This window comes from Corvus moneduloides, chromosome 8 (genome assembly GCF_009650955.1).
Source record: "Corvus moneduloides isolate bCorMon1 chromosome 8, bCorMon1.pri, whole genome shotgun sequence".
Taxonomy (NCBI): domain Eukaryota; kingdom Metazoa; phylum Chordata; class Aves; order Passeriformes; family Corvidae; genus Corvus; species Corvus moneduloides.
Window position 1 is genome coordinate 19,473,477 of NC_045483.1, and position 144,179 is coordinate 19,617,655.

At 44.7% G+C, this 144,179-nt stretch overlaps 1 protein-coding gene and 1 long non-coding RNA gene across 11 annotated transcripts; one reads left to right on the forward strand and one right to left on the reverse strand.

The window, feature by feature from the left end:
- Window positions 1-5,079: 5,079 nt before the first annotated feature.
- On the forward strand, window positions 5,080-108,718 carry PAX2 (paired box 2). 10 transcript variants are annotated; one of them, XM_032115529.1, is made up of 11 exons: window positions 5,080-5,255; window positions 21,276-21,444; window positions 22,741-22,938; window positions 51,351-51,436; window positions 53,488-53,607; window positions 75,267-75,442; window positions 77,282-77,408; window positions 89,794-90,003; window positions 93,705-93,806; window positions 99,644-99,730; window positions 101,653-108,718. In XM_032115529.1, exons 1-11 carry the CDS (start codon window positions 5,231-5,233, stop codon window positions 101,772-101,774), a joined length of 1,422 nt encoding a protein of 473 aa, XP_031971420.1. In that variant the 5' UTR covers window positions 5,080-5,230; the 3' UTR covers window positions 101,775-108,718. The 10 variants fall into 10 exon arrangements, with proteins under 10 accessions (XP_031971420.1, XP_031971418.1, XP_031971419.1 ...); XM_032115527.1 differs by lacking the exon at window positions 5,080-5,255 and adding an exon at window positions 16,756-17,450; XM_032115528.1 differs by lacking the exon at window positions 5,080-5,255 and adding an exon at window positions 16,757-17,450 and having other exon boundaries at window positions 21,279-21,444.
- On the reverse strand, window positions 23,863-118,079 carry LOC116447011. Its single transcript, XR_004241468.1, has 2 exons — window positions 117,890-118,079; window positions 23,863-27,748 (listed from the first exon to the last, which is right to left on the reverse strand). It is a non-coding gene; the product is annotated as an uncharacterized LOC116447011 (long non-coding RNA).
- Between the last annotated feature and the right edge of the window lie 26,100 nt (window positions 118,080-144,179).

Sequence of the window (144,179 nt, forward strand, 5' to 3'; positions counted from 1 at the left end):
GGTTTTTACATGATCTTCCATTTTTCCTTTCCTTCTCTCCAGTTCTGGCAACAGCGAGCGGAAGCCCCCCGCCTACGTGTCCACCTCCTTCATTCCTATCCTAATCCACGCTGGGACTCTTCAGATTCCCCAAGCCCCGAGGCACCTCCCGGCCCCTGCGGACCCAGGCTGTCACTAAGCACAAGGGCGCCCGCAGGCCGTCTGGCTGTCGGGTCCCCTTCCTTGAGATAGAAACTTGTGTCGAACTACCTGGAGAAGGAATAAGCAATCACACCGACTCTTCCCAACTCCCGGGAGAGCACTGCCGCCCGCCCGCCTCCAGCCCAGCGCAGGGTGTGCGGTAGCCCCGACCGCGGGCGACTTCACCTGGTTTTGCCAGCCACCGTCTCCAGCCGGGACCACCAGCCGGGGCCGTGGAAACATCCTGGGAAGCGCTTTTGAATCTAAACGTCATCACAGGGCAGCGAGGGATTAACACTCCCCGGCTCCAGGGCTGGGCAGCAGCCCCCTGGCCGGGCCGAGGCCGGAGCCCCGTGCGCGGCACCGCCGATCTGCACTGCCCCCTCTGGCGGGACGCGCGGCCCGGCCGCCCCGCCGGCAACGGGGCCGGGGCCGCCCTGCTGCTGGGGCGCCGGGAGCCCCGACCCGACAGAGCTGCGCCCCCCTCCCGGCTGCCCCCGAGCCGGTGCAGGAGCTCCCGGCCTGATCCTGGCGGGGGACCCGGCTTCCCGCAGCCGGCCGGGTTTCGTGCGCCGGGGCGCCACCGGGACGCCCGCCCAGCCCACTCCTCCCTGTGCCACGTCCCGGTCGGCAACTTCACGCCAAGAGCCCTGCACCGACGTCGTCTGGCGCAGCTACCCTGGCTCCATCCCGCCCGCTCACCTCCCACCCCCGCCAGCACCCCGACACCCCGCCGGAGAAACTCGAAGGCAGCGATAGTCCCTGCAGCCCGCGGGCGGCCGGGCGGGTTCCATCCCACGGCAACCCTAACCCACCTCCTCCCAGGCACTCACCCCACCCACCCCAAACTTCTCGCAAACCCCTTCCCACTCCGCTGCTCTGACGCCAGCTCAGCCATGGGAAAAGCAGCCTTTCCCCGTGCCAGCAGCATCCCTGCAACTTTGGTAGCTCGAAGTACTCCTGCTCATCTCACAGCCTCTACGGACGGCCCCGGACCAGGGGAGAGGCCCATTCCTTGCTCTGCTCCTCTCACCTCTCCCTTTGTCCTCCCCCGTTCCGCCATCACCACGAAAAAGCACCAGGTGGCCAGCCCAACACTAAGGCAACAGTGCGGGACAGAGCGGCAGCAACACGGGCATCCCGCACCTCTGAAGTCACCCCGAAACTCTCGGGAAAGGGCTGGGTCTGCCCGTGCACGGCTGCCGACCGGACGAACCGCAGGGAGCGGCCTCCGAGTGCCGAAGCCCCCGGCCGGGGTCCAGCCTCGCCTCTGTCCTTGCGTGTCCCTTGCCGGTTCCTCCGCAGGTCCTCTTTTTAATATCCTCTCCACCCTTCAAAGCACACCCTGCCTCACAGAAAGGGAGAGGAGACCTTGGACAAAGGACAAGGCACTCGTTTCCTTACGATGCTCTCAAGCCAAACAGCCAAGCGATGTGCATTTCCCCTCGCCATTGGAAAGCGTCCCTGCTCCCCGTGTCGCTAGTGTCTGCCCTATTACCTGTTGCACCACTTTCTGTCTCGGACTATGGGGAAAGAGCCTGCCTGCCTGCTTTTGCACACCACAGCCCCATCAGGAGTTTATTCCTTAAAACACTCCGTCCTGGTTTCTTTCCTAAAAGGTGCAGGCAGCCAGAGCCCGAGCCCGCAGCGGAGGAGCGAGGAGATTTTCCCTAGTGGTACGAGCGGCCGCGGCCAGAGGGAAGCGGCGGCCGGTGCTGGCTGGGAGCAGGGAGAGCCGCGCTCGCTCTGCCTCCGCATTTCCCTGGGAACTTTCTATTCCGGAGTTAACTATTAACTGCAGGAAAGCAGGCAATTTTCTTCGGAATGCGAACTATTTCCTTTATCCAGCAGATAGATGTTTGGGGTGATTGATTAAAACAGAAATTGATATTAAAATATGTGTCGTAGAACACTTTCCCTGTAGTCACAGTCGCACGGCTACTGCCGCATGCAGGAACAGGCGTCCTGGGCAAGCAACGCACCGCGCTGCTGCCGAGGGTTTTCCTGGCTCGCCAAGAAATGTTTTAATTGTGAAATACATGCAGATATAGTTATAATAGCTCGCATTCGTACATTCTGAACAGTGCTGAGCGAAAGGGCACACGGAGGGCGCACAGCAGCACTCACGCGGGGGAAGAAACGCCGGGGGTCCCACCACAGAAGGGGGAGGTGTTGGGATAATGCTTGGTGCTCCCCTCGGGAGCAAAGGCGGGGGCGGGCGTCCAACGTGTCGGCAGGGTCGGTGGGTAAAGAGCAGAGATTCACGTATATAGAGACGGTGTAGAGCCAAACAAGTACTCTAGAACCATTTGTGGGGCACCAATTTGCTGCAAAGAGAGAAACAAGAAATTTTAAGAGGGAAGCCTGTAATTCTAGACTCGAGTTAGATAATACTTCAACACAGATTTAAGGTTGGAAGGGATGTGCGTCCGTTAAGGTACCCATAATCGTTCACTCCTTTTATGTGTAGCAGCACCTGCGCTCCTTGCTTAAGGGTCGCAGTCTGACACTGACGACGACTGTTACACCCCGGGAAACCGGGAAAAGTCCCGTTCCCGTTTATCCCGGCCCCACCATGTGTTGCTGCTCTCCCTCGGCCAGCCTCGTGCTAATTAACCTGTGCCCCTTTTAATTAAGAGAGGACTCTCTTGGCGGCGCCCCCTGCTCTGCCCGACGGCGCGCAGCCGCACCTCGCCCCTGCTGCCCCCCGAGGGGCTGGACCCCCAGGCAGCCCCGGCCCGGTCGCCAAGCCCGCCCCAAGCCCCTGGGCCGCCCGCCGACCCGCCCCATCGCCCGCAGGGGTGGCTGGCATGGGCACCTGCCCTTCTCGGCCCACTCGGCTCAGCCTCCTGACGATATTTTTCATGCTTCGGCCCCCTCCTTCCTCTCTCTGCCTATTCACACAAACACTTTTATCCAGAGAAAGGGAAATTTTCCGTTCTCTTTTGCTGCTTTTCCCCCTCTTTCCCGGGTTTGCCCCTCTCCCCCTTGCTCCCTTCCCTTCTGTTTCCTTGCTCCTCGCCCCCCCGCCGCAGTTTTGTTTGTCCCAAAGCCCGGCCGATCATCGCGGTGTATGAAGTTCTAACTGGTTTGTGTCAGGCAGCTCTCTCTAAGCAGTCTGGCGTGACGGATTAAACATCAACTAGTTAAATAAAAATTAATATCAACTGCCTCCTAACTTCTAATGTCATGTTGTTTATAACTAATGAACTGATTAGGGGATAAACACATCAGGAAGACATTTCTGCTTCCCTGCTCTTTCGAGAGAGATTTGCAGAATTCAAAGTAAATCTCCCAGAGTCCCTTCTGGGTTTCTCCCATACCAGTCTGGAGAGGGAGGACGGGGATTCCGTGGGGTTTGTTGGGGTAAGCTCGGAGGAATCTGATGCATGTGTCAGGGTTAGCTGGACTTATTTACACATCTCACCCAGGAAGCGTTTCAGCGCGGCTGCGAGCAGGGCTCGGGCTGCAGGGAGGTGAGGAACCGCTCCAGACAGATCTGGCGGCTGCTGCAGACCGGGCTGGAGACGTCGTCTGAGGCAAATACTCGTTGCTGCAATTATTGACTTTTAGTGTCTCTTTTTAATACTTAAAATGAAACTTATTTTTTCTTTGCTTGAAGAGGCAATCGATGATTTTTAAGTGATATGAAGGAAAGCGTTCCCTCCACCTTCCTTATTTTCAAAATTCTCCACTTTTCTGGGGCGTGCTTTTTGCCAGTCCGCGTTGTTAACATTTTCCTAAACACTTTAGAAAAAGAAACACATGCACACACATAACCCCCAACAGCCTCATCTTGGAGAGGTCCCAAGCTTTTAAATACTGTTTGCCCAGCACCGCCGGCTCTGACAAGACAATAATAACAGGGGAAGCTTTTTAAAACCAATTTAGCAAATGCAGAAATGTAATTTTAATGAAGAATCGATAGCAGAATGGTTCATTTTTCCTGGGACTCCTTGTTGGAGCTGAGACAGACTTTCAATCAATGGGGAGATAGAAAGGGGGGGTAGAAAGAGAGAAAGAAAAATATTCGTTCATTGATGTCTTTAGCACTGGGAATTTTTCTTCTTTTCTTCGCAGCTTTGTTCTATTTATTATTTTTTTATTTTCAGTCGCCAAGCCTTTACCAAAACGCGGTGGTAAGAGAAAGAAAAGAGACTAGTGGACAGATAAATGGAGGGATGGATGGATGGATGGATGGATGGATGGATGGACAATCTCTCAGAGGCAAAAAGCTAGGCGCTCACAGAGGCAGACTTCACAGGATTGCCTTCCGTCGCCTCCAAACTAAACAGTGGAATCCCCGTCCCCCGCCACCCCACCTAGAGTCTGCCCGGACCCCCGAGCTGAGAGCTGCCAGCTCCCGGGTGGGCTGCACCACCATCTAGACCAATCTCCCGCCCCGTCCCCGACGCGCTCCCCCCTCAGCCTGAGCCCACCGCCTCCCTTTTCAACTTGGAGGAAGTTCCTCCTCTGTCCCGCGTCCCTCTCTCCTTTGCCAGCCCCTCTCCGAGCGCATTTTTATGGTAATAAGACAACAAATTAATCTGCTGTTGCAACAAGACTTCCCTACAGGTAGCCAGCTTGAGGGAGGGGGGCAAGGGGAAGCAGATTCAAAGTCCAGGCATTGTCCCCCCTCCCGCAGGATCCCCGCGGGACCCCCCCAGCCCCTTTCCTCCCTGGCTGCACAGCCCTGGTAGACTGGAGCAGGTGAGTCCCTCTCCACTTTTATAAGCAGCAGCGCTGCATTTGCTTTGATTGTTATTTATTTTCCCCTCCTTTTAGCCTGTCCCGGCTCAGTAGAGCGGCATTTCTTTCTCTGTGGCTGGCTATTTTTTTATTTTTTTTTTTTTTGGTGGTGGTGGTGGTGCTCTGGTGTGTGTGTGTTGTTATCTAAACCGTTTAGTTTTGGGTGGTTGCGCCTAGATCTCGAAAGTCAGCGGGGGAAAGCAAGACACCCAAGCGGGGAGGAGGAAAGCGAAGAAAAGGCCGCGGCGGATCTACTGGCTTGCAGCCGTCCCGGGGAGACGGGCCATTAGGCAGAGGAGCCATGGCTCAGAGCTCAGGGAGAGCAGGTAAGGCGGGGGGGCGCTGAATATTCAGCAGGGAGGGATGAGACCGTCACCCCCAACTCCCTCCTTTGGCAGGAGGCAGCCTGCCTCTGCTCTCCTCCACACACACCCTCCTCGCCTCGCCAGATCTCCCTCTAACACTTGCTATCTCACCTGATAAATACCCTTTTCCTTACGGGTGCCCGCTCCAGTACCCCTCGAAAGGCCGAGTTCCCACCGTGTTTACCGTGGGAGCTTCGCAAGGACCCGCAGCGGAGCCCCCAGACGCGAGCGAGAGCCGGTCCGAGCCCCGGCCCCTTCCCTCCCGGCCCGGTCCTGCCGCCAGCGGCCCCGGGCGCTCCGCCTCGCCTCCCCCAGGCGCCCCGGGCGGCCGAGCCAGCCCCAGCCACCGGCCTTTGTCGATTTGCCCCAAACGCGGAGGTCCCTCCCGTCTGCAGAAAGTTCAGGGCATTGCTTAAACTCTTCCGCCAACGATTCCCTCCCCACCTCGGGAAACTTTGCTCGCTGTGCTGGCTCTGGATCTGCGTTGTGCCCGCCTCGGGCTCCTCGGGCAGCCCAGCGCCTTGCCCGGGCTCCGCGGGGCCGAAGCGCGGGGCTGCGGCGGGAGGGGGCCGGGACTGCGCCGCCCCCGAGCGGGGGCTGCCTCTGGGACCCCAAACCTGCCCCGCCGACGGACGCGTCTCCGGATCGCCCCCGTCTCCCAGTCAGCAATTTTATGATTTGCAAACAAAGCTTCAAACAAACCCCGCCGGAGAGGTTTTCCTCGGCGCTGCCGCTCGCGGTAAAAGCACAATTACGCGGTTTGGTTCCCTCAAATTAAGTATATAAGCAGAGCTTTTAATTTAGGGATTTTTGGAGGTAAAAGGACATAGAGGTTTAAAATGCAAACCTCACCGGCTGCCAGCACAGAGCCGTGCTGTTGCCCCGGCTGCCAGTCGTTTGCTGCAGGGGAGGGTTGGAAAAGAAAGGCTGCGGCGGGTGCCGGCAACCGAGGCTAGGAACCGGAGCTAGCAGCGCCGGTTTTCCTTTGTCATTTTTGATGGAGTCGCAGGGTGAAATATCCCCCACCTAGAGAGGGATTCAAGTGCACAAACAGAGAGACACGTATGGGAGACAAATAAAAATATTCGCCATTCAGAAAACAATATCTCTTCTGTCGATAGTTTTCCCGATATAAATGTATGTGCACCACCTCTGTAAATCTCAATATTAAACACGTTGTGTGTGAATATATATATATGCATATACACGTACAAGCTTATGTTTTCATAATCGAACCAATTAAATCTATTATATATGCTGTATACTATATATAAATATGACAAAGATTCACCAAAACGTAAAGGAAAATTACGAAGGCAACGAAAAAGGCCTCCTAAAAGAAAAGGCTACAGAGGCGCTTTTTTTGCTATTCTGCACCAAAAATCTTCTAAGCCAAAACTGAAAAAAAACCTTCAGAAAGTTTGCAAACCACTCTGTTCCTTTTCCCTTCTGTGTTTTTAAAGGATCTGCCGAAGTCCCTTTGCATCTGAGGTTTAAATAGGGAGATCAATAGAAAACAGTTGTAATGATCTAATTAATTATGGCAAAATTAAAAGCGAGTAGAAAATCAATCTCTGATGGTGTTGAAGATGGAATTAAATTGATAGTCCATCTGTTCACCTCCTAGACCGTATAAATATGCAACCCAAGGACGGAGCTAATGGGATCGAGCTGCCTGGGAGACTCTCTCATTCTCTCTCTCTTCTTTTTACTTCATTCCTTCCCGAAGTTCAGCCCCGCAGCCCCCGTGTTCCCGCTCGCAGCCCTCTGTTCACCCAGCATTTCCCCTCTCGCTGGAGACACGCAAAACGCTGCTTGTGTCGAGCAACTCAAACCGGCAGCAGCAGCCCGCAAATCTGAGGGTACAAAGCCGTGTGGTTGGGGGGGGGGGGGAGGAAAGAAAGCTGAGGAGACAGCGTTCAGTAAAAGCGTGCTCCCTATCGTGCTGTTTTTAAATCAAACGGACATGATGATGATGACGATGGCAACGGAGTAGTTTGAGGATGTTCTCCCTCCTTCTGAGCGTCTTTTTTACATTGGTCGTGGGTTCAGGAAAGTCAGCCGGATTTCTATAAAATACATGTGTGTTCTGTCAGGGAGAGGCGACACATTGAATTAGTTTTGTTTGTCCGGTTTTCCTGACTGTGAAGCTCTAAGAGCAGAGACACAACGGGAGGCCCTCAGTGCCGCCCTGTCCCAGCGCTGTCCCCCTTCCCCACACACGCCCTGTCCCCGCCGGGCCAGCTTTCCTCAAGTGGGCACTGGGCACTCCTGCGCCGGGCTGTCCTCGGGCTTCCACCCGCCTGCCCACCACGGTGACATTCTGCTGAACGACCAGCGCCACTTGAAAATAAAGGAGAATCGGTGTAATTGCTAAATTAGAGGCATAACTGTATCTGCCCGTTTAAAAAAAATAGTAATAAAGAAATACCCTCTTTCCCCATTTCCCCGGTAATTTGTAGGTGCTGAGCATACGCTAACATCAGGGAGAGCTAGGGCGAGCTGTCAGACTGGAGGAGTTTCCCTCCATCCCGGCTGCTTTTTAATTGTGAAAAATTAAAGCTAGGGGCTGCGGTTCCGTTGGAAAATAACCAATCAAACCGATGATATTATTGCCCGGGTTAGAGCTGCGTGGGGTGGGACGGTGGGGGAGGGTCGTTTAAATAAGTGAAGCCTAAATATAAATCAACTAAGACGGGGGGTCCCGGGCCCGGATCTAACCGCGTGTGCACACCCCCACTATGGGGGCGAAAAAAAATTGACCGTATCTCACCAAGTTGTGTCAATTTAGTTCTGCCAAACCCCGAGAGCCGACGGAGGGAGTCCCGCCGGCTTCGCCTGCCGCCCCCAGCGCCGCGCCGAGGCTGGAGCCGGTCCCGGAGCCCCGCGCAGGGCCGGAGCGGGGGAGAAGGGGAGGGGGGGAGGGCGGGTCGGGTCGGGCTCTGCCTGCGGGGACTTCCCTGACAAAGTTTGCCTTCCCCTCACACTTCCCCATCCGGCCAAAAAGAGTGCCCCGGGGGGCGAGGGGGGAGGGGGAGCAGCCCGCAGCACCAATCGGATTTATTAATTGATGTATTGAAAAGAGAGATTGATTGACATCTCCTAATGGAAATTACAGCCTCACTTTCCTGCTGCACGCTGCCCTCCCGGCTATCCCTTCATAAAGAAAGCCTTGACGCAAAAGGTAGATTTTCATTTAAAGTGCCCCGGTCCTCAATTTCACAGATTAGATACATTTTAAACACAGACACACATATTGCAAATTAGAAGCTAATTTAATTATAAATCAAAACTGGGCATAAATCTGCACTCACCACAAAGGATCCATTTAGCAGAATGCAACCACCTCCTCTAACCCTGGAAAACTGCCTTGCAGAAATAACACTACATATACATTGCCGAAGTTATGGATTGTGCACAGTTTAAAGACATCCACGGGAGATATTTTTCCCCACGCTGGGGGAGGGTAAAGCCCCGTGTGTCAGAAATCAGCCGTTCACATGGTGACAATTTCTCTTTCTCCTAGAGCAAGGAATTCTCCGACAAATAAAAGTTTGCATAGATGTAGAAGGTTGTAATTCTGAACTTACAGGCTGGGAGGGAGTCAGAAGAGGCAGATTTTTGAAGTCCAGCAGGTCAGGATCAACAACCATGCTCACACACGCACTCACGCACACACACACCCACAGAGCCGGGGCTCGTATTGATTGGTGACGTTTGGTTTGCAAACCTCAGAGAGGAGAGAAAGGAGGAAAGTACCAGGGTCCGAGTGAGGAGAAGGAAAGGCAAGCACTCGGGAACAACGCTTCACGCTCGGAAAACCCCTCTCCCTCTGTCCGTCCTCCATCCCGGATCCGCTCGTCCTCTCTCCTCACTGCGTGCCACTCTCCCGCGCCCGCACAGTTGCTCCCTGACTCCGCATCACTCCCGAGCTGCCCAGATGAGGCAGCCAGGGAAACTGGAAGGATTTGGTGTCGGCTCACAGTTCAGTCCTTCCCCGCCCCCTTCACCTTCCAGCTCCTCTCTATAAGTTAGAATTCTCCATTTCCCCCACCTTTCCTTTAATCTCTCTTTCTCTTCCTCCACTACGCTGAGAGACACCCCCCCCGCCCCCCCACTTCTTTCAGCACCTCCGTTTCCCCGCACACTTCATTCCTCTGCCTCTCCCTCTGTGTCTTCCTCCTCAGAGGCAGTAAACTCCGAGGCCATTAACAGCTGATGTTAAAGAGGCATGAGTCTTCCTGCCACTTTTTTTAATTAGGCGCCTAACTTGAGCTTTGGCGGCTCTCAGCCAGGGGAAGGGAAGGAGCGAGCCCCTCTTTGCGAATGGCACAGGAGGAGAGAGAGCTAAATTCGCCCGTTTTCCCGGCTTTCCCACAAAGAGGGGAAGGGGGAAGAAAGTTTCCCCACCAACTTACGACCACTTTCTCCTGAAGCCCTGCAGACTCGCGTCTTCCCCCCCGCCGCCGATTCAAGCACTGCTCCGCAAGCAGGACCCCCCGCGCCCGGCCGGGCAAGCCCCAGCCCTCACCTGCGGCTCTCGCACGGGGCGGAGGGGCCGCGCCAGGTCCTTTGTTGGTGCGTTTCCAGCCTTTGTTTAGCGGTGGAAACGAGCCTGCCTTCCCCGACCCAGCTCCCGGCGCATCCCATCGGACCGGAGAGCCGTCCGTGGCGGAGGGAAGCGGGGGGCAGAGGCAGGGCTCACAACAGGGCTTGGGAAGTGCTGCCAGAAACGCAGCAACTTTCTCCGGGGAGGTGGATTCTTGTGTGTATAGAAATTGTTCGGGCTCAGCTTGGCTGGGAAGGAAAAGAATATGGGAAGGAAGGCAGGAAGGAAGGCAGGAAGGAAGGCAGGAAGGAAGGAAGGAAGGAAGGCAGGCAGGAAGGAAGGAAGGAAGGAAGGCAGGAAGGCAGGCAGGAAGGAAGGAATTAGGAAGGAATTCGGAAGGAAGGAAGGAATCCGGAAGGAAGGAATCCGGAAGGAAGGAATTCGGAAGGAAGGAATTCGGAAGGAAGGAAGGAAGGAAGGAAGGAATTCGGAAGGAAGGAATTCGGAAGGAATTCGGAAGGAATTCGGAAGGAATTCGGAAGGAAGGAAGGAATTCGGAAGGAAGGAATTCGGAAGGAAGGAAGGAATTCGGAAGGAATTCGGAAGGAATTCGGAAGGAAGGAAGGAAGGAAGGAAGGAAGGAAGGAAGGAAGGAAGGAAGGAAGGAAGGAAGGAAGGAAGGAAGTCAGTCTCGAGGCATATCTATGGCTTTCTAAGGCATGTGTGAAGAAGTCTGCTTCCAACTTCCCCCGCCAGCCCTGCGGAGGGAGTGGAGCGAAGGGGTCGCCCCTCTCCCCGGCGGGTCTCTTTGTGCGATCATTTTTGGAGATGTGAATCCCAGGCAGTCATTACCACACTTTGGCCCCTCTGACTGCTGGAATTACCCTTTCTGGGGACTTTAATGGGCAAGCCATAGGGTTTTTCGCTGATCCGCAGCAGTTTTCGCTGCCTCCCCGTTTTTATGGGTGTATTATAGTTAGGGGTTATATAAATGTTTTTGCGTGTGATAACTGTAAATCCTAACATTTGCAAATCGCCCTGAGGCAAACTAACCTTGGACGGGCAGATAGAGGGAGGGAGGATCTCCCACTACTGCTGATTAAAAGGAGACTTTAATAAGCGTCTAATTCACTCATCGGGAGTTTTATGGAGAAATTAGAGGACAAAAAAAAAGACATCTCCAGCGTGGGGGGGAGGAGGCAATAGAGGGGGGCTCCCACCCCTCTACCCCAGCGGCAGCCCAGGGCAAAGGCAAGAGACAGCAGGGCCTTGCCAGTGGCACAGTCTCCTATCACGAAAGAGGCAGGGTTCACATCTGGGCCAGTTCGTTTTTGGGTCAGAGGAGCAGCACGAAACCCCCCTGCCCTCAGCCCGCTCCTCCGCTCCGGGGCAAAGAAATGAGCAGGCAGACAGACCACCGGAGGGGCTCTGAGACTGTGAGACAGACAAAAGGAGAGATCGGTGGCAGGAATTTTGTGGCGAGTGGGCGAAGCCGGCCCGCGGAGGCCGCCTCGACGGGAGACAGGTCTGGGGACCCCGCTTGCAGCGGGGGCTCCTCCAGTCCGCACTGGGTGCGAGGTTCGGGGGCAGGGATGGACCGAGACCCCAGCTCGGTGCTGGGAGCCGTGTGCCCCCTCCCTGCCTTCTTGCTTAGGGTGAGAGGGGGCAGGCTGGGGCGGCCTGTGCTGAGGCCGCCCCTGTTCCCATATGTCTGTGGCCCGGGAGGCTTGGAGACTCGCCCCAGCTCCGGCCGCCCCGGTGCGCTAAGAGGCGGCTTTGTTGCAGAAGTGTCTCTTCACATTGTTGGCTCTCCCCCCCCTTCACTCTTTCTTTCTTTCTTTTTTTTTTTTTCTCCTTTCCTTTTTATTCCTTTTTTTTTTTTTTCCTCAATGAGGCTGCAAAAGGTCTTCGGCTTGTCTCGTTTTTGTGGCAAACGCTCTCTTGTAAAGAGGAGAGGTTAAAGTGTCGGTGACTGAATAAAGAGCAGCACACGTGGGCTATTACCATTCAGGGCAAACAAATGCAGAGAAGGGAAAAGCCAGCAGCAGGCAGAGAGAGGGGGGAGCGCAGCCCCCCCGGTGCACACACGCACCCGCCCCGCTGGCAGGGCCCGGCCGCCGGCCTCCTCGCGGCCCCGGCATCCCCCAGACATGCAACCCACCCATGGCTCACAAAAGAGCTAGAGAAAGAGAGAGGGGGAGACATGAGGGGGTCTTAGATGGGAAAAAAAGAAAGTAGCTTTAGGGGGAATGTGCTGTGGAGTGTGAAATTGCAGCCCGTGGTGCTCCATATTGTACCAGAAGCTCTCCAAAAACTCATCCTCCAACGTGACCAGAGGTGCTTAGAGGGGGAGAGAGAGGGAGAGGGGAAGAGGGGCTCGGAGACACAGGGGGAGGGGAAGGATGGGGGTCTTTTATTCTTTTCGCGCCCTCTTTCTTATTAACTGTTCGTTTAAAACCTAACTTTATGTTTATTTGTTGAACTCGGCCACCAAGAGCAATCTCGGGTGTCCTGGGCAGAGCGGCTGGGGGAACGGGGAGGAGCAGATGGACGCTGGCTGCCTCCCTTAGCCCTGCTGGGCCCTACCCGGCCCTACGCGGCCCTCGGGAATCCTCTCACACAGCTTCGATCCTGTTTCCATATCCCCATGCTACTGCTCGGCACCTCCGCCCTGCCCCATCGCCCGCTCCCCTCCGGGATGATCAGACCACAGCACCGCTACAGAGAAAGTGTGGATACCCCTTTCATCTGGGCGCTTGTTGGCGAGAGGCGGGGAGAAATCTCAGGCCAGAAATCATCCTGTCCTCAGACAAAGCACCCCAAAAGTCGTCCGGGAATGTTTTATCAAAGCGTCCCCTTCCTTGAAGATCCCTCTGATGCTCACACACATGCCGACTCCTTCTGTTAAATGCTCGCATCTTTGTGGGGCCTTTTTATAATTTTTTCCCTCTTCATCTTTTCACAGACAGGGATTTTGCCACTGACTTTCTCACGAGAGGTTAAATTAGTTGACACAGAAACTATGTATCAGAAAAATACACATAGAAGGTCAGCATAGATTTATTCTGTGAATTCATAAATATGGTGCTGAGAACATTAAGGGTTGAGCTAAACCATCTCCAAACTACCAACATTTAGGCTGTAAGTGTTTGCACACTTGACAAGGGGAAGAAGACAGGCAGGGTGTGGAGCCGAGAACTTAGCAGCATCTCCATGTCGTACAGATATCGTACCTCCGCAGCATGCCCTCCTGCATCCTATGGCCATAGGTCGCGTTTAGCTGTTTTCCAGCGTAACTGGCTACAGACAACCCACAGAAAACAGGGAACCAACGTGGGTGCAAGTGCTGGCTCTGGAGCCGACTGCGATCACAGGCACAACCTTTTACTCCAGGCCTGAGCTCTCCGAGGGGCTCCCCTCGCTGCCCGACCCCTATTGTTCCTGAGCATAGCGCCCTTCCCAAGTGGGCAGCGGAGCAGGGGGAGCAGCTTCCAAGAGCAGTGTCTGTAGAGCCTGGCTGCCAGGGACAAGGCGAGGCGGCAAGTTAGCGAAGCCAAGGCAGCACGGCAGAACTCAAAGGACTTCGGAGGGAACCTGACAGGGCCCTCGAGGTTATGTGTATTGGAACCAAGGGTGGGAAACAGGATCAATGCAGAAGATTTCGACTTGATCAGCTGGACAAAGCCGGCTAATGAAGCAGATCGAAAGATGGCTATCACTACTATCAACTCACCCCAAAAGTTTATTTTTCTTAAAATTTCCGCAGGGAGGCGGCCGCCTCTTCTGAAGTGTAAATGTTTCTAGCTTGAGGGGGGGGGGGGGGGGGGAAGGCTGGGTTAAAGAAGAAGGGGGAGATCCTCAGATCCTCTTTGAGAAAAAGAAATAAAAGCAGGAGAGAAAAAAGGAAAAGGAAAGCAAAGAAATGAAAAAGAAAAGAAAACAAAAGAAAAGAAAAGAAAAGAAAAGAAAAGAAAAGAAAAGATTAATCTAAAGTGGGGCAGGGGAATAAGTACCCAGGGCTCGTGAAGTGGAATAGGTGTGAAACTATGGGAGCAGAAAGAGGACCGTGGTCTTGGCCTTGCCCGGTTCCTCGGGACACACGGCAGTGCCCGGGGCCGTGCGGGCAGGCCGGTATTTTTAATTTGGGTAGGCAGAAACTGTTCAGTGGATTTAAACGTTGACAAAGCAATACTTCCAGGAAGTCTGGTGTGGGAAGGGGCACCAGGTGATATTGTGGTATGTGTGGTGGAGGGAAGGGGACAGCTAGCGGACAGTCTTCCCTTCCCTTCCCTTCCCTTCCCTTCCCTTCCCTTCCCTTCCCTTCCCTTCCCTTCCCTTCCCTTCCCTTCCCTTCCCTTCGGAAGCTGTCTTGTTCTACCAGGCTCAGGGTTCCCCGGTTTTCTCGGGTTACCTCCGTGCCGTGGGATTCAGGCTTCGTGTCGCAGAGTGCTCATTTTGTGTATTTCTCGAGTCTGTTATTCCTGTCTTTCTTCTCAGTGATATGGGAAAACAGTCAGGAAACTAAGGCAAAAGACATTATCGGGAGATTTGGGATTCGCCGGCTGCCCCAGCCCACCACCAAGCTGTTATCTCCTCACCGTACAATCGGCAGCTACAAAGGCTCAGAGCATCTCTGAGAGAGGGTCCATGAACTCACCAAGTGTTAGTGCAGGCGCAGGGAGTTCCCTTCCACCGGGCATTGCCGGGGGCTCCCGCCCGCATCTCCCGCTCTGCCTTCGGGCTCGGCTGTGTGCCTAAGCGCGCCCCCAAGGGCGCGGGGCAATGGGGGCTGCCTGGGGCGGAAGGGAGGAAGAGCAGGGGTGGCTGCTGGAAGACGAGAAGTGACCTAGACCGGTCGGTGAGGGAGAGTTGTAACAGGGCCATTTCCAGCCACGGGCAACGCGGGAGGCGCCGAGTGGCGGGAAGGGCTCCCGGCAGCGGCGATAAGCAGGCTCCCGGCCCCGCCGCGAACAGGAGACTCTGCTGCCGGGGGGCTCGACAGCCACCGTTGTCCCACCAACAGATACACGCGGGCCGTGCCGGGCCGTGCCGGGCCGTGCCGGGGATCCCGGCGGGATCGCGGCGGCCCGGGCCCGCCGCCGGCCCTTCCCCGCTCTGCCAAGCGACCGGAGGGCTCCATCTAGAGGCCGCGGTGGGGAGCGCCGCCGCCCGCACCTGAGCCCCGGCCGCCCCCTCCGCCCCTGCGCGGGGCGGCCCCGCCGCGGCCGTGCCCGGAGCCCGAGGCGGGAACGCTGATAAGGGACCCGGCGGGTGGGCGGGAGGCGCTGCGGGCCCCGCGCGGGAGGGCGAGCTGCGGCCGGCGGGTCAGAGCCACGGCGCGTCCACGGTGAGCCGGGCACCCTGGTCCGGCAGCGGGGCAGCCCGCGGAAAGCAGTGGCCGCCCTCAGCCTGGCGTGAGGCGGCAGTCCCCCGGGAGGGACGGAGCAGCGCCTTTGCCTTCGCCAGGCGGGCGGCAGCGATCACCGGTCCTGAGCGGGCAGCGCAGAGCCCCCACTCCCGCGGAAAATTCGCCCTGTGCAGGAGTTGCTGCCAGGAACGGGCAGGGCCGCCTCAGCCGTGCCCTCCGCGCCTGTCCTCAGCGCAGCCCCGCAGTCACCGAGGACTCACTTCTATGTAACCCCGGTGGTGTAACAAAAAAATTTTATTTTCCAAATCATCCTTTTTTTTGCACACAAGGGAAAGACAGAGGGGAGAGAGAAAGATAAAACATCAGCTGAAGTGCCAAAATGATTTATGAGACAGTGGAAAATATTTCATAAAGATCTCTCAGACATTCTTTACTTAAAGCGGTTAGAAAAAAAAGGGGAGGGGGGGCTGTTTTGTGACAGATAAGCAGAGGGATGGGGAAGGATGAAGGAGGAAAAGAGAAGGAAGTACATTTCAGTTGATGGTAAACTCTCAAGTCTGAAAGTCAAAATTGAGCTCATAGAAATTTCTGTCTTCCCTTTTTGCCCCTGGTTATTACGCTAAGAAGGTGTTTCTTACTTGCTCTATATTGCTCTGCTAGGTCAAAGCCATGTCTTTTGGCAGTAGACTTATTAGTGAAATAATTTTAAAATCCCACGCTAGCATAAAAAAAAAAAAAAAAGAAAAAGAAAAAGAAAAAAAAAAGACGCAGCAGAGATGGGGAAAGTGTGAGATTGGATTTGTTGTTATATTCCCCAAATGCGTGTGAGGGAAAACTTTGCAATGACTGAAACGGGCCCTATCTCTCAGTTTAAAGAGGTGCAAGAAGCTCGCTTGCTCCTTCGTTCTCTCTCTGTCTCGTTCTTTCTTTCTTTCTCTCGGTCTGTCTGGCTTCTATTTATTTTTCTTTTTTTTTTTCCTTCGTTATACATTCCCCTCTTGATCTCTCTCTCCTCTGGCTGTCTCTCTCCTTTTTCTTTTCCTTCTTCTCTCTCCCTCACCTCCTTTCTTTCTTTCTCCCACACTAAGCCGCACACCACGGGAGCCTTGATGTGTATCGAATCCCCCTCCTGTGCCGCTTTACCCCGAGTAAAGTCTCCGGCACAAAAAAGCGGAGCGTGAGAAGGGAGATGAAACTAGCAAGGCGTGTGTGCTTGTGTTAAATAAGGGAGTTAAGGATCCTGAGCCGCAAGTGACAACAAAGCGGGGCTCACGTCCGTTCCCGCGGGCCGGGCAGGGGCGCCGCCGCCCCGCACACGCAGGGCCCGGGGCGCTCCGGAGCGCGCGGCCGGGGCTCCCCCGCCGCCGGGTCCCGCAGGCAACGGCCCCCCCCCGCGCCGAGCGCCGCCGGCCCGGCCCTCCTCTCTCTCCTCTCCTCTTCTCTCCTCTCCCCTCTCCTCTCCTCTCCTGGCCGCGCTCGGCTCGGCGCGCTGGCGAATCAGAGAGTGTCGGAATCTATTGCCTTTGTCTGACAAGTCATCCATCTCCGGGGAGGCGGGCGGGGGGCTGAGGGCGCTGCGGCTTTTAGAGAGACACACACCGGGAGCGGAGGCTCCAGTCTCCGGCCCCGGCTTCTCGCAAGCACTTCCCACCTCGGGCGAAAGTCCGCCGGGCGCCGGATCCGCCGCCCGGCCGAGAGGAGGGGTCGCGCCCGCCCGCCGCTCGCCGCTTTCCCGGGGATTGCTACTCTGCTTTGAACTTAAATGAACTAGCCCCGGACCGCGGGAGGAGGAGGAGGGAGAGCCGCGTCCTCCTGCGCCTTCTGCCGCCTGGCCGCCGGCCGCACCTTGCTCCGGCACCCCCTCCCCGCCGCCGGGGATGCTCTGAGCCCTCCCAGCCATGACACCCACCTGCCCCCCGGCGCCGCCAGTCCCTCGCTCCCACGGACTCTGCTGACTCCCCCAAGGCCGGCGCAACCCTCCCGCCCCCCGGAAAGTACTTCGCTGCCCGCTCTGCCGGGCAGGGGGCCCAGCGCATCCTGCCGCTCCCCTCCTCTCCTCTCCTCGTGTGCTTTTTTGTTTTGTTTTGTTTTCCTTTTTTTTTTTTTTTAAATTTTTTTCTCCCCTAAGTCTTGAAGTTGAGTTTTAGAGGCGACACGGCGGCTTCAGCCGATTTCTTCCCATTCCTTTGCCTCCCCATGGATATGCACTGCAAAGCAGACCCCTTCTCAGCAATGCACCGTGAGTACTGGAGCCCGGCTCCTTCCGCTGCTGTCCCTTTCTCATCCCTTCATTCTTCCTTCCCCAACCATCCTTCCTCACCTGATCCTCCTTCAGGTCCACCTTTCCACCCTGGCCGATAAACGGCTTAGAGAGGCGTTCAGAAGGCAGGACGGATACTGCCGGCCAGACCAGCAGAGCGAGGATGCCGGGCAGCCCTGGAGCCGAGGGGAGCAGAGCTCCGTGCCGGCACTGGGGCGGGGGCCAGGACCCCCAGTCCGAGGGCAGGGGACTGTGTGCGGCTGTGCCTGTGCTGCGTGCCCTGTGTGTGCCAAAGAAAGGCCCCTCTGAACCAGCTCTATCCTCCGCAAAAACACTTTCCCCATCGTCCCTCAGACAACAGGAGTTTATTCGGACTCGTGTCAGTCCCCGGGACGGGCCCTTTCTCTGCCCGTGCCCAGCCGGGCCGGGACTCCCCGCAACCCTCCGCGGCTTTAACCCCCCAGATTTCCCCGCGGTCCGATGCTGTTTGCTTTGACTTTGGATTTCAGTGGCAGGAGGGAAGACGCCAGTTTCAAATTAATGGCGGGTTAGTCGGTGGCTGTTCCGTGAGTCGTTTTGGTTTGGCGAAAGGTTGGACTGCGGGAAAAATAGGACAATTGTATGGTTGGGAGACGAAGTGGCTTTGGAGACTCCCAAGAAGCCACGATCCCTCCTGGTTTATTTACCAGATACCCGGTGTGAATTTTAAGTACATTCCTGGCACAGAGGAAAGGGCATTCGTGCTTTATTTTCAATTTTAAAAGGCTTTCTTAAGAGGGGGACGAAGGAAAGCGAAAAGCCCCCTTTACCAGGGACTGTAACCAGGAATTTCCAGTGATTTTAATTTAACCACAGGAGAGAAAATAATTCCGATATTTAAACTGAAGAAGAAAAAATACAAATAGAAAGCCGAGATTGAGAGTATGTTGCGTCAGGAAATGAATAATTAAGAGCAATTTGTAACTTTTGACACCGAAACTTTTGAGGACACGCCCTGCCCGCTGCATAAAACACACATCGAAAAGATAGAAAATGTAAATGCTTGAAGTTTAAAAAATCCCGATTTTGCCTTGAGAAGGAAGGGGCAGAAATATAAACCCATCACTAAATCCCCAAACGCAGATGTAGGTAACTGCCTTTTTGTTTCCTAATAATTGATTTCCAGAATACATTGCTTAAAATGTGAGGTTTAATTTCCGAAGAGCTTTAACAGCAAACAGTCCGTGCATTAGACATTATTTTTAGTTTTCAGCGGTGCGACCTGTTTTCAGATGCGATGTCAGTAATTCTGGCTCCAGTATGATCCAAAATGCCTCGAAAGAGGCATTTCACTGTCGCTGATTTTTTAAAAACCCCAGAGAGATTCCTGACCAATTTTTGGCTTCCGATTAGGGGAAAGAAAAAAAAAAAAACAAAAAAACCAAACCCAGAACAAAACAAAAAAACCCCACCAACATTTGATTCGTTGGCTAAAATGTATTTCTGGAGCTACAGACCTGGATATTATTAAGCAATTAAAACAGATGCGGGCGCAGGCTCCTGACACACAGACAGACAGACAGCAACACACGATTGGTACGACAGCGGCACGACTGGGTCTGTGCGGATACAGATGCCGGCACTTACAAGCAGAAAAATACACGTAAATATCTGACTGCTCCGATAGAAAGAATCTTAGAAAACCATGGGGCAGAGCAAAACAAACTCGTGTGAAAAATACCCGGACTGCAATAATTTGAATTATTAATTTTTAATCTTTTTGCATCTGCTGCCTTTTAATACTTTGTAATGCGAGTTATAATAGGTGCTTTGAATTATTTATCATGGAGTTGCCGAAGAAATTGCTATCCTGTAACTTTAGAGGCAACATGTGCAGAAGGGGTTCTGAACAAATGAAGGAAGAACACAACAATATATACCCGCGGGTTTTAGTAGAGGAAGATAAATATCCCCCGTCCCCTCTGAAACCCTAAATATGTTTTTAAAAATACTAACCAAAGAATGCAAAAAATAACCCCGGTTCACCGGGGAACGACGAGAAAGCCAGCCGGCGCCCCGGCCGATGGGGCTGGGAGGGGATGTGTGAAGGTGTTACTGAAGGGGTGGGGGAGATGGGAAAAACTCTATTTGTGCGAAAGGACTCGGATCGATCGCAGGGCAATGAGAGTTTCCACTAAGTTCAGAGCCAATAAGTCAGTGTCAGAAGCAGGAGAGAAAAAAACCCTCAACGAAAATACAAACAGATCATTTTTCAGCAAACTGCAAAACGAACTAAGATCTCTTGGCGAGGAAAATACAGAGGGTTAGGGTTGTATGAAAAGAAAGCTTTAATACAGAGTGCACTCCACAGCTATATCAGCTGGATATTCCGGAGACAGAGACGCTCAGGTAGCAGCGCCAGCGAAGCTGTACCGCCTGCGAGTGGGCATCTCCCCATGCCCGGGCAAAGGCGAGCTGCTCTCGGCTCTAACGTAGACGTTGGATTCACGACCAACTGTCTAGTCGCGTCCCAAAAGGAGACATTTCCCTTTATCCCTGTCACTCCGTTTCTCGTGCCCACGCTTAGCAGGTGCATAGTTATTTTTTTTTTTCCCCCCAAGTTATTTCTAGAAATGGAGAAAGACAGATCGGGGGGGGGAAAAGAGATCCTAGCAGTCCTATCTGAGAGAGAGCGGGCTTTTGCCTGGAAAGGGGGGAACAGATGAAAACAGATAATTTAAAGTCTCCCTGAATTAGGTTTTTGTGGTGGAACAAAAACCCGGAACCGTACGAGTCTGTTAATTTTTTTTTTCCTGGAAAATTTTTCCTGTAAAGATCGAAAGCTAATGAGAGAGAGGGTCCGCCTGTAAAGGAGCACCAGCCGCGGGTCTCAAAATATTTTCTTTCTCTCTCTCTCACTCCATTTCTTTCCCTTTTTCTCTGTGAGTCTTTTCAACTCGCATCCCAAAATAACGGTATAGGACTGCTTGCATGGGGGACATGCCGCGGGGTGAGGGAGGGCGGAGTTCGAGAGGAACTGTAATTGACAACGTGATAGAAAATCCTGGAAAGAAAATGAGAGAAAAAGCCCAGGAGTAAAGAGAAGGGGGTCTGCGGCAGAGTCTGCCCGGAGCCTCTACGAGGTCGAGCTCTGGAGTTTGGGAGTGCATTGCTACCCTGCTCTGGGGAGAGGAGCGGGCGCGGGCGCTGTTTCCATCTTCGGCCCATCACAATGGCCCTGAGAATCCACCGCTCCGTCATCCCGGTCGGGACCGCAGGAGGAGAGCGGCTCGGGGAGGGAAAGTGGCGTACGGGAAGGTGGAGGACAGTCTTCCCCCGGTTCGGGAAAATTCACTCTGCCTTCTCTTTCCATCTTTCCATCTTTCATCTTTTTTCTTTTTCTCTTCCATCTATCTTTCTTTCTTTCTTTCTTTCTTTCTTTCTTTCTTTCTTTCTTTCTTTCTTTCTTTCTTTCTTTCTTTCTTTCTTTCTTTCTTTCTTTTTCTTTTTCTTTTTCTTTTTCTTTTTCTTTCTGCTTCCATTTTTTCTTTTCTTTCTCTCTTTATGTTTCCTCATCCTTTTCTTTCTTGTTATCTCTCTCATTTTCTTATTCTCCCTCTTTTTTCCTTCTTCTTTCTCTCCTTCCCCCTTTTTATCTTCTCTCGCTTCCCCACGTCCTGTCCCCCACTCTCGACCCCCCGCCATCACCTCCATCCATCTGTAATGACCGGAGATTTTGCAGTACGAGTGGTAAAGAATCCACGACTAACGGTGTGTTTCTGGTGTGCGTGGGTTGTTGTGTGTTTTTTATTTCTCTTTCCCCAGCAGGGCACGGGGGTGTGAACCAGCTCGGGGGGGTGTTTGTGAACGGCAGGCCCCTACCTGACGTGGTGAGACAAAGGATAGTGGAGCTGGCTCACCAGGGGGTGCGACCCTGTGACATTTCCAGGCAGCTGCGGGTCAGCCACGGTTGTGTCAGCAAGATCCTGGGCAGGTAAGGAAAGAGGCAGCTCCTTCCCCTCCCCTGAGACTGCAACGCTGCATCCCTTCCCCGCTCCAGTATGACCTTCCGCCCTTCCCGCGGCACCGGGCTCTCCCCGCCACGACCCCGAGCGGCCCCAGCACCTTCGCACAGTGGGGACCCGCGGCTGAGCAGGGCCCCCTCCTCCAGCTGGCAAGGACGTGTTTCTCCCCCGCCTCCCCCCTTCTCTCACCGGCGGTGTTTGAAAACTCCTGGGAAGACAAAATAATTTGAGAAGGGTGGGCGGGAGGGCGGGAAAGAGAAGGGACGGGAGAAAGAAAACGAAAGAATGACCAAAAAACCCCAATCCAGCAACAACAAAAAAAACCCTAACTCACAACAATCCGTAAGCAGCCTCACCAAATACATGGGTAAATAAACAAACAACGGGGAAAATAAATAAATAAATAAATGCCCGCGGTAACCGGTCATCGCCAAATGCGGTGTGCAATATCCCTAGGGGTTACTCGGGGAGACCCGGAGCCCTGGCCCTGCCGTTTGAATGCGGAGCGGTGTGAGCGGGCGGCAGAGCCCCAGCCGCCGGGTGCGTACGGTATGCGCGCTGCCGTGCCTGGCGAAGGCCAGGACAGAAACGCTGCCGGCAGCAGAGCTAATGGCCAGCGGGGAGTGGGCTGGAGGTGCCCTGTACGAGCACCCGCTTTAGAGGGACGCCAGGCCGGGATAAACCGCTCTCTTGCACCCGCAGCCCGGCCAGCGCCCCGAGTCGGGAGCGGCCGGCTGGGAGATCCCGGCGGGGGAATGCGAGCCCGCCACTGCTCGTTCCCCACGCCCCCTCCCCGGCCGCCCGGCCCGATCCCGCGTTCGGCGGGCTTCACCTCCGAACGACGGGGAAGGTTTCTGTTTTATTTCCCGACCCCATGGCCTAAAAGAAGTGTGTGCGCATAAAGCCGGGGAAGGGGGAGGTAGCGCCCCTCACTTCTAGCACACACACACGCACACACACACACCAAAAAAAAAAAAAAAAGAGGGAAAAAAAAAAGGGGGAAATAAAACCCCAAAACGGAGAGCGAGCCCTAGAGAGGCGAAGGGATTGCCTTAGCCCCAGGTCAGGCCGCCTGGTGCCTCGCGGAGCCGCGACATGCACCTCCCGAGCGGCCGCGGCCCGACGCCGCGTACCCGCGGGCCGAAGCCGAGGTGGGGCACGGGGCAGGGGGCCGCGGGGCGCTCTGGGGGGCAGTCGGGCTCTGAGTGTTCGAGGACGGCGGAGCCATTCCTGACACGGCAGGTCACTGACCGTCTTTTGTGCAGGTATTACGAGACGGGAAGCATCAAGCCCGGCGTGATCGGAGGCTCCAAACCCAAAGTGGCCACCCCCAAAGTAGTGGATAAAATCGCCGAGTACAAGAGACAAAACCCGACAATGTTCGCCTGGGAGATCCGGGACAGGCTATTGGCCGAGGGCATCTGCGACAACGACACGGTCCCCAGCGTCTCCTCCATAAACAGGTAAGAGCAACCCCGCAGCTCGCGGCCCAGTCGCATCTTTACGGCCCTATAAAACCCCTTCCAACAGCGAGGACGGCCTAATCATTCCTCGGTCAGGGTAGATCCAGCCTTCTCCAGTCCCCTGCCAGCAGCGGAATCCGTGGGCATAGCCCGCCAGTCCCCGGCCCGGTCCAGCGGGCACTCCCCGGCTCCGCCGTGACTTCCGAGCTCAGTTCTGGGCAGCGGGACCGAAAACAGCTGCCCGTTCCGCCAGCGCCCGCAGCGAGCAGCGGGTGCGCGGATCTGTGCCGGGGCTCGCTGCCGCAGGGCCGCAGCGTGTGCCCGCCGCCTGGCCCGGGGGCAGCCGGGGGTCGGGGGAGCGCTGCTGCGAGAGCACCTGAGCTCCCGCCGAGCAGCCCGGCACTGCCACAAGCTTTGGGTGCTGTTCAGGCTGGAGGGGTAATGGGCTGAGGAGCCGGGGTTTCCCGTGTCTCTCGAACACCCCTACCGGGTGTAGATGACCTCCAGCCTTGCCAGGGTATTAGAGCTCTGAGCCGAAAGGCGGCCGTCATTTTCTGCCAAGCCGAGCTCATAGCCGCGAGCCGCTGAGCGCGAGAGGAAGGATTCCCTTGCACCCACTCCCCCGGCTCCCTCCCCGTCGGTAGCCCGAGGGAGCGGCTAAATTTGCCGGGCGGTTCTTTACTCGGCTGGGCAGCGCTGCTCTCCGCGGTCCCTGTGGCCCCGACTCGGTCTGATCCCTGCGCTCGAAGAAGGCTGGGCAGCAGCAGAATCGATTTCGCACTAGCGAACCATCCCCCCCCCCGCCCTCCCCCATTTCCTCCCCCGGCTGTTAGGGTGCGAATTTTGTTGTTGGAGGGACTCAGATTTGGTCTCAGGTTTGAGGTGAGAAAAATAACTATATGACAGGCAAAAAACCAGGATCGATGCAGGAGAAAAGGGAATAGATGTAATCGAGTACTGACAGACGTCAAAGCACTCAGACTGTTCACATGTCTGCACGTTCAAACACAGCGTACATAAGACCTTCACACTTCGGCAACACAACACTCTTGTGTACACAGAAAAGTAATTACACTCTTTTAGTGTTATATATGTACAGATACCCTGACCATACCCACAGAAATACAACCTCTAGAAACAGAGTCACACAGAGATACTTGCAAAAGGTACATACATAGGCATGAAATACCTCACCAACAGAGTAAAAATATGTGAAATTTTGGATGCCATCCCAAGTGTGTGGCTCTTCCCAGTCAAATAAACATACATAGGGTATGTGTAAATAAGCATGCAGGCTTTTGTAGTGTCTACATTGACAAAATGCACAAATCGGTATATTGGCCCTTTTGATATATAACAAATTTAGCCAGATTAAAAAAAATAAAACCAAAACCTGGTGTATTTATAGCAAGGGAAGCAAAAAATAAATAGCAAGGAAAACACAGTGGTATTTTTTTGTCCTGCACTTTTCATGGCAGATTTATCAAAATATGTCTAATAACTCAGACTGTGTATTTCTAAATCTGGCATCCTATATAAATGGGTTTTAATATTTTGCAAATGATATGGAATTATCCCAAATCATCTTGAAAACAGCAGGTAGAATTAGCTAGTGGAATGTACCTTGGCTAAGAAAGATTCCCTCAGACACACTGTCTCTGTAATATACTGCTAGGCTACCCTAGGAAATTATCCCTGTGTGTGCCATCTGTATTAAAATGGTTATTAAGTTATGAACAGGGTAACATAATACTGATCGGCTAATTATACACCCTCCTAAAAAACCTCCAGGTCTCTGTTACTCTCTCAGTCAGGTATTGAAATAATAACAGTTTGACATTCAGACACCTTACAAAGGCAGCTCCGGAAGGACAGACAGCTATTCCTGTAAGGAATTGAGCTGGTGGTATGGAAGTCCAGAGAAACTGGACACAGGCTCTTTGGAGGAATAGCATGTGTGGACCCAAAATATATTTATACTTCAGCTAGCTTAAGGGATCTCAGCATCCAAAAGTCACTGAAGTCTCAGTCTTATGCTTGCTGGACTCAATGCCTCATGCCTGGGTTGTGATGTCATGGCAGAAAGCAGAGCACCAGATTTGGCTCCCACCATGCTACCAGTCTGCGGCATGACTTTGGGAGTTTTGTGCCTCAGTTTCCCTACACTGGAAATGAAAACTGATTTTTCTCAGAAGGACGTGGAAACAGATGTCAGTTAGATTGTACTTATAAAATACTTTGAGGACAAGTGTTTTGTAGCTACTAAGTATTATTATACTAAAGAGGCTCAGCTGTGACCCACCACTGCAATGGCATTTGAGTGTGTAGTCCCCAAGGCTCAAGAGCATTTTAGCTTCATAAGATTTAGTCTTTCCCCATTCCTTTATGAAATTCAGACCCAACTTCCCACTGTTCATCTTTGTATGAGGCTCCCTGAAACTTCCATCTGTGAGGAAATAAGCCCATAACACAGGTTGCAGAATTTGCAAGTCTGTCCTAGACAAGAACAGGACAGCGAACTGGGAAAAAATTGCCATGAAATAGGAAATACTGAGTATATTAGGGCCCAATCCCAGTGCTGTGGAGAGTAGCGGGAACTTCATCACTCCAGTGACTTTCATGACTCCAGCTCACAGAACTCACAAAACACAAAGAAGGGACTAAGTTCACAGTTTAAATATATATTTTCCTCTCCCTCATTGTAAAAATTCACATACAGAATTGGATCAGTTCTTTGTAACAGCAAATTCCTTACCAGGAGTACATTGTCATGTCTCTGATCACCAATCACAAATTGGAGTTAATCTAATACGCAGTCTCTGAGCAGCTTCAGAGAGATGACAGTTTTAAAACCTAGCCATCAATAAATATCTCTCTTCTTACTTCTGCAAAATGTGGAGTTTTCAAAGCAAAATCTGGTTTGGCCCAGTCTGTCTAACTGTCTAGAACAGTTAGAGTTACATCCAGGAGTATTTTAACATATTAAGGCAATTAGCAAGGCATTTACAGAAATATAAGTTAACTATATCCCTAGATAGACTATGAATACTGTGCTTCAAAATGGACATGTCCTTGTACATAGAAAAAAATTACTTTTGGTTATTATAAGATTTTCTGACAAAGTATTAATTACATTTTATTTTCTTTCTGAGAATTAGTTTAACATTAGTAAAGGCTTTTGGGTGAGAGACTACAAAACAACACAGTTTCAATTCAATTTTAAAAGTCTCCCTTAAACAATTTAATTTTTTTTTTTTTAATACATTAATTCTGTGTGCCTACATTGCACTGATCTGTCACTGTTGCACTGAGAATAGCAGGACGCATTTGGGACGACATGTTATTCAGTTCTGAGTTTTATCAGAAACTTGTTCATACCAAACTCATGCAGATAAAGGGTAGATAAAAGCTCTAGTGAAAAACATGACTTAACTACCCTGTCAAGATTCAGAAGAAAGTACTAAAGTCTTCTGCTATGCAGTAGATTTCTTTTAATTATGGGAAAAAGTCTAGAGAGTATACGAGTTAATAAGCAAAGTGCACCAGAAATGACAGGATGGAGATCAGTTATCTCTACACCAAGAGCTTTCCTGTTCCCACTTCATACATTAAGTATTCTGCAGCATAAACCAATGGTGTATGTGTAGGTATACACACGTACATATATACAAACGTGTATATATACATGCATATGTGTAAACTCACACACATATACACAGTGCACGTAATTGAGGAGCAGGCAAATGACAGAAGATCTTAATTCTTCGGTAAGCAATTAATGCTTTAAATCGCTTGAGCACCTTGCTTCTTGAGCACTCTGCCAGCCCAAACTTTTCCATCTATCTATAAACCAGTTATCTTTGGTCACTTCAGGTTAGAGTATTTCAACTGAATTTAGACACTGCTAAATTTAGATGCTCCTTGTGGCAGTCTCCTAAAAATGAACTTGGAGGCAGGTATTAGTGAGAACTTTTCCTTTGTTTAGCAGAACATATAGTTTGCCTAAGAACATAGGTTTCACGAGATGATAATCATCCCAGAAAAATCTTTTGAATTTGACAGTGTACTTTAGTAGGAACAGGATGGAGCACATCATGGACATACATTCACGGTAATGCAAGTTATGCAATGGACATTGTAATTTAAGCACTATTTCCTGCTTCTCTTAAATTAATGAATTATCTTAGATTAATGAATGAGGTCCAGAAAGGCAAAGCAAAACAACCTCCTCCTTGATTTGTCCCTCTATCCCAGTTCTTGGATGGCCAGGTTCAGTACTAGGGACTCCAGTTAGTCCTTACCCAAGGCGTGTCAAAGGTAAAGCATTTCAGAGTTCAGTCAGCTTTCTGAATACACTTTGGACCCTGAGTTCCTGAGAGCAGACCTAACTAATGCCCCATGGCAGAAAATAGAATTTAGTGGATATATTATCTCAGTCAAACTACTGGATGCTTTTTCAATCTTCTCATTAATTTCTAGTGTTAAGCACATGGTTTAGGGAGGTGTTTCCATTTTCACGATATAGCAATTCGCTAATGATGCCTAGTTGAAGTCTCCAACAATGATGTGCTTTTAAAAATACATATGGAAAGACGCATACATTGACTTGGGTTATAAAGACCAGTGAAATATACTTGTACACTGAAATATTATTGAGCATATGGCCAATTTCAGTGGCTTCAGGCTGGCCTGTAGTTTAGAGCAAAGAATGGCGTATTCGAAGATCAGACTTCTCTTACTAGTTCTGACATTAATTTTCTGATTGATCTTAGGCAGGTCACACGGACTCCTTAGGAGGCTGTTTCGCCATCTGTAAAACGAAAATAACAGCTTTTAGTTACCTTTGTAAAACTCAGTATGATCTTTCACTAAAAGTGTCTATAGAGCTCAACACATGACGAGAAAAAGTTCAAAACTGGAGCTAGGTTGTTTTACATCAGCTGAGGCTTTAGCTCATGCAGCTGAGGTATGTGCAACATTTCAAGACAAACAACTGTCTGGCAAAAACCAGGCACATTAGGGCAGGGGCTGTGTTATATGCGGAAGAAATCAGTATTACGCAAACAGGGCTTTCTGAGTCACCCTTACTAGCCGGCAGCACTTGAGAATTCCCCAAAGGACATCCCAGCCAAAGTCACTGGTGAATCGCTTCTTGTTTTTCTCCCTGAACAAATCTGAAGTTCTTGGAAGACAGGTAATGAGTCTAGGGAGAAGCTGGAAGAGTACAGAGTATCTCTAATGGCAGCTTGTTCATAGAGATCAAAAGCAGCGACAACTGCATTGTCTGCAGTGAACTCAGAGTGAATTGGCTGAGCTTCAACCCTGCAAGCATGCATGTGTGTCACACAAACCTATCACCACTGCTAGTATTTAGTAGCCACAAGTCAGTTTCCTCAACATAGAGACCAAATATTCGACTTGTCATGTAGACTGGATTTGCCTCTGTCTGACATTGTTTTGGTGCAAGGAAGCGGTGAAGAAAACTTGTCTGACAGTACTAAATGGAGATTACCAGGACTTGTAACCTGGCACTTCCTAGTACGCACAGATTCTACTCAGGATTCTAGGAGGAATCCTCTCTCCCAGCTGATGCTGAGTCTAAGGTTCCTATGCAATTTCCTGCACCAGGGCATGCTCTGAAGGTAGAAGACTTCTACTGCCAGTTGCTTTCAGCTGAGCAAAGAATCTAATCGGGTCACACAGGGCTTCATTACAGGGAATATACTCCTTTAAATTCAGACTCTTTTCCATCAGACACAAACCTGGTATTATCTTCTTTTTATCATTGCAAATAAAGGACAGGCTCATAAAGCAGAGGTTACAGACAATGTTACTACAGCTGAAAGAGTAAATGAATACTCACAGCATTTCTCTTTGTCTTATTCATCATATCTGGCCATTGGAAGGTTGTATGGGGGGAAGTACAATAAGCTAGCTGCATTTTTTCTGATTTTCATATTGCAGAGATATTAGCTCAACAGAGGCAGTCAGCAAGTAGAATTGGTTGTGCCTGGGAAGTTTTGAACTCCCTGTTCTGTGAACCTCGAAGTTCAGAACCGTATCGGCCCCTTTATCACCTAAAAATCCCAGCCCTTCCTGTTTTTACAGATGTACAAAAAGCTTGATTTTTGCTGGAAGTTGAATATTTTCAGGATTTTGCAATCACTGAATTATTGTTGCATTCTGCCATAGAGGTAGCTGCACTTCTGCGCTGGGTGAGTGAGTCTTATGAAGCTAAACCTCATTTACCAGAATCACTATTATGTGAAAAAAACTAATTTGACTTTGGGAGAAGAGAGGAGAAAATGTAAGTGGCTTGGCCAAGAAATGACGAAGGGGTGAGAACAATATAGTGATCTGAAGGGCACAGTCCTTCCAACAGGAAAGGAATTATTCACATTTAAACAAAGCACTATAGCCAGGAATGAAGGGAGGGAAATAAGAAAGGAAGCATTTAAATGGTAGCAGAAGGTATCCCCTGATAGGGAGGTCCATTAAACTGTGGGATTGCATCCCATAGGAATTCCTGATTTCTTGGAATATATATAACTAGGTGGCATTAATAACAAGCAAATATACAATAAGAAATAATCTTGTGTTGGCTAAAGAGATAGATAATGGTCTAGCAGGCCAGCTGGACCTTTTACGATATGATGACACGGTGCGTACAAAACAAAGTCGTGTTTTCAGACACATATCAAATGTCAAAAAACTCCCATGTCTAACCCTAAAGCCCAAAGATTTTCGTATTACTTGAATAACAGTATATGACTTCAAAACAGTTGAACAAGGCTGAGCTTCACTTAGATTCCAGTGTCCTTAATTAAGGCATGGTGAAATTCAAATGGAATTTAGGCTCTCCACTTAAAATCAGCAAAATATTTACAGATCCCACTTTCGGTGTTGGTCTCTATAAATGGAAAGCTAGAGACTTCTAAAAGCATTTGCCATTGGTCTGACATCCACATATCTCACTGGGGGCTTAGGAAATCCCATCTGTGTGTAGGTGACTCTAACAATGATTACTACTCATGAAAGCATCAGAAAGGTTTGAGTTCTTCTCCCAAATGATTATTTTTAAAACTGAGACTAACAGGAATGAGGATTTTTTCCACTGTAATCCAAATTAATCTGTTGGAGCCTATAGCTGCATTGCCATACTTATCAGTCCCAACTGTTTAAAAACGCCAAGGCAGAGCCTGAACTGTGTAATTGGCATAAGAATCATGACCACTTGTAATACAATGTAGGTTTGTTTTTACTTGTTTTCGCCTTTCTACTCTAAATTTTAAAGGGGATTTGGATATCTGACTCCTATTAAACAACTTTAAAAACATCTTAACAATGCAGTCCTTTGAGTCTTCTGAGAGCTGACAGATCCCTTTTCAAGCCCCCACAAGCACTGGCAACATACTTTGCTAAATTCTCATGCTACCACTTGACTAGAGGAGCTGAAAAACCCACAAAAAAATCACCATTAGGCTTGTGATGAAATACTAGACACTATGATACTCAGCACTAGCCTCCAACGTTCTCTAGTGCCAGTAACTGAGGGGTGATTTAGCAGCACTTACATGGCTATCTACCCAGCTGAAAATCACAAATCTAATCACTTGGTTTCCAAACTCCTCAGGGCTCACTTAGAAATATTCATTTCCAATCAATTTGCACCTGCTAATATTTCTCAATGCTCACATGTGATCACAGAGTCAGAAGCAATGCCAGTACTTACTATTTCTATTGCAATAGCATAAAGAGGCTCTGTGCATAGGTCGCAAACCATTGTCCAAAACAGGCACAGCATAAATAGGAATTTCTTTCAAGAGGTGCTTTTAGAAAATCAGTATATACACGTCTTGGTTTACACCAGCCCCTTAGCTTCTCCTACGCTCATAATTCAGGCAGTCCTCAAGGTTTCAGGGGTCCTGAAACAAACATCTTTGTCTGTCATAGGAAATGAGATATGTGGGAAGGGCTCACTCATCAAGTCCAAGTCTAGGTAAAAACAGAGCAAAACTGGAGAGTCCTTCTCTCTGGGCTCATATTTGACAAGACGGAGGCTGAACACCAGCTAGGCTGAAAGAGACTCCCCCCTCTTCCATGATAAGTAGGCATATAAATAAATAAATAAATGGCATCCTAACTGCACTGAGAACTCAATAAAACAATCACATCAAATATGAGGAGGTATAAATCTCATGTCTGCACAGGTAACCCACTCAATTGCTTTTATTATGGCTCAGCCTGACTCCATTTATTACCATCCGTGGCCTGGGTGAAGGATGCTTGCATGGAGGGTGGTCTCCTGGTGAAATCCTATCCCTGGAGCAGTGACAATCAGCCCATACAGAGGTGGATTTTGGTGGGGAGACCAAAGGCAGATCCATCTGTCTGCATGAAAACCAATCAATAACCCTGTAACTAGACCCCTTGTCACCAGGAAATGGACAACACAATAGTTCAATCCTGGAGCCATAGGAGAGGAATAACTGTGGTTGGGGTATGAAGAATGACAGGACGTATGCATGAAATGTTTGAGACATATGAAGAGAATATGTCTGTCCATATAGATATTGAGAAGGAGTGATGGTATAGGAGTGTAGAGGGTACATTAATATATAGTAGGCAAATTTGAAAGGTTGATGTGTTCAGAGGTGGGCATGGGGAAAAAAAAGCTGAACTATACCACATTTTTTTGTATAGGACTTTATTTATACAGGGACTTTGAGTGCAAGGCAGATAGGTACCTTTGGGGAAATGTGCCTGCTGGTTGGGTACTACATATTGGTATATAGTAGAGAACACGTGTCTCTGAGCGGGCACATAGACGATGACACAAAACGCTGCTACGCAAAAGGAAGCACATGCAGGAGTTGGATGCAGTCAGGGAAGGATATTCCTTTGTCCTTTGTCTGGCTTGGGATTTATGCGTGTACTAGTTTTGACAGAGAGGAGGAAGAGTGATGTGCCAAAAGCCTGAGCTAACAGAGTGTGAGTCCACAGATACACTTCCCAGAAAACGCTATATATGAAACATTTAACCAAACCTCACTGTTAATTCAGGAAAGGAGATTCTGGTGGCTTGTCTCTGTCTCTATGAGAAACAGAAATAGGACATTTCTTGCTTTTGTCATCCCCTAGCTCTGCAGTTCCTGTAGCATTTCTAAAACCTGCACAGCGTATTGCTCCCCAGGCTTCCAGCAACTCCCCCAACACATGCACACATGCATACATACACAGGTATGATGGAGTTTGCCTCTAATAATTGTTCTCTCCTGGGGACAAATTTACTATTCCTATGTTAAGTTCCATTTTTGACAGATTCTCCTCCTTCCAAGGTAAGAATCCTTCCCTCTTTTTATGGGTCTAAGGCATAAGGGTTGAATATCCATCTCTGCTTGGGAGACAAATTGTTTCAGGATTAGTTATCAGCTCTGCTCAAAATGCCCATCACTGTATTTCATTTGAGCAGGGTGGTAGCTGTGTTTTGCAAGGCAGACTGGGTCTGTTTGCTAATTTACACAAGGAAAAGCAGAGACTGTAACCAGACAATAAAGTCACAAAAGAAACCCTCATGTATCTGTCAGACAGGATGCCCTGTACCACCTCTAGTTCCAGGGTAGTTTGCACAGTTCTGGCAACAAAAAGAGTACTCATTTCATTGGTCAGGAAGGATTAATATCCCAGCCCTTTGATTCCCAAAACCAATCCTCATTTGTTTCAAACCAGGCCAAAATACAGCAGCAACCTCATTACCCCACTGCCCACTTTCAAGCTCTCACTTTAAAATTGCACTAGATTCTTTGAGCACTAAGATTTGGGCTCTTCTTAAAGGGATTACTGCCTTTCAATATACCCATGTTTCTCTAAAAATTCTTTTAAGAACAAGTTTTGGTCATCTGTCTCTAAAAAGAAAGTCCACAGCACGATGTAGCTAGGTAATAGTGCCTGCTGTCAATATTTGCCTAAATTTAGGCCACTTCTTTTAAATGCAGACTTTTGAACTTGAAAAATTCAACATTGTACAAAAACTACACATACACAAAAAACACATTAATAAAATCAATGTGAAGGGAGGAGATGTATAAGAGAAGAGAAAAGGAAGGAATATTATTTCTGGAGAAAAGGATATCATGTTTGCAAACCAAGTGCATAGGGGAAGTGTATTTCAGGGATACACTATGTACAAATGTGCCAAGGCAGTGCAAGCTGAGGCAGAGTGGAAAATGTGCAGTGTCACAAATTTCCTTTCCCTATGGAATAAATAGCAAATTTAGAGTTTAAAAGGGACAATGTTTGTAGTGCTGACTCTGAGAGACGAGCCACAACATGAAGTTTCCAGAATAGGAAGAGAGCACAGTTGGGTGGGGTTGGGTAAGGAAAGGGCAAGAGATAAGGATGGAGTGAAAGACTAAAGCAGATTTGCATTGTACACAGTCAAAATCAGAGCTGCTGTGGCTTTCCAGAAGGCAGTTTGGGCCACTGTGCCAAACAAGATGCCAAGTCAGTCAGTGTTAACATCCAACTCCCTTATGTGGCTTTAACAATTTCAGGCTACATGTGTGCCTGAGTTTAGGGTCTGTGAGTATGAAGGCAGCCAGGATGGGGACAGAGTAAGTGGGTCTGGCTGCGTGCAGATTCTTGTGAGGTGCGCAGGCTGGAGAACAGGGAGGAACTGCATGGGTGAGTCTGTATGCTTGCACATGAAAAAGCACAAATAAGTTTGTAGAAAGATGAGTGCCATGATTCTAAACCCCCTTTGCAGTTTACATGAGTTTTTGTGACCTGCAAATATTAAAAGAAAAACACATGCCTATGGCTCTTCATTCCCCACAGACAAAACTGGGAGAATTGGTGGCACAGGAAGGCGTGAAATGGAAGGGAGTGTGGCCCATTTCAGGTGGATGTGTATACAAGGAAATGCCCCTGGCACAGTGAAGGACAAGGGATAAAGTGATCCTGGGGAATAGAGTCTTTTGAAGCCGGCACGAGGAGAATGCCAGCCCTGTAAATGAAGCCTTAGCACTGTTCAGAGCACCACCTTTCCAAAATGAAAGCACCTTCTGCACCACTTGAATGTGCTCCAGGATCACTCTGCGCACGGTGAAGTAATCTGAGCATGGAAACCTGGGTGCATTTGTGCAGATAAACCGCTGAGTCTCTATTGTTCCATCAGACAATCTTCGCTGTAATGGATATTTGGGCGAGACATGCCCTATACCCCATGACATGTGTACAAGGAGGAGCATGGGCATATCACTAGGGCAACATGTCCAGCTGGGAGTATAGACTTAAAGAAAGTAGGTATTACTGGTCTGCGTAAGAACTAAGAATAGTCTTATCCATGGAAACAACAGCGCAACTCTGCAGTTACATGCAGGGAATCACAGTGGTGAGCAAAGGCATGGCAATATGTGGGACTCTGCACAGGATTCTGTGTGACTGCTTCCTGATGGCCAGATAGTCTTGTAAACACACTGATGAACTATGGCTATAAGCAGATGCAGGGGGGACTCCTAGCAGTGCTCATATCTTTGTCAGCAGTTCTTTTGGACGGACCTGGAGATAAGGTGCTTTGGCAGCCATACCACCAATGTGCTGATTCCTCAGCTGGTGAGATGGGCAGCATCAGTAACACAAACACGTGTGCAAGCGTGTGTGGGACAAAGGGGCATCTGCTGACATGTCTAAACACTAAAGGTGTATGGCAGGGCAAATGCATGTCATGTACAAATGTAGGGACAAGTGCCTGTTGTGCGTACCGAGTGCAGCCGGGGGAATGAGAGGTGTATATGGCATGATACATTTGTCAGGGAGTGGATGTATGGTAGTTCACCTGACATACGATGCAAGAAGAGGATAGTGGGGGCAGAAGAGATTACACTAAAGGAGATATTTCTAGTTATATCTATAGTTTAATGCACTGGACTCTGCCCTTCTCTCGTCTCCCCTCCCCTTGCACTCTTCTCCTCATTACCCAGGTTATCTTGTTTGGGTTAAGAGGCCAATTTCAACAGACTATAATTGAAGAGTGAAGCGAATCTGATAAGATAAGGAAGGGACATCATTCCTCAAGGGATCAATAGAGGTTTCATGTTCCTCCTTCCCCTGCTGTGTCCCTAACATGCTAACACTCTGTGTCCATGGGCCTGGTTTATTTACTCTGCTTGTCTGCAAGACTGGGAAGGAAGTGCAGGAGTAGATGGGGGCTGTAGCCTGTCACACAGCCAGAGCAGGGAAGGGGGCATAAGGAAGGGACCACAGTCTCCTCTGGGACTCATGAGGAGGCAGGGAGGTGACAAGTCTGATACCCTCCTGGCTCTGGCAGGGGCACATATTCACAGGGGAGATGTTCACCTTTGGCCTTTTATCTCGTCGTTGCGCTCAGCGAGGAAAGGATATTGATAATTTTTCTTTATTTAGACTTGCTTTCCCTAGCATCCATGTGCAGACAAGCTCAAGCTTTTTATAAGTACTCACAGGGCAACCTCTCAGGGCCCCGAGGATGACTGAGGCATAATTACCCCATCCACAAGGAGGGCTGGCAGTTGCTCCTGAGTAGGTTTATGTTAGTATCTGAAGTTCAGGCTTGGCAGACCCAGTTTCTCACAAGCTGTTCTTAGCGGTGTTTGGGACCAAACCAGCATGTGAGGATCCCCTTAAGAAACATGAAGCTGTCTCAGCAGTGAATACAGGTGTTCATGGCAGGTCTGCCAGGGCTCCTGCACTGCAAAGGCAGAGTTTGTTCCACTCCTGATTTGTGCTCCTTGGCAGGAAGATGCGTATCTCACAGAAGCAATGTGAGATCCATAGGAACCCATGCCCATGTGAGACACATATGAATGTGCAGGCAGCTGGGGCACTGTAAAGAAGTCCCTCCAGGAGGCCCAGACTCTCACATCAGGCAAGCTCTGTGGATGTTCCCCTGTCCCTGCAGCTGGCACAGGGAGATGAGCTGAGAGGTCAGCACAGTACAGGATCCAATCCAGATCCCATACAACAGGGCTGGGCAAGTTGCTGGAGAGACTGAGACACGGAGGGGTCTGGGGCTGAGATATCTTCTTCCAGCTGATTTCTCTTTTATTTTTAACACCCAGAGAAACAGACGCTGAGAGCAAGTCAGTCATGCAGTAAGCATGTGGCAGAGTTGGGAATACAACCCAGATCCCCTGACTCCCAACCTCAGGCTTTAACCACTAGACCATGCTTCCCTCTAAGCCACCTTGAACTTTCCTCAGTGAGGATGGGGGCTACTAAGCCTCTGTGGGCTGCAGTTTACCAAGCTGTCAGGAGTGTGCTCACTGGACCGCCTCACCAGAGACAGCCTTCCTCACGCATGCTAAAAAAGTTGAAAAGAAATTCATTTCATGGCCGATGGTTGCTTAAAAAAGGCGATTCCAGCATATGTATGTGATAAATGTTAACTGTGCATTAATCGCATTAAAGAGGACCCTATAAACTTTTCATTTCTAATTAAATTCTGGCCGGTGATTCTGGCGAAGCCAGCTCACTCCGGGCCTTTGTTTATGTGGAAAATTAAAATGCAAATACAATGGAATTTATTTCCATTACTAGAGTGATATGCTGGGCTCCTCTGTTTAACAGCCTCCAATTATTTTTCAAACAGGTCTCTCTCCCTCTTTCCCTCTCTCTCCCTTCCTCACTCCCTCATTTTTTCGCCTTCTCCCTACTACCCTGATGCTGCTACCCCAGTGTGAGGGGTGGGAGGTGGTAAAGCACTAGGTGGGCTAAAGATCATGTAATCTGTTCAAGGTCAAATTCAGGCCAGAATACAGAGGAGAAAGTGGGGAAAACAGTGTGAGAGCACAAACAAGGGAGCAAGGGAAGTAACAAGGCTTGAGCTAATGCAAGGATGAGTAAGGAGTTACCTGTTAGCAACCTCACTGAAAAATATAAACTAAATTCACTGGCCATCCATATAGATGGCCTGAGACAGGTCATAGATCTTTCCCTGATGAGATATTTTGATGAGACGGTACAACTGACAACTCTCTCTGGAAGTTTTCTGATCTTTCACAGCCTTTTTCTTAGACTTTGTCTGGATGTGATTGCTACTGGGCTAAATCCTAATAGCTGGGGAAGGACAGAACAGGCCCAGTGCCAAACACATTGCCTGCACAGAGCAAATAAATTCATGCAGCAATGACACATAGTCATCAGCTGAAAAATAACTGAACTCTCTTGTTCATTTCCAAGGGACCAAATGTGGCCACACTGTCTTAAAGCATTATTGCACAATATCCGCACAAGTCAGAAGCCATTGCACAAACCCAGAGATTCATTGTACGTTTAAAATTTAACACATATATTTACTGCTAAATGCTGCTGACACAGAATCTCATTCTTTCTTACATATTTGAGAGACCCAGGTCAGTTCAGACTTGGGAACATTGCTAGTCAGTCACACACAGATCAGAGGCATCTGTTAACTGACACAGATGCCCTTCTATGCATTAATGTAGAAAGTCATACAAGAAGACCCTTGCAAAGGCAAGCGTGTGCTTCACTGAAGACATGTAGTAATTTATAGATCCTTTCACTGACTCAGTCAAATCTATTTGAAACTGCATAGTATAGTCTTGCTCGTAATTGTGAAGAAACTTATCCAAAAACGTAACTGAAAGGTCTTAGCAAAACCCCAGAAGACACACACACCTCGAAGCATGCAGCTGAGAACCAGCCAGACATGCCACCCCATGTGTCATACGCACACATGAGAGACGTACCTTCGGCATGCCCCGCTGGCAGGGACAGCTTGGGAGCCAAAGGGATATTCTTTAACGCATGTGAGCATCTTAAGGAATCACCTAGTGTAAATGATCCTGCCCCAGCCGAGACAGGGAAACAGGAGAAGGACACATTCACTTACAACACTGAAAAGAGGCCATTACCCAGTCAAACAACCCAATCCCTGACATCATTATTCAATACACAGGAGCCCTGAAATGCACACTAACTCAATCACACGATTACAAAATAATACTGATGGAATCAATGAGACAGACATGCGGTCATACAAAGCACACCCACCCTGGTGTTAATACACAATAACAGCCGCCCAACAAGCGAATACAAAACAGCCATTCACGACCACAGGGCAAAACACCAAAACATGGGGCCACATTCTCAAAGGAGGCTTGAAAACTCTGGTAACAAAACCCACCCTTGCCAGAGGGGTCTGAGGGTATGGACAAAATCTGGCAGTTGTCAGCCTAGTGAGCAGCAAATAGTAACAGCCTTGTTGAGCAGCACAACCGAGCACATTCGTGTCCTAGTGAGGCTGGTGGACTCCCAGGGCACTCAGAACCGTTCAGGATTGCACCCACAGCCTTGAAATAGACTGATCTAGTGAAGTGACACCTGCTCAGTGGCCAAAAGTATCATGCAGGCACTCTTAACACAAGCAGGGGTGCACGACATTCAAGCCTCACCAAAACACAAGCCAATATAAGAAAGGAAATCCTACAGAAAATCACAAACAAAAGAAATTCACACCGTGGACAGTTGAAAATACTGTTCAGCACCCAAAGCCACAGAACCATCTCACAGATGTGCCTCTGCAAAACAGCCAAATCCTATTCCCAAACCACAACAGCACACCAAACCTAACACAACACTACTGTCTTTCCTCTTTAGAGAGGAAAAAAGCAAAGTGACACATAGAACATGCTCATAATGCCACAAATAATCAACCTTCCTCATGCCTTGCAGATTGTGCCAGACCATGCTAACCCAAGCGCTTAACACACAGCCCAAACAGCCAGCTTTTGCAAATCCTGCATGATCTTCTTGGGAGGGAGATGGGGGAACCAGACTGTAAGTCCTTTCCCTGGCACAGCAGGCATCAGCTCATAGCAGGTTGCGTGCACAAGAATATGCTGTTATTGAAACAGCCAGCAAGGCTGGGGGAAGGCTGCTGTTGGTTGTGTGTGCCTGCGTGCGTTATGTGTACAGGAATTCCCCTTCCTCTACCCAGTGCCGCTGCTTGTAGCCATTAAAAAGCCCAGGTCCTCATGCCGGGTGTTCAGTGAGTATTGATTCAGTCTGCAAGCAATTTTAATATTTCTTCAGGGACTTTCCAGCAACAGCACAAGTCATTAATTCACCCTCCCAAATTGCTTATTCAATAGAAGGAACATGGCTCCTGAATAAAGTCCCAGAATTTATGTGACTCACATGAGTCAGGAGGTCAAACAACTGTTATGGAGCGAAGTTAAAAATCCAAATAAAATATTGACACTTTTTTGGGAGTGAGAGGAGGGGGAAGGAGGAAGGCAAAGAAAAGGTATTTAAAACAGGGTTTTGTTGCAATGCCCCCAGGATAAAGAACGGAAAGAGACTGAAGACAAGCTGGAGTTTGTAAAATCAATGGGATTTATTGCATATCCGCTTGGCATTTAATAACTCCTTCCTTTCCATCTTTCCCTGCTCTGTTTGTACACGGGGGAGATAAAAACTACAAATAGCTAGCCACAAAGTACACAGATGGACACCCCAAACACGAACACACAAAGGCAGGTACATGCACAGATGAGTGTTACTGTGAGGCAGTGGCACAGCATCAGAAGGTCCTCTCAGGACTCAGTATCTTGGCTGAACTAGATAGAGCCATTCACATAGGGCATTGCGTTATGCCTATATAGTAGCAGGGAGTGTGTGTCCACAGTCTCGGTCAAATAAAAAGCTGGAAGGGGAAACCGAGGCACAGAGTGATTTAAAAGATTCTGCTCACTCACAGAGCCCATCAATGGGGATCCAGGTCTCTTGGTGCCCAGTTTGTGTTTTTGCCACTGAATGAGGCTGCCTTTTACAGGAACGAAAGCACTCACAGTGACCAAGATCAGGCCTCAAGAAGGCATCCATCTCACAGGAGGGACACACAAACCACACAAAGAAATGGATCTATAAACACCGTGCAAGCCCATCCATATGCAGATAGATGCATACACAGATACAAATACATACATGCTTTTACTAAGGTCATTGATATTCAGAAAGCAGCGCAGCCAGATCACACACAGAAGCAGGAGCACACCTGCAGACAGACAGACCTGCAATGGCCTGCTTGTACAAACGCACAAGCACACACACACACACACACACACAGATCCATCAGTACAGCCCCGTACAGCAGCACAGCCACACTGAAAGTCACTGCTTCTGCAAGCCTAGATTTTACTTATAGTGGTATCCTCTTAGCTAGCTGCACATAAATGGATGCCCACATACACATAAGTGCATTCTGCACAAGCATATTAATATATAGGACTGTCTCCTTATTGCCTTTTACTGTGGCTGTTTCAGTGAAACCATGCTAATTTTCTATCAGTCAAATATCTGAGACTGCTGTGGCCATCAAAAACATTATTCACAAGCAATAACTCCATAAAAACCAGCACAAAAGAGTATAGCCTAACCATCTAATCAAACAGTACTGCATGGCTTGGGACATTTAAGTGGCTTTCTCTGGTTTCTTTGGGTTTTTTGTTTGTCTGGTTGACTTTTTAGCAAAATCTTAGGGCAGCTGTTGTCTGAGATGAGATTTTCCAAAAGGCAATTTTTCAAGGGCTTTTTTGCATTGTGATAAAGATATTTGACAGCACTTCTTTTGTAAGGTATCTTTTGACCAAATACACAGTGTGTTTTAAAATTAAGGAAGGTAATGAAAAAGATGAAATTTCCATAACGATGCTTTAAAAATATTAATATTCTTGCATTAAAATATGCTTCTGTCTTACTTCTAAGATTATTTTGTTCATGATTGATTTTGCAACTGCCTTTTAAAAATGACATGATAGAACCTTTGGCTCACCTTATGCAACCTCCTGTCTTCTCAGACTACAATAAATTCTAGAAAAAATGTAAAGGGAGTATAGTTTTTTAAATACCACTGCCTATGTCCTTCTCTATTCCTCTGCCTATGAATCCTGATTGCATCTGATCTTGTTGAACTTAAGTTAGATTAAAAAAATGAAATACATGTTGATTTACAGCTGGAGGCATTCTGATTCATTAGGTGAACAAGTACTTGATTCAGATTAAGGGGACCATGTTTTGAAAAAATGGAACTGAATAAAATCACTAAAATTCTCTAGAATATCATGATTTGCAGAAATAATACACCATAATTTGCAATACAGTATTCCACTGCAAAATCCTAAACTGCAAAATTTGAATAATTTAATATTTATAACTCAGGTCTTCAGACAGTGTTAAACAATTGCTGCATCTCTTCTGTGTTTACCCCAGCTAGCGCCTGGTTCAGCAAGTCAAGCTCTAGACAAATCAGTCTTAGAGATCACTAAAGCTCACTGGGAGAAAAGTTGCCTGCATGGGGATGTAGGGATAAGGAAACACTTGTGCGTGTGGGAGGATCATTTAAACTGCTCCTCTTGGGAGGTTGGTTGTCAATTCGGAGTTATTGAAGGAGTCTCAGCTGAGATGGTTTCATGGAGAGGGAATAGGAAACAGGCTTGTTTACACAGGGGCAAACAGGAAAATTAATCTGAATTAACTTTGCAAGTACATTGGTTAAAAGCATTAAAACATTGTTCAGGTGCTCATTCAAAATTCGAGTGTCCTAAATTGAATTTAGTTCACTTCATTTCCAAAGTGAATTAAGCTAAACTAAATTAAAGCTGCCTTAATTCTAAACAAGGGAGTCAGAGGTGTAATGCAGTTTAACTAGACTACTTTAATTTCACACATTCAGTTAATTCAAATTATTTTGCAGAGCCTTATGTAGATAAACCCTTAAACTGCTAACTCCTATGGACAGAGACTGTATTTATCCAGGAGCCAGGAAAAGGGTACCCAGAGGCTAGGGTACTCTACCAGCCACTGCAACGGTAACAGAAAAGGATGGAAGGCTCACAGAAACCCACAGTTCTGCAGTTAATCTGATGGAAGCCAGATAAGTTTTTTAAAAATAGAGCAGATCTGCATTCACAAACTTACACAACTATGCAAATGTACACACTGGTATGGGCCTTATAACACAGCAAGTTTCCACATTAATTATGTATCAGTATTCAGATACGTTAGCTCTTACATCATAGATATTATAGCCTTGTTAAAGACTACTGCTAGGTGATTGTGACTTATTATTTGTACTAAGTGCTGTACAAAAACATCCATATAGATAGCTGAAGATGGTTACAAGCCACACATCTGAATATTTTCCTACAAAACTCTGTTAAAACCTGAAATAGTTGAACAAATATTTATTAATTCTTCATGTGGCCTGCATATAGAATATGTGACCCAAATGTCTAACTCCATGTAGCCACAGTCATAAACGCGGACCCACAGGCGAAGATAAAAAAGTATGCTGGCTGTGTGGTGAATTGAAACATACTAAGAAAGAAATGTTAATGCATTTGCCAACACAATATGGACACATAAACATACAGCTTGTATCTCTAAACACTAGGCCTGACAGTGACTTACACGAGCCAAACAGACTGGTTACAGAATTATCTTTTCACTATATAAAACTGGCTTTGTCCTATAAATATGAAAACTAGACAAGAGACTTCTACAGAGACAGGCACCAACTTGATGCTGGGAGCCATGTAGCACCCACACCCTGAAGTGCTCACCTGTGCTTAACTGCTTTGGGCGGCACAATAAAGCAAGGAAAAAATTATACTAAGAGCAACAAGGACTAGAACAGGAAGGGAAAGATTCAGGTTCTTGAATATTTGATTTGATTCAATTGAAAATGGAGTATTTTCAATGTGGTTTTGAATCAGAACTTTATTAAAATTCTACAGCTACATTTCAGTGCAGTTGGAACCTGCTTTTTCAATAAAATAGAAACATATTATTCTTATTTTTATTTTTTAGCATAGTCACCAATTCACCTGAAAAAGGTAATTTTAAAGGGAAAACCCACAATTTTGCCATTCTAATAAGACTTACATTCTTCTTACAACTTCATTGATTTCTTTAAAACCCAAGGTAAAAATAAAATTAGATTAAACAGACACATTCTCAGCACTGTTTGGTTTTTTTTTTTTTTAATTTTGGCAAAAATCTTGTAATGGTAAAGGGTCCACCGTGAAAATTTTCCCCAGTCCTGACAAGCATAAGGGAGGCACACAAAATGACACCCCTATAAAGGGGATCATTTACTTATCCAACACATGCAAGCACGTACTGCAGTGCAGCACTCTGAAGGATGCAGAGATAATACACAGCTAATACACAATGCTGCCAAAACCAAAAGTTAAAAAGTCTTCAGTCAATAACCTCCAAAATGAAGAGACTGGCATAAAATTCCCATTGCTGTAAATAAGAATTTTTTTTTTCCCTTGCCTCCAGTTCTGGCCCCTTGGGAGGCAGCCAGGTCCCACTTCCACCTGGTCCCTGCAGTTAAGAAGGCCAGAAATACCTTGGTATTAAATGAAAGCTGAACTAATTGTTTATCTTCAAGATCTGAGGCTTTACACAAAATACCAGGTATGGCATAACTTGGAACAGGGCTGAGAATGTTATCTACATTTATCTGATTCCTCCCAGTTCAAGACTCCCTTCCTAGTACACACATGTCTTCTGTTAATCAAAATGAATGTCCACAAGGAATTCAGCACAGACTCTTGAATTTTAATAACTGGAAATGGGCTCAAAGCAAAGCTTTCAATTAAAAGTTCCCATACTCCAGATTAAGATACTTAACCTTGGCAAGCCCATGTGTTTCTGTAGGTCTTCTTAACTCACCTGCTGGTATAGCCGCTGTTCTGGCAGCTCCAGCCCACGCTGCATGGCAGTCACTGTGTGCTGGCAGCTTGTGGGCCTGTGCCCCATGCCAGCTCCATGCTGCTGCAGCAACACTGCTGGCAGGACCCAAACCGACCAGTCTAGAGGTAACAGAAGATGACACCCTGAACTGCAGAGCTGACACTCTGAACTACACATCACTGCAGTGTAGGTGTAATCAGAAAACAGTTCATTCCTAAGAGCTCAAAAATTTCTGGGCCTTTTCATGGCAGAAATGTCTTGCTAGTGAAAGGGACTTCAGCAACTGGCAATGTTTTTCTCCTGTTCTCTTCCTGTGGCTTGTTTGTTTTGTAGCTTTTGGTCTTCTGTTGCAGAGATTATAAATTTGTTGAGGGGGAAAGGTAGATCTGTAGCTGCTTTGATGGATACTTTGATGGATGCTCTGAGCTGAACGTCTGCTCCGTGGTTGCCTATGGTATTAAAATTTGGAACTGATGACCGAGGTGGTTCCTCCCAGGCCTGTGTTTCTATGTCCAAGACCAGTAGAACTCTTTTTGTCATTTTAGATTTCCTTAATTCACCTTAAAACCAAGATGTCAAAAACCCAGGATCAAGTTTGCTTCCAATATTTTGTTAACTGTATGATATCTTCTAGATGTTTGGATTTCAATGAATTGCTGGAAGAAAGCCTTCCAGACGTGAACTGAGTGTAATAAAAGTAGAAACACCTGAGAAAAGTAGAAATGCTTGAGGACATTTCTATGCTACAGTCACTGCTTGAGAGCAGCTCATAGCTCATATTTTAGCCAGCTCTAAGCCAGCCAGCCTGGGTCCTGATGGCCCTGTAGCCACAGCTTTGCATAACACAGCAACTATTCAACTACACCTATTTCCCAGGTGGGAAAATGGTTCTTACAGCCTCATGCAGCAATTCATTCTCGGAGGTCAGGCTAGGCAATGTATACACATGGGGCTGACCACTGTCAGTCACCAGTACCAGGGGCATGAAGTTGTATGTTAGCGCTCTGCAGAATGAGGTGGCAGGCCAGCCTCCTGCCTGGCACACCTACTCTCAGAAGGCAGACGTCTTCACCTTTCTTTCTTTCTTTCCACCCCTCTTCCTTATGTCTGCACTGGTACCATATAGCACAGCAGAACTGGAATGGGTAGAGATCTGCTAGAAGCTGAACGTTAATGCTCTGCTCAAATTAAATGAAATAAAACCATATGGTGTCATCATGGGTCACTGATTTAAAACAACAAAAAAAATCCTAGCTCCTCTCTAAGCCCTTCAGATAGTAAAACTGATGCTGTGAATTGTGTGTCTTCTTAAAGTGCAGCCAAGAAATGCAGTGAGAGAAATGGGCAGGATTGGGCTTTCTCTCGTGTTTGTAGTGAGCAGGCTAACCTGGAACAAAGTGACACTTTTTTTGCCCATGTCTGCAGGGATGATGTCAGTATAGCCTCAGTGAAATTGATGGACCTACACAGATTAACAGCAGCTAGAGAGTCAATTCTTCTCAGAGAGGGCTGGGATTGTGTTTTGAGATATGTAAGGCATCTCCATTTCGACCTCTCACCTATTTGGAAGCTTTGGGGAAACAGATAATCCCTCTTCATGCACCTTCTAGGTCTATCAATCTAATCAATCTAATTTATCTGTCATACTTGTGCTTATACACTAACATAGTACATGATGACCCTTCTTCTCCCTCCTTTTCCAAAACATAGGGAGAAGAAAATGCAATTTTCACGATAGGAACAAGTTTGAATGTTGCTTGTGGCCCCTGAATATGGCAGGGTTTGAAGGCATTCTGCTGTCTTGGCAGGGAGTGCCAGAGCCCCAGGCCAGCTAGCGAGGAAGCTGAGTCTGCTGCTCCTGACAATGTCAGCTGTTGTTCTGAGGGTTTTACGTGTTGCAGGAGATTTTGAGAGCAGTAGCTTCTACTGCTCCCACCCTACTTCCTAGGAGAAATTATGCTGTGGCTTTTATGTAGCAACTGCAGCTCTGATCTTCCCAATTACATCTGCTGTCGCAAATTCAAACACGACCACCAAAGCCTGTGCAGCTGAAATAAAATTCTTGTTGCCTTTGCCTATTTCCCTTCACGTACAGCCACTGTCAGCAGGGTACATGTCACTTCTGCTTCAAGCAGGAGAATGAAGCCAATACTGTGCTACAGCTCGCTGAAGCACTTACTTGGCCCCTGTTTATTAGAGAGTCTGAGCCCTTCACTCCTCCTTCCAGCTGTCCTCACTGTGCCCCAGGTGGCACGGCAAAGCTCCTATCTTCACACTTCAGGCAGGAAACAGAGCACAGAGAGAAATGCCATTTGTCCAAACTCTTGATGAGAGGTCCATGACAGAGCAAGAACTGAAGCCCTTCCCTAAATCGGATTAGGCTCTAACTATCAGACTTTCTATTTCCCTTCCTTCTCCCCCAAATCCCTTGGCTGTTTTTCCTCACCACATTACAAAGCTTGCTTTCCATTTTGAACTTTGTGCAAACAAGTCTTTCCCTCCCCCACTTCTTTTGCTCAACTGTGAATTCAGCTGTGTTTCATCCTATGCACAGAAACATAAGACTGTCTCCTATTTGAACCGAAGCCGCATTCAGAGCTCTTTATGCCTCTGCAGCACCAATCTGCAGGTGGGATATTTTTGGTTCCATGGGGGCTTTCACCAAAGACCCCAAAGCTGCCTCTTCTCATCCCATGTTCTCCCTCTCTGCCAGCATCACTGGGATGGTCACAAGCCGTTTTGTAGGAAGCCATCGAATGCAGAGAAGGCTTCACTGTCTCACTTAGCCCTGCTCCGCGTCCCCCGCAGGCTGCCTTGCGCGCAGCGCCGGCACAGCCCGTGGCTCAGCAGTGAAGCCCGGCACTAATTAAGTAGTGCGGCACAGCAGGGTGTGTGTGCCTTGGCCATCACAGACTGCCCTGGACACACTGCAGAGAAAAGGCTGAAGCTTCACAATGTTAGCCTTCCAAGAACCGCTTTAATTGCCCAGTAATGCACACCCTGGGGTCTTGTAATGTGCCTCTAATATGGAGCATTTAAAATATGAATACTCCAGAACAATTACAAGGAGTTTGGTGCTCTTCTGAGTGTATCCTTCCACTCTCAAAAATAATCCATGACAAAGGAACATGATCAAAGTGAGGATACCAGTGCTTTCTGAAATCTGTCAGGTCTTCTTGAGGCAGCAGGACACACCAATCTTTCCTTCAGTTCAACTTCATCTTGTTCTTCCAGGATTAAAAGAATTGCTAAATTGTGACTCCAGATGATTCAATCCTACCTTATCTCCCTCTGATCGGCCCTAGTATGATTTTTTTTTTATTTGAGATGCTGTCAAAAGACTCTGCAAGCCATAGTAAGAGAAGAAACCACAGAGTATGTTAGGCTATAAGAGAGTTTGGATAGAAATGTCAGAGAAGCAAGGTGAGCTTTCTGTGATCTGTAATTCTTTCAGCAAGTAATTTCTGGACAAGTTTAGAAGTGATTTTCTACTTGCTTATTTACAAGGAATGAAAGTTCTTCTCAGAAAGCACTCTGGCTCAACTAATTTTAACTTCTAATATTTCTTGCTACCTCTCTCGATTAGAGCTTGTTGCAATCGTAATACTAGAAAAGAAGATTTTTTCTGCCCATCTGTATTCAGAATCAGCAAAAGGAATTGCATTAAAACTGACAAAAATAATGAAATAGAAATCAAACATTGGAAATTCATGATCTAATGTTGAACATTTAAGAAAGTCAAAGGCATTTGGAAATAAGCAGTTGGTTTCAGCTGGTGCTGTATGTAGTATTAACTCTAGAAGGAGTTACTACAAGCCAACTATGGCAACTCATGAATTCCAGGATGGATGTATAATTCACAGCATGATACTTTTTACTGTAATGACATTATATGCCATTACTTAAGATAATATTGCATATTAAATTCAGATTGTGAAATGAAGTTCAGTTGCTTTACTGCAATCAAAGATCTATAAATGTCCTGTTGCTGAGACTTCAGAAGGTTATGTATTAAACCTGTTTATATTATCCAAAACTCAAAGTAGTCAACTTGTGCAAAAATCTCCCACTGGAAAATGAAAAATGGGAATTTACAGTAAGTACCAGTTTATGTTCCTAATTAAATACAAATGCTGTTATTGGAGTCACTGATTGTGATGGAATTAAAGCAGGGATGAATTTAGTCCAAAGGGTCAATTTCTCTCGGAAAAAGATGCTTGAAAATATCGGCATCCATCTCAAGAAATCAGCACTGCTAACTGATGTGCCAGGACTTGTGTCCCTTCTGCTTTTGGGAAGGGATGAGGATGTAGTCTGCAAGACTTGTCTTTCTCCAGTGTCTGAAGGCAAGAACAAGCCATCAAAGACAGCAAGAAGTGATTGAGGTTTTGTGACCTCTTATACAGCAGTAATCCAGAAATCCTAGATTTGAGGCAGCAGAGCTGGCTTAGTGTGTATTTCAATCCCTGGCAAGGGCGAGAAGCTTTCAGCAACACCGAGGTTTAAAGACAGCATTATTATGCTGCATTTGTTGCTACGGGGCCAGGTCAGCTCTGTTCATCTTTCATCTGCTGTTTCATTAGGTGGTCTTGTGTAGGACAGACTCACTTGAAGCCTCTTAAAGCAGCAGCAGTGCTGCCTAGCTAGCCTGCTGTTTATCACTGTCCCTAAGCGAATCGACCCAGGGGGATGCACTGCCGTCTTCTGTACTGAGCATTAAGATCCTGAAATTTCTGCTCTTTCCTTACAACACTAGAGTTCCGTCATGACTTTAGGGCAAAGTAACACTGCTGGGGAGAGCCTTTTCAAGACCTGCCTCTTCTTTTAGCCATAGAAAATACATTCTACCAGAGACCTCATTAGGTTCACTGTGCATTTGATGCCAAAAATTATTTGACCCAAGCCACTGGAGGCTGCACAACCAGAACTGCTCCCCTCTGCTCACGGGTTCTGGACACTTCCTTTTGACATAAAACCAGTTTCATCCTTAGGAAGGGAATGTTCTTGAACAGAGCCTTTCACCTCTGGGTCACTAGCAGAAATCTGGCCCTGCTTGGTAGTGACCGAAAATCATTACCAGCTGACAGCTACTTGGTGCAATGAGCTGGTGAGTCTCATTCCAGTTCCTAATGGACACATCTCAGTAAACACAGTCACAACTGGCACTAACTGGTGTTCTCAGCCAAGAGACCTCGAACTGAATGGGGAAGGAAATTGAACCTTCCTCTTCATCCCCTGCCTGGGTTTTTGGAATATTATGGACAGGCATTTTATACCTGCAGCGTTTCACAGGCTGTTTTTACTCTAAATGGCTTTTTGAAACTTCGCAATTTTCATGCAGCATGATTCAGCACAGCCTGATCTGCCATCTCAGTATAATTAGACTCGTCTTATGGTTCCCCTCAGTAGAAACTGAGCTGCCTAGTGCCATCTCCCAGTACAAATGGTAAATCTGATGTCATATTTCAGTATGAATGGAACTGTCTGATGTCACCTCAGTGCTAACAGGACATTTTATAATATGTCATCTAAGGCTGCAGGGGAAATCTTCTAATCCATTCACTATGCTACACTACAATAGAACATAACACAGTATAATGTGTAGGTTAAGTTAGACACCCTCAGGCAGATTTTGGATAGACGGATAGATGGATGGATAGAAACATTTATACAAAGTATACATACATTATATCACTCTATTGATTTTTAAAAAGTTCCAGGACTGCCTGGCTATAATGAGATTTTTGAACTTTGTGTTGCAATCAATGAGGGGAATATTATTGGCCTGGAGAATTGATATACCCGCTCTCTGTGGCTTGTTCTGCTCCTGGACCGCCCCTGCCCCCAAGGTGTACGATTCCATCAGACACTTAACCTCTTTTACAGTGTCATCAGGCTAAAAGGAATCTAATAGTGACACGGGACTTGTGCTCAGCACTCTGGCACTATTGCTTTCCTGTCACAAATAATTTATAGCTTTCTATTTCCATCCCTTTGCCTGCACCCCATCCCCTTTTTCTGTTTCTGTGGGCTGGGGGAAATCAATAAACTCAACAACCAGAGTGGCACTTCAGGGGGTTTTAGGGGGAATGTGAGACAAGAGGGAAAAAAGGAAAAAAACAGAAAAGAAGAAAAAAAGTTATATAATTTGCCCTAGCACAGTTTTCAGATCAGTTCCTCACCTAGTAGAAGCTGCATGACCTCAGAATCTGGGCCTGAGGCCTTCAGACGCTTTTTGGTATAGGTTCTCAACAACTGTAGATTAGGGCATCTGGTACCACCGGTCTGTATGGAGTGAGGATTTGGATCTCCATCCCCAGCTAGAACCTTGACATTCTCTGTCTCCAGCTATGTCCCAGGCAGCCTCTCTGCCACTCCAGCTACTGGTCAGGTTTTATCAAGCATGTAGCAGAGTATTCTAACATGCTGAGTTGAGATGTTCTCTTTCATTTCCTAAAAAGATTTCACTCTCAGGAGCTGTGGTTTTTTAAAATTGCCTTCACAACGTCTCTACCTATCTCTATCCATGCCATACCACCCACTAGTCACACATTTGCTCTTTGAAGTTTTGCCAGCTTTTTCTTTAGAACAAATTTTTAAGCTCTCAAGTGGGCAGGGAGAATCTTCTATTTGCTTTCACTTTCTGGAGAGATTTTTGGGAAGAAAATAAAGCTAATAGAGTGCAGGGCTGAGAGTTCCAGAAACTCGGGCTGAAGAGAATCTGCAGCCTTTACCCTAACTGGACTGGCTGAAGAGAGGAGAGGATTGTTTTAATCTCAGAAAGGAAGCTGGGCCTTCACAGGTCATGGCTTATTTGTTGAGTTCCTTGGTGGAACAGCTGTTCCCAACTCACAGACACCCAATATCTGCCAGTAGTCAGGGACCTTGGCAGTCAGGTACTAGGTACTAGTTATTTTCTTTCACCACTGACCTCAGTTAGATTTAAACCAGTGACCTACAGGTGAAAGATTTCATGTAACAAGAAATGGAGCACTGACAATTACAGTTCAGTTCATTGTCATTCTGAGCTACATTATGAGCTTTGTGATGTCTTTTTGAGTTCCCATGCTGTGTTCATTCACCACTCGACAAACACCAGATTTTGCCCTGTTTGATGGAACTTCTTTTTCCTGGTGATCTATATCCCACCACCACTCCCTACAGATGCCTTCTGTTTTCACCTTCTCGTTTATGAAGGGCAAGGGCTTTGGGCAAGCCTTCCAGAGTTCAAAGCATTTAGTCAGTCAGAAGGGTATTTTTCAGGTAGACAGCAAAATTAAAGCTACACCATTTGTAAATTCAGCGATGTCTCTATTAGCTGCAAAGACTGCCTTGTGATTATGCTCACAGATCAGACCATGAATGACAATGCAGCTGTCAGCACCCGGAAGATCCTAGCTTGCTCACTGAACACCATCCTCATGCAGTGAACACCCAAGTTTGGGATAAAGATGACAGAGCAGAAATAGGATGATTCTCTGAGAGCTGGACTATTAAAGCAGTAGAATCAGGACCACAAGGCAAATGAAGCCACTCTGATGCACCGAGAGCACAGATCAAGCCTTCAGATTCTGATAGCTGGGACTGTGGGTCTGCAGAGGCACAGAGAAGATGCATTTGAGCTCTGAATGTGTTTTGTTCTTTTCCAGGATCATCAGAACCAAAGTTCAGCAACCTTTTCACCCAACACCAGACGGGAGTGGGACAGGTGTGACTGCACCAGGACATACTATTGGTAAGTTGACCGGCATGAGGGGTGGTGACAGGTCAAGTGGAAATGGGGATGAAGCTTAGTTGAAGGAACAAAGTCTGACAAGCAGATGCTAAGCAAAGCAAAAGGGAGGAGGGGGTGGGGGGAAAGAAGCCTCCACGGAAATCAGAGTTTTCTATTCTTTGTCTCCCCTGTTACATTGCAGAGAAGTGAATCACAGAGAAACTAGCCCAAAGTAGGGGTTTGCCCAAGTGATTCTGCCTTAACATCCGTTTCACGTTCATGGTCTCTCCTTCATCTCCCTATAGAGAAGTATTTACTGCTGTCCTGTCCAAGCGCCAGTCTTCACCTTTTCTCTTGTCCTTACCCTGACTCTCTTTTTCCTCCCTATGAATTTTTCTTCTCTCCTCTCCCTTTGCTAGAACTCGTCCATTTCTCAGCGCTAGTAATACACAAACGTGGGTAAGATACTCCAGCTGCCTCACAACTAAGTTCTTCATTGTTCTAGCTCTGCAGTCAGGTATCCCATGGGTGTATTTCACTGAGAAAATGCAAATTTTTTTTGCTGGGGGAGATGTTTCGCTGGTTTGTTGAGGTGAACAGAAGATGGAGGCTGTAATACGGGGACCAGATGTCTCCTAGTCTGTTTAAAGGTACTGTGTTAGATGTGTGATGAGATTCTTTTGATCTGTATGGTGGATATGTCTGCTGTTGCTAGCATAGCTTTATCTAGTGACCAATCAGAGCAAGAAAAACATGCAGTATTCTGGGATACTGTGAAATACAGTGGCTTATTTGTGGCCTAACACTTTCTTAGATTCTGTTGGTTATTGAGAATAACCTGCTGCTACACAAGGATTTACTGGAAAATGCTCATCTGCATGGGACAGAGCTGGTAGATATAATCCTGTACACAAAACGTATTCAGGAGTACAATGGAATTATTGGGCCAATATGGAAAAGCATTTCTGGATGCCCTTTTAATCTGGGCTTGCTCATTGGACTGGCAATCACTGATCACGACAGATGGACTGGCAGATATTATTCCTTCCTGGAACAGTAGTGCAATGTCTAGGGAATGTAATGGTTGAGCTGGGATAGTGCTTCTAGTGGGGTCTCTCATTGCTCTGGGATGTACTGGGAAGTGTGGGTCTACATTGGATAGTGTTGAAAGGTTCTTCTCCATCCTGAAAGGCTTGTGTTAGGAGTATTGATTGCTTCAGGTCAGTGCTTTATGAGCTGAATGATGAATAGTGGCCTGTAAGAAAATTGGGATATTCTCTCCATTACTGGGACACACTGGGACACAATAGATATGCCTGCTGGATGCACAGCTCCACCTGTTCTACCTTCTAAAGGCCTGATTATCATGAAGGGATCATTTCTAATCTGGATAACTTGTCATTTTTGATATATTGGAAATTCATGAGCAATCTTGAACAGCCAAGTGGCCAGAGCATTCTGCCTACTGATATTGGTCAGTACAAAAAGAAAGCACTAGATTTTCATTAATCTGGGTGGTAGCATGTATCACCAACCAGTTGTTCTAGTAGGGAACTGAATTTAATAGTCCAGCACTGAAGTGCTTCTAACCTGTGCTAAGAAGATAATTTTTCACTGAGTGTTTCAGGTGGGCATGTAAGAGGCTATTCTGCCTAAGATAGAACATGGGCACTCCTGGTGAAAAAATGCTGAGAGGAAATGATCTGGTAAAATATGGATGGACTATGAAGTCACTAGAGAATGTGACCTATGCAGCATTTCACTTGGTTACCTTGAAAGCCTGCTCTGAACTGGGATGTAACAACAAAGTTTAGCTTCTTGATGGAATACACTTGTTATTAATGGCCCTGTACTGGAAGGCTGTGAAGCCACAGTATAGAAATGGATAAGCAAAGCTGGGATGCAGCTTTGCTGGGATACAGTAGAGTAAGTCCTTCAGCGTGAGGGACTGGGAATCTGATTAGTGCCCAGGCTTTCCTATTAGACTGGTGACATGTATAGCTTTCAGCTGGGGATTCCTGAGTGCTGTGCTGCTCTCCTGATGGCCCTTTTTCCCTTTTCCTTTTGTCCAGTGCCCAGCACAGCATCCCCTCCTGTCTCCAGTGCCTCCAATGATCCAGTGGGCTCTTACTCCATTAACGGGATCCTGGGGATTCCTCGGTCGAATGGCGAGAAGAGGAAACGTGATGAAGGTAGGGGGAGGGGAGAAGCTCATCCTCCCTTTTATATTCTTTGTCCCCATGTACAGGCTCCAATTTCAGGCCAAGGTTTGCAGCTGCTCCAGGGGCTAGATCAGTTTTAGCAACAGAGACCAGTTCCCCGCCACTGCCCTGCTGGCTTGGAATGCTCTTCTTCCGAGGCCCTTTCATGACAGGCTGCGTCTCCAGACATCTGCTCAGCAGGCAGAGAGCCGTCTCCATTGCTGGAGCTGATCCCAAGTTCATTCACTGCTGGAAACGGCTGGAACTGAACTCCCCAGGTGCCAGCAGGTGCCCGGACTTTGAACTGTGGGTAAACATGATTTCCCTGACTCACTCGATTTCAAACTAAATGCCATCTCGGAGAAGCACCAGCAATGTGGGAGTTGTCTTTCATGCCCCTGCAAACAAGTTCCTGCCCTGTGACGTGCCATGAGCTACATTAGCTGGTGATCACAAGGGCCCAGTTTTCAACGGGTAGCATCTACCGCAGCAGAACTGTCATGCTTGCAACAGTCTGAAAGGAAAACAGGAGGTCTTCTGAGTACTGTGACCCTAAGGTTGTTTTCTAACCCTTTCACTAAGGCTCTAAGGAAATAGGATTAAGCTATCTCCTTTTGCTTCCTACTTGCTGTGAAGTATTCAGGGCAAAGATCCTGAAATGAATCAAAAGCTGGAGCCTCCATAGACTGAGTCAGGAGGGGTGGGTGAGGTCTTGGTGCTCTTATGGTGGCTTCTAAACACTTTTCCTTAAATCTGGATCTTTTAATTTGGTTTGTTCTAAAATTGAGGGCCAGGAAGTGAACTTTTAAAAGAATACTGACTAACCAGTTTGTTGGGTTCAGCTCTGACTTCAGTATGTTGAGTTGCTTGTTGCTTGGAAAAACCTCTTAGGACAGGTAGCTCAGTGTGCTGTGTGTGCTGTAATCCCAAGGCTGTCCAGTGCAAGAGCACATGAGAGTTCTCTGTGATATGTGGTGAGAAGAGAAAGCCCTCCTGAGACAGATGCTGCATTTTGACATTTTGCTAGTAATTTTCTCAGCATTGGTTCTGATGAGGTTCACATCTGTAAGTTTTTGATCCAAATAAACACAATAATCCTAGGAATAAAAGGCAGTCATCATATTCCCTTTCTCTCTAATGCAAAGTAAAACTAGATGCAAGGACCCAATCCAGCTTCTATTAGAGCAAATGGGAAGATTTTTTTGCTGATGTCATTGGAAATTGGATCGGGCCCCAGAGGAAGATCCATTTCCCAGCTAGATGGCAGTAGGGCCCAGCTAAGAGAAAAGTGTAGCAATGGGAGGGCTGAGTCAATGCCTCAAAGTCAAAAAATGTCAGGAATAAGAGACTACAAGTATTGCAAACCTTTCCAGCATTTCCCATCATTACCTATACAGGAAGTAGGCATTTCAAACTAAATGACACGTTTCTCTAATGGTTGTGCAGATCTCCTGGCAGTCATTTGGGAGTTTTGTGAATCCCTGTTCTCATACAGTCCAACGTGGTGATCACCAGCTCTCAACATGGTGCCTCCACATCTCATTAGAAATGAAGCTCCTCAATCTGGCTTTAGCTACTGTTCAGGCTAGATGCAGCCACACAGTCACTTCCAGCTTCAAAACCTGAGCTTTCTTTGGAACAGTACAATTAAACACAGAAACAACAGAGCAGCCATCTAAGTCGGTGACACTTCACAATGATATATTGACAGTAAGAACTACTCTTTGTGTCTGTCTTTAATTCATCCCAGATTTGATTTAGGCAAGTGACACTATGCAGCTCCTTGCTGCTGGCCAAGTGCCCACATATGCCACTAGGAATCAGAAAGGTACCAACTAGACAATCTTGCAGATGTTACCTGTCTTTAGCTCTCAGAGTTTTAGGTGGCAGTTATATGACATGGTTGCAACTGCCTTGGATAACAGCCTTAATCCTGCCATCCCAGATATCTGCTGCAGGGACACGCGCTTCTGACCCAGAGAAAGCTCACATGGGACCCCCAGCTAGCTGCTGAACATCTCTGTGAGTTGAGTTATCTGGGCTCACAGTGGCCTTCAGAAATGCTGAAAAATATCATCCCTTTGCAGGGCTAGGTCCTAAGGTTAGAAGGGTCCGAGAGGAAGTTTTGCAAAGCCAGTGACCTGCACTCATTCCTGGGCAGTCTTCTCTGTAGCTCTGAAGATTGATTGCTCCTACCTGAGATGGGGAGTAGGAAAAGTCTGTCAAGAGATCCAATGCGAGTATTTCTTTCATGCTCATGCTGGATGCATACACCTTCTCAGTATTTCCCAGAGCTTCTGAACACTTTGTTGGTGTTTCTTTCTTAACTGCAGGGTTTATTCTCACACTGAAAAGCCCTTGTGAGCTTTGCACATCTACTTTCCAAGCATTTAGGGAATGGTTCTTCCCTAAAGGAGGCAGAAGAAGCAGCACTGCTCTCTCTTTCTTTCCGCTCTGTTGGACCAGCTCTGCTGCAAGCATTCCTCTGTGAGGAATGCAGTTCAGCAGAAAGGGGAAGTACCAAGCTGCTCCTGAATCACCAGTTCTGAAAACCTTGTTAGCAACCTCTGTGTTGGCTGGGGGGAACAGGGTGGGAGAAAGACAGAGGAGCTTCTATCTGAGCACACCCCCTCCCCCAGGTCCTCCTTGCTGCAGCTGGTGCCTACATTAGACAGTAGCACAGATGATTAAGAAGAGGAGAGATAATTATGTGTCAAGATGATGTAGCAGAACTCCCGAGTTGGACAGAAGGAGCCAGACGGATGCATGAGGTGGGCTCAGAGATGGACGCTGACAGCCAGGTGTGAACCTCACAGGGGTTAGAGGGAAGAGTGGGAATCCCAGCCTACCAAATATACTGGTTGCAAGTGCAAGGGTGGCCTGGGAAACCTATAGCATTGAGAGAGAGCTAGCTGGGAAGCAGCTCTGAGTGTCTACTGGTCACAAGTCTTTCCTCAAAACTCAATATGCCTTCCTCAGGCGAATGCCAAGAAAGGATGATCAGGATTTACCTTGTTAAGACCACATTACTCTTTTGTTTCAGTTTTTAACCAGTGATTGCAAAACTTCTGACTTCTGTAATAGATTAGACAGAGTTTGTCTCCTGCGATTTTAAAAATAATTTTACTAAAAAAGTTCACCACCATTTGTGTAGCACAGTGTGTGCCATTTCTTGCGGTCTGTGGGCATTGCCAGTGGAGCTGTAACTTCCCTCTGACTTTTTCCAGCACTTCCACCCACCATCTTCCAAAGGCAGATGTGATCCTGCAGCATGTAATGACTTTCCCAATACCAGTGAGGGTCTTAAAATATCAAGCTGCATCTGAAAACAGGAATTCCTGGCTCTTCATGATTCGAGTGTTGTAGTACTCTGTGATGGCAGGCCAACCATGTTCAGCAGGGTCATTGCTAGACTAAGAAGCAGCAATATAACGTCCAGAACGATAAAGGGGAAAAATATGCAACTATTTCTGTTGTTTCATAACCCCTTAATTGATAGCTAAAAGAATGAGAACTGGGTTGACCCAGACGCACTAACAAAAACTTAGTTATCACTCATGTTGTAGTCTTGAGCACTGTAGAAGGAGAAAAAAGGAGAAATGCAGAGAAAGGGAAAGATAGATAAATACACAGATAGATAGATGGATATAGATAGATAATTTGTAACAGGAAAACATCATATCAAACTGCTGCCAGCATGCCCCAGCATCTTCAGCTGGGCAAAACTTCGGCGATTTTTACAAAAGCATTCTTATGAGACATGGCCCTTTCCTTCTGTAATAGGCTGCAAACAGACGTCCAGTCTAAACCCAAATTCTCATTTGGGATTCATCTTCCAGTGAGGTTGGTTCTGTAACATTCTCAGCATTATTAATCTTGGTCCTTGACAGTATCTGTAGTATTTGACAGCATTACTGGCAATAATATCTGCAGTGCCAACAATGGCAGAGATAATATCCCCCAGTATTATTGGCATTAGCAGGGATCGTATCTGCAGCCTGTTATTGGTGGGAGCAGATGCAATGTGTCCAGTATTATTAGTATCAGTAGTAATAAAACCCAAAGGCTTGTTAGTGTGATCAGTGCTAACATCAGCAGTAGGTTTGTGGGAGAGGACGGGACGGAGTGATTACTACTGTAAATGGCAATAATACTCAGGCTGTTTGCAGTAAAGGAATCCCCAGCAGAGATGGAGGAGCAAACCTGAGAAGGCAGAATTCTCTCCTTTCCTTTCTTCACCTGTCATTTTGATGATTAGAGTGAGTTACATTGATTCCCAGTAATGCAGGATTGTGTCAGCGCAGGGGGACAGTGAAGAGTCACCAAAATTTCTGCAGTTCTGGTGGTGTTTTCCAGAAAGTGTTAGCTGGGTCAGTGCAGATGGTTCGCCATACTCTCCAAATAGGATTGAGCTATGCCAAACAGGGTGTTGCCCACTAGCTGTAGGAGCATCTGCACTGTAAATTCTGTAGCTATAGGATAGGCAACATCACTGCCCTTCTCTTTAGTGCTGCTCATGTAATTTTCTGACTGTTATTGCCACAACACCCTCTACTGAAAATCAGCGCTTTTGTTACATGTGGTTTTCTCTTTCCTCACTCCAAATGGGAGTGCAGAGCAGGGTTTTGACAGTGTTCAGCTTGGGACTTTTCCTACCTCGCCATAATCTCATTTTTGTTTTGGGAAATTACAAATGTCTCCTTCCAGTGGAGTGTGAAGCAGGGAAATCTGTGACAGCCCCAGTACTGAAAGCTGTTTTTTAAAATACTGCCCCAGGACATAGACTGTTTTAAAGACTTGAGTTCAAAAGTTTTTTCAAATAGAAAGTAACACAGAGTGGAGAGGTGTGTAACGTGTCTAAGTTTTTGAGCAGATATACAGCAGCTGAGTATGCCACTGTGAGTATGATCCCATTTGTGTTGTTCAGAGTGGCAGTGATAGTATAATTCGAGAGATGTAGCTATGACATTTCAGATGACTGTGTCATTGTCAGGAGCACCGGTATGTTTTTGCAGGCAGTTGTGGTTGTGGTTATCCTGTTGTTGTAACTATCACTATAGGTTGTGGGTTTGTGACACTAATGATGAGATTAACTGTATCACTACTTGCTCTGCTGCCCCATTACACTCAAGGCCATTACACTCTTCACAGAAGCAGCTGTGAATTGTTTCTTGTGGTACATTTGCATCACAACATGCAGTAAGGTTGTTTCAACATGGTAATTGTTGGTACACTGGTGCAGTTTCTACTGTGCTGTCACTGCAATTCATAGAGTTGTTACTGCAGCTGATGTAACATGTTGGTTGAAAACAGACTGTCACCTGGCCATGACAGTGAAGTCAATACAGCTATGTCACTGCAGCACCGTGTTCAGAACAGTATGTTTTCATGAAGCATGGTATTAGTGTTCCACAGCACACTGGGATTGTTTCAGAACGTACAGTGTGCTTATGCTGTCATCTGCAGTATGATGATGCTTTGCTTGTGCTGGAGCTGTACTAGAGCAGAGGTTTAGCCCGTAACTGTCCTGTAGGGAAATGCATTCATTCATTTTTGCTATGCTGCCTGCATATGTTTGCAAAGAGTATGAGTGAGTCATTCCATTTGACCGTGTCATGACCTGATGTATGTTCATCTCTGGGCATATTAGGTGTATTTCTGTCCTCTCCAAACCCTAATACTTGTTGAAGACAACAGGGTGTGTTTGGACCCCTGCAGGTGACGGAACAGCACTACTGTCTGTGGTAAGCCTGCATTGTTTCACAGTGTGATTTTTTGTCACCACAGCTGACCTGTTTGTGTTATTCTATATGACTGCTTTACTGCAGGTCAGCAATAGTCTTAATGACACTGGAGACACATGCAGTTATATTGCCTCAGGTGCTAACCCCATGTTCCAACCATCACACACAGTTGTGGGGTGTGCACACAGCAGTTTATGGCTGTGCAGATGGGCTGAGCAGATTCTGGAGTCTTTCTCACAATGTCTTTCTCCTACTTTCCCTGGGACTGTGTTATTTTATGCAGCGTGGCTGAGCTTCCAGTGGCTGGCAGCTTGCAGCAATGGTGTATCTCTGCAAACAGGAGTGGTCACAGGGGACCAGGCTCACTGTGTTCATACACACAAGTCTACGTAACACTCTCTGCCATTCTAGATGAAAATATAAATTGAAGAGGGAGTTTATTCTAGGTAGCCACCCACTTCTCCCTCCTGAAGGTCTTTGGCTAGTGAGACTCCTGGAAGAACGTAAGAAAAGCACCTGCTACTACTCATCCTGCATCTCTCTAAATAAACTGCAGGAGGATGTCAGAAAAGGGAGAGTACATATGGAAAAAGAGAGGAGGGGGAAACTGGATAAAGCAGAGGACAATGAATAAGCAGCACAGCACTGTCAGAAATGTGGGCTGCTGCACCAGGAATCTGGAGGTCAGCCTGTAAGCAGGAGAAACAGGATACGTGTGTTTGTGTGAGCATGTCTGCACAGACCCTGGGAGTTTGGGGAGTACGCATTGCTCAGGAGGAAGTCAGGTAAGGGAGAGTTAACAGCTTACATCACAGAAAGCGGTTTGGACAGAATGCCCTGCTTCTAAAGCTTATAGTGCTGTTTAGTTTGGCAGGGGTTGGTATTGTCTGAAGACAAGCTGGTCTGGCTTCAGTTGTATTTGTGTGCATCTCTGATTGTGTATTTGTGTCTCTAGGAATGCACGCCTGTTTGTTTTTTGTATTTCTATGTTAGGATCTGGTTTCTACTTATCTGTGCTTATGTACTGGGGTGAGTGGCAGGTTGGACCCGTATTTTTGTGCATGCCTATGGAGACCTGGAAAATGTGTATGTTAAGCTGTGTATAATATTGCCTAGTAGGAGAATGCATACTGTGGATCGTATGGATGTCTGGGCTTGTATGGCTCAGTATTAGTGCTATGTATTTCTATAAATGCCAGGTATTTGTATTCACATTTTGAGCATATATGTGAATGTTGTATATTTGTATGTATATTCTGAGTGTATGTGTTGCTACATACTTGGAGTATCACTGTATCTTTGTGGTTGCTGGATATGAATATGTAGCCTGTTAGTGCTGTGCACTTCTGTATATATTTTGTACAGATGTGTATTTGCATTGAGGTTATATATTTGTGTGTATGTTACATATATATACACATATTGGTTGTTCTTGCCTGTATAAAGGCTGTTTATTTCTGTAAATAGCTTGTATTTGTTTACATGATTTGATTCTGTACATGTTAATTCAAGGAAATTACTTTGAGTTATAGGTTTTCATTTAGTTAGTGTACATATACTTTTGTAAGTTATTTATTCAGAAATTACATTTAATTGACATGCATCTGCATTTATACCTCTGTGTGTCCCAGTTTGCATTCTTGTGTCTTTAATATTATTTGCTAGGTTTTGTGGGTGTTACCTGTGCATAGAACTTTTCTTTACATTTATTTGTGTGAGTACCATGAGTGTGTGCTTTTCTGACTGTTTATTATGGGTATTTAGTTTGTGGTTAGATCTTTCTCCACTGTTTGACTCATTCTTGGGAGGGGTTGTTGCAGCTAATGTGTCAACAGGAGTCAGGCAGCTACAACTCCTCCCAGTGTCTCTGCCTCCTCCATGAGTCTACCTGTGCAAAGGCTGCTCCCCAGCTTTGCTAGATGCCCGTCTCTCTGGATCTTCTTGTTCACTTTAGATGAGTTTTACTTTGGGTCTGCCTGCAATCAGGGAGGTGACTGTTACATTTTTTCATGGATGTAAAGAGTATGGAAGTCAGAGGGAGCACAGTGTCTGAATCCATGAGGATCCCAGGTTAATGTGCAATGGATGACAGAATCAACTGCAAAAGGAATCAGAAATAATTGGCAATGTGCAGGCAAATGGTATTTTAGAGGGTTGTTGGTTGTTGGTGTAACAGTGGATGAGGATGCCACGACAGTGAGAGATGACACTGCTTTGGGGTCAAGTGACATGGCAGTGAGACATAAGGGCAATACTACTGTGGAATCAAGGTGACATGGCACTGAGACAAAACATGGGTCAAGGTGACATGCCAATGACCCAGGCTGATCTGTCAGAACAGGAAGAGCTGGGATCTGCCCGTCAGCTGAATCAGCTGACTAAGGCAACAGGAGAACAGGAGGAGATCAGAGGCAAATCGACAGACCTGTACCTGGGCTGTAGGACCCAGGTCACCAGCAGTGTGGGACACGCAGTGTCTCCATGGGATCAGTTGCATCCTGGTGTGAAGGGCTGCGGCAGTCTGTTAGTAGCGGCTGTTTGCTCACAGTGATGGAGAGCAGGGATAACACAGTGATGACATCAGGTGGTGGCCATACCCTGTGAAGGTAGCCATGGACCATAGGGACTGTGTGGGCAGGGGCATTATTCCCAGTTGCTGGAAAAACAAAGAACCTAACAGGCAGTAAAACAAAAACAAAGGAGACTTGGAAGCACCTGACAGCCCTAATTCATCACAGCCCAAGATTTTTTCCCCCCTCATGTTCCCATTATATTTGTTTGTAAAAGTGGAAATCAATTTTGAAGGTAATTTTCTGGAAAGAATGGAAGGGAGGTGGGAGGGCCGGATAAGGCAGAGATGGCAAGAGGAAAAAAAAATTTAGGCCAGGCACAGCCCAGGGGCAGCTCTTGGCAAGGTGAAAGAAAATTGCATATTCAATCTCCATCCATGAATCTCCCTTGCTGCTGCCCGCCTCCTGCTCGAAAACAATGAAGGCTTTCTCCCCTACGCCGCACAACGCCTGAGTATCAGCGCTCACTTTAACTTCAGGGTCATTAATTCACCTGATTATTGCAGGAGAGGAGAGGGTTGCAGAGGCATCTATTCTAAAGAGCCCTCCCTTAGCTCATCCTTTGATTAGTTCAGGGTGGGGGGAGTTGAGATAATGTGTTGTCTTGGACACAGTTTAAAATGGGAGGGGTTGAAGAGGGGGTGGAAGGAGGTAGAGGTAGAAAGGGAAAGATGTGGCCCAGCTTGTTGTGGAAGGGAGGGTTGGAAAGCAGTCATTCTTGCATCCCTCTGCTGTGGTGTTACAGCAAATTAAAAGTAGCATGTTCCACTTCGTAGCTATCTTTCAGGGAGGGGAGGGGCATGGGTATATGTCGGCATGGGGATGGGGGGGATCTTATCATTGCTTCCTCAGCAGCCCAGCGTAGTGTCACCCTGTGAGGTGACATTTGAATTTACAATTCCGCAGAGAAAAGCCATTAATTCACAAATTAACATTTCTCCCTCTCTCTCTCTCTAGCTCTTTCTCTCTTCCTCTCTCTCTCTCTTTCACATGGATGTGCAAGCAATTGAAAAGACAAAGGAAATAGCCTTAAGGAAGAGACTTTACTGCTACTCTGTCTGTGCAGAGATTGCTACTACTGCTTCTAGATAGATAAACCAATTACCTGAGCTGCTCTGTTCATGGCAGCCTGCTATTACCTCCTTTTGTAGAGCTGATTCCATTGCTGGATTACACTGTGTGTATCTCATTAATGTAAACCAGCATGATACTGGGCACTGTTTCTGACCCTTCTTGCCATAGCCCCTTGCTCTGCAGTGGAAGAAGGAACTGGGAGAGGAGTTGAAGAGAGGTGACAGTAGGCACAACGTACTTCCTAGCGCAGGCCACACATAGAGCTTGTTAGAATACCTGTGCTAAGCTTTGAGGAGATGGGGGCTTCCCTTCTACAGAGGAGATTGCATGACATTAACCCTGATCTCTTCCATGTCTTGATGAGCACTGAGGGTGCTGTGCAACAGGCCTTGTGTGTGGGCACCTGGTATGGGCAGTGCCTTGCATTCTCAGCCCTACACAGCGTTTTCAACAGGTGTAGAAATGTGCGCGGCAAGCAGACAGAGAGGTGTGAGTACAAATACTATTTATTCATAGCTATAGCACACGTAGCTGACTGCGCCAGGACCTGACTGACTCACAGAGGTACACAACAGAGCTCAGAATAAGACGCAAGAATAAGCACTTCAGCTTACAGACTGAGAGGGCCAGATTTCTCTGCAGTGCAACTCCATTGAACACAAGTAAAGGATGCCTGTAGAGATGTTTTTGTCTAAGACAAACACTGGACACTACTTCCACACAGGCCTGTTGTCTTCTGATTCCCTCTTGTTGCTCTTTCCTGCCACAGTCTTTCTCACACGCTTACTTCTGCTATCACTGCTGCTGTGGCTCCTTGGACAGCACATGTACAGTATAGACACACACCACACACATACACACGTAGGCACTCAGCCACATGCTGGTGCCACCCCAGGCACACATCTGTGACACTGGCAGCCTGACTATGCAAACTCACACCCCTGCAGACACAGCTTCTCCCCACCTGCTCTGGGAGGTCCCTTCAGTGGCTCCAAGCCTGCCTGCTGTGGAGCACACTGGCAGTCAGCTTTCTGAGCACCTTCTGGTGCTCTCTGCAGACAGCCTTGTAGGAACACGCTGGATACCCCTGCTTTTTGGCCTGCTCACACAGCTGCATGTGTTTGGGGAGAAAATGTCCAAGCGGTGCTGTTTACATAAAGACTTGCACATACTAATGTGCAGGTCTTTGCTCACTAGGCATTCTACCTATACAAAACTGGACAGAAATCTTCACTAACAGATTTTGCACCCCAGAAGGGTTTGATATGCCATGTTCAATCCATTCTCCTAACTTTCATGAAAGGAATAAGCTTGCAGAGGGCAGTTATCCAGGTAAAAGAAAAATGGATCACAGTGGCTGTTTCTAGAAACCTGGTCTCCACATGCTCAGTGGTTGGAGTATGTGCCTTTCTTCAGCATTGGCTTGGCTCCTTAAATCTTCCTAAAAACTTATCCTTTTAACAAGAGCATCTGCCTCCCTGACATTCCCTGTGCCCCACACCGTGCACAGCACATGGCTGGGGAGCATCATCCCGCAGCTGGTGCTGGAAGACGGATCACGATCAGCGGAGGAATCGGCAGGCAGTGCCAGTAATTCAAACCATCCTGACCGTTCAGTGAACCTGAACCTGCTGACCTTGACAGCACTAGACAGCAGCGGCCTCAGGAATCCCAACCTTTAGAAAGGCGTTGGCTGGAGGATGGCTCCTGCTCTCTCCCTTTCTTTCTCTCTTTCTCTCCGTGATCACATCCAGCAGCCAAGGGGACCCAACAGTCAATCCCCAGCGCACCAATTAGCTCCTAATTTGTCTATCTCTGCACTCCCAAGTCTACATCAATGTAATGTTAAGCATTGCTTGCTGTTCATAGATGTAAATCATTCCTATAGAAGAGTGTCTTCTTGTGCTAAAGGAAAACACTAAGCACCTTGTTCTCAGTCAGGGCCAGAGAAACCCCTCCTCCCAAAATGGGAGCTGCTGCTGCTGCTGTTTGGAAGGAAAGCAGAAGCACTTTACTTCCCTAAGTGTAGTATCAGATCCTCTAGCCTTGTTTCACTGGATCCCAGGGGGAACAACAAGATCTCACCAAGCTATTATCCCGTGAGAATCTTGGTTGGATAGATGAGGGGCAAGGAGGCAATTTGATTGGAAGGGAGAAAGAAAGAAAAAAAGTGTGTTTAATTTTGTCACCAGACCTTGCATTAAAAAAAAATGCAGTTTGTGAACACTTTAGGATGCTTTCAGGAGGCACCGGATTTACTCCAACTATCTCTGTAGCTGCCAAGCAAGACCTGAAAAACACAGCATTTTGTGCTGGCCTGCAGAGACTATGCAAGCTCTCAGATGTTGCATATGGAGGACAACTCTGTTAATAGTAGATGGCTGGAAAGAAGCAGTTACAGATACATATTTGTATCTATCTATTTACACACACCAGGCATGTCTGTCTTCTGTCTGTCTCCATCCATAACTCTTTGAAGGTGATTTTTCCAAGCGTCAATCATATAAAATAAAGGATGCTTTAAATAGGTGTCAAATGCAATTCATGCCCATCTTAAGGCCCTTTAAAATGTCAGAGTTTCGTTAAGGGGCCTAAAAATAATACCTAGATCCACATTTTCCTTTCACTTTTGCTTCATTCATCCAAGCTTCCTACTGCTTACTTCCCAACAGGTTCAAGGTACAAAGTCCTCTTCCCACAGAGTTCAACAGCTACAGGAAAACACACAGGGGTACAGTGCCAGAACAGGAGCTAGGTCATGAGTATCATGGTTTCCATTTGGATGTGCATCAGGTCAGGACTTTTTCTCTCATTGGCCCTGCTTTTTTTTGGGAGCTCAGAGGAGCTATTCTGTTTTTAAGCTAGGTGGTCTGCATTGGAACAGATTTGTAGATATCTGATTAAACCCTTAATGAGGTGGTTATTGTGTATGAAATGTCCATCAAATCTTGAGTGCCTTCTACTGCTCTCTTAAATGCTCTAGAAAAGGCTGTTATAAAGGACAGGTATAATTCCATGCCTGGTTTCCCAAAGGACCTGTTGTTCTTTTGCTTTGGCTTTTGGCATCTAGTCTGAGAAGAGGTAGGCCTTGAATAGAAGGGTTGACTTTCCAAGAAGATCAGAACTGTTCTAGAGTTTGGGACAGCTTTACTAAATCCCAGCAAATAAAAAACAATACTCCACTAGCTAATCCTCAAGGCTACTTATGGCTCTTCTCTGCACAGACCTCACTTGTTTGTGAAATTGATTGCTGCCCATGACTGGGTCCTCTCTTGTTTGGAGACTACCTTTTGCAATTTGGAGCCTATCTCCAATATACATTTTATAGAGGTCACATCAGTATAGGTTACTTCATATACCAGTAACGGCCTTTACATGACCTCATGCAGAAAGATGACAAATTATTCTTCTAATAATCTACAGTTATTATAGGAATGAGCATTCAAAAAAAAAAAAAAGAGGTTTGCATGGTGACATTTCAAGCAGATTGCTGCCTATTGCAAGCCCGTAGCTGTTTTATTGCATGGCATTTCACAATTATCCATCCTGTATCATATGTTGTTTATTAACCTTCCCATTCTTAAGATCTCATTTTCTACTGAAATGTGGCTGACTCTCAGGTGGACCATGGCAGATGTTGAACAATACAGAGCATCAACTGTGAAATTTTGCTGTGCCATGTCCAAATGAAACCACAGGAGAATTAAGATATGCTGTGGGTAATCACTCAGGCTGGATTTTGTTCAGGACAGCCAGGTTAATGTCTGCACTCTTGCAAAAAATGCCATGGGAATTTTAATGACTCTGAGTGATTGGAGCCTTTGTTTTATAGCATGTCAAAAATGGCAGATCTAAAAACACTCTGCTTGAATACTGGTTTAGTGCTGACTCAGAGGAGCTTCCAATAACATGATTCACGAGTATCTGGCTCAGGGGCAGGTACAGACTCCTTTGACTAGTGAGGTTAAGGTAAAAGTGTGTATGAGGGGAAAATACGTGGAATGAAAGGAAGGGAAAGTATAGAGCAAGACAAACAGAAGCAAAGGCAGTATTAAGAGGCGTATGCATGGGGGACCAAGCCAATGGAACTCAGCAGGCTAAAGAGGAATTCATATTTTCTAGACTGTTCATTAGAGGTGTCCATGGTCTGACCCTGATCTGCTGAGTCTTTGTGCCGGTGTCCTCTCAGTGCTCTCCGCTGGAATCTCAGGGATTCCCAGAAGCTGGGAGATGGAACTGGATGGTGACAGTCCAGCTCTGTGCTCCCTGCCTTGTCTCTAGCAGTCCTGATAGCAGTGTTGATTTGCATGTCAGGCAAAGCACTGCTTGAGAAAAAAAAAAAAAAACAAACCCTCCAAGTGTGGCGGTGTCAGCGCTCGCTGTTGTTCGACAGTGTAAAATTAAATTAATAAAGCCCCCAACACAGGAAAACATAACAGGAAATTAATGGCCTTTACTGTCGCTCTGATGCAGTCATTTGCAACCCTGCTTTCCGCACCAAAGACTTCATAAATGCAAGCAGTTTCTCTAAACAAGCATAGTTAGGGCTGCATGCGATGTAATTTTTTGTGTTGCTTCTGTCCTTTGGAGCTAACAAAAGCCACCCTTTTTTATATGCTCACCAAGGGGGATCCTGCCAAGAAGTAGCTCCCTAAGAAACATGCTTAGGAAGATGAGAGAAGAGAGCTAAGTCATGCCAATGATGCTAAGAACATCGTCTTCTCTGGCAGAGGGAAAGCATAGCTTCTGGAGCCCTGCTTCCCTGCAGCAGCAGCAGCAGCAGCTGTCCCCGAGGGCACTGCACTAAAGGAAATGTTGTGGACTCCACAACAGCATAAATCAGGATAACCCATCTGATTACTTTTAGGATGTGTAAATCAGTATAACCACTGAATGCAAGAGGCTTACAGATTTACACTGACCAGAGGATCTGGCTCACTGTGTGAGAGTGCCGATTACTACTCTGTCAACATAAACAAAGCCAGTGTACTGGATCCTGGAGCCAGCTGCATTTCTATTTGTCTAACAGTTAAACCTAATAGCACTAGTAAGAGATACTGGACCTAGGAAACTACTACCTAGGCTAACACCCCTCACCTGCCCACCCACACGTGCTGTAGTGCATGTTGTATACACACCTGAGACAGCTGCTTGCATCCTAACACCTGGAAAGACTTTTGCAGCCATTTTCAGTAAGGCTGGATGTGCTTATTATTACTATCCAACACAGACTTAGTTTCCCAGATGCTCTTGTCCAAATTTGCAATCATACACTTAGATACAGTAGTAAATACATATGATTTTCATATGCATATACACACTCACTTCCTTAAATGCATTTTGCATGCTCCCATGATAATCCAAGACAGATCTGAGCACATACTTCATTACACACACAATTTGCACAATTACTACATTTGCACACACAATTCATTACATTTACATTCTCATTGAGCACTACCATTTTGGCTCATGTAAGCCCTGTATTGGAGCTGCACTGCCTATCCCTGCTCCATCTAGGGTACTCAGTCATACAAAACTCCTGTCTTAAAAGCACTGCTGTCAGGCACCAGCACACATCTCACTCTTCCTCAGTCAGGCACACTCACTTCCCTGCATGAGCAGCCTTCCTTACTCACCAATTCCTCATGTGAGCTATACTCTCATTTCAAAATGTAAAATCCCTTTGTTTCTGAGCCTTTCTGCTCTAAGTAAGGAATACACACCGTCTATGTGTTGCTGACACACTTAAATTACAGAGACACATGGACCAGCACAGTACTATCAATTAGCATACTGAAATTCAGGCTTGTGGATTCCCTTGAGGCAAATGGGCACAGGAATCTGAACAACTGTGGAGTTCATGAAGGCTGATGCACTTCCTTGAGGTGATAATCTTCCAGTATTTATCTCCTACTATCCCTATTTCTGCAGGATACTGTACATAACCTGAACTTGTACTGTATCTTCTTTCACCATCGCAGCATAGATCCCTGATAACATTCCTTCTCTATGCATTCCTGAACCTTGCCAGCCCCTTCCGTGCTCCATCATCTCTAGTCTGCACTCACTTAGGATCCTTCCCACCTGAATTTGAGGTTCATCTTTCTCCACACCAGTTCAGTTATCACAATCAAAGCACTCAAAATTCTTGCAACGCTACTACATGCTGCAACTCAGAACTGACCCATCTAGAGATGACATCTTCTTTCACACTGTCTAAAAGACCGCAAAAATTCTCATGGAAGAAAGTGTAACCCAAAATTTACAGCCTTCCTTTTCCAAATCCTACTGAGTAGGACAAGAAAGTTACACAGGTGAAAAGATCACCGGGTTAGAGCTGCCACTCCTTGCACTTGTCCTTACTGGGGGGAGTACGGTATTAGTTTAATAATTATTGAGGATGCAGTGTCTCTAGAAACATTGTGACAGCTAGACTGGATCAGCTTGTGTCGACCAGGACATGAGTACCAGACACTTCTGGCCATCTGAAAATGTGTGATCCACTACCTCAGGAGAAGGTCTTTGTCCTTGATCTTTCTCTTGGTTGGGGGTCAGTTCAGACACAGATGCGGGAGGTCTGTTATTCCCAGTGGGAGCTTGAGACCAGGGTTTGAAGCACAGGTCTGATAGTGCTGGGGTCCTTTGCAGACCCACACTGAATGCAACACGAGGGTCTGCACAGGGCTGGCTGCCGTGAATGACAAGCACTGGCTATCGATCGCGTTCTGAACTCGGCCCAGCCGATAGAAGGTAATTAATGACTCCATTTGCCTCAGTACCGAGGAGAACAATTGAGTTTGAAACTGCAACAACTGGCAGTGTGGGGAAAGGCCCCCCGGGACGGCCAGGAAAGCTGTCTGACAGGCCCAGGCTGCATGGGGACACAGGAACACATCAGAGGGGGAAAAAAGAGAAGGGAAATCGGAAAAAGAGAAAGAGCAGTCTTAACACAAAAGCGTGACTTGGGAAGGGGAAGCACATGTAGCCACAAATGCTCGGAGAGTGGGAGAGGCATGCTCTGAGTTAAGCACCCCAGCAGGGATGGTGCAGGCAGGCTGCAAGAGAGGACAGGGCTGCCTTGCTGGTGCAGAGGGACAGCATTGCAGCAGCCGGCTCAGCACCACTGCATCAGAGAGTTGTGCTTCTCTCAGAGACTTTGATAATTAGATGGGTTCTGCTGTGTCACCTGGCTGGCAGTTCTTATGCCAGTCACACTCGTTTTTATTATGACTGTGATTTTTATTGGTAGAGCCGCTAGGCCCCAGCTGAGATCAGGGCCCCACGACGCTGAAGGCAGACATGTCATGGGGATGGTAACAGCCCCTTCCCCAAAAGAGAGCAGTATCTCCATATTTGTGTGGCAGCTGCACAGCTTCTCATGACCTTCCTACATGTTTCTGTGCCACAAAGGTCTCCCTATGTCAGCAATACTTCTGAGTCATTTGTTGAGATGGTCCTGTCCCACCCTGAGCAAGAGTTCTGTCTGTCACTTGTAGCCAGGGAAGTAACTGTATTATGCTGCTCTGTGCTATTTGTCCATTATGGTGTCTTTGTGGCTTCCAGACCCGGGAATGTCTCTTTGTTTTGGAATTATTTAATGGACATATTCCCTGTGTCAGATGCAGTTAAGGTTGTTCTGATGTTCTTTGGCACAGCATTTCTTTGTTATCTGTCAGGATACTTCTGTGACACCCGTGGAGCATTTCTATATCTTGTGTTGAGGGTTTACACTGAACATTTGCTGTGTGTACTCCCTCAGCTACCCCTCAGGAGATGAGAGATTTCCTGTCACATGTGCAAGGCCTGATCACACTGACAGCAATTGTGCTCTTTTGTGAGGGACACAGTGACTGAGGCCATGGTTCACCTCTCAAGTTGTTTGTTAAGATTCTCATGATTTAAAAGAGGTTTCTCTTGCCACTAAAAGGGAACTGGGAAAGGTGGTGGTGCTTCCTATTGGTACAGTTACCACAGTTACCTAGGTGGCAGCCCCAGACTCATCCTGCAGTTGAAGCCTCACTTTACCCCTTTGAATAGCACCCCTTCCAATATCTGCTTTCTTGGCAAATCCCTGTCCCTTAAGCTTTTACTCCTAGCACTGTTGTTCATCAATTGAAGTGACTGTTGCCCACCACAGCGCCATTCCTCATGGGATCTGCTAGTCTTTCCCAATTCAAATTTTCCCCATAAGCCCCTTCTTCACTAGCACCCACAGCCCTTTGATGGACTGCGTCTCTTGCCCAAAGTCCTCTCTGGTCTTTTCTGCCACCTTTGCTATATCCATGTGGCTGTCAGCTCTCATACTTTGTGTATTACACTATTTGAAGCTTCTCCTCATGGTCCAGCTCACAGTCATACACTCAGATGAGAATTGCAACTTTGATCTAAAACCAGATATAAGTGTCTGGCCCTTGCAGTTTCAGGAAAAAAATGAAAACACATCCTCTATAGGTTTTGACACCAGAAAACAAACACAGGGGATTTACAATCATTTGGTTTTGAAGAAAATAAAATGATCTGTGACTGTGAATGCCTCAATGTTAGCAACACAAGACATACGAATCTGTCATTCAGGAACACCTCTGTGAAACCTTCTCTGCCTCATAAGTAAAATATATATGCACAATTCATATAATTGCTCTGTGAAATTTGGGATTCATGCGTCCTATCATTATTAAGCCCAATACTACTGCAAGCTGTTTAGACAAGATCCACCTCAAGGTACCCTACAGGCCTCTGTCAAAAGTTTCTTTGCTTTTGTAAATTTTAAAGCCTAGGCCAGGGCAGAGTGGCCCACCCCTTCCTTCCTCCCTCTCCCCCTCAGGAATTTCCACCTAAACTAAAGCACTGTCTTTCTCCTTACAACTTTTCCACCCCTCTCTATTCATTTGCTCGCTTTGATCGTTCTTATTTCTTCTTTAACCCCATTCTTTACCCTTTTCTTTCTTTCATCCTTATCTTTCATCTCCCATAGACTATAGAGATCCTCACTCATCAGCTGGTCCTGAGTTTCCCAAATATACATACACGCTTACGTGTGCTCATGCACACGCACACACACTGACACAAATAAATAAATAAATAGAAAGGTCAGTGAGCAGAGCAGCAATAACCCCTAAAACAGTACTATCAGAGGGACATGATTGATCAATTGAATTCCATAGCGGCTCAAAAATGTGGGATTAAGTAGTGTATTATACGCACAATGAGTTGAGGCATGATGTTCATTTCAAGTTCATTTCGCCAGCCCTCTGCCACCAGATCAGGCAATCAATAGGGGCAGCAGATATCATATATCACCTCTCTCCGTGCTAGGCAGAGAGCACCATAATCTCTCGCAAATTTAGAGTGACAGATTTGTCAAGATCTGAAGGGCCCTTGAATAAATGAAGGAAAAGAGACTCTTACAGCGACTCAAGAAAGCTGTGATTTCAGCTTCTTCACACAAAGGCATGGCCTGTGCACACATGGAAGACACACGTGCTCAGGGCTCTGAAGGCAGACAGAATTGCAAATACATGTGCATGTGTGCACAAATCTGTGTAACCACCCAGGGCAATTCACTAAGGGTAAAATCTGATTTAATGAAAATCAGTGAAAGTTTTACTGTATACCTGTCCACTCACAACAAACACCATGCAGAGTATAGGGCTGCCATCCTTGAAAATCAGATATAGTCAAAACCAGCAACCAGAGACAAATGCCTGGTCAGGCATGTACTGTGATGCAGAATCTAAAGAATACCAGAATAATTATCTACTGCAATAATACCCATGTGTATTAGCATCATGGTGTGTACAATCATGCACACTGACTGACACATGCGGAAAAATCCTCAAAGGCAAACAGCTTCATAGGCTGCAGACAGGTTGAGGCTGATACAGAAACATTTTTTTCTGAGTCTGGACCCAGGAGTTCTGTGCCAGCTTTCTGCAGGGAAGACCAGAATTCTCTTAGTCCTCCAGAAAGCCACCCCCTGAAGAAACAGCCCAGTCCATCTAAAACATGAAAACTGTAGTGACCCACACAGTGTGCAGTCCATCAAGCCTGATCTTTGCTTTGTTTTCTTAGTCAAATCTGTAATGAACTTCAGATTTCAAGAAATTGATAACTTTCTCTTGTGCAAATAAGCCTGGGGAGAGGAGAAAACTCCAGGGATCAGTGCCAGTAAACAGCCTTACTCTGACTTGGGGTGGAAAAGAAAGAGAGAAGAGGCTGCTCAAGGGAAGGCTGCTGGCAGGGACAAATCAATATGTAATATTTTCTATGGTCTTGTGAGTGGTACTGTACTACGCTACTGTATATAATGTACTATTGATTATATCATATCGTATAATCACCTATAAACGGATATATCTCATAGCCAGAAGGCAGCAGGCTCAGTTGTAACTCTCAGGCACCAGTTGGGCATTAACTGTGCCAGGAAAATACCATCTTGGCACCATCCGTGAGCTAGAAGAGGAAGCAGCAGAGTGCCATTGTTCTGGATGCTGCACAGTGAATGTCACTCCAGGCTCCTGGGAGCATCATGTGTCCATGAGCACCTCGTGATTGCATGGAGGAAGGAAAAGGCCTATACAGAACCCTTGAGCAATTTCTTGACAGACAGCAGGTTTCTGAGATTCACAGACTAGAGACCACTGAGAAAGGCTTAAGTATGAGGCATATTAGTGAAAAACCAGGAAGATAATTGCAGCACAAGAGGAAGAACCTGATCTTAGGTTAGTCAGGGTGATAGGGCAGTCAGACTTGTGTCTGATGAAGCCCAGTAGGTAGGGATTCAGGTAGGGATGGAGAGTATGGAGGTATATCAGCATGGATGATGCAGGGAATTATAACCAGGCCTAATCTATATATATATATAACCTATATATAACCTAACCAAAGTTAGGCTGAGATGTGACAGCAGAAAGATACTCAGCACAGTTGGAGGAGATTATAATGAGCAGATTTGCCTCAGATGAGATGAGGGATTATGACAGAGGAAGATTCACTTCAGCTGGGACAGGAGGTTATAACAGACAGACTCACCTTGGATGTGACAGATGCTAATAGCAGGAGACTCACTGGAGATAAAAAGGGGTTATAACAGAGAAAAATGCACCTCATCTGAGTTGGGAGATAACAGGGGAAAAAAACCCAAACCAAACCCATATAGGTGATCAGATGGTTTATCACAGGAAAAGATTCACTTTGGATGGGGCAGGGCATTTATAACAGACTCACAGCAGAGGGGATGAGTGGGCTATAAGAGATGTGGGATGGCACAACAGAAATAGAGACGCCCTGAAACATGGCAGGAGACACTGCTGTGAAATTGGACTGTGTCAGAGGGCTGTTGTAGGGACAGAGATGCCGTTACAGGGAAGCTTCTACCAGAAGGCAGCTATATTCCTAGTAAGAGCAAAGGAATACCAGAAAGGTAGATTCCCACTGAGCAGGACTAGGTTTTGTAACACAATAATTCATTTTAGATAAGAAGGGAGACTGGCAGAGACAAAGATTCATCTCATTTTGGAGGGAGTTTTATAACAGATAATTTATAACAGGTCATGATAAATCACAAGCTACACATAGGTGAATGGGACAGAAACCAATATTTTTTGGATGGGACAGCTGCCCCACAGGGAGAGATTGGTCTGTGGTGAAACATGGAGTCAGAAACCAGATTTTCCTGTTATCTAAGGGGGATGAAAGACTCATCTAGGACATGATCAGATGAGAAGGAAATTATAAGAGTGATAGCTGCTCATGGGACTGGGGAGCTACAACAGAGACTGGCTCCCCTCCAAGCTGTAAGAGAGACTTTTTCCCATTGCAGGCTTCCTCAGTCGTCTCCAGTACAGCCCATCCTCAGCACTCTTGTTTCTCTGTGAACTGCCTCTCCAGTGGTCTTCTAGCGATGCTAATCGCTTTGCTTTGCTCCCATTTTATGCTCAGCAGTGGAGATTTGGCAATTTTTAACACTGAAAATCAGCGGAACCGAAACTCATCTCTGAGCTAAGCACTATTCTCCACAGCCTCATTCATCCTGGGCAGGAGAGTCCCACAGAACCCACTGGAGCAGCCTGGCCACTCCATCAGAGAGGAGGGGGCTCCTCTTGGATCCCTGCAGCCTCCTCTTCCCTCAGGAGTGGCACAGCTACCTGGGTGGAGGCAGAGAGCCTCATTCTTTCTCACTCTGTCCTTGTCCTGCATCCATTACCAATTCAAGCCAGGGTGGTGCTAACTCCCTGTTTTCTCTGTCTGTGCCCTGCAGATGTATCCGAGGGCTCAGTTCCCAATGGAGATTCCCAGAGCAGCGTGGACAGTTTGCGGAAGCACCTTCGTGGCGACACTTTCACCCAGCAGCAGCTGGAAGCTTTAGATCGAGTTTTTGAGCGTCCTTCTTACCCTGACGTCTTTCAAACATCAGAGCACATCAAATCTGAGCAGGTGAGGGCTTGGCCTGGTAATGGGAACCCACAGGCACTGAGAGGATGATGGCAGGGAGATTCCCTCACCAAAATCCCTCTCCCCCTCTCCACCCCTTGTTCTGACACTGACCTGTTAGTGCACGTACCTTTTACAGCTCTGTCTGGTTGTAACTATATCACTGTGCTGATACTCGCGCATACACAGGCTTTACCTCCTCTCGTGAACTGGCTGTATACATGCACACTGTGCTCTCCTCTGTCCCCATGACATCTTTTCCCTCTGCACGCACACCTGTCTGTATGCAAGCCTGTTCTTGCCATGAACATGCCTCCACCCTCATGCATGTTCACTGGCATGCAGCACTGCACAGAAACTCCTGCACACTGAGATCCCACTGGTGACCAGCGAGCCACAGGGTTTGGTTTTAATGGATCATTTTCCTTCATGGCCCAAGGCTGAGACTTGACTCCCATCTCCAACATAGTTTTCCACACTTCTGCAGCTCTGCCCACCTTTTCTTTACTCCCCCGCTCTCCCGGCCTTTTATCCCAAAAGCTGTTTGTCTTAATAAAATGAAAATCAAAAGTCTTTTTAAACCGCCCCAAGCCATAAACCAACAAAGGAAGAGAAGGAGAGGCTGGCTGTGGACTCCCTTCATCCCAGAGTCCCTGGGTTTATTACAATGAATAACCTTTATTTACTTTCATTAGACTATTAAGCACCAGCACAGTCATTTTTCCCCCTGAAACTCTGAGCAGGGCCCATAAAGCAAATCCAAAGCCTAATTGAGTTCATTTTAATTTCTCTCCGATCACAGCGAATTACTCTGGTGATAAATCAGGGGGCAGGCTCACCCCCAGTAGAAGGCCTAATTTGCAGCTAATTACAAAACTGATTTCTACAGGAAGATCAATACAAGAAGGGATTGGAAATGACTAGGCAGTCCTAGCCAAGCAGGGACAGGGGCGGGGAGGGGGCAGCATGCGTGGAGCCTGCTGGAGGAGGGGAAGATGTGGGGAGGGGGTTGGGGAAGTGCATGGAAAAAAACGGAGGAGAAAGAGCAGAAAATCAGTTTTAATTTAACGTAATATTAATCAGAGCAACTTTTCCTGCTGTTTTGTAGCCTTCCTGGTTTCTCCAGCTCCCGCGTCTGGTCTGGAGGCTGCCACAATAAAAAGGCAATTACCAGAGCCTTTCGGACAGGACACCCTTTCAGATTCAATGGCTCTCCCCCTCCCACCCTTCTGTTAGCCATGTGGCTCCCCCCTCCCCAATTTCATACCCCAATGCACAGAGTGACAGAGGCAGCGGATGAGGCTTTGTTTCTAAAAAGCTACGACAGAGGTAACAGTGGAGGGGAGGCAAGCGACCCAGGCAGAGACCCTGGCGACAGTGGGATAACACTGGCTGCTTCCTACAGCCCGCCTGTCCTAGTCATGTCATTGTAGTCCTATGCCCCAGCTGTCCTTGTCATCAGGGCAAACACCTCCCATCTCCACTCAGCCAAGAGGAGGGGATGTGGATTTCCCCTTTCTTTTCCCCTGGGCAGACACAGCCAGCCATCCCCATCCCCACAGCACTGAACGAAGGCTCAGCCATACCACAGATAACAGGCCAGATTCCTCACCCCTCTTCCCCTTCACAGCATCAAGCAGGCGGGTGGGACAGTTCATCCCAGGATGCCCTGCCCTCATCCTCCTCAACCCTCTTGTCACTTCATCTTCTCCATTTCCTCCTCCTCCTCCTCTTCCATCTGTGCAGGGGTTTGCATCTCTACTCTTCCTCCCCCCCATCTGTACACCCTTCCCTTTCTCCCATCGCATCAATAGCGAGCTGTCTTTCTCCTCTCTTCCCCAGGGTAATGAGTACTCCCTCCCAGCTCTGACCCCTGGTCTCGATGAAGTCAAATCAAGTCTATCCACCTCTGCTAACCCAGACCTGGGGACAAATGTGTCAGGACCCCAGACGTACCCTGTGGTGACCGGTAAGCTGCCTGACCAAACAGCAAAACCAAGCTTTTTATTTATTTCCCTCATCACCATTAGCTTCTGCTTTTTCTGCTAATGCAAGATACCCCTCTGTGGCAAACAAGGACAGAGACAGAAAGACTGTGGAGAACATAAGAGCTCAAAAGAAGTTTGAAATTCAGAGTGTTGGCAGTTTTGGGTACACTTAGATGTGTCCAGCTGTGACTCAAAGACAGGCAAACCCAGACGCGAATCACGAACTTGTGTGCCCAGATGGGGCTTAGGGTTGGATGCTGGTGGAGGACAAATATGTCCAAATACGCACTGTGATTTTTTTCCTTTGTATCTGAGAACAACAGGGTCATAGCTTACCCATTATCTCCACTTGGTTTTCTTTTGGAGAAATAATAATTTAAGTTTTATTCAGCCCTGGCATTTGGAAGGGGCATTTGCAAATTAAATACCAAGATCTGCTGAACTGTGAATGCTAAACTCCCTCCTGCTTAAGCCCATGAGTCTCTAATGAAAGCTGGCAAAAAAATTTGTTCGCAGCCTTTCCTCATGTGTGGGCACATATAAACTCAGATATGTCTGAGAGAGTAGAAACTGTGAGCAAGCACATGACAGCAGACAAATCTGGATGCAGAGAAATAGAAGGCAATCTCTGTGCAGATGCATCACTGAAACTTCCTTTTTGCTGGTGGCACATGCAGAACCTGAGTGGCACAGCTTGGCCTGGCGCCACAGGTCACTCCCACACTGTCCTGATACTGGTGTTAGACTGCCGGCCCTGTGTGTGTCTAGAGCCGTAAGGAAGTATTCTGATGCCACGGCCCTTCTTCTCAAGGCTTTAGTTGCCATCTGTGTCTGCTCACACAGCTACCATAGACTTGAACATCTCCTCCTGGGTAGCTAAAGAGGCTGCAAGGCTCAAGTGACTTGCCCCTGTTTGGTATATCCCCCTTTCTTGACAACTTCTCTAGCCCCTCTAGAAACCTCACGGCAGAAGTTGAGAAACAACTCAAGACAAAGAGGTCTCAGTCCTGTTAGCAAGGGAAGAAGCTTCTTGTCCCTTGACCAAAACAGTCCTCTGATGGCACAGAATCAAGAGCACTGGAGTTTGTATCTCATTTTTCTCTTGCAGAAGCCCCAGCTAATAGCCCCCAATGTCAAAGCAGCTCATGGCTGAGGCAGGCAATCATTGCTTGTTCAGCAAACACTGACCAAGAGCATATTGTTGCATGCAACTTTTGGCTACCAAGAACTTTGGGACCAGGCAGGATTAGTAACAGTTAAACACAGAGAATATCCAGTGTGAGGTCTGCAAAATCTTTTGGAGAACATGGGAGATGAACTGCATTATTCAGGAAGTGTCTAGAAAGCATGACATCCCCAGACCTTTTTCATGGCTTTTACAGCTATCAGGCTTGAGTCAGAATCCTTGCAGCCATGCAGTTTCTTAGCCAACCAGAAAAAAAAAAAAAGCGGCCTAGCTGTGGCAAAAGTGTTTTACTTTTCTTTGTATTTGCAAAACTCAGCTGGTGTTCATCTGCTGTTCAGCAGATCCACATCTCTTACAGGAAATATCTTCTTGTCTTTGGGGAGCAAAGCCAGTAGGAGAGCAAGGCGAATCCCCACAGCTGAATGCAAAGGTGACATGTCTACAGTCAGAGTTTAAGATTCAAAAGGACCATGAAAATAATTCTTTTTAGTCCTTTTGCCGAAGTGAAGATGGTGCATTCCAGCCTGTTAATGTGAGAGCAGGCTTCCTGAAGGCTGAGACACTACACAGGCCTTGGACATGACTCTCACAAGGGCGCAGCAGGAGACAGATTTGGTCTCACAAAAGAGACTATAGGCCAAGACAAAAAATTTTCTTCATGTCCCCCCCAACCTGTGCCACCCCTACTCTGTTCCCTGCCACACTCCCAGCTCAGCTTGAGAACATCCCCATCTGATCCATCTAGATCCAAGAGTGAGAAAAGTTCATTTCAGACCCAGCTTGACATTCCCAGGTGGCAACTTAGCACTAACATCTCAATCTGTATGCGACATTTCAATCAGTGCAGAGTAACAAAAGCAGAACTATTAGCACTGGGAGCTGTTCACTGGTTGTAATGATGGAGAAACTCAGAAACTGGAAATGAAAAGGGGAAGAAAAAGCCCCTCAACACCCTGAAAGGCATCAAGGGAAGAGGGGCGGAGAATTTTTCCTCTACACTTAGGCCAGGATCCAATGTTTGGATTAATGGTGCCATTACCCAAGAAAAGACTTCAGATAATGCTCATTCTTAAAATGTTTTTGCTGGCAATTAAATGGTTGCAGGTATTGATCTTCATTGATCTGATGTTCTCAATTTGCATAATCTATTAAAGATGAATGATTCATGATATGTTTGCTATGGGGCTGGGCAATGCTTTCAGGAAGGACCAGAGAGGTGAGGAACTCAGTGCTGCCTCCTGATCTACCCCAGCTAGGAAATTAAGGAAGAGGCATGCAGATTTCTTTGGTATCACCCAGATCCTGCTCCCAGGAAGGGATATTGGAGTAATAGTGAGTATTGAATTGCTGGCTGCCTCTTTTGCTGCTATGGTGTCATCCTCAGAATGCCTCTTACTTTTGTCCCAGGGCAGTCTGTGAATCCAGGTGATACCTGAAACAAATGTGAAACAAATCTACGCATTCAGGGTACAAATTCTGTGTGCAGTCACTTCACAATGTAAGATTTAGAGCTTCAGCCTACAAGCAAGTCTCCCCAGGTTAGTCTTCCCAGACAGAAGAAAATATCGCTAGGTCTTTCCAAACCAAAGCTGTATGACACTAGATTCTGTCCTTTCTGAAGACTTAAGAGAAAGTCCTTCTCTCAGGCTCATGACTAACTGTCCTCAGCAAGCTCTTTCAGTTCACACCATTCTGAGAACACACCCCTCCAAAAGCCATCAAAACCTCAACAATATGTAGCTACCTAAGATTCTGAAATGTAGTGAGATCATTAAGGAACAGTGTTACTGAAATCCCTTTATCTGGGGACTTGTCTGGGGGCTTCTTGGAACTGAAGAGCTGAAAATGCTGCAAAACAAGCAGCCACCACTTCAACGTGCCAGAAGGTCTTCCCCAAAGTCCTGGGCATCTATTCAAAGACACAGCTTAGCACCACAGCTATGTACAGCCCAGCCTTACCTAGTACTGCCGATATCAAACACTCCCCTTCAGACAATTATTCTACTAACATGTCTTAGATGGCTCATTTATTACTCATGTCTCCTACAGCATTTTTTTGCTGTGGAGCAGACAGGTCATCCTTATTTCTCCCTATTAAGTACATGCAAGGAATTTCCATGAATGAGTTGACACTTAGGGACTAGCTGGACCCTAGGCTAGGAAACATACTCTGCTGTCCTGCATATGGAACAGACAATGCAGAAATTTTCAACTTCCTTGTGACAATTCAGAAAGAGAAAGCTCTTAAGAGTTACTTGAGAACACCACCTCATGTCTTTCTGCACACACAGGCCAGCAGACCAGCTACATCTTGCCTTGATGTTGCATGGCTCTCATAGCTGGATTGGTGTAGATCCCTCTCAGTTTCTTGGACAGTATCTTTGGTCAGAATTCCTAGAAGCAAAGATCCAAGCTTGAACATACCATGATAAAGCAAGTACATGCAGTTGAACACTGTTCCAAGAATTTTGTTGTTCAGAGTTGTTCTACTTCAATTATGTCTCTTGAAGGCAAACAGTCAAAGCAGATGAGCATAAATCTCCACAGGACTAGGTAAACACAGAAAACCTCAATAGCTTTCCTTTATTCACTCGTTTCCATGGATCTTTGAGTTTGGAAGGTACTCAATAGCTAGGTAGGTACTCAACAGCCAAGAGGGGAGTGGAGAAGAACCTCAAGATTTTGGCACTAGCAATAGGAGTACTTTAAAAGCACAAGGATGTTCACAGAAGCCTTGAATCAAGAAGAGAACAAAGGTTAAGATCTGTCTTTAAGCACTACCAGAAGTCCCAGCTTCTGGAATAGTCATGCAAAGAAGTGAGATGTCTTCAAAGCAGGTTCTGGGGACTTTGATTAATCGTTTGGGAATAGAGCCCTTTCCAACTCAATTATCTAGCCCAGGAGTTACCCAACAGAAAGGCAGTACTACAGCACGATGGACCTTTCGTGTATGGCTTGAAACTTGCTTGTTAACTACTAAAGGGGAGGGTTTACCTACTGGATGGGTCATAAATTTACAGGAAAGGTGAAGAAAAATTTCCTTTAGTTGAATCCCAGAAGTTTTAACTAAATAGACCTTGTTTGTGAGCCCACTACAATCCGTGAGATGTACAAAGAAAAAGTAAAGGTAAAAGACAAGATGAAAAAAACCCCATCACTCCAGGAACTTCTACAGTGACTGAAGTGGGAGTATGTGTCCCCTTCTCTTCCTGTGAGGAGGTTTATGAGTGCTTCTCTGCTACAGTTAGCACCTATTAACAGGAATATAGAACTTTTAAAGTCATCACCACCCACACCAAAACACCTACCATGTACTATATGGAAAATGTTTCCTTCTCTCTGGGAAATATTTTTTTTCCCTAAAGCAACAAATATCATCCAGGCTGAGAAATCCTGATGACAACTCATGGTGTATCAAACAAAGGCACCACAAAAGCAAAAAGTTCATGGATTTCACTTTCCTTTAGACCTCCCCTCTCTGACATGGGATCAGATTTTTTTCAGTTTATTTTTTAAATTCATACATGAATGTATGCAAAAAAAGTTGGAATTACTGACTAAAAAGGATACTTGCTATACCTGAAAGACATAAAAAACGTAGTACTCAAACAGCATCTGATTTCTATGAAAGTTTTCAAGAAAGCTGTGATGCTAATCATGGAGAAATAAGTGGCTAGACACTTGGATCCAAAATTTTTCTGAAATGCAAAACCATCCTTTGAGAACTTTAGCCTCCTGCCAGGTGTAAAGATACTATTTCCTTCATTTAAAATTAGTGAGTGAACCAAAGAAAATTTTGTTCAGTTCAATAACCTGGTCATTTAAAATGAAGAAACAAACTAGGATTTGAAAAAGTAGGAACATTTGTTTTCCTCAAATTAAGTGAATTAGAGTTGGTATGAAAGGATGAAATCTATAAGTTTTAAAATAGGGTTCTTAAATCAGTCCAACTTCCTCCTTATATCTATCCTTTCCTCCATTTAATAAATAATTTTTTAAGGCAAAACCTGATTAGAAAAGCTTGCTTTTTCTGTTCTAATATATTTAGGAAGTCAGGGAACTTATGGTCATTTTATTTAATTAGCATGAATAATTACAAATACTGTGTTTAATTTAAGTCTAATTTCCATCCAAATATAACTTGACACAGATAACAAGTAAAAAGTTAATAATCTAATAAAATAGTAATATGGACTCATTGTTCACTATTTTCCCATGTAATAATATGTGAAGACAAATTATATTAAACAACATAATTGCTTAAATAAATGTGCATATGATGCAGTTCATCTACTTAGCAAAAACCGAAATAACTATGTTTAGGGTAAATTTTGTATTTGTCAAAATATTTGTTACGTCCCATAAAATTCAAGCATGTAGAAAACAGCCTCACAGTGGAAATGTAAAACAAGTTGATCCAGCTTGCTCTTTTAAATCATGACTAAAACTGACCATTACATTCAGTTGTACTTATAATGCTACGGTGAGAGCGGAAGCATTTCCTTCCCCTTTTCCTTGTTTGTACTGGTGAAAAATTCCTGTCTTCCTCCAGTCTAATTTAGCCTCTGATACCAGTGAGCAATGGCCCTGGCCAGGGCTTGACTAAGCTGACTTAAGAAAACCTCTTTAGCAAACTGCTGTGGGGGCCCAAGTTGGCTTTGGTGATGGCAGATCCCACAGATGCTGACCCCGCTCAGCAGCACAGCAGCATGGCGGCAGTCACCAGCAGTCAAGCAGCCTCTTAGGCACACCTCTGGATGCTCCAATGCCATGAGAATGGAATATGATAATCATTCATACGACTGCTACAAGGCTCTTACTATCCTGCCTTACTAAAATGAAGGTCATATTTTCTGTGAGCAAGCCTCTCATATTTAAGATGAGGAACTGGCGAAAGCAGATGTCCACAGGACCTCCAAGTTTAATCAACTGTTTCCCCTCCTTAAGAAGAGATAGTATCTTCTTATCTAGTCAAGGAATTTGTAAAAGCAAAAGGTGTTACTATTCTTCTCTGGGACCAAATGGCTGAGAGTGATAGATGGTCAGATGAATGATCCCTGGAACAGACAGGAACGGGAGGTGGAGGGGAAGGAATCACTTAAACTATTTATATGCATTCAGTGGAATTTTCACTGACAGTAACTGTCAGTGAACATTATGATGCTGAAGAAAGCAGCTGGTGGGCTTTAAAGGCATATTCAACCAAAGAACACAGAAATGGATGGACCCAAAAGAAATAATATCTTTGCTTTCCTTAAATTAGTATTTAAGTGAACAATAGCAGTGAGTGACAATAATGTTATATAATGACAATGGCAGTGAATTGGCATTCCCAGTCCAATTTTCTTCAGCAAGAGGACAGCATTGCAGGCTGCCACACTCTGTGGTGCTGGACAAAAGGGGACTTTTTAAAAGAAAATAATTGTATTGTATTGTCTTTCCAGAAATTCAAGTTTTGCCTTTTCTTCTGAGGTTAAATGAAGGATCCAAGAAGTACAACTTTGATAAAAATTCTTATGATGTAGATATTTGCCCAGTGTAGCGAAGACTGTGCTTTATACCTGAGTTAAGCAGACATTAATAACTTTTGATGTCCATCAGCTGGACTGGAATTAATCAGAATTTCTCTTCACTTCTTGTACAACCAAAATTGCCCACTGCAGTCTTTCAGAGAACTAGAGAGCTTGGAGTAATCTTTGTCCCATCTTTTTAAGTTTAGGACTGCTGTGGGTTACCAAGGAAGATCTATCCTATCTTGTGATCAGTAAAATACCATTATGATGAAACCTTGGAGTTACCTATGATGAGGACTGCATGAAAAACTAACAGGTTCTAATTGCATTGCCCAGTACATATTTCAAAAGCATCTTGTTTAAGAGGTAACATTCAAGTCCCAAACCAAAAAGGAATAAGCACATTACATTTCAAGACAGGCAGAATTTGCCAAATCCAATGGGTTGGGACTCAAGAAAGGGGGCAGGATAAACTCCACTGAATTTCTCTTTGCCAAGTGCACAAGTTGCATACACATCTTTCTCCCCTCCATGCAGGACTTTAAAGCATATCTTCCCTCTTCAGGTCCATCTTTAAACAAATGTACTGAGAGCCATATGAAATAGACTTCAGTGGAGTTCTCAAGTGATTAATCAGTACTCAAGTAGCTTCAAAGAGTAAGTCCAGATCACAGGTCTACTGGAAGCTCCACGTTTAACTCTATATGAAGACTATATAATTTTCTCTTCAAAGTAACATACAGAGTTAGCAGGTCAGCTTACTTGGAAAGCATCAGTTGATCCGATCAGACACAAAACCTAGATTTATAACATTCAGTTTAATGAAAAAAATAAGGTAAATGGATTACAAAATTTGACATGGAATATGATGTCACAACAGCTTTGACTCTTAGGGAAAAGCAATCCAAGGTTGTTTCTTCAAACATTTACTCAACAATGTAATGGGCTAAGAACAGGGATTAATGTGTGCAGAAACAGAAAATAAACCTGAACACACAAGGCTCACTCTCTAGTCAGTAGGAAGACAAAGGTATAATGAGAAGCAGGCTAATCTTGGCACACTTTTAAGTTCTTCTTGCAAAGGTCTGTTATGATCAGAGAAGGGAAGACAGTCTTTATTTTCAGTGCAACTTACAAAATGCTCTTGCAACAGAAAACCTAGGAAACTAAGAACAGAAAAAGTGGTTCTTCTGACATGACAGTAAGCAAAGCAAACAATATGCTGTGTCAGTCATGTCTGGTCTTTTGTATGGCTTTTGGAACTGGAGGAAAGATTCCCATGTAGGAGAAAGTGATGTGACTCCACAGCTTATAGCGTAAACTCACCAGTCCATGAGTTCTGAGGACCCAGTCCCATTCTGTTTACCACAATGAAACTTTTCAAAGGAATAGAGAACACAAATACAGAAAAAGATGTTTCAGAGGTAGATACAAGGATAGAATTCACCTGAGATAAGATTCAGCTTTGGCACAGGGTTCCTACACGAACTTGAATATTCTTCTCTGGGCTCAGTTCCTCACAGATAAATGAGTGACCCCTAAGTGATGCTGTAAGGATATGGGGTCTAAAGGGTGGGGCACTGGGGTCATACAAATATTTGATTGAGACCTCAGGAAAAGACGAAGAACAGGAAACATTGTCAAAATGGTAAGCAGTGTTGAGTGGGTGTGTAAAGGCCATCCCTCATGCATGGATGTGCCATCTTGGTATTCTTTGTGTACTGTAATGAAAAGGAGCACTGGATGCAGATAGCTTATCCTCCAGGAAGCCAGCAATGAAAAACAAGCAGCTTATCTAGTCCTGCAACCTCCCCCTTCCCCGCTTCCCTTCCCTTCAGCACGAGAGAGCACGATAAAAGCTGAGATGAGTCTCCATAGGAACCCAAAGCTGTGAATCTTCCTCTCACTCTGCCTGGCCAAAATCCCTTCATTCGCAGTGGGAATTTAGGCTAGAGATCACCAGTTCTTGCTCTTTGCTAAAATAACAGAGGAAAGGGTTAGAAGGGAAGAAAAACAACCATAACAAAGCAAGTACAGTCAGAAAGAGAGGAGTAGGTGATGCACAAAATGTTCTCTGCTGTGTTTCCACCTATATCCCCACCCTGCTGACTTTCAAGTTTCCCCCACCATGACAGTGGGCAATTTTTTTTTTGTCACCTGCAAACAAGGATACTGCTTGCCTTTTAGAAGAAGAAAGGAGACTGGGGCAGGAATAGATTTCTGCTGCTTTGGAAAGGGGTTGCAAACTCATTCCATTTCCCCCCATTTGATTACAGGTTGATATTCCAGCCTTAGGAGCAAGACATACCTTGGCATTTGCTTAAGGAGCCTTAGAAAGGAACACTCCTCAACACAACATAGACAAGCCAGTATGGCACTGCTCCACGGCTTGCTGGCATTAGCAGGACTTCTGATAGGCAGGGGCAAGTTCTCCATCACAAATATGAAAGAATTAGAGAATGGAAAAAATCAAAATTGAAAACATAAAAGATGCAGCTGAAGTTTGAGGTGGTTAAAATGAAAAATGGGACTGTGCCATTCACAGGTGGAGAGATAGATCAATCAATTGATTTTGTATACAGTGACATGCTTTGGAGCTATAATTCACTGCTGGGGCAATTATTCCAGCATAGCAGTGGCAGGAGTTATACCAGAGACAGAATTCTGGTGCTTTTAGTCAGTGGAGAGTTGGACAACAAAGGAGTAAAAAATGGTAAATGCCATCCATCAGTAAAGATACATGGGATATAAATTATGTCTGTGCAGTTGCAGAGTGTAGAGGGAAAGATAGACAGACAGATAAATAGACACATAAAAGTCTGAGTTTTGGTTGTGCAATCATTCGCTGTCTGACCTTATCCTTGCCTCCTTTCCACTATTCTTAGAGAGAAGAGTGTTTAGCATTATTGTGTTCAAGTCTCTTTGCCATGTTACTGTTGACTTCTTTATCCCCCCACACACTGAGTAAGTGGTGATGCCTCTGGAAGGTGCAAGGAATTTTTCTTCATAAGCCTTGATGTGTTCAAGAGAGGGCTGGGCTCATCTCCACTGTGAGTCTGACAGGGGTTTTAACAGCCTCACAACATCGGGACAAATAGCTCCTGGTCCCTTAACCCTTCCCAGCTTTGCAAGGCAAGGCCTAGCACTGATGTTCCCATTGCAAGGGCTTTACACAGTCTTTCAGGCTGAAATCCTCTCTGTGGTGGCTGGGCAGAGCGGAAATCCAGGGGCTGGATCAGATTGGCCTAATGCTACAGCAGCTTAAGCAGTCTGTTTTACCAGAGATTATGGTTTCACTTACACAGAGCGCCTGAAAAATGCCGCGGTTTAGGAAGGATTATAGCTGAAAATTCCATGCTTTAAAAGAGAAATAAAGCAGGGGAGGGACTAAGAAACCCAATGTGCCTGGGGGCTGTGCAAACAGGATTAACCCCTGCCCATAGCACCTCTTGCTTCTGCCCACCCACGCTTCCATGTCCACCTTACTCTCTGCCCTTTCCTCCTCAGCAGCTCCCCACACCTGCTGTCTCTTGTATAATAAAGAGAGCTGAAAAAGGAGTATGGAAAATGCCCAGGACCGAAGTGTCCCTACTTTATTTACGTATCACTGTCAAATGGATTTCTTGAAAAATATCACTTCACTTGCAGCCTGTGAAAGCCCAGGGAACTTTTGGCCCTCTGCCTGCAGATAGGTCTCTTCATCCAAATTATCTTGTATCGACATTATTTGGATAAAGGCTTCAAGCCCTCCCAGAATGCTGGTGATGACTCTGCCTGTCTGGTCTGAAAGTAAATCTGTGCACTCCTTGCCATCTGATGGGAGAAGATGCAGGAGAAAAATAGCTTGGGGGGTTCTCGATCTGCAGAGACTGGCTCTGGCATATGAAGTCTCCACTAGTGGGATAGTAGGACAGTGTATGGTTGTAAAAAGCAGAAGATGGGTGCTGATGTGCTGCCTACTCTGGGGACTTTAATTAACTGTACAACAAAATCCAGATACTCCAACTTCTGTTCCCCATATCCTCCACAAAAGGTCCTTGCCAAACAGAGCTTCCTAGCAAAGAAGGGAAAAGAAATTACAATCCTCACTTAGCATACCAGGGACTTGAGGAACTGTATCCCTTTTGTCCAGGACTGATTCTTCCCAACTAATTGAAACTTAGTTGCAAAACTTAGTAGCAAAGAAGTCTTGGGGATCAGAGACTTGCGCTGGCCATCCATGTTAGAAGTACTTGGAGGAGAAAACAGATGGCAAACTATCATTTCTGCCAGGTAGCAAATCTTTAGGAAACAAATGTCTCAGGATAAACAGCATTCGCAGAGAGAAATTGCCCAGCCCTTTATTGTCTAGGTGAGCACTACGGCCTCGCAACAAGGTGCCTAAAATTAATTAAGCCAGTTCTACATTAATGAAGTCAGATTTATGACCTAATTATATGTCATATTTCTATTTCTCTGTATAAATCAAAACCACCAGAACTAACTTATTTCATAGGCCATTGGCAATAGTTGTCATCACAGCAGAGAGATGGCTTTCATTTATTGGCTTGAATTTGTTTACCTGAGGATGGATGATTTGCTAGATAATTTGGATTTGATCTGATCACATCATCCATGCTTTGCTTTCAGATGTCCAAATACAGAACTCTATTACTGCTGACACAACAACAGTGGGTGTTCTGGAGTACCCATGCTTTAGGTCACAGAGTTCTCCAATTCCCAAACATCCTACTTGGCAGCCAAGTTAGGAGCAGTTGCAAAGCTGAATCTATTGTGCCTATGAAAATCTGCACATCAGAAATGGAGGCCCAATGCAAACAACAATGAAAATTAGACCTTTTATAAGTCCCCCACATTCCCTCTCTTCCATTATGTCTCTCTGTCAAGGTATCTATCTGGCAAAACTACTCTCTGGGAATAATCAGAGTCAGTCCTGACTGCTTTTATGGTTAAATCTCCAAAATGTGCCACTGTGAAAAAGATCAATTGATTGATCCATCTGTCTATTAATTGCACAGTCCCATTTGTATTTTAACCTCCTCGAACTCTAGCTATACCATTTTTGTCAAACTTTTATGAAATTTGGCTTGAGAAGCTTTGGCCATTAAACCCAGCAATCTGTTTAATAGATGCTTATAGCAAGACTGCTCTCCTGAGGAAGGTTACCTTGGGTTCGAAGAGAAAAAGCGGTGTAATTCCTTGGGCCCAACTGTGTAAGTGTAGCATCTTCATATGCCCTTGGCCAGCAAGAAAAAGCAGCAGGAAAGGGAGCACAAAAGCTTCAGAGCATTCTTCTTCCCAATCCTATGCTTCTTCCTGTCCTCCCTCTCCTGCATGTTCCCTCCCTCACCTCTCCTCTTCCTGCCTCCCATTCCTCCCCTCTGCCACTGCACTCCATTCCCCTCATCTCCTGCTGCCCTGCAGAGGCATTCCTGCAGTCCGAGCCTAGCCCCCAGGCACATTAACTGCTGTTGTCTCAGCACTGGCTCCTCTGATCTACTCCTAGCCTTTTTATTTTTGTTTTTGTTTTAAAATTAATTTCCCTGTAGATTTTAACCACTCCATTTTCATTTACCCATTTTGTTCTTCCTCTCCTCCCTTCCCCACCCTCCTCTTCCTTCCCCTGTTCCCTTTGTCTGTCTGTGTCCATCCCTTACCCTACCACAGAAAACCTCTCCTCTCCCCTCAGTATAAAGCAAGAGCCTCATGGAGCCTCTCTCACCCCTTTCACCCCCACCACGCCGGTCGGCTCTGGGCAGGCTGATCTTCAGCCCTTCCACATGGCCCTTTCAGACGATGCGTCCACGCCTTGCTACAGTGCCTTCCTTCATCATGGTGCCCACTTTGGGCAGTCCAGCAGCCAGCCTCTGATAGCAGGTAACCGGCCTTGGCCACGAACTGAGTGGGGATGCTGTAGGCAAGGGGCTCAGTTTCGTCTGACGGGGAGGCCAGTAAATGCTGCAAGCTCTTTGAGTGCAAGTGGGAACCAGAGCAACCATGTTCTAGGTCTGCATATGCAGCATATGTTTTTAGCTCCATGAAGAATCAGAAAGTTTTCATGCCTGTCCTTCATTTTTAGAGCAAAACGGGAAAAGAAGCTCTAACTACCTAGAAGTGACTGGGTGTCCCAGTTGGATTGGGCTTGGGACTTAGTATAGAATTTCACATTCAGCAAAACATCCTGTGTTGCCTCAATTAGCCATCCAATACCCTGAGTACTCAATACCTTGAGTACTGCAGGCGCAGCACACTGTGTGCTAGCCCAAGGCAGATGATAGCAGCGTGAAGATCCCAGCCACCTCCAGGCCTGTCTGGGTTGTTCATCATGGGTTGTAGCTACTAAGTCAGATAGACATTGGTGAGCACTGCCATAGCCATGCTGTGAGCAGCATTTGAGTCACCGGTTTTGGGAGTGTCAGTGTGAGCTGGTGCCTCCACACAGCAGACCAAGCAGTTAAGAAACCCAGCATCATGTCTGAATGTCAAGAGCAGGAAGGATGTGTGAGAGACTATGTTTTACAGTCGAAAGAATACAGAGCTGAGATAGGTGGCCTTCAAGGGAAGAGCAGGAGTGAAGAAATAGGCTGCAGAAGATGGCAGCACTTATGAGCAGCAGGCAGGAGGGGAAGATGGGGTGGAAGGTCAAGTTTCAGGGAGGTAGTAAGGGAAACTCCTGAGAAGGTGACTGAAGCAACATTGCTGCAGAATCCCAGGGGGGACTTGGGTGAAATAGTGGGTATCATTTTAGGTGACCACTGAGCATTTTTCAAAGGATGTAATCTGGGCTCTTTCAGAACAGACAAGTCTTAGTGCAGACCACAGTTCCTAATACTCAAGAAACATATCCTACCTCCGCCTCCTTCATGTTCCTATATTATTTTTCTTTTTTGACTTAATATCCTTCCTTTGTCTTGTCATGTGAGATTTCCATTTGTAAACCTCCATGTAGGAAAACAGCAAGTAACAGCAGAGAAGACTTGTGTTCATAACACTGTCTTGGTCCTACCTTACTGCAGCCAGTAAGAGCCTCTGAGTTCTGGGCACTTCCTAAGCCAAGAAGTCTCTCGACTCTCTACAACATTACAGATATCTGGGGATACTGTCATATATGACCATCCTCTAGCCTAGAAGGTGCTGTGTTTCTTGAGAGGCACTTGCCTTAGGACTCTTATAGGGAGATAGACATGGTACAAAGTGTTCAAAAGTGCAAACAATGTCACAGTGATTCAGGTGCTGTTCCTCACTCAGACGGTTCTTGCAGGAGAAGAATGGCTGGAGTTGGAAGCATGTTATGAGCTAGCTTTACCATAGCCCTGCAGTACAAGAATTTAATAATCCTGTCTATCTGTTTGTAATGAGAGGATGTTATGGAAGGGGCCTGTTTGTATGTAACAGCATTTTAAGAGTTTCTCTGTGAGACTCTTACTGTTGTTACTGATACAGTACTTGTTTGTTATCTTCTTTTTCAAGACTGGGATTTTGACAGATGATCACTTCCCAACAAATTTTCCATGCTCAGTTTTAAACATCAACCTCTGTGTGCTCATGTCTGAATAAAAACACAGGGGCATATGTGCACACATCAAGTAGCAGAGTGAGTGTATATGTGTTCCCACATGAATGGAAGTGTCAAAATGAATAAATTTTGCTTGCAGCTACATAATGTTATCTCTAACTTTTCAATGATACTGTTTTCTCACTCATCACTTGTTGTTATTTCTCAGGCTAGTCAACAAATGAAACCAAAAGAACAAGAATTTTAAGCATAAAAATTTCTTTCCTTAAACCAAAGTGAGAAAAAAAATAACTACATCTACTAGGTGTTATTCATACTGCTTAACATACAGCTACAATCACTGAAGAAGTAATGGTGATAAAAGAATAAAAGAGTGTAGAATATTAATCCCTGATACATTATGTATTTATTTTTATTGGTATTGGGGAGTGGCTGGAAAATGGCTCAGCTGTTGTCTAAGAGGACGTTAGCTAGGAACATCAGGCACTGATCAGGAACCTCTTCAGGGAGAAAGAATGAACTCTCATTTCTGTTTTCTTGAGTAAATCACCTCAGTAATCTTTAGTCAAGACCTGTGAAAGCAATGACACTAGGTTATCCTACCTCATCCCAGAGAAACTTCCTCCCTTCAGGTTAATGTTCCATGCTTATTAGTTTTTGCTTTGCCTTGTAACTGTTAATTATTTCTGATTCCTCAGCCAAGGTTCATGCTTGTTCCAGGGCCTGCTTTTATCAGTTACCATTCTGCTGGTAGTAGAGCTAAACCAGTGCTGCTTCTTCTTTCACTGGCATATCCCAGCACTGTTCCAGTGACTCCAGTGGTGTTAACGGGCTATATTTAACCTGTCACTCCTAAAGGCGAATCAGACTCTTGCCCTCCAGTTAGAACAGACAGGAGAGACAAAATTTAACAAAAGAACAACAAATGGCACAAACTTCTTGGTGAGCTACAGTTCATCTAGGGAATGTGAAAGGCTTTAGATGCCTGGAACAGGCTGACATCTCAGTAGGCAGTGTTGGAGGTTGAGTTGTAAATCTCTCAGCAGCTGTGGGGGAAAGATTATCTTAATTTATTTAGCGTTTTGTTTTGTTTTGTTTTTCTTTGTTTGTTTTGTTTTGCTTTGGCTTGAAACTCCCAGCAGCTTCTGAGATTATTTTAGTTCATTTAAATGCAATAAGCGCTAACAGCAAATGCCCTTCTGGCTGGCCCATTTTCAGGCTAACCAGTCCAAATGAGGAAATGCCTCTGGCATCAACCAAGAAGCCCCCAGCTGCACTTCCTAAGAGAGGAAAAATAAACTATAATCATTCACCCAGTCCACACCCCTCTTTACTACTTTGGTGGTGAAAAGAAATCACAGCTTTAAGTATTACAAACAAAAACTTGTACCTGTGATAAAAAAGAAGTGGGACTCAAACTAATTTGCATGATCCTATTATTACATGTAGTACACCAGCACCTGGAAGGAGTCCAACCAGTACTGGTCTCATGCTAAGCACTGTGCAAATGTACTAAAAGTGTGCCCTTGCACCAAAGAGTTTGCAGCATAAAAAGAAGCACAGAGAGGTAAAGTGACTTTCTTAAAACCATCAGCAGGTGAATGGCAAAGGTGGGAAGAGAAATAGGCACAGAAAACTCTTGGATCACTTCCCAGTGCCTTGCACATTGATCACGCCCTAAAGCAACATTACCACAGTTTTGGAACTGCATCCACTGCATATATTTGGGACCTCAGCTACTCTGGCAATGAATATGCTGCCATTCTCTGTGCAGATCAGGGCCATTTTGATTTAGTTAAAATAGATCCAAAATCTATGAAACAAACCAAATTCTTTTGAGCCTCATCAAAGCTAAGTTTTAACATCCATCCTTACAGTGCAAGATCAAAAGTGCCCCAATTTTCACCCAGAATTTTCAGTGGGTGGACAAAACTCATGTAAGAGAAGGGGGTGCAGTAGTTGCCTATCAAGTCATGTGACAGTGGGACAAAAGGTGATACCAAATCAATATTTAAAGATCTTATCCATATTGATCACCTGTCCCGATTCTCTCCCTTTTCAGGTCGTGATATGGCAAGCACCACCTTGCCTGGCTACCCACCCCATGTTCCCCCAACTGGACAAGGCAGCTACCCAACATCAACTCTTGCAGGAATGGTTCCTGGTAAGTCAGTGCCAACCCTCGGTAATGGTGCACACATGTTTGAACTGTTACCAGCATTGTGAGAGTTTTCACAGCTGGCTTGGCTATTGCTTTGCTGACACAAAGCACTATTCTTTTCATAAAGAAACCATCAGTTACCTATAACCAATGTAGCTAACAACCCTTTTTGTAATGTATCTCTTTCCCCCTAGTAACTGATTCACTGCTGCTATGGGCAGCTAGCTAGCTATAACCTGTGGCAATTAATTGGTAATTAATTAACTCTAGTATTCATTAACTAATATAATTATTTTCCAATGACCTATGCAGATTATTTTGTACTGCTCATGGCTCAAGATACTCACCTATTCACTAACTTAGGGTAACAACTCACCTTATGCCTAAAGCCATGGCATCAAGCTGAATATTATCAATGGTAATTTAATACCTGCAGTATTTGAAGATCTACTGTCTATATAGCTTAAATTTACTAAGAACTCAGCAATGATTAACAGCATTTCAGGAGAAACTAACTATTCACTTCTAACAACCAACTACTTACCCGCCTCCTGTTTGTAAGATAGTGCCTCCAATCCAAGAAACTATCAACCTACTCCTACATCCAAAGACAAACTGTTTCTTTGCTACGCAATGCTTTGGAGAAATACCTTATCTCAGTATATGGATTCTCCCACTCTTTCAGAAGAAGAGAAGACCATTAACTCTAGGACAATTGAAGAGTTCATTACCTCAGGCTCTATTACCCACTCTCCTCTGATGACAGTTGTCCCCAGTAGATAAATGAAGAGGCAGGATTTTTTCTCAGACCTGGTAGCTCAGAACTCAGAACTCATCTGCCACTAATTTCTGCTTGTTACGGGCCATGGCTGTGAGTCGTGACGGTTATGGGGCAGATGCACAGCCCATTCTGCAACCTCTGCTTCTGAAGGGATGAGTCCAGAACCAAAGAAGAAAAAAGTTGAGGACAGAAAGCTCTTAAATTACTATCATATGATTTTCCAGGGCTTATGAGTGGAAAGCCTAACTTAACCCTCATCCAGATCTCGGAACACCCAGCTAAATGAACATTAACTTCAGTGAAAATACAACTGATAGGAAATGTTTTCAGGTCAAAGTCTGAACATCTTTAAGTGACAGATCATAGAATGGCTTGAGTTGAAAGGGACCTTAAAGGTCACCTAGTTCCAACCCCCCTGTCATGGGCAGGGACATCTTTACAGGTGGTGCAAAGCCCCATTCAGCATGACTTTGAACACTTTCAGGGATTGGGTATCCACAATTACTCTGGGCAACCTGCTCCAGTGGCAAATTTTAGGGCATGACCTACACTAAATTATTCAGGGAGATGGTTTGGCTTCAGAATCAGAGAACCACTAAGACAATATAAAATCAATTAACACCCCCCCACACCACTCCCCCCAGTAACAGTAGGTATATTCAGTTAACAATATGTAGACCAGTTAATGGTCAAAACACTTAGGAGGTCACAGCATATAGAAATTACTAATAATACCAAAATAGCTGGCTCTTTGAATAGAGACTGTTCAGTGATTGCTATGTATGTTTAATGTCCTCATCACAAGGATGATACTGACTTCTGAACTGGGACAAAAACTTTAAGACCGCAATTATCAGGGGTCACTTATCCAAAAATAGGGTATTCCAGCTCCTTGATGTGGAGGCTGCTTATCTATAAGACAGTCCCAAAAAATGCCCAGCAATATCCCCCAAAAGAAAAGGAACAGAATTATACAGAAAAAAGTTAAGTTATACTTAAAAGTTAAAAAAATTATTCCAGTCAAATGGATATCTTTACTTTAAATCTGATGTCAACATTCAATCAGAGGAAGTTTTTCCAGTGGCCTATTTGGGCATCCCACAGTAGTTACTGCATCTTTCAACAGAGCATCAGGTTCTGGCTGTTTCAGTCATATCCCACTGATCAGACCCAGCCAGGAAGCCCTTCTCTTCCTGTCTTCTAATGTGACTGAAGCCAACAAGATGGAGATAAAGAGGCTTCCTGGGAAGAAACAGAAGACTTGGCTTTAATGGGTCACACTGCAGATCTCTGCAGCCACTACTCCGTGTCAGGGGCCAACAGGGGAAGTATGTGGAAGGGTGTAAGAGTAGAGCAAGCATGTATTGGTACTTTCTCGAAAGATCTCCCAGCCTCCACACTGCAGCTAAGAGACTTTCTAAACCAGATTTAGTATCTTTCTATTTAATATTAAATCCTTGATAGATTTTCCCTCCACAAATGTAAAACCTGTCTCCTGAGCCTTTAATATAAATATAAGCCTTTAACATGCATAGAAACCTATGGCAAGAAGTTCCGTAGCTTAACTACATATTTTGTGAAAACTATCTCCCTTATTTGTTCTGAACCTGCCACCTGCTAGGCTCACTTCATGCCTCATCGTTTCTGTATTAGAGGACTAAACCAATAAGATTTAAATACAGATGCCAAGTAACAGTAAAGATTCCCTGAGCACAGATTGCACAGAATATAGGCCTCCTGAGATCGATCCTCTGTGCTGACTTGCAACCTCTGTTACAAGTCCAGTTTGAACAATCAAATACAAAGGTGCCAAGGGTTTGTTACGTGCCCTCAGGCCAAGAAAGTTCAGAGGTCAGTGCTCTAACTACACTGGAAACAAGGAGCTGGCAAGATGACTACTTAGGAAGTATCTTTAAGAAACGTACTAACATCCAAACAAACCTATTGTTTGGATATGAGCCAATATGACAAAGAGGCTCTGTCTTCTCTAAACAAAGGTGCAGAGCTAAACACACAGCTGTTCAGAAACCAGATTTCTAACCCATGCAAAATTCTGATTCCTTGATATTTGCTTTTATCTTGCATTGGTATGAGGAGTCAGAATCTTGCAACAGTTCAATTTGCAAACATCAAGATGAAACATTTCAATAACATCAACATGTACTAGATGTCAAGACATATTAAAATAATGAAAGAATTGAAAGGAAATTAAATGAGATGAGAAAGGCAAAATAAAACAAAACAAGAAAGTTGAAACATAATACTTTTTTTCAATTTGCAATAATTTCAGAACTTTTCCTTCCAAAACTCTATTGAAGCTGACAAGCTCAAGCAAAACATTTCCATTTCAATGAGACAGCATTTTCCAGTGGAAAACTGTTTCTGAGAAGATTGTTTAACCAGTGCTAATAATCAAGGCTATGTTCTACCCCTGACAACCAACTAGACTTCTACTTGTATAGTCTAGAGAAGAGCTTGTCTCCTCCTACATTCACGCAACACGGCCAGCAAATGCACGTCTCTTAGGTTTATGCAGATGATGTGACAAGATACATATACTGCATTTACCTTTCCTGTGACTTCAGGTCTCGAGCTGTAAACATGGATGAAAGCCAGAGGTCCTGAGCACACACTTGAAAAAGCAGGGCTTAGTCACTCACAGAAAGATGAATCAGGTATTGGGCTACACTTAACCTACAGATCTCAGAGAAGTTTCCTACAAAGGTAACAGAATACCTTTGATCCATGTCTCAATTTTTCCACTTTCCCAGAAAGGACATCAAGTTTCTGCAAACTGTTTTAGTGAAATGAGCATCCACTGAAGGAACTGCAGTATACACAGAGCAGTGCGGAGCCTGCAGAGGGCCGGGGACAGCAGCGGCAGGGAGTCGTTAAACAGAATCCAATGTTGATGAGGAAATTACACTTGTTTCATTAGTGATCGGGGAAGGCGATAGCTCAGTTCCTCTTGGTCACAGTTGAGCTCAAAAGCTCATTATCCTGCTGCATGCATGCTTTCACTCCTCGTCAATAAACACTGTTTCCAGTGGCTGCCCTGCCTCCTCCCCAGTGCTTCATAGCTGTGGCTCTTTCTCCTGTGCTTAACCCGTGCTTTAGGAACACTATAAACAGTTTAGGGTGTCAGCTCAGGAGGGGGTGAGAGAAAAGTGTTGAAATATCAGAACAATTTCTCTCCATACAGTGAAGTGATGTTACATGAAGCACTTCAAAAGGAGAAATTCTCATGTGAATAGTTTTTTTTCTCATTCTTTGGGAGGCAAACTCATTCCAGTATATTCCACAGATAATTCAGTAGAGAAGAATCTGGACTGTGCCTTGCATGGTCATCTTAGTAGGTTTCACCTATTCCTTCCCAGCTAGTTGTCAAGACTTTTGATGCAAGATGTTTCTAGCTATGGAATTATGCTGAGTTATTATCATTAAAACAGTAGTTAGCAAGATCTCTCACACAAAATGAGGTTTTATGCTGAAACTAAAAGCTACTGTAAATATAGCTACTGACTAAAATACCTTTGGATGATGATTTGGTTTGATTCATACTCATTTTTGCACTGACTACTTTGGTTATCACCCTGAGTACCTTTTAAAAACCTTGCTGGAAATATTCTCCTTAAGTTTAAAGCTGTACAAATCCCCTAACTTGAACAGACTTCATTTCTGCCATCTGAGAATCTGTGGTGTTGGCTTTAACACTCCAGTGAGAGGAGATTTGCAGACATTATGCCATAATTAATTGACAGTCTTTGGTAATTGTATCACAGGCATCCATCCCATCTTGCATTACCTTCTTTTCCGGTTCCTTGGTATCTAGCAGGAACAGCCAGGTGTTTTTCAAACACTTCTGTTGTAACAATTCCACCTCCGCCATAGGGCAGACCAGAAGCTAATAGTCACACTACTCTTCCACTGCCTTTTGAGCACATAAGGCCTTTCAGATGGCGTTGTCTGTTGTTACTACATTAAATTGAGCTTATGATCGGATCATGCCATGATTTTCCGTAATAGAATAATACATGTTTAAGTTTGGGGAGATTTATTTATTTTGAATGTAGCACCATACCCCTTCAGTAACCAAATACCCTGCACAGCCTTCTAAGAAACAGGGAGACTCAGCTCCTTCTGTACAATAAAACGGAATGTTTTAGAGGACTCTACACCATTCAGATCTTGGTTCAGAGTCTTACTAGATCACAAAGCTTGGAAGTATTTTGGTTTGGGCCCATTTTACTAATGTGAAAAGGGGAGCTGTAGCTCAACTTGTCTTTCAGGTTCAGCACAGTACCTAAAGTGCTAATCATTAGAAAATTATTTTCCAGAGCTAGAATGCAGCAAATTTTCTCTATAACTCACTAACTAAGCATAAAAGAGAGGTTAATCATGTATGAATCACTTTTCCGACTAATACCATCATCCAGAGTAAGAAAGAAGGTGATTCATGTGTTTTCCATTTTGTTTTATATATAGCCTACCCAGAACATTTCCAAAAATGAATGATACTCTTCAAAAATATGCCATCACCCTCAGTACCCTAATAACAAAACATATTGCCATCGATAGCACTGCTAGTTCCAAAGAGTTTCTTGTGAGCTTGTCCTATCAACCTTCCATGCCTGATGTCTTGGCACTACTGAAGAACCTTAGATGTTATTCATAGGAAAGCTGATAATTAGGTGCATAAAAAGCTTGCATATGCAGTCCTATTGCAGCTTGAGAATTGGAAGACAGAAGGCAATGAAAAATAAGGAAACTAAGAAACCCCACTTTAATAATTTATTTGTATTATTGAATTTGAACTGATTTTTTTATTGTGAAGCGGTCAGTCTTGTGATGATTAATGGTATGGGTAAGCAACTTTGCACTGAACCTTTGCAGCTTTGCACTGCAGTGACTTAAGGGCAGAGTACCAGCTAGACAAAGAAGCTACATACACCAGTTTTCCTGCTGGTAAACGGATTCAGCATGAACACTGGTCTGATGGAACAGCAGATGTAAATCTTTATTCCCAACTGTATTTCACACCTTCCTCGGTTTCTTCCAGGGAGCGAGTTTTCAGGGAACCCTTACAGCCACCCTCAGTACACGACCTACAACGAGGCCTGGCGGTTCAGCAACCCTGCATTACTAAGTGAGTACCTCTTTCCCACAGCACACCCCCAGCCTCGCGCTCCTTCTGTTTGTCTCTTTGTTTTCTTTTCTTTGTTTTTTTTTTAGTTTGTTTGTTTCTGAAGAGGGTTTTCAAGTATTTGGGCAGGTGAGAGGCCTTTTTCCTCACTCTCCAGTCCAGTTTGAAATGGGTATCTACTTCATGCATGTTTTGTATCAGTTCTGAAGCCAGTTCCTCTTTCATGAGGAGTTCAGAACTCCAGTTCATCTCCAACTTCTCCATGGGCTGCATCCACAGTTTATTCCGGATTACACCAAAAGTTAAATTTAGGTTCTGCTACTCTTAGGCCACAACCAGCATCCTTTCAAGGCCTGGTTAAAAATTCACATAAGGTTTCACTCCTCTCCCAGGCTAAATCCAGAGTCAGTTCCTGGGGAATCTATAAATCCCATAGAATTTTGTCCTATTGGACCAGTTGGAATAATGTCCAGAGTGGGAGACAGGCTGCATCACAGGATTTTTATAGGCAGTAGAGTTTTCTTGCAGGGACATATATCCATCTCCAGTGACTAATATGCTCAGAAATAGTCAGGGTTCTTCTCAAAGGGGAAAAAAACTCCTACAAGACTTTAGGTTCTAATACAACATTTCTTTGCAGGGAATAGGAAGAGATTTATTACATGTAAAATAAATCAGTTGTGATTATTATCTACCTTTTTACTGAGGTTTAACAACTGGATAATAGATGTACATTTTATTCCAGCTGTTAAACTTCAGTAAATGTGATCTTAATAATCAATCACTATTTAACACACATTCGATAAACACCTAAAGAGCTTTCATGACAAATGTGACCCAAATCCCAAGTAGTAAAATCTTGTAATTTTGTTTCATTTCTCCCCTCCTGGTTTTAAAAGTGACCCATTATACTTCATCAGGTACACTCAGAACATCTGGCCCTGACACTTTCCTTGTGGCTACGGATCAGGTGTGGCATATTTGTGCTGCAATGTTTGTTGTGGTTTAGCCCCAGGCATTAGCCAAGCCCCACACAGCCACTTGTTCATTCCCCCACCAGGAGGATCAGGGAGAGAATTGGAAGGATAAAAGCTAGAAAAATCCTGGGTTGAGATAAAGATAGTTGAATAGAGAAAGCAAAAGCCACACATACAAGCAAAGCAAAACAAGGAATTAATTCACTTCTTTCCCATGGGCAGGCAGGTGTTCAGCCATCCCCAGAAGAGCAGGGCCCCATCATGCATAATGGTTACTTGGGAAGACAAACACCATCACTCCAAACATCTCCCCTTCCTCCTTCTTTCCCCTGTTTCACATGCTGACTATGATGTTATCTGGTTTGGAACATCCCTTTGGCCAGTTCAGGTCATCTGTCCCGGCCGGACCCAGACTCCTCACCAGCATGGCAGTGCAAAAAGCAGAAAAGGCCTTGGCTCTGTGTAAGCCCTGCTCAGCAATAACAAAAACGTCTCTGTATTATCAACCCTGTGCTCAGCACAAATCCAAAACACCGCCCCTTACCAGCCACTGTGAAGAAAACTAACTCTGCCCCAGTCAAAACCAGCGCAAATGCTCATTGACTTACTCTACTGATTGTCAGTAGATGCAAAAGGATCTCCTTTCTGTAGAGGGGCATAATATATAGAGGCCACAGTAGCATCTATCCACTGAAGTGTGGCCCTCACTTGGCTTCCACTGATTGCCTTTCCTTAATCCCATTAGGAGCTCAGTCTCCAAGTTCTTTTTTTGGTTATTTTGCTTTTCTTTCTTCCTACCTTTCTGTTTCTTTTCAGTTCTCCTTTATTTCTTTTCTTAGTTTGATTGTTCCTGTTTTTTGGTTTGGTTTTTTTTTTGTTTACTGTTTGTCCTTTCAACCAGTCCATTCTTCTCCTGTGTTAACTTTCAGGTTCCCCTTATTATTATAGTGCCACATCCCGGGGCTCCGCACCTCCCACTGCTGCCGCTGCCTATGACCGCCACTAGTTACCATGGAAACCACATGAAACTGCAGGGCGACAGCTTAGGCCTCCACATTGTACCTGTCTGATCACCTCCCTCCATCCCTGGGAAGGGTGAAGAGACCTTCTCCATTCCTCCCCACAGTCCAGTTCCTTCCTCTTCATCATGAAGGCGCCGGACCAAGCGCTCACCACATGAGACTGAGACCCCCTCGTTCCCCCTACCCTCCGCCCCGACCGCTCCCCCCACGCCAGGAACAGCCTGTGGCCAAGTGGCATCCCCTGAGGGAGCCCTCCAACACCTCTGGGTAAAGCTCAGCCATGCAAAGTCCTCTCAGCTTCCAGGACTCCAGGGGGACTGGGAAGCAATGCAGCTGGCAACCACTGCCCTACAGGACCCCTTTCTGGGAGCGGTAAGGGCCAGGGAAACGGGAGAATGCCGCTCATGAAACACTGTTCCCCAAAGATATACTCTTCTGTGGTGGACTCTTGAGTGTGTGTAACCTGTGATGCTCACCCTGTTTCCCAGGACAGAGGGAACAGTCTGGCTAGAGCAGAGATGGCAGCACAGAGACCTGGCCCATCTGGCAATGAAGAAAGGACCAAGTAATGATCTGCACCCCATGAGGGGTTCTCTGTGCACCTCATCCCCACTTTCCAGCATGGATTCCCCCAGAGTTGGCTTCACCTCGTGGGTGGTGACTTTGCAGGCCAGAGTCGGGAGGAACCTCACACATACACCCACAATTTCTGTGACACACAATCAGCTCAGACAGGAGGATGGAGCAACATTTACAAACAAACCAACGAAATGAAGAAATATATAAATAGATATATAAATATAACTGTGTTTTTATGCTTTGTCATGAAGGTCTGTAAAAAGGAACAAAAAAATCCCCAATTTTCTAAAAAACCCAAGCAAACAAAACCAACAAAAAAACCAAAATAATAATTAAAAAACCCTACAAAAATAAAACTCCAAGTCCCATCTCTCCCCACCACCTGAATGGCAGACGAGTTCCTCTGACGTTTGATGCTCCTCTTTCACTCTAGGGTTTTGTTTCCTTTCTGTTTTGCACTACAATGGGATGATGGTATTGGAGAGGATTGGATGCCAGCTCCACCCCGTCGCCTCCTCCTCCCCCTCCTTTCCCAAATCCTGTCTCTGGGGAGCAGTGTGGACAAGTCACATCTGACAAAGTTACCAAATACATCAGTCAACAAAAAAAAGCACTCTGAGGCAACAAATGTTTTCCATGTCACTGGTTGGCAAACAAAGAAAACAAGCCCAGCTGCGCTCTCACTGCGCTGTGTGGTGGAAAGTGTGGGGCTTCATGTGGGCCCATCTGATTGCCCTCTGGACAGCTGAGACTGAGATGGACAAATTCAGGATTGGCTGGGATAATTGCTTGGTTCCCTAGTCCTTAACCTTCAGTCCTTTTACCTTAAACTCTGTACTTGTGACAACTTCAGTTCACCCACATCCCAACTTTTGCAATTTTAGATATGCCCAACACCCTTTCTCCAGATCGCCACTGCCGGTGACAACCGCCTCATTATCTGTGCCCAACACCTAATTTCCTAACCATCATAGCCCTGCTATATGGGCCCCCCTTTGATTCCCCATCCATCTGCTCATACACCTACTAATTTATAGGCCCCCATTCAAATCCATATGCTTGCATCCTACCAGCCAGACTCAAGATACAGCCCCATCTTTTCATCTTCAATCCTGTATTGTGCACCCTAATATTTACCCCTTATCCCAAATGCTCACCTGATGATTCTCTAGGGATTCTCTGCTCATTTTGGTTCCCAAGTCATGGACAAACACTGTTCTGCAAAAGGCTAACTGTCAATAGAAATGCTTATTACTCCTGTATTGTCAGCAAACTCATAAACTGTTCCTTGCACTGACACTTCCTAAAAATTACTCAAAGAAAACATGAAGGCAGCTATAGCCTGTCCCCAGGGCATCAAGTCTGCCAAAGTAGATCCTTGTTGTTTTAGAGAGGTTTCAGATAAAACTCGTGGGCTATTGTCCATGGACAAAAACAGGATTGAGAATAAAACCCCCAAAGGGCATAAAAGTGAACAGTGGAGCAATCTGTACAGCCAACATCATGTATAAAATCCAAAGTTCCAAGCCTCTGAGGAGATGTGGTAGTGGACTCAGTATTCTGTCTCCAAGTTTAACTTGTATGTATGAAATCCACCATCAGTAAACAGCTGTGTTGATCCCAAAGGCCCCTTTCACCTAACTCTTTTAGCCTTTGCATGGCTTTAGCTGATTATAGGTCTGTGTCTTCTTTAATGGGGTGCCCAAATGATAAGGGTATTTGTGGGGACATTTACGTAGAAGATATAGAGCTAAAATCTGTTCCTGTACAGAATAAAATCAAAGAGGTTACTCCTAATCTATTAAAAGTATCATTCCGCACATTTTACCTCTGAGTAACCTGCTGCAAATAGCAGAGTTGTTACACTGTCACCAAGACCAGAATTTGGCCTGTTGTCTCATCTTAATCTACGAGAGAAGAAAATTCTGAGCAATTTCTAAAAATATGCTTTCACCACTCCTTCTGTTCTCCTTCACAGACACCAGATAGATGCTGAAACCTGTTAGAATGGTCTATCTTTTAGTCTCTCAGTACAACCTCTGCTCTACTTGTGCACCACCCAGATTCACTCAACAGGTAGTCAGTGCAGAGGCAATAAATCCCAGGACCAGAAAAGAGAAGCTCCTGAGGAAGCTAAAGAAAAGGAGACTGTCACACCTCACACTTAGCCACGCGCAGCCCAGAGCGCAGCTCAGGAGAAGCCAGCAGCTCAGAAATGCTTATTTTTATAATGGTGTTTCACCAAACTTGAGGACAAGAGCTAGGGTCTGAAAGCAAGATTTAGTTGTCTCACTCATGGCTAGCTTGATTTGACCCTTGGAGGGCCAAATCTATTGTTGGTTTAACTCCACTGGTAAAAAAAGATTTCCACCAAGCATTGGATTGGTCTGGAAAGTTCGTAAGTACAGCATGTAGTTTGACCAGGAAAATTCAAAGGAAAGCAGAATTATGCAAAGGACTGGGCAGTCTAATCCTCTTCCACCACCATCTGTAGACCCTCATGCGAATGTACTGAATTACATTTGCCAAAGAGTTTCTTGTGTTGGTTGTTTTGATTTACAGTCGGTGGATGCATTGTAAAGCAGTATTATAGCCCAAGTCTAGTAGCTGACATGGGGATTTATGTGGTGATATTATGCAGAAGAAAACCATCAATATTCATCTAGATTTCATTAGACTGGACTATGCAGGAAACGCAAAAATTCTACCAATTATTTAATATTATGTTATTTGCAAAAAACAATTGCTGCTTTGTAGGAAGATAATGTGTGTAATGTGAAGGCAATTCCTCTTGTATATAAGTTCATCTCCATCTTCATCATGGTAGTTATTAAAACAGCCTCGTCTCATCCTGTAGATAAGGAACACGCTGTGTGTACTGTGCAAGTCTCGTTGTGCTCACTGAAAACAAAACAATGTGTTCAATAAAGCACAGCACAAATCCAGAACCTGAGGGAACAGCCAAACCTTGGAAGGACCCTTTCCCCAACAGGCCAACAGCTGCTTTGTTATAGGTGGGGGGTTTAAATTATTTTTCTTTTAAAAATGTTACAGGAAAAAAAGAAATTTTTATGCAAAATCCAGTGAAGTCTATAACTCAAACCTCTCCTCCATTCTGCTGTCACTTACCTTTCTCACATATCTTTCTCACACCCTCTTTCCATTCAATTTCTATCCCTCTCTTTTATTATTTCTCATTCCCGATGTACTTTTCTATCCAGGGAGGGAAGAGCATTCCTGATATGAGAGCAGGTATCTGGGACCTCCAACTCCCTAGTTCTCCTTGTGGCTCTAGAAAACCTTTGTCAAGTCCAATTTCCCCACACACCTCAATTCCAACACTCTCTAAAATGGGAAGAACAACAGTTTCTAGTTCACAGGGGGATTGCACAGCTGAATTAATTATCACCAGTTCAGTGCATTGAAATTCTGGATAGAAAATTCTATCAAAATGTTAAACATTATTGTGAATAATAACTAATGTTTCCACTATATTTCTCTCTTTTCCTTTTTCTCACAAATCATTCTTTGTTTCTTTATTCTTCTTCCTTAGCTCTCCCTTCACTTCTTTCTTCTCAGGTCATTCTTAGTTCTGTTGCTATGTTTGCTTTATCTAATGGACCACGCAGAAATATTGTGAGGCTCGGTCTCCTCTGTCTCTACTTGATCACGGGGGAAGAACCTCGCGAATTCTCAAATGCCGTGCTTGGCTGGAAACAACAAGGACCATGGCATTCAAAACTGGGCAGTACCTTTGAGTCCTGCTCTCTGAAGCTCTCACATCCTTTTGGCCCGGCGGAATGTGGGGAGGATTGCATGAGGTGGATGCATTAAAGCTGACACTTGTGGCCTGCAAATCTGTTGGGGAGAGTTGGTGGCAATGAGCCCTGCTGTGGAAATAGGGAGAAGTTTGCATGCTTTCCAACCCATCAGTAGCAATGAATCAAACTCAGAGTAAGACTTCAGAATTAATGGCAACATGAATATGAGGATGTTAAACAAGGAAAGGAAAACAAAAAGCCCTGCACCTCTTTCTTCTCTTGAGTATAAAATTATATATGCTTATTAACATTTTCCCAAGGGAATTTTTGTTTTGCTGAACTGTTGGAAAAACTCCACCCTTTTGTCCCTAAGGAAAAGCACCCCTCTGGAAAAAGAAATAAGAATCATAGCTGAGCTGCCCCCTTTGGCATTGACAGAGTCAGGGCTTCTGAGGGACCCACAAATACCACAGTGTGCTCCTTGGCTGAGCCCAGGATGGTGGCAGACTTGCAAAGCATGAAGGAGGGACCAAACTGACAATTACAGAACTGATAGCAAGTGTAACTGTAGAGCAGCTCTGCTGATGATCTCCAGGCTAAGCTAGACATGAGACCCGGGAGGGAAGGGGGCCAGTGCCAGGTGCAGGGTCACATCCATTCTAGGCTTCTGCAGCCCCTCTTGGCTTTTCCTCATCACTTCCGTTCTGTTTGACTCTTTTCTTTTCTCTTTTTGTGCACATGAGAAATAAAAGCAAATTTTTTTTTCTATGTCATTTTTGTGGCTTCTGGCTTGTTTCTCTTTCCTTCTCTCTCTCTCTTCCCCCACTCCCCCAACACTTCACTCTCCAAGAGATTCCCCTTGAGGTCTCTGGTATGTTACGTTTGTTGCACCTGGCACCCTTTGGGCACCATATAAACATTGTGATTGTTAACAACCACCAGGCTGCGTGATGAAAGACACTGCACATGCTTGCAACACCCTACAGTACAATCCAGCCTCTGAGCCCCCACCAGCCACCATGCGCTCCAATGCATTGCCAGCAGGACTCCCTCTTCTGTTGATCTCACTCGATTCCCAATGATCTATAATACATCAGGTACCCCCAGGTAGTTCAGAAAATCAAAATGTTATTGGGTAGCCACAACATCACAAAGATGTGTGGTAAAGCCCAGAGTCTCCTTCCCCTCTATGCTTGTTTCCTCTTAGCCCCAGTTGGGAGACTCTGTCTAGGTCAACTGGGGAGCAAAACCCAATGTAAAGTCATAAATAACCCATTCTCCAAGCTATTCATTGTCCACCCAACAAACAGCTGGGTATTATATTCAGGTATGCTATAAACATACCAAATGCTGAGGTATTTACTCAATTTCTCCTCAGTTAAGCATTAGTTCTCCAGGAAGTCACATGCAGTTTAGGGTCATAGAGGTGCAATAAAAATGTAGCAAGAAGTCATACTAGACCAAATCAATTTTGCTCCTACAATTTTTAGTCATTATAAAATATTTTCACAACAGCTCATGAAAGCCAGTGGGCTCCATTTTCTGCCAGTGCATGTGTATCTTAAGGAAAGCCTGCGCATAAGTGCTGTCATGAAATCAAATAGTTTTGCTCATCAGAGAGTTAAAGCATTTCCTTTTGTTTAATTTTCTATTTTTCCCTTGCAGTATTAATAGCATAGGCTGAAAATCCCCCAACAGGACATTTTCCATAAGTGAAAGTCAATTTGTTGAAATCCAAACAGACTGTAAAAGCAATTCAATTTTCACAACACTGCGGCAAAACTGCCTGGCAACTCTCCTGAAGTTGGAGGGCTCAGGTTCCCAGGGTTTTCCACCTGTGAGACAGACAGGCCTGGGATGTGATGCAGGGATCGGCTTGCACTCAAAATTGGAATAAAACTGGATTCCCAAATTCTGGCATTTCTTATGCATCAGAATTTTCTTTCTCTACCAAAGTTTAGGTGATAAGAATCAAACACTAAATTGATAGATGAATCCTAGATGTTAAATTGACTGAAATCAAAGAAAATTAACAATGTACATTCACTGTGAGAAGTGAAAGACAGGCTAAGAATCACCAGATATATGTGTCAGACGAACGCAAAATGGATTTTCAAAATTCATCCTGGTAAAATAATCTTTTACTAGCATGATTATCTCATTTGTATCACAAAATACAGCCCAGAAATCTTCACTCTGACATTCCTGTGTAAGTCTCCATAACTGGCAGTAGAACTACAGCAAAACTTCTGCAACTTTCAAGAAATTATATATCTTGCAAAAATAAATACTTGCATGAATGAGCTATTTCCACCATTCAAACTAGTACTATGTTCCTTTAATAATCCTACAGAATCAATGGGAGTTCTCAGTGTGAAAATGTTATGTGATAAGACTAAAAAGAGCACCAGTCTGTCTCCTAATGAGGAAAATGATATTGTAAGGGTTTATGCAACACTAAGTAAAGAAATCCTCTTTATGATTACTCTGACAAGAAAAATAAAGAAAAGTTTGAACATTCTGAGATGATGACAACCTTCTTTAAAAATAACTACACTCTTTAATGAGTGTAGGCAAGAAAAGATAATACACATCTGAAGGTATTCATTTAGGTAGAAGATGGATTACTGGACACATAATCGGTGAAAACTGTAAGGACCTGGGGAGTGGCAAAAATGGAAGAACAGCAAACATAGTATCGATGTTTTAAAGGAAAAAATTCATCCTGAAAACTATAATCTAGTAAATCTATACGATTATGTCTGTAAGCAAAGGAAAATACTTTAAAATATTAAGGGAAGGATCTGCTCACTAAAAAAGCAGCTGTTAATTAAGATATGCCTAGTAAACAGTCTGTGTATAAATTCTTCTCTGCTTTAGAAAAAAGCTGGGAATATCCTCAGGACAGTTAACTTACATAATTCAGGCGCTCTCTGCAGTGAAGTAAAGAAAGTTGGTATTGTCAGCACCTTATACTTAAAAATCATGATCCAAGTACACACAAAAATTACAAGATTAACTAGAAATAATGTAATTTGTATATAACACCATTTTGTATATATGTATACTTATATATACATGTATATAAAATAAATACAAAAAGAACTTTTATTTGACTTCTAGTTTCAATGTTCTCAAGACATCTACAGCTACGTTATTAATGGTGCCTCTTCCTCTGTAAGAGTCAGAAATTTACTTCAGTGAAAAGGAAACGTCTCACTGCATCACGGGATGTTGTGGCTTAGTGCTTTTGGACGCAGCTCAAATGTCACAAGACCTGGAAATGGCCCAGTAACTCCTGGCAAGGCTGACAGAGCTGGTCTGATACCAAAGCTTATCAAAGACTTGTGTTTTTTCCTGTTTTCTCCTGTGTGACATTGTGGTGGAAGATGCCATCCAAAGCATACTCAATAATTTCGGGTTCAAAATTCTACCTGCAAATTCATTCTGTAGTAGCAGCTTTGAAAGGACTGTTTTCCACTGGTTCTTATCCCTGTAGCAGGAGAAACCCTCTTGTCAACCTTGGCTGCTTCTTGCAAGCCCCCTGCCATGCCCTTCCTTCAAGATCCCTTTCTGTGCCTTGCCAGTTCTGCCCCAGGCATGTTGACCCCTGATATTGCCCACCATGAGGAAAACACGGATTCTCTGTAAACTCCCTTCCTCCTCCTCTGCCTCCTACCCTCCCAGGTATGAACCCCCACGTTTCTTATACAGACTGGGGAGCGCATCCAGCACCCCACATTCCATGCTCAGGCACTGCTGGCTACTCCGCGCTATTCCCTTTCCCCCACACATTCAAAGGACCTTGTCTATCCTCACTGCTTTTGTTGTTCTCCGAAGTCCCCTTTACTACTCTGACAGGAACACCAGGTTTCAGGAAGGAGGCAACATTCATCTTTACTATAGGCATCCTAATTTTCTGCTGCCAGAGCTCGTAAGCAAATGCTGGCCCTCTGAAACTGCAGCCACCTGTGGCTTCTGACCTTTGGGAGAAAAGCTGTAAGGGACTGTTTTGAGGGGGTTTTTTTGGTGTTGGATTTTTTTTTCAAACTGAAAGAGGGTTGATTTAGATTAGATATTAGGAAGTAATTCTTGACTGTGAGGGTGGTGATACATTAGAACAGGTTGCCCAGAAAAGTGGATGCCCCATCCCTGGAAGTGTTCAAGGCCAGGTTGGATGGGGCTCTCAGCAACCTGGTCTAGAGGGGGGCATCCTCACCCATGGCAGGGGAGTTGGAACTAAATGACATTTAAGGTTCCTTCCAACCCAAAACATTCTATGATTCTATAATGACTTTTAACCTGAGACTAATTCAAACACATCCTGTTGAACACTTATGAAAGGAATAAAAAAAAACCTACACAGAAAACTCAAATGGACTGAACAGGGTGAAACTTCACACAGGTAGAGAACCTCTTTGTACAGAAGAAAGAAACTTTTTTTTTTTCCATGTCAGCATGCCTAAGAATCCTATTTTAACCACAGAGCTGCATTTGGAACTTCCTTAATACATCAGCAGTGGTTAGTTACAGTGCCTAGCTAATCAGGCAGCTTCCACATATATACTTTACAGACTCATATGAAAGTCAAATCATCATTACCAAGCAAATCAATCGAAAGCCCCTTATTTTCATGCTGCTTTTTCTAACATCAAGACCAGTAGTTTTTAGCGTGCACTTTTAAAATCACTAGTTTATTTTTAAGGAAAATGCTTTTAATATAACTGGGAAAGGTGAGCTTATGGACATAGATGCACTGTACAGGCAGCTTGCTTGTTTTTTGTTCTTACTGTTTGCCAACTGAAAAAGATTGAAAATCATTTCTCTAGATATGCTTAAAATCTCAAAATATGACATAAAATCCAGGAACCCAAATTTAAACCAAACAACATCTAGCTAACAGTTAGCTGTCTAACCCGCCAGGAAAGTTTATATATCCCATCCCCTTGTCAAAACTAAGTAGAAATAGGATAATAGCTTGCTAATGCAACCAGCTGAGCCAACCTTTTATCTCAAGCAGACACGGTCCATACTCAGAAAGTTCCAAACAGACTCTGCACAGAATCATTCTCCTTAAAATGTCATGAATTGCCTGTTTGAACTTGAAAAGTCCCAGAGAAAAAAAAAGCAGAAAAAGAATTGAGCCAAGGCTGCAAAGCTGGGTACCCAAAACTTAGTGAGTGCCAGAATACAGGAAGACTGGACAGAACTCAGCAGGCAATGTGCCAGAGGGAACAGGAGAAAAATTAAATCAACATGATATTCTTTTTGCTAACTTGGTAGAGTCTATTAGTAACAGGGTAAGATTAGCACAAGAGATTTGCACCATCGTGAACAGAAACTCCTTGTACACTCCCTACCATCCACCTTTGTCTAGCAACCCATTAATATCAAGCAAGTATAATATGCTAGTAGGTTAAATTTGCTAATAAACCAGGATATGAACATGTTATAGCTACTTAGTATTCAGTTTGCTCTTTTATAAATGATTTGGTAGAGAATCAGGCCCTCCTCTCCCTCTCTAGCTGACTCTCATCTGATTCTAATTCAATTTCTCTGCCTATTGTTTATTTCACCGCTCCCCTGTGAAGTGTCAAATGCTGATGTTCCGTCAGCCTAGAACTGTCGTTTATATTTGTCATTCAGTCCTTGTTAAAAAATAAAACAGGACTGCGCCTGCCTTGGAGCGCTCTGCCTGGGAATTCCCTGTGGTAAAATTAGTCCATTTAGATGGAAAGTTTTGTGTCACTCCCCTGTCTAAATTGGCAGATCTGGCTCTTTTGCAAAAACCAATAAACTGTGAACCTTGATGCATCTGTCAATCAAACTCATCTTTCGTGAGCAAAGCCAGATGACAACAAAAGCTGGGCAGGCTCCTCCGATTGGTTCTTCTCATTTAGGCATATCAGGAGGCACCTGTCACTCCTCTGGCTCAGCATCACGCTCAGAGGGACTCCATTCCCAGAGAGATGAAGCCTTACTGGGGGCTGGGTTGGGGTTGGGATGGGAATGAGAAAGGGGGAGTTTACCCTTCTCACTTTCAGTACAATCTGCAGCTTGGTTCCTTCCTCATAGCTCTGGTGGGAGGCAAGGAATTGGCATCACCTTTTGTTCTGGAAATGCTTTTTTCACATCTTAAGCAAGCTCTTTGAATTTCTTAAACTGCAGGTTTTCTGGTGGCTAAAAGGATGCAGCAGGAGCAGTAAATGTGACATGCTATATCCCTGGGGCTCTGGGAACTAAGCCACAATACCACAGAGGAGAGACAGGACACATTCCAAACCCCTTTCCAAAGCTGCTGCGCCTATCTGATCACTCACTGAGGAGAAGCATAGAAGGTATTTCTACCTGTCTGCTAGGAAAGAAGGGGATTTCAAACTGTTTGCATGTCAAAGGAAGCATTTCATATAAAGGCATAAAAGAGGGAATAAAATGGCAGCAAAGATCAATAGCTCACACCACAGGACTTGAGAGGAGCTGGCGCTTAGGAGCTGATGATACCCCAGGAACAATCCGCAATGAAAGCAGAACTTCATAGGACATCTCAACTTGTCCAGTTTTCACTGGAAAGTTCTGCACTCTGCTCTGTGCCCAAAAAAGGAGAGCCAATTTTTTTTTGCTTTTGCTTTCCAAAAACTGATTTACAATTGTTTTTGTAGTGTTCTCATTTGCGTACTTGCTTTAGGTTGCCATTGAACCAATCAAGAAACCTTTTCTTCCACAGAGCTGTTGCTTGATGGTGGATTTATGTTGCCTCTTAGGCACCTCATAACAAATCTCATCTCAGGTATCTGTATTTTCTCTTTCTACTTTGTTTTGCTCAGAACAGCTCTGCCATCGTATGTCACTTACACTGTTTGCAGGTACCACTGTAATTATCTTGGCAGTGCAGTAGCCAAACAGTTCTCTCAAAATCAGAATATGATACATGACTATTTCTCACAGTTGCCTTACAAGTCTCATCAAAGTTTTCTGCTTTTGCTCCAAGAAGGATATGTGATAAAAGACTGAAATCTCAGCCTCCCTAAAACAGTTGTGAGTTCTTTTGGTTCTACCATCCAGTGTCAATTACAGGCTCAAAAATAAAAGACAAAAAGCTTAAAAACAAACTGCAGAAAAGCTCTTTATGACATTAAAGCTCGTGTAAATATTCTTACTTACTGAGTGTTTGAGACTTGCCAAACTGGGCATACAAAGCACAGATTTTCATGTGAGATGAATCTGGTAAAACACTGACTAGGTGATACTAATTAGCTTTCATATACACATTTACTGGGCTACACATATAAGGTCAAAATATGATCTGTACATCAGTGTTTGAGGTCTTGAAAAGAGTGCTGGAAGACTGCTTTTAGCAGGCAGGTTACAGGGTACTGAGTGAGTACACAAAGTAAGCATAGCCAACGGCTGCAGTCTTGGAAAGAAACGCTACAAACTGAGACTATGAGCTATCAGCTACAGATACTGAGACAATGACTGTGCATTATGTACTGTATGCAGTAAGACATCATTCCTGTCCTGACCAACCTACTTATCATTAGACAAAACTGAAAGGGAAAGTGACTCAGTCAGTGCTGCTCACCTGATCATTGACAGCAAAGGAACAACATATAACTCTAACCGGCTCTGCCAGCACACTGGATCCTCCTGCCCTTTATGCAGGTATGGATAAAAGCAAAGGGAACCATCATCAATTAGCCTAGCTAGGCTTTTTTGCAGTTTGGTTGTTTTTTTTTTTTTTAAAGATTCTTGAGAAAGTAAATGAAAGAAAAGATAATGAATCTTCAACACAGGTTCTCTACCTGCTGCATCATTTTCTGGCAGGGGAATATATTCATGTAATACATACAATGTTTAAGCAAATGAATTGGGAAACACTGTGACAAAATAGAAGAGAAACTTTATAATGCTGCATTGTAGAAATAGAGTGCTAACAGAGAGGTCACAGAAGCACACCAGTAGGCCAAAGAACGGCCATAAAGCCGTTAATTAATTTCACTGTTTTGGGAGACACTTGGCCAAGATTCCCAAAAGCAGCTCTCTAAAACGTAGCTCATACTCAAGGATCTAACCAAACACCACAAGTTTCCCAGAATCACCAACAGCCCAGCACTTTCCCCATCATGAGCACCTTTTCTTGTTGCAGAGGCACACAGAAGTGGAATTCCTCCCATGGTTTATTCCCATCCCAAGACTCTGCTTTGAAGGTTCACTGCCCAACAAGTATGAGAAACTGGCCAGTATTCTGAAGTGTACAATCTTTTGTTATTTGGTTTCACCTTTGTCAAAATATTCCAAAGGCTCAGTTTCTGCAGTTGTCACCAGCACTTCTAAAGAGTCCAAATGTGAGCTAGGTATGTAAATATGTACAGCTCAGTTATTTGTACTAGAAGACTTTGAAAAGTGTTCAGACACACAGTTGCACATTATACACTGAGTTTTAGCTTTCTTGAAATTTTTTGTTAAAGATCCCTGAAAATCTACCCATCTTTTTTTCTTTCTCTATCTATTCAGACCTTAGCTTTAATTAATTTATTTATTTTTAACTTGCTCTTCTTTGAAAATTCTGGGGTTTAGGTTGAATAGGAAAATTCTCACCCTGTTCTTCTGCCACCTAGATTATATATTCACCATTCAACTTCTTTTTAGGTTTTGGTATAAATCAGAACAAACTTAAATTATACCCTGTGCTCCAACTATTTAATTGTTCTCTCCCTTCTGCCTGTATCAGGTGATCACTCTCAGTAGATTTAGATACTACTATGTGCAGCAGAAATTCCCTTGTTGCTTTGTGTTTGCACAGCAGGTAACATAGTAGGCTCCTGGCGCACTACAGAAGTCTCAAAGAACTCCCACAAAATAAACTCTCAACAGCAAAGTATTTTTGGGGAAAAGCCCACAAAATACCATTGTTGTGAAACATCCAGGTGATACAGAACTTTTCTTCTCCTTGGCGGCGAATTCTCTGAAATTCCTGACTTCTGGGTCATAGCGCCAGATGTGAAGTTCCCACCAAAGGAGGGGAGATATGTCGCTATCCCGAGTGCCGCAGCTTCTGTGCCGTAGCACAAGGTACTGCGATCTTCCCAAAAGCATCTCCTTAGTGAAGCCGCTTGGCTGGACCAGCACACACTCACACACACGGGCACACACAAATACACGGATGGCTCCAGTAATATGAGTCAGCAGCAAAGAGGCAGGAAGGGTCTCTGTGTAGACTTCCATGGATGAAGGTTTATTGCAACTCCATCGTGAAGGAGCCCAGTGACAAAGATAACAGAGAATGAAGGGTCCAGGTTTAAGTACAGGAGCAGGCAAGCACCAGTGACCAATGATCTGATGGCACTGGGGCGGTATGCAGGCGGGACTAGGGTATGGGAGCCAATGGGGAAGCTCTGGAGGACTGGCGAGGGGCAAGGGCCAATGGGAGGAACCTGGAGTGGAGAACCTTCTAGGGCAAGGACATATAAGGTAACAAAAGGGCGGAGAGGCCAGCGGCCAACCAGGAACGCAGAACCGGGTTACATTAACATAGCAACACAAAGCATTCTGGGGGACACTTCTTTTCTCACTGTAACCTGGGAGATGTCTCTGGTAGTAGGGCCTGTCTCACCACAGAACTCTCTTTGTTCTTTGTAGCACAGGCTAATTGGCCACCACAGGGAGAGAGAGTGGAAATAAGACTAAAAATAACTCAGAACAGTGTTTGATTCTGGGAAGTTGTCACAGTCTATATCAATATCTCCAGTATTACCAAATGTACTTTTCTAGTTTTGTCTTTAAGTATGGATTGCCTGTTTTGACTTACTATTGTTTGTTTATTCGTGTGTACGTCTTCATTTCTATTTTGCTTGGATAATACAACAAAACTAAAAAAAAAAAAAAAAAAAAAAAAAAAAAAATCTTTATTTGCTCTGAGACCTGTTTGCATTCCCAAGCTGAGCCTGAGCACAGATATCATCCATTCTCTCAGAAGAGAATGAGACACCAGAACATTTGAGACCCATGGTGAAGAGTATGCAGGGAAAGGAAGATGTTTCTGTGGTCATGTCACAAGGCTGGGCCTCATCATTTTTGTGTTCCTTTCTAAGGTGACTAGAAGGCTTTTTGGAGTCTTTCCTTCTAAGTGAGTCATACATTGGCAAGGGTACTAGGTTTTTTTTGTCATCTCTGAACTACAAAGGTTTTAATTCAGGAAAATCAAAGCTTCGGTGTATCTCTTCCCTTGTACAACCACTCAGAACACAGAAAAGTTGAGCCTGGATTATTTGGTTGCTTACGCACGAACCATGAGTTTTTTGTGCAATATACATGTATCTGTGTATGCTAACAGTGAGTATCAGAGCCCACGTTAAATGGCCAACCAAAAGCCTCAGAAGGCAGCTGGAAGCTTAGACTATGGTTTATGCTCCAGAACAGTTCTTAATTTGCCAAAACAGACACTCAGTTTGAAATACCCCATGCTGCTAACAGAGGAGATACATACTGACAACAATCATACAGATGCAAGAACTTCCTTATGCTCCTTCTCTTCAGATGTAGGTATTGTGATTGCAGGTCATCTCACTTTGTCCCATTAACCCTATTTCAAAGCACAGTAAATCTATAAACCACTGATCAGCTGGTTTGCTTAGCAAAGACAGAAAATATTTTTCCTGACACTCCTTAGGCACCCAAAACTAGTGGGCAGTCTGTCTAATATGGCTTGCTCCTAAACTGATCAACCTTGAAAAAAAAAGGCAGGATTCTAGTTTTGGTTAGCAGGGCCAAAATAATAACATTTTTTTCTACCATCTATTCCCATTATATTATATTTTTCCCCCAAAATGAGCTTTTGTCAACCTCTTATTCAAATGCTGAGCAAGTCATCTAAGATACAACCCAGACTGAAGAAGCCAAAGAGAGAAGAAAATGGTTGTTAGAAGGAGAAGAGGAAACAGTTTAAAACCAAAAGCACCAGCCATACCTCCTCCATGGAGGACTTCATGTCCCTTGAATAAACACAGTGCAAAAGAACTCCTTCATGCTGCTCTCTGGGCTGCCGAAGTAGCAGACTGCTACTCACGGAAGTTTCTGCTGTGAATGCAGGCATGACTCCAGTGTTTGAAAATACATTATATGGATAGCAACCAACTTGTACGTACAATCAATTATGGTTCTCAATTTGAGCAACGAGATTTTACCTTTTTCTGCTTTCTGTACCTTTTCTCAATCCTGCAGGATGTTCATCTACATTGTGGTTAACTCACTCAGGCTCATTGGAGAGTTCCTATCAAGCTCAGTTAATGCTGCAATATTGGTATGACAAGTTACCCGTGCTGTGCTAAAGACAGAGGTTGACTGTACAAATGTCAGTGAGAATCTGTCAGTTCTGCTCCTGACTATCTGCTTGGCCGTGAGGTCAGTCCCCTGAATTTCGTTTTACTAACCATAAATGGAGTTGGTTAAAGACAAATTGCTATACAGACCATTGCCATCTCCTGCTTGAATCACAAGCACACCAGAAGGCACTCAGGGATCTTTATCTTCGAGCAACCACAATAATTCTTTCTTACAAGTCACACATGAATAAAACCCTCTTGTTTCTGATTAGACCATCTACAACCTTCTGTAAACCTCCATTACAGGTTAGTCACTGCATAAACGAGGCACAGCATTGTTATTGCTTCCTCCACCAAATATACAAGAATATTTACGTAGTTCTTCAAGGCTCCAGGCAGAAATTTTAGCTACACCATTCACTCAAAGATCTTTCCAAATTCAAATGCTTTTCATGTCTTCAGGAATTTTCTGTTCAGTTTAACAATTGGGACACTTTCTTACCTTTATCTGTGCTCCTCATGGTCTGTTGCTGTGCTGCTCAGGGCATTCTTTGACCTCTGCATCCCCTGGCGTCAGAAAGACTCTTAATTGGAATTCGTCAAAATGGTTCCTGAACACTCTCCAGAAGATAAGCTACAGGCTTCCTTAGCAGTACCAGACTCTGCAGGTCACAAGAACACGAGAAAAAGATGGCGATTGATTAAATTACAAAGAAGCAAATTAAAAGCTGATTAAAATTTTTCCTCAACAGTTTGTATTTTGACCAACTGAATTTGTAACCACCGGAAGTTACCAAGATTCCACAAAAGACTGGACATTTTATAAACAGAAAATAATTCAGGGTTATGAGCACTCAACAAGCATTCTGCAGATTATGTGAGCTCACAACAAACTGTAGGAGATTCCTGTGTCTGCCCATTGCACAGTTCTACCTTCCTGTAAAGAATCTGTTGAGACTACTGCTAGAGATGGTCAACCAGGCAAAACACGAGCATGTCTCACAAATCCTATACCCCTAAATCTACAGGAATACCATTAGAAGGGAGGAAACAGCTTGCAGCTGTGGCTTACATTTCTAGTCGTGAGACCTGCTGCAGGAGCTGCATGTTGAATAATTTCAAGTAATTTGTCTTGCTGCTTTAGCTACCTATTATATCCTGGTTAGTTCTAAATGCAACCCTCTTGGAGCTTATTTTGGTTCATTTTGTCTCCACTGTCTTATACAGAGTTCAGTTTTGAATCATTGCCTCTTCAGGAGTTTTTTCATCTGTATTTCACAATGCAGAAAGATTCGTATTGTTTCAGGTTTTACTCTTTTCAATTTTTAGGGGTAATTTTTTAATAAAAATGTTTGTATTTCTGTCTCAAAGATTCATTGTTATCGGAGAAAATATGCCCATTTACTCCTTTAATGTGTCCTATGTCATGTTCACCTCACTGGCTCAGGACAGCCTGATCATAACCATTTTTCTCAGAAGCTTGATTTACCTTCTGTATGCACCACTGTCAGTCAGCCATCTGAAGTCAAAAGAGTTACATTCATGTAAACAGAGTGCAAGTGAAACTGGAATCAGGCACTGACTTTTAAGATAGCTGTTTTCAAGTTCATTGCCACAGCTACCCCAGAGGAGACTCCTATTGCACTGTGATCATCTTGTCTGGCCTCTGATATGAGATACCCATAGGGCTGCTCTGAATTAATTCCTGCTGTGGGTCCAATAGCTGGAGTTGAAGTAGAAGAATCTGTTTCTGAGGAACATTTGCTAGTAACTGTAAAGGTTCAATTACTGGAAAATACAGTGAACCCTAACTGTAATATTTTGACAGCTGATTACCTGCACTGTTGGAAATGTGCACATTTTTTCTGGTTGAATTTACCTGGTATCAACTTATAGGTGGTAGATCTTCTCAGATACTAAACTGTGATCAAACTATGTTGCAGAGTTCTTTGCTGCCAAACTATATGTCCTTCATTTTTGTTCGTATTTATAAACTGTAATACTACTAATCTTACTTTTAATGAAGAAAAAAATCCCTTTATAAATAACCTGAATTTAGACTTCATGTGTGGAATCACTCTAAATAAAAGAGACAACGCCTATGTTCTTTCCTGTGCGCTTGCTCTTAGCACAGTAACTTTACATAGCTTTCTAATTGGCAGAAATCTTGGGGGCTCTACAAAAAGACTGTCTCAAATCCTTTGAAGTTTTATTACAACAGCTGCTAGCTTCCTACATCTCCTCACCCAACCTACTTTGTTTTAGCACCCTAGAAGTTCTGATGCTCATATGTTGTCTGGCAGGATGCAGACTAGAGGCTTGACCAAACCCAGAATAAAAACAACAGCGTAAAGGCTACCATAAACAAGCAGTCAGTCTCCTCAAAGCTCGATTGCATCATTTTTGCCAAACGAGAATTATATTTGCATTTGCATTTAATACGACTGAACAAAATTAAAGAGAGTGTGTATCTACCACACACCGTTGTGTTTCACCATCCCCAGTTTGGGGCTTGCCACTCAAATTCCAGTTCTGTCTCCAGGCTGTTTGTGATATGGGCACTCATTTTGACAGCTGGACTGATGAAACCTTGGGTCCCAAGACAAAGATGATGACTGAATGCTGGTAAACTGAGCCACAGTGCTCCAAAACCAAGACGGGCCCCACTAGTCTGCAGCTAAAGGCTCTGGATGGCTGTTTCAGAAATGCTGAGCTCTGACTTAATGCCGCTTGTGGTGACATGAGCAGAAAAGCTACTGGTAACTCTTCCACAGATCTCAGCTTTGAGAATTTTGATACATCCCACTCACAGTGGAGAGAAGCCCATGGGAAGAGACAGAGGTGAAGTTAAAGCTAATGAAGCCTGTCCTCTACCCATGCATACAACCAACATTTCACAAACCTATCTCTCCCTGACCAAGTCTTTAATACATCTCTTTAGGACACTCAAAGACTCCTAGAAGACACATAATTTTAAAATCCATTTAATAGTTATGCAAATACTTTTGTTGCACCCAAAATGAGTTTCTTTCTGTCTTCAGTTTGTTTTAACATTATCCATGCGTAAGCACATGCATGTGCATGCATAACCACTCTTCTGCATTCAGAAGTTGTGAAGTCAAAAGCACTAAAATGGTCATCTACATTGCTCTGACTAGAAACTGAATCCAAATGCCAGAGTCATGACATTTTAATGAAAATGTAATGATGATGTATTTTAATTATATCGGGAAGTCCTGCATGGTCTCAATCTTGGACAATGTGAAATGATGTAACCTGGGATCATCAGTGGCATATGTGGGACCAGGCACCCCTTTCTGAACCACATGGAGAGAAAACTGGGCACCCAAATCACAGAACTTGTTTTGCAAGATGTGATTCCTTCTTGAATGTCCCTGACAATGACGGATACCAGTGCATCACAAGGTTCTAGACATCACTTTGTACCTACTGAAACAGTATTTGGGCAACTATCAGGATTTTGAGGGTTAACCAGATATGTCCCTAGCTTCCCAGTCACTTTGGTATGAGAGAGAAATAGAGATGTAGGCATTACAGGTGGAGGCTTCTGGCTGAGCCCCAGAGACACCACAGAACAACTATGAGCTTTTATTGTTGGGATTTTTTCTTCCTTTTTTTTTTTTCCTCCCAAGCTATGGTGCAAATTGTGGAAAAGCAGCATCATGACTCCCATTACAAGACAAATGGCACTCCCTCTTCCCTTCTTCTCCCAAACCTTCTCATGCATTATCCATTGCACTGAGTTGTAATGAAGAGTGCCAAAGAGGAATAGGATTTTTCTTCTTTCATTTTATTTTTTAAGCAATCTCCTCCTCCACCTCTCCTTTCTTCTACTCCTCCTCTTCTTCATCCTCCCACCTACCCCCATCCTGTCCATCTCCCCTCATCCTACTCACACACCACTCCCCCCCTTTACCGGTATCCAACACTGTCAACCCAAACACATGATAAATTGCCCTGTCAACAGAATTCATTCAGGGACCAATTAATTCCACAGAAATGAACCAGGAGCCATCAGTTGCTGAAAAACTCCAAGTGCAGGGAGCGAGGAAGCTAGCTTTGTGTGTGTGTGCGAGGGAGAGAGAGAGAGAGGCTTGGGAAGTTAGTCTGACAGAAATTGGTCATTTAATGCTTAAGTGCACCGTAGACAGCCCTGTCATAGCAGCCAGCATGGCAAAAACTCCCCCAGTGCTTTATTTATTAATTATGTGGAGCAGCACGGGGGTCACTTCACTGTCTCAATACAGACTCATCAACTTTACTTCTTGTCACTGGAAGAGATCCCACAGCATGTGAGATAGAGGGCCAGGCCTTTTTCTGGCTCTGTCTCCTGCCATCCTGCAACAATACAGGGTAGAAGCAAGTTTGGAAGAGGGCCACTTGTGCCCTCAGTGAGAGTGGGCAGTGGCAGGTGGGGACACAAGAACAGTCAGAAGTGGGAGGCAAACCGTTATCCCATTGCTACCCAGCTCTGGAGCAGAGATGGTGGGAGCCTGGAGATTTCATTTGCAAAGCTTCCTCATTATCCTCCTTCAAACTCTCCTTAGCCATGATGCCTGCAAAAATCTGACAGCAGTTAGGCTGCTGATGTATTATGAGTACTGCCTATCCTGCTGATCAATAGCATCTCATTGCTCCTTACTGTATTCCCTCAGCTGTCCATACTAGCCATTGCTTCTTGGCTCATATTTGTAAGCTCTCTGAGGGCAAGACCATCCTTCTCTCACATAAAAGTACAGCACCAGGCAACACCTGATCTCTGAGAAGTGTTCCTCAAATGGTAGTAACAGAAATAATAACAACAACAACAACAATTCTATTTTTTCACAGAATTACAGCAAATAAGGCTGAAGTTGACCTTAGGAGATTGACAAGACCATGCCTTTGCCAAGGCAGGACCAACCACTGTTAAAGTACTAAACCTTTTTGTCTGTCCTGTTTTTAAGAACAACAACAAAGGTTACACAACCTCCCAATACGGTCCACTCCAGTGCTCCACCACCCCATTTTTCTCTCCAGCCTGCTGTGGCTTTAGGATTTGAAAACACTCAATTTCCTCATAAAAAACCATCAAACCAGACCCCAAAACATATCTCCACCTTTAAATAAGAGACAGAAATACGTCTCTACCACATGGTATAGATTTACAGATGATGCATGGGCTGCTCTTTACATTTTCTTGTTTGCTTATAAAACAGTGGGATGCATTCTGGTTTAATCTAACAGAAGATGTATTTTCCAATTGGGCCAGTAGAACTAAATTTTCCTCCTCCATTAGACAGCTTAAAAACAAAGAAATCCTGGGAGTGGTGATACTGTACTAGCATTGCAGATTTTAGACCTCTCACCAGCAGCTCTGCTCATTCAAGTACCCTTCTGAAAGAGAAACAACTCTTCCTTCACACTTGATGTCCAGTGAAGAACTGCACTGTTGGACCCTTCCAGCTGAGCCTGAGATTAGCTCAGATGGTTAGAGCAAGATGCTAATAATGCCAAGGTTGTGGCTTCAATCTCTATAGGGGCCATTCACTCAAGAGTTGGACTCAATGATCATTGTGGCTCCCTTCCAAGTCAGACTATTCTGCAGTATTATTTCATCTGATGAAAATAGAGCTATACTTCGAAGTTTTGGATTCCTGTTCTGGATTTTCCTAACCTTTGGGAATATTCAAGAACAAGGCTTAAGTGCATTTCTTCTGCAGACGTCTCTCCAAATAAACACCTCTCTCTTCATTCTTGTCAGTGCAATAGGGACGCCACAGCAAAAGTCTGAGTTGGTGAACTACTGCAGTTGTCTCTTGGCAAAAAGCTGTTGCCTTTACCTCTCCCAACCCCACCACGGTTCAGTTTAAAGAGGGCAGAAATCCTTGCCTTGCCTATCATGGTACACAGAGGTGAGAACACACCTAGTAGTTCAGATACACAGAGACCCTCCAGCACATCAGATGGCATATTAGGTTTAGTTGAATACCACAAACTACAAAAACATGCTCTCCTGATTTGGAGCTACAGTCAGATCCTTCCAAGCCTTAAAGGACACCTTGGAGGGAGATATACTAGGCTGCTTCCTTGTACCCCTCCCTATCCCAAAGGCAATCTTCCAAGATTACAATTCCACAACCACCTTATAGCATCACAGGCCAGTGGACAAATTGGAATAACCGTGTGAATTTACTTAAGAGAGGTGTTCTATACAAGCCAGGGAGAGAGATCTATTCTGACCTCCAGACAACAATAACTCTAAAGAGCATATCTTGAACAACAAAAGGCAAGAAACAAATACCTGATCTAATGGCAATCTGTGTCTACATATTTATCTTTATTTATGGCTCCACTGTCTCAGTAATTACTCAGTAATGGGTAAATGTTAGTGTGTGGTGGAAGGTACTGTCTGATCAGGAGACTCAGTTGACAAAGGACTACTTAAGTCACACGGGACCCTTACAAATCCCTTCCATGACCAACCGTGGTAGTGTTTCTCAATCAGGCTTTAAGTGTGCTGTTTAGCACCTGTTTGTTACTAATAACCAATATTTTATAGAGGAATTTAGATGAAAAAATGTTTTCTGTTCCTTATCCCATGTAAGAAAAGGAAGATAATCTTGTATTTCATCTCATGAGTAATTTACATGGACAAAGATGATTTTAGCTGATCTGCAGGATGTACAGTCTGCAATAATCTATACCACTGACTCTTAGGTAACTGCCTGTGGAGCAAGTATTAGCATGCATGCAGAAACAGTAACCACTCCCTTCACTTTTTATAATCACTACAATACAGTATTAGTCAAAAAAAGCCTAGTCGTATTCCCATGGGAAAAAAACCAAACTCAATGACCTCAGGAATCCCTTCTAGTTCTGTTCATTTCTTCCCTGTGCTTCATCTGAAATGTGATGGGGAAAACAATGAATTTAAAAAGTGAAACTTCAATATACAATTGTCATTTGTTGGCCTTTAAAAATCTCATATTTCAGATATTCAGAAAAGGGCTCATATTACAAACTAATTCTCTCAAGTTGCAGATAATACTCAGAATGGAGCATCTGACTAAGATAATTTTCAGTACATTATAGTTTCTCTGTATTAGGAATCCTGAATTCCTTGAAACCACAGGTATTGCTGATGTCACTCAGATATTGTAGTGATACTATAAATAACAAAAACAACAGAAAAATAAATATTATAAAATGATCCTACTTGGTACCAGAAATAAATTACCCCTTCATGGAGCGGGCATGACAGAAGAAATCAGATAGGAAATAGTCTTGATAGTGGAAGACCTGATAACAATCAGGTCAGAAAATTTACTTTTGTCTTGAATAGACTTTCTTATGGAGATTCTGATGGCCTTCACTGTCTAGAAAGATAGGCAATAAAGATTTCATTCCATGTATGAAAGGATATTTTGGACTTCCATTTGCTTACCCCAAGACACATCCCCATTACAGGAGCACCCTGTATTTTGCTGTTATAAGTTTGCTTAATACTTTGTCCTCAAGGAACTCTCTCTGCTAGCCAAAGAATTCAGTTAGCGTGTCCCTGCACTACAGCTTTGCTGTGGACATTGTTCTGCATAGTCAGTTCCTCTCTGAAGCACACATTTGTCTTCAAAGTATCTTCTGCTGGTATGTGGCAACTTACCGCTAAGCTAAAACACAATAGGTCATCAGTTCCTAGTGTGAAAATGTCAAACCACTTCACTGTCTATTGGGGAATTACACTGTGATGCAGCTGATAATGATTTATGAGGAGGAGTCCAGGGGTTTCAGGGTGTACAGGCCATCATCATCCATACTTGAGCATATCAAGGACACAGACTGCAATATAACTAATACTGGCAATCAGGGAAAATAGTTCTGTGGTTCTAGGAGATCGTTGTGGACTATCATGAGCACTACTATTGCTGATACCTTTTCTTGTAAGAACAGCCTGACTCTATAGGCTGTTAACTTAGTCAGCAGCAGAGGATGAAAAGTGGTATTTGGATGATGAGCTTTCCAGTAATGGGGCTTGCTAGCTACAAGTGTCCAACAAGTCAAAAAGCTGCCTTAAAAGCCCAAAAGCAAAAAATCACAGGGATGACTGAAGGTTTCCATCTTCCTTTTAACCCTTTCACCTTTCAGTTACATAGCTAGTAAAGCACCATTCTAAAATGAAAGTTACTTCTTAGTGTAATAATTTGTCTCCTGCTGCTGACATTTAAAAGAAAATATGGAACTAAAATGTTACAAAGACCACAATTTTTAATGCTGGACTGAGCCATTGCAGCATTGGATATGCAGAGGGCTTAATACACAGAAAGCAATATGAGGACTGTATAGTCCCTCCTTATAAGAAAACTGCATCTGCCCATGATACCAAAACAGCTCTTCTAATACAAAGTGCTGGACTCACTCCCCAGAAGAGGTTGTTATTGGTAGCTTAAAGGACAGCAGAGAGCTCTGACCCCATGTCATCCTTCTCAAGCCATTGTTTTTTTATTTTAAGCTGCTGTGTGCTGCTGCTCTCAGAGTGTGGGAGTCAATGCTGGGGCCCAGTTACTTCAACAGACTGTTTGCAGCATCACAGCACAAAAGATCACACACTACCCTTGCCCTCCCTGTAAGTCTAAAGTTTTTGCTCTCTTGTAACTTTTTTAGGCTGAACTGAATGTTCTTCTCACTGATACAGCTGGAAGCACTCAACACCATCCAGGTGAGGTGGCCAGTAGCTGTTCTTAAGCACATGTATTTTCACATGCCCAACACACTGCAGAAGGCAGGATCAGGAGTGCAAGGCTGGGCTGAATCAGATGCAAAGTACCTACTGAAGCCTGTAAGGACTGAGGGCCCACACATTAGAGACATATATGTAAGAATCTGGTGTAACAAGAGGAGAGAACTCTGCCATAAATGTGGGAGGAGCTGCTGTCATTGTGTGAGCAGAGGAACCTTGGTTTGGCCCTGGAGCTTACAATGAGTCCTTGTTTTCCAGGAGGTAAAGCCAAGCTGCCTTCACTTTCTGCATGATGAGAGTTTTCAAAGAGCACCTGAATAATTCAGGGAGGCTTTGATCTGAGGGCAGATGGACACAGGCATAAACTTTTTCCAGAGCCAGCTGGGAAGCAGTATTCCTGGCACTTCTCACCTCCTGCCACTTCTCCTTGACATCCGATCCTAGGCCAGCAGCTCTCCCAGCTCTTGTTGTATTGGCAGCTCAGTGACATGCTTGGTATCAGTGGAGATCCCACAGTCCCTCTCTGTGCTATTCATTTACCACCTGAGAAGCATGGTGGGCATGAGACTGCACGCTGCTCCTCAGGTCTTCTTTCAGGGATGAATGAGATTGTCCTTGGGGAGAAAAGGTCAGTATGTCCACCTCACTGCTTGGCTGAAATTGCCCCTGATCCAGAGGCAAAAGTCTTTGGAAGGGGTGCTTGGGGTCTATTTTTGGGACAGTCTGAGTAGGGGTAGACCTTTGTGTGCAGCCATGAGAGAAGGTGGTGACAGGAGCTCTTACCAAGTATCTGTGGTCTCCCTGTTACTCCCTTTCTTTTCCAGGTAATTCTGCATCTTGAGTCAGGATTTATTCAGCCTGTCAGGGTTCACCCTGACCTGAGAAAGATCATCTGTGATATACATCAGTCCAACCAGGAAAAGAATCTAGTCCTTTACAGTTAAAAAGCATATGCCTTTCATAGTGTATTTACAGTTTCTGATGTCATAGTGACTAGATGCTACAGCAGTGACTTGATTTTGTTCAAGTGTATGGAAAACATACACTGAAAATTATTTTACTCATGTTGACCTTAACAGAACAATTCTGGATTTACACCTGTAAGCCCATGAGAAAAGTGAGAATCAGTGTGAGCTGATACATTCAGTAAGACAGAGAATCTTTTACTTGGTTTTGTTTGGGGTTTTTTACAGTCATTTTCCTATGATCACTCTTTGAACATGCTTGTTGTCTTTTCTCTCTTTCTCTCTCTCTCACTAAACTATAAAATACTGTATGAGCCATGGAAGTTTTTCTGATTTCACTATACCTCCCCTCTACTTCTTTGTGGGCCTAGACCTCACTGTGCTAAGGAGTCAATCTGCAATCCTACCTTTCACTGAACTGTTTGTATGTTCTGACACAAAAGGATGGGAATGAACAGAAAGAAGCGGAAGTTAATATAATTAGAGGGTCCCTATGTAGTCCTTGTTTCATGCAAAAGCATTGCTCTGTCATATAAACAAGACACAATATAACTCATCCCCCTCACAGTAACTGCCTTTCTAGCAGCTTTCTAAGGACATGTTTGAATGGATCCCACCACCACAGAGGCACTTACCACTTTGACTCCAGACTAACGCAGGACTTCCCAGGAACTCAGAACCTTGCTCATTTTACAGCTGGGGACCTGAGGCATAGGAATTAATTACTACGTGCACGGTCACACTGGAACTCATAGCTCAGCAGAGAATCAGAGTAATGTCATTTAGATGCCACTTAATGTCACTTATTATTTGATGCGCTAGACTGTTCTTCCCACAGCTGATGACTCTTTTGTATGTAAATCAGCCACTTCAGCTGGAGGAAAGGCACTGTAAACTTAGATACTGAGAGAGGTAAAGAAGCTGATGAAAAAAATGAAAACAGAACTATCTGGCAGGGTTTACAAAGGGGAAGATTATGCTGCGATTAGCAGTAAAATGTTCGGAAGTATGGAAACTTTCTTGTGTAATACTGATGGCTCTGCTCTCTAGAATTTTCTATCACCTTTCAGCCAAGCAGTGACATGTATCTGTGAGTCCGGAAATGGGGTCTGTGTCCCAAGGTGAACTGAATGTCCTTCAGGATGAGGACTATATTTTGTTGTGTGTTATTGCTAGTGCAGTGTGCTCTGGTCCACGCTTTTTCAGGAATACCGGAAGTGATAACTTGGTGGACAGGCTGGATACACCCAGTCCCGCAGTTCCCAAGCCTTTTTTGTACTTGTGGATTTACCTGACATGGAATAACAAGTTTCATAGCACAAGGGCAAAAATTAGACTCTGTGCCCTAAGAAGAGAGGAAAGGTTATGAGTAGGACTTAGGGAATGAAATGAAAGAAGATAAAAAGTCCTGGAGTGCAAAGATGCAGGCAAGCACTATTATCTGGATGTGTTGTCCCAATCAGGCCATTAAGTCTATTCAAATGAGTACTTTGTACATATACAGTGTTTGCAAACTCAGGCCATGATTAAACAGCAATGACATGTAGCAGCCTATGAAGGAAAGCAGCGGGTGCTAAAATGCTTAGCTGTTTTTCTTTTGAGAAATCAAGTGTGCTTCAAAGATAACAGGCCATGAAGATTAAGCTGCTACCGCACCAAAGGAGAAAAGCAGATGGAGCCACCAGCACTGCCACAGATGAGTACACAGAGATGTTTAAAGGCTGGAGATTTTATCAGCCCCTGCTCAAGGAGGACTGTAGGTTTCAGCTGTGGAAGCAGAAGAGAGGCAAAGAGGAAAAGAAGGGGAGGAACACGAACTAGAAGGATTTCATTAATTAAAAGAGATTAATTAGCACCATAAAAGCAAGCACCATGGATTACAGCAACTGTCAGCAAAGAGCAGTGACAGCTGCAGCAGAGCTGGCCAGCCACTCCCATCCCCAGCCACTGGCCATGTCCACACCTCAAGCCTTAGGGAAGTAAAGCCAGGCAGCTCAGGTACCCCCAAAATGAAGGGTAACTTGGAGGATGGATCTCAACTGGACAGGGGAATGAGCTGGTGCTGGTTTTTTGTACATTCCATGTCACCTTGAGCAAATCACTGATCTTGCTATGCTCCAGTTCCTGAAATAGGGAGATAATTCTTCTGAACTGCCAATTTAAATTGTAAGACCTTTGGGGCAGAGAGTAGAGCACACCTTCTATTATATTTATAAAGGATCAGTAAGCATTAAAGAAGTGCTGCAGTAAAGAGCTAGTTAGCTGGTAACTGGAGTCCAGATGCACAAAGCTAAAGTTAGAAAAAGTGTTCATGCACTGTCCCTCCACCCCACAATGTACTTTTCATATCAGTAAAGTATTTCATAATTTAGCTATGCCAGAGGTATTTTTAATTAAAAACCAGGAAGCAAATATTACCAGCTTATTTTCTGATAAATGTTTATACTTCTATTGAAAATGTTTTCACTTTAATATTTTCTTCTATTTGTAAAACACCAGAATGCAGAAAGGCTTTAAAATTAATATAATATTAATTTTGCCAAAGTGATACATTTACATGGCTATTAAAATTGCTTCATTCTGGTTTAGCCAAACTTCTCAAACTATTATGAATCACAGAATACTTTTGATTCCCAAGAAACTCTGTATTTACAACTGTCATTATAATTACCTCCAGCTTGTTCCACTGCAGTGCCACAAGTAACACATACTGTTCACATGTGAAACATTTTAGTATTTCCTATTCAGCATCTATAAATCCTGTAAGAACATATTTATTTAGAAGCCAAATAAAGTGTGTTTGTTCAATTCTGTACATGCACAGCACTGGAAGATTTGATCTCCACTAAAGGTTCCATTTGTTCTTTAAAACCACAGCATGTTCTTCTGTGTATTTCAGAAACAGGCTAGAAATCTTAGATCAGGGCGGGGGGGGAGCTCTGGAGAGACTCCTGCTCCCAGCTTTCTAACTCTCAAAGGCACAGAAGAGTCCTTGCAGAAATTTATTAGCTTCCCACTTGCCTCAGTTTATCCACATACAAAGTGAAGATAGTACCTAATACAGCTTCACAATATGTTGTAGGGCAAATATATTTGTCTCTGCCTGTGGAGCAGGCAGAGGCTTGGGAGGACAAAGCAAGAGAAACAATTGGTACCTCCTAGTACAGAAACACAGTCCCTCTTCAAAACCCTGAACATCCTAGACAGACTTTAAGAATCTTTAAAGACAGAAAACTAAACCCTAGTAATAAGCTGGGTTTTTTCCTGTACTCTCAGCTGCCATTGCAAGTCACACACATCATCTGGACTCCAGCTTGGGGGAAAGAGAATGTGAAAACTGCAGATACATTTCTGTTCACCCTACCATTTGGATTGTAACTTGTGAGGGACCCATTCTTGTCTCCAAGCACAGGGGGAAGAACTACAATATGAAGCTGTAGATTTACTATGTGACATTGGGTGAATCACTTCTTTTCCCCTAGTCTCTGTTTCCCCATTAGCAAGAAGAAGGAGGGAGGTAAAAGACATACCTCCTGGAACCACTGGAAGGACATAGTTCACCCTCATCCCAAGCACACAGTGTCTGCAAAAAAGATGCATCATAAGCTGATTCTGACCTGAACTCTCTGCCAACCATGAGAGCTCCCTGCTCCTTTAGGATGCTGAAGCCAGCAGTCCTGTAAAGCTCTGTACCTGCCTGCTGTGCACACAGCAGCCATCGCAGCACGAGTGTCAGACTCTGGGCTGCTCCAGTCTATTTTATCACAATTTACTTGGTAACAGGTTACAAATGTGGCATCTGATGAAAATAATGAGCCTTGATGTCACTTAGTGCACGAGGCTCCCTGTGTGTGTGCAGGGAATAGCAAACAACAGCCAGCCTGGCCTCCTCACAGGTGCCAGCACAATTGGTCCCATGGCATCATCCTCCTGCTGTGCTCTGTCTCAGCAAACCTCACCCACTAGCCACATTAAGGCACCATCAAAAACTCACTGCAGCATCAAGGTCAAGCCCAAGGCAACCCAGAGCAGGACTACTCTCTACTGTGACAGGTCTATCTCCTTTGGAAACTCACCCAGTGGCCAGGTCTTAAGGACCCTAGTTATGCTCTCAGGTGCATCTGTGTCCCACTTCCAGGGGCACAGGTCAGTCAGGAGCAGGAACCAGCCCACTGCAAGAAAATGATTCCTCTTTTCACCTTAGCACTGTTAGTATGATGGAAAAATTTTCAGTGAAGAAAAATCCCATTGAAAATGTAGAGGAAGATTACCCAGCTCTTAAGTGACTAAGAACCCCTAGTCTTAGGGGCTGGTCAAACCAAGCTGTACCAAACGCTTGCTAAGTGGCTCCTACCCAAGTCCCTTTGCTCTTCTGAGTCTTGTTTTTTCTGTTGCTGGATGGAGACAAAAGTGCTCCTTATACTCCATGGGATGGCCTTGAGGGTAAATCTGATAAAGAACAACCTGGGGCTATGGACAAAGATAAATGTCCTTGCAGCTGGTGGGAAGGGTACAAGCAGCTGTGATACAAAGCAGAGAGAGATGCATCAGAGAAGATGGGATAACCATAGAAAAGATTGTGAAACAAATGCTAAAGCAGATATAGGAATGGAAAGTAAAAAGTTAAAAAGGTAGAGGCTGTGGAACAGAGACATGATACAGCTCTTCATTCATACTCCAAAGTTTTGCCTTTTTCTTTTCTTTTAACTTGGGATTTCCCAGAGATTTTTCAAAGTTTCTACTTAAAGAAAAAACAAACAAACAAACAACAACAAAAAAAAAACCACCACCACCAACGAAAAAAACAAAAACACCACCCACAAAACCCCAAACAACACATGCCTTTAGACAGAGAAGTAGGACTCTGTATTTTTGGATGCTTTGGCTAGGTATCCAGACTGATGCCTCCCTGACACTGTGTCTCGAACGGGCCAGATTTAAACCCCTAGAGGAGTTACCTGATCAGAGGAAAGGAGACTTGTAGCCCCTAACATTTACTATAACCACTATTAGAGTTTCATGTCACTGTATAAAAATATACCATGACTACATACAGACTTACAGTCTTTTGGAAATAGGAAACAGTATAGAAAAAAAACCAACAAAACAAACCACCATCTTACTCTTTTTCTGTATTCAAATACCATTGTAAAAATTGCCCAAGATAAAGAAGGATCTTGCAATACCAGTGCTGGACTAACAGGCAAGAGGTGAGGGTTGCAGTTCTCATTTTGCTCTCCTCTGTTGTTTAAAATCCAAATATGTGATTTCCTATGTGGGAGGAAACAGTCTTCCCAAATTCCAGATCATTTGGATTACAAAGCCAAATCATTATCTGGTCACTTTTGTGTTTTAAAACAAGAGACAAGTCCTATCATGACAGGAGCTCTGATCTCACGAGAGCCTTTCATTGCTATTGTAATATAAACACTAGCCCCATTCCTCTCATTAAAATCTCATCTTCTTCCCCAGAGCTTCAACACTGCTCATAGTCAGGTCACTGAACATAGCCCATGTGTAAAGGGAAATGGCAGCAGGACAAGAGAGGGTGGATGAGGACATGCTGAATACTTAGGTTTGTTGAGCTGGTCACAGTGACACCTAGCTTTTTTTTCCTAAGTTGACAGCATAAAGCATATAAGAAATGCAAATCATAGCTTTAGGTGTGCATAATCTTGCACTGAGTTTAACATAGAAGTATCTGAACAGGGAAAAAACATAATGTATAAAAGGGCTTCTTTTTAGTCCAGCAGAGAAAAGCTTAACAAAAACTAGTGGCTTAGAAGTTAGAACACAAATTCAGATGAAAATACAGCCCTCTGTTTTAATTTACTGTGATTAGCTGTTGAAACAAAGTGTCAACTGAAATAGTGAGTTCTTACTCTCTTAATGTAAACTGTACAACGTGTCTCACTCAGGAGGTCGAAGTAGATTGTTTTGGGATTCCTTCTACATGTAAATCTATTTTTTCTGTTACCTACTAGTCCATTGCTGTCAGTGCCTCACCAGATCCTTATCTTTCCTCATCTTGATCAGCATGCCAACCTTTGTCACACCTACAAGTTCCTCTTTTGTATGTTTATTCCTTTTTCAGGTCATTAACAAATATATTAACAAATTCTGGCATTGTTACAGATTACCTGTTTTGCCTAAGTACTTCTTTCAGCAATATGAGAATTCTCACCACACCCCTTGCCAGTCTGCTTCCTAATGATTCTCATATTTGGAGAATTTTTTTTCTGCTATCACGTCAGTGAATGCGAGTCTCTAGAATATGTCAGCCAAGGCATTTTCTGTAAATTTCTGTCCAGAGTAATTTGCGAGTTGCCTGTCTGTGAGGAAGTCTGAGCATTCCTATTTTGCAGATGTAAAAGTATGCCACAAGAGACCTACGTCCAGATGCACAAAGCCTTTAAATGTCTAATTCTCACTGAACTCTTATCCCTTATGGATAAGACCTCAAATGACTGTGGGGAGAGCACTCTACTTAAAAATATTATGTCTTAGGCAAAGTGCTTTAGCAGTACAAAAATAGACTCCCAACTCCAGAGAGCCTCCATGCTCACCTGTGCACTACATTGTAGAGTGAAGAGACAGACACACTAAAGCCAACACGTGAAGTAGTTACCATCCTGTTTCATCAGCTCCAGTCTCCAGCTGTGAAACCCACAGCCATGGGTCACTGGGAACAGCTCTCCAGATCAGGTGGATCAGCTACTGGGGACCTGGAAAGTCCTGGCCAGTGTGATGGTCTGTATGAGCAGCTGGAGTGGGGCTGCAGCCTCAGCAGCCCATATGTCAGCAGCTAGGGAGACTGGCACAGAAGAGACAGCTACTGAGTAGGCTGTGTGTCTGAGCCCAACAGCTGGACAATTCACCTTTTACACATGTGGAAGTTGTTGCTGCCAACAACAGAGGGCAAAACTAGGTGATCTTTACGATCCCTTCCAGCCCAAACCATTCTATGATACTCCTCAAAACATCTGCATAACCCAGGCCAGCTCAACTCTGCACCCAGAGAACTCTGTCTTTACATACTAGAACCCCTAACCCCTGGGGCCTGCTGACTGCGACAGATAGAAAAGCTCTCTGCAGCAGTGTCTGCTGGAATGTTTTTTAATTATCTCTGGAAAGTATGGACTGTGTATCATCATTAACTGGACTAAACACTGACGGTCAGTGAGTCAGGTACCAGTAAACGGTGCAATTAACAGCCAGAGGAGAGAAGTGTATTCAATCTGAAAGCTTTCTTTCTTAATCCATCTCCACTCATCACCCAAAGTGCTGAGCAGCGGACTTTTACTTTCAATTACATTAATCAGGTTAATTCCAAGTTAAAGTCAACATTTTAATCAAGAGGCAGGGAACTAGAGGGCTGAGGGGAAGAAAGGAGGGAAAAGAAGGGCAAGAGGAAGGAGGAGGAAGAAAGGAAAGAAGGTAGGGTAGAAGATGCAGGCAAAGAAAGCAGGACATTAAAGTGACAGGAACCACTGAAAAAATTTAATGAAATAAATAAGAAATAAGCTTTTGTGTTGGACCTCTAAATTAAAGGGGATAGCATTTATCTCCTGTGTAACTTTGGTATACTGGGTTGTTGCAGGGGGATATTGGACTACATCAGAGCAGCTTCGGGAATGCTGTATTTTATGGCAAGGACTGTCCATAGAAATATCTCTTTTGAAGAGTCTGTAATGACCCGAGTCACAGACCCATCACACCATGACTCCTGTTTGCCCAGGCATAACTCTCCTGCATGCTCTGTAAAGCTCAAAAACATTGCATGCCTAGAAAACCTACCAAGTGCTCTATCACACTGAACAGAAATTCCACCTGTACCCACAGCTGAATCAATTGCATTAGCACTACTGGGGGATCCACTATTGCAGAGATCAGGTACTAATGACTACAGAAATATGGCATTAAGTCTTTCAAAGAAGGCTGCTCTGATGAGCCCATTGTACATCACTGCTAGAGATTTTTTAAACTAAGTGAATAGTTAGAGATGCCCAGCTTCCACTGGATTTCAAAAGGACCTGGGAGAGTAATTTCATTTAGCTCCTTTACTGATCACATTTACAGATGATCCACATTTGCAAAGGAAACCACAGAAAGGATGCTGAAAGCTTCATCTGGCTGAAGGTCCTCACTCTCACCAGGCAAAATATAATGTGTGGGGGGTAAGAAGCAGAGATTTAAGAGTTTTGGTTTTGGCCCATCACACCCTGTCTTTCACAGTCACACTAGTTTACAGAGAAAGTTGAAGGTGCAGCTCCTGTTCTACGGAGCCATCCTGAATCCTGCCTGAGGAGCAGTCTCACTGGCTGTGTGTTTTATGACTATCTCCTGGACAGTGAACCTACAAGTGCTTAGACTGAATCACAGAAGGGACTCATTTTGGGCCTGAGCAAACTCTGTTAATCCTTGGCTCACAGCACAATGCCAGTTTCTTCTCTTGGAGGCTTGAACAAAAATCAGAGGGAGATTCAGTGCATGGGAAAACAAAAGCTGGAGGAAAATAAACTTTCTGTAGAAAGGAAGCATATGATAGAACAGATGGACTACCAGGAACACTTATTTACCTCCTGATTCTAGTATAAACTTCTCCCATGACCATGGGTGAAAAATTTCTCCCAGACACAATTTAACCATGCAATGAAGCAGCAGTGCCACTGCTGTTACCTTTCCAAAGCACTTTGACAGGAAAGCTGTAATTTAGCATTGTTATTGTTATTATATTTTATTATTAACTGCAATTTTTAATTTAGACCCTCTCAGGACCATGTCACACCTTTAAACTAGCTGGATTGTGTCTTTAACATCTCTAAAAAATCAGAATAATCATACGTTAGGAATTCAGAGCAACAAAACAGTGCAAAGGGATTGAGAAGCACACAAGGGAAAGATATACGTAAAGTGAGGAAAAGCTCTCAATGTGAAGATGCCTGTATGTGTTACCTACTAAAACTCAAGCTTAGGAGACTTTGAAACAGCAGCAGGCATTGTGGTTCTGTTCCTATGCTTGTGAGGTTTGATAGCATAATAAGAACCACATGCCCCAACTGAGCAGAATGGTACCTGCTTTTGGAAGGGAGCAAGAGACAATGAAACATTGTCATCTCTTCCCAAAAGCCATCAGGAGCAGAGCTCCAGGACTTTCTCCCCATCAGGAGCTCAGTTCCAGCACTTCTGAATTTAAATTTTAAGAAGTTACTTGCAGTTTCACTTGAATAAGGAAACAAATGATGCAAAAATAGAAAGACCGGAGTAAATAAAAGAAGAGCAAGCAATTAATTAGTGGGTTTGATCAAGAATGCCCTGCCATGCTCATTCTTCCTCCAGCATTCCCCACTCCCGCTCTGTACTTGGCGCTCTGCTCAGACCCACACTGCAGCAGCAGAGCCCCCTGTGCTGCCTGCTCCCCTCACCTCAGCTCACCAGTTCAGCTCTGCAGCACAGCTGGAGCTGAAACATCCTCTTGTGCCACCTTAACCAGCACTCCTGAACACCAGTCTCCCTAGAAACATCTCATTCTTTTCCCTCCCTCTTCTCACCATCACAGTCAGAAAGCAAAACAGGTTTCAGTAGTGACAGGAAAACACCTCTTTCCCCTAGGAGTAGGAAGAAAGGTAGGAATGTGATGATTTAGCAGATTCGTTTGGGATCCCAATAGATTGTGTTCTGATATGGAAAGATGCTGCCAGGTCAGTGAAAACAACAAATACCCTTTATCTAGAGGCAACCTCCTGAATCTGAGAATCAATGCTAAAGTCAACCAGGGCACCAGAAGCATGAATTTTGTCACAGGAGAGCTGTAGCTCTGGGCACATGGTTCTGCTCCTGAATGCGCTACTGAACTGTTCACAACCACGGCTCACTCTGCCACACCTATGACCTTTCCTAGGCTGCACACCTCTCATGGAGCAACTCTGCAAAGAAGGATTTAAACCCTGATAAATAGATGGTTGGCAAAAACACACCTGAAAATGCAATAATAATAGCAAAAAGTGGAGTTATAGCCATAACTTTTTTCACTTGGATTTGCTAGGAAAGTACAGAGCTCAGTGAAGCTTTTCTATTGTGATTGCAAAACTGGTACGTCATCCTGGTGTTTCTACATCATTAAATCTCTGCACATACGTATGGCTTTACCACATGCCTGCAGATAGCCCAGTTCTTGACAGACTGATTCTATAGACTACTAAAATACTACTAAGAATAGGGCACCTTCCTAAATAAAAAATAACCCATATCCTGAGTAGCTCTCATATCCACCTCCATCTGATAGGGCAATCCGTCACACTCTAAAGTGCAGGTAAGGAAATCAAAACACAAAACAGGAAAGAGTGATTTTCAAAAAAAAGCTCAACTCTCATGATCTCTTCTTTCTATTCAGTAGTCCTATGCCTCAGAACAAGGTTAGGCTGCTGCGTTCACTAACCTAATTCACTGCCAACTGTGTTGAATTTCACATTCCACACTATGGCCTTCCTGGGGCTCAAACCTTCATCTTTTGCCCTGCGCGTATACCTAGCGACTTACCCACTTATCTTACTGTGTGCTTCAAAATTGGATCCACATTGCCGTGATGCCTGCTGATTCCTCTCATCCTGAGGCTCTGGGAAGTGATGTGGAGTGGAAAGCGGAATTAGTGGTCCCGAACCCATTGGCAGAGCTCCCATTTCAATGTAGTCAAGGAAAAACTGTAAATCATAGCTTCTAGGGATGGAAAATCTCTGGGAGGTCACATTCTCGTCTGAACACAACTGCACCTGCTGGAGGCTTCAGAGTCCCCAAAACCCTGTTCTTCTCAGTGGTGTGGGAAGTTCTAGGAAGAAGAAAGGAGAGTCTTCTCTTCCATTCCCTTTTCCTTGCCCAGAGGCTCTTGTTGAAGGATGGGATATTGATTCTTCTCCCTCCAGCCTCTCCAGCAGTACAAGGCCTTGGCCGGATGGAGTCGGACTCAATCATAATTGCATTTGCATAATACATTTTACCTTTCTCTCCTCCGCTGTAGTTTTCTGAACTTGCCAAGTTGCAAGCTGACCCTGTGAGCCAAGGCGTGATTAACTGAGAAATTCACAGCAGCGCCACTTTAATCAAAGGGGACAGAGGTTACAACAGCTCAATATTAGCGATAACCAGCCTTTGATCCACAGAGCTAGGCCAAGCCTGGCAGGCAAGCTGTGAGGAAATGCATCGTCAGGGCTTTTGTGGGGAAATAATACCTTATTAACCCCTTCATTTAACCTGCTGTGGGTGAGCAGAGAGAATCACCAGAAAAAACTCTCTTCCAGAGTCTTAATTACAGCCCACAAAGCTGCTGCTTCTTAAAACTATACCTAAAGATGGTAAATTCCAGAAAAGAACCACCCCCATCTCACACGACCTATAGACTGACTTGTAAGGGCGATGACAGCTTCTAAATGCTCCTGCTTCTACTCTAGACTGACCACCGATGTCAGCCCATCGCTGGGGTTGATCTAGACACAGCCCAGGCTATCAGCTTTTAGCAATTCCCTACAGTGAATTGCTACAACACATTTGTAGCGTTTCTAAGTCCAGTCCACACTGCTGCAAAGCCCTGGCCAAGTCACTCAACCCTCCCCTTCCCTTTCTTCTCCTCTTTTGCCTGTGAAAATGCCATTTCTTAACATGGAGTTCCAATAGGATCTAACATAATGTAGCTAATCAGATCAAAACTTAACATGGACTTCATCAAATAATTGGAGATCATTCTCACAATCAGGTTGCACCAAAGATAATATGAAGTCTAAACAATGGGAGAAGTACGATTTGATAAGAAATGTGTTAAATTCAATATGCAGTCCTGAAACAGAAAATAGACTCAGAATTCCAGGGGAGAAGAAAGTCCCAGTTATGGTAACTATATAGAAATTGGAAACTCTCATTTTCTAAAAATCTTCCAATTTTGAAATTTGTTTAGCATGGGACTGGAAATAATCCACACAAAAAGAAATCTATAATAGAATAAATTCCCTGGCAAAACCAAAGCTGGGGTCAATCAAAATGTTTTATTTCAATTCTAAAATTAAAAATTAATTTTCTCATTTAAAACCCTTATGAATATTACAGAATCAAACATACTTTTGAAAAAAAGTAATTTCAAAATGAAAAACACCTTTTGCTTTCAAAGAGTGAAATGGAATGTGACAATGCTACCAGCAGGCTTCTGCCAAAAACTTTTGTGAAACAAAATATCAGTGAAACTGACATTTCAGAGATAAGTTTCTCTTTTCAGTTAAACAGTCTTCTCTGGTGGGAAACACTCTTTTGAAACCAATCCATTGCCTTAATTATCTTTTTCTGAGAGGACACAGAAAAAGGAAGTGCCACCTTCCTGAAGGCTTTTTATCCCCCCACTCTTACCATCTTCCCTCAAATGAAGACTTGGCCAGAGAACCAGGAAGAAGTCTCACCTCTGCTGCACAGACCAAAAGGACACAAAGTTTTCCAACCATTGGCCCAACATTCTTTCAGTGAGGGAAGAGCCCTCCTTAAATGGGGCCAGCAAGGGTGAAGAAATTAGCTCATATACTCCCAAAGCAATGCATTGTGGAATCCAAGTACTCTGCCACTGAAAATCACACTTTCTGGTACAGTCACATTACAATTTTGGGTTGTGACTTTGAAAAAAAAAATTACTTGGTCCCATTTTTGAAGGATTGTCTCTAGACACCTCCAGGAGTCCTCATTTTTGAAAAGCAAGGCTCTGAGAACCACCATCTTTCCCAGACTGTTATTGTGACTACAAACAGCTGCAGGCAATTGTTTTGTTTAACAGATGTCTAAAGCCAGCGGAACCTCTACAAAGGCACACCTTAACTGGAGGAGTCAACTCTCATCCTGTGGATCACAGTTCTGCAGGTCTCAGCTCCTCCCACACCACTTTCTCCTCATCACTTCTTGATGAACCATCCTCTGCTACTCCCACCATGTCTATTTACCTTCTTTCTCTTCAACACATTGGTTTTGTGTCTTATTCACCCCTGCATTAAATATCTCTAGAAATACGGAAAGAAGCAACAGGAAGTCTCATTCTGACAAAAAGAAAGGCACTTCAGCAAGGGCATGATATTTACCAAAAGCCTGCATTGGAGTTTCTAACCTCTCCCTTGTACCTCAGTAAAACAAACAAACATCAGTTACCTATAACATGAACTAACCCTCTGACCTTGAAAGTGCAGGATGCAGCCCACTGATAGAGGATGACAACAGATATCACACCAAGCCCGCTCAGAGCATTGACCTCTGCTTCCTGATCTTCTAGCAGGAGACTGTGGCCGCTTCCCTCCCCCATCCTTCTCTACCCCCCTGCACACCCAGTCATTAATTGATCCTTGATCATCTCGCAAATATATTTCCTCTTTCCCCAGGGCAGGTCCACCCGCTTTTCCCTCTTCTCTGCCATTAACATGGGTCTCACATCACCATGCACAGCAGCACACGCACAGCTCCAAACACCTCAGGGCAGGCACATCATTTCCAATTGTGAGCAAATGCTGTTGGTTTTCATTAATCTGCAGACACTATATTTGCCAATTTCTCCAACTTTTCTTTCTCACTCTCTCTTTCTGCTCCAAGGCAGGTGAGTGCATCAATTTTCTTCTCATCTGTGGCAGTTAAATTAAATGGAATCGGCCTGATTGCTGAAAATCAAAGAGAAGGCTGATAAAGCAATTAAATCCCTCTAATTCCTCCCCTTGAAAAGGTGCAGCTTGGCTCAGAAGCTAATTAACTTCATAATGAAAATCCTTCTTCACCTTTTTAGGCTTTCTTTCATTCTTGTTTTTGGTAGAGGTGGTAGGTTGCCTATAGAAGAGGGATGTTATAGTGATAAGCATGGCTTCCTTGAACATGGCAGACAACCGGGTGCATGCATCACATCAGAGTCTTTCCAAGGGCCTAATGTGAGCCAATTCTGCTATGTAGGACCAGAATGTGCTGTGGTGTTTGCTCTGCAGTCGTACAAAAGCCCTCAGGATAACCTGTTTGTCACTAGCTTTCAGGTTTACCCTGTGCCCAGCCCACGAAGACTACCAAAGCCTAATCCATTTGTAACAGCTTCAGCTACAGCAATTGCAAGTTTCATCTCTGGGAGTCATTAAATTTCTCATATGACAAACAGCAGCTTCACATTAGACAATTAATCTTAATTGTTACAGTCATAAAAGATAGGTAGGCACAGATCTTTAGAACTCTGCACTCCATCTTCCTTACTCCACTTCTACTTAGCATTTGGAGGTTTTCTCCTTCCCACTTTCATTTTGTTGGGAGTTGGAAGGCTCTCTCAGATTTTAATAGGTATCTTTCAATTCTCTTACAAGTAAGAGCATTGTCAGCCCATGCTATGCTGTTTTTCTCTGAGCATGCTCTTCCTGGTACCAAAGTATCCCACATTATTCTACATCCAGTCCCAATCCAGAGTGCGAGTGGTATCAAACTCCTCATGCTCCAGGACAATAACACCCTCGTCGTGGAGCTCATACGAGTGATGTATTTCAATTTGCATCTCCCAGGACCTATACAGAGGAACACTGTTCCAGCAGTATTCTGGCATGCTGATTCTCTAGGCAAAGCCTGGTCCTTCACCAAACCTTAGTCCTTTTAATTTGTCAACGTGGGATTCAGTAACTTCAGTGAAAAGTTGTGGACAAATCTTATTCAGTATGGTGCCACTTTAACGATATAGAAAATATTACAAATGTATTATAATACAAATATACAAGGGGAAGACAACTGGTGTTCATGACATATCTCTGTACACATTGGCATCTAATTTTCCACCAGGCAAACCTGTATCAATATTTCTACTTTCCAGCGTTATTCCTGCTATTAGAAATCTGTGCTTCAGGTTAAATTGACATTCCCTTTTGTTATAAAATCAACTTCAGTTTTCCAGGTTAAATAACTCTTCACTAACTCTTGCGAATTTTTGCCAAACGCGTAATTAATGTATTCGGTATATTACCATTCACCAAAATTTTGCCAAATATGAAAGGAAGTATATTCTACTAATAATAATGGCAATATCATATCACTCCTGGGAAAAGTTAATTTTGCTAGCAGGAAATTTGCTGTTATTTTCTCTTTTGTTCAGAACTGAAGAGGGAATTTTGCTTCCTAAAAATAATTAACTGACCTGTCACCTGTCCCTGATGAAACTTGCCACAGGGTTTTTAATTACTACAAATGTTCTGATCAATGCTGCTGTACCGCATGCAGAGAGTAGTTCTCTTAAATAGTGTAGAATGCCCAGCAAAGCCTTAAGACCATCTTTTGTCTATACTGAAAAGTCTCCTTTTGGCATTGTAATTGGGAGCATCTGATTTATAGGACAGAAATATTTTAAAGCATAGAGTTTAGACTAATACTAGTTTTTACCCAGTGTGCTATTTGCCAGGACCTCACAACATTGTATAAAGAAATATTTTGTCCACCCCCTGCTAACTCCTCAGCTCTCTCTTCTCTACTCCCTGGAGGAAGCATTTCTGAATGAACTCAAGCTAAATCCCAGTAGAGCTTCCATCCCATCCTGCTTGGTTTGCGAGGTATAACCAGATCACATCCCAAGGAGGTGTGGCCACAAGCTGTTGGCATCCGTGTGTTATCCGCTCTTTGACAAATGGCTTATTTTTGCTGCAGCAGTAAATCTGACAGCCATTGTTTACTCCTCTGTCTATGCACTCATCAGCAGGAATGTGCACAGCTCCACAAAATGCAAGCCCCTGGCTAACAAATGGCTGTGCACTCCAACTGTGCTCACTCTCCACCATGGAAATCCCTGTTCACAGGCATTAGAAGATATGCTGAGGGAGCCTCTGACGCTATGCCCAACAACTGAGGACAGAAACTTGGGTTCACAAAGCCCAACTCATCAAGGAGTGCATCATCCACTACCTATCATCCAGTCAAGGGAGCAAACCTTTTCAGTTGGATCCATGTTAGACCCCATGTTTTACTGACAGCCAGGATTTTGCTTTTAACGTCCCAAAGATTCTCTTTTACCCAAAGGAAATCCATCACATGCTTAAGAATGTATTGTATGTTTGGTTATCAGCAATGCTAATATTGCTAAAGAGTGAATACTTTGTGATTGCCAGTACCACTTTACTCCAGGGTTCTCAAAATATGTAAGCAATACCAGCCCTCTGGCATCCCTGTAAGGTCACCCTCTATGAGTTGCCCTTCCTGCAAATGAAGGAGGCATAAACACACAGTAATTTGTCGAGGTCACATAGGAAACTAGTGCCAAAGGAAGGATTCAGGTGTCTTGATTCTAAGCATTTGTGCTAATGAGAAGATAAAATAGTTACATATTTGGTCCACCACAAGTTGAATAGGCATGGAAGACAGAGGAACCTTAAGTAGTTATTCTGTAGTGAGGCTGCTGAAAGGGGAGGATAATAGACCCATCTACAAGCACACATGTGCATCTCTATCTGATGCACAGTTTTAATTGTTCTATATATGTGATTTTGCAACCATTTTCCCTAGAAAATCTACCACTGACTTTGACTGTAGAGGACCAGATCTTCTGTTTATCATGAGAAAAAACATATGGTATGCTTCAGAAAGAGCTGCATGTCACCAAATATATACTGAATGTTTATCTCCATCTCCTTGTAATCTTTTCCTTCCTTATTAACAAGGCACCCTTTAGGTTCATCTAAAGCTCCAGGGTTCCTTTTTGGACTACTCTGCTCCAAGCAGCACGTAAGAAACAACACCATCAATCACCTGCCTGTGAACTGCAGGAATTTGTCACACCAAGGGAGAGATGTGCAACATAATGAGACCTTTGCACACTCTTCAGTACTGGTAAGCAAAAGGCTTATGAAAGCATGCTCACTGGAATACACACACAGCTGAGAGGCATAAATACACACAAACATTGGCTGCATAAAGACAGGCACAGGCAGAAACATCCTTAAAACCCAATACGTCAAACACAAAAACAAGACACGAACACACAGATGGATAGACACAGGTAAACAGGAACACACAAACTCAACCCTCATTAACACAAACTCTCACAGCATGGGAGACACAGAAATGAAGAGTGCCTGCAT

Excerpts from the sequence above, each read along its gene's own strand:
- PAX2 (XM_032115527.1), top strand. The coding sequence starts at position 17,408 with ATGGATATGCACTGCAAAGCAGACCCCTTCTCAGCAATGCACC. Across the intron at positions 22,939-51,350 it reads AGCGTCTCCTCCATAAACAG|GATCATCAGAACCAAAGTTC; the intron begins GTAAGAGCAACC and ends GTTCTTTTCCAG. Across the intron at positions 93,807-99,643 it reads TCTTGCAGGAATGGTTCCTG|GGAGCGAGTTTTCAGGGAAC; the intron begins GTAAGTCAGTGC and ends GGTTTCTTCCAG.